The sequence below is a fragment of the Acipenser ruthenus genome, chromosome 18 (assembly GCF_902713425.1).
Source record: "Acipenser ruthenus chromosome 18, fAciRut3.2 maternal haplotype, whole genome shotgun sequence".
Taxonomy (NCBI): Eukaryota; Metazoa; Chordata; class Actinopteri; order Acipenseriformes; family Acipenseridae; genus Acipenser; species Acipenser ruthenus.
In genome coordinates, this window is record NC_081206.1 from 17,729,378 (window position 1) to 17,851,273 (window position 121,896).

The 121,896-nt window shown below is 38.3% G+C and overlaps 2 protein-coding genes across 9 annotated transcripts; one reads left to right on the top strand and one right to left on the bottom strand.

The window, feature by feature from the left end:
* Positions 1-66,092: 66,092 nt before the first annotated feature.
* On the bottom strand, positions 66,093-108,881 carry LOC117419410 (acid phosphatase type 7-like). 5 transcript variants are annotated; one of them, XM_034032153.3, is made up of 14 exons: positions 108,729-108,881; positions 104,214-104,357; positions 102,801-103,001; positions 101,120-101,302; positions 100,897-100,922; positions 97,320-97,417; positions 76,028-76,090; positions 74,655-74,769; positions 73,413-73,526; positions 72,622-72,688; positions 71,793-71,860; positions 71,378-71,449; positions 67,752-67,889; positions 66,093-66,573 (listed from the first exon to the last, which is right to left on the bottom strand). In XM_034032153.3, exons 2-14 carry the CDS (start codon positions 104,320-104,322, stop codon positions 66,508-66,510), a joined length of 1,320 nt encoding a protein of 439 aa, XP_033888044.3. In that variant the 5' UTR covers positions 104,323-104,357; positions 108,729-108,881; the 3' UTR covers positions 66,093-66,507. The 5 variants fall into 5 exon arrangements, 4 of the variants coding, with proteins under 4 accessions (XP_033888044.3, XP_033888029.3, XP_033888037.3 ...); XM_034032138.3 differs by having other exon boundaries at positions 104,214-104,365; XM_034032146.3 differs by lacking the exon at positions 108,729-108,881 and adding an exon at positions 104,479-104,578 and having other exon boundaries at positions 104,214-104,365.
* Positions 108,188-119,463, top strand: LOC117419432 (KATNB1-like protein 1). 4 transcript variants are annotated; one of them, XM_034032198.3, is made up of 11 exons: positions 108,188-108,420; positions 109,855-109,920; positions 110,445-110,574; positions 111,471-111,511; positions 112,780-113,056; positions 114,680-114,795; positions 114,964-115,014; positions 115,106-115,195; positions 116,613-116,717; positions 117,188-117,281; positions 118,270-119,463. In XM_034032198.3, the coding sequence occupies exons 3-11, from the start codon at positions 110,458-110,460 to the stop codon at positions 118,300-118,302; spliced, it is 924 nt and encodes a 307-aa protein (XP_033888089.2). In that variant the 5' UTR covers positions 108,188-108,420; positions 109,855-109,920; positions 110,445-110,457; the 3' UTR covers positions 118,303-119,463. The 4 variants fall into 4 exon arrangements, with proteins under 4 accessions (XP_033888089.2, XP_033888083.2, XP_033888072.2 ...); XM_034032189.3 differs by lacking the exon at positions 108,188-108,420 and adding an exon at positions 108,930-109,045; XM_034032192.3 differs by lacking the exon at positions 109,855-109,920.
* The last annotated feature ends 2,433 nt before the right edge of the window (positions 119,464-121,896 follow it).

Here is a 121,896-nt window from a genome sequence, read left to right on the forward strand (position 1 = left end):
TTCATGTGTGTACAGCTGACTTCGGAATGACGTTGGATTTTTTGGAAATCACTCAGCTTGTGTTCCTGGTTCTGTTTAACTGGTTAGAGATTGAATCCGGGTGGAGAGGGGGAAACAGGAGAGCCAGGCTGATTTGGCATCATTTTGATGTCTGCTTCTAAGTCTTGATTTGCCCTCCAGGCTAGATGCCGTACCACCTGGTGGTACAGTGGCCAAGACCCAGGTATCCTGGGCTGTTGAATCCCATAATCTGGAGCTCATTAAAGCACTTTATATTAAACAGTAAATTACATTGTTATTTATGTAGTCTCTACACCATATTGTGTGTGTGTTTTGAATTATGTTGTGGGTTTTTTTTTTTACAATACTTTCTATATCTCATCTGTTGCAGTCTTTGTAAAATAAAACAAGAAGAAAAGAAAAAAAAAACATCATGCTATCAGAGACCAGTAAAAATACAGTCAGGCAGAGCCATAAGGAAGCAGGTACAATGGTATTTTAGGTCAGTTGTCTCTTCGTGGCTTGAAAACACTAAGAAGTATAATATCACAGAACAGTGATATCACTATTTAATAGTAGAAAAATCTACACACAAAATCATCCCTATAAGCTAGTTGGGTTTCAAAAACCAGAGTGTTAATCGGCATTTTCCAAACCACTTCTTACAACCCGTAGATGCTGTTATGCTTTTGTGTTGGGTCCTGAACTCAACGTCACTGTGGCATGGATTTACGTGCAGTAGCAGGCTGAGTCAAAAGGTAAGAACTTTAACAATGGTGCAGACGATTAAAATGCAGAAGACAATAATTTGCCTTGTTATCCCAAATGCACGCACAAATGCAGCTTAGAAACAAAGTTTCGGCGTTTAGCATTCCTCTACCTCACCCTGCTCCACCCTTGCACCTACTCCTTCGTCCACACGGCCAGGCAATCGCCCCTCTGCCAAGAAGGTTCAAGGAAAAATGATCTGTAAAGTAACTTACATAAAATCAATTACAGTATTTTAAAGTAACAGGGTGTTTTTCTGATCTCTTGTAGTTAAAGCATAGACTAGTAGCACCTGGTAACCTACGTTTAAGCATTCCTTTGGTAACCAGGTGCTGCCACTGGAATGTGGCATTCATACAATCTATCATGTAATTGCAAATTACTGTCCACTTGTTACTACAGTGTAATACAAGAGAAAACTGTGGCATTACTGACGTGACAGTATACCATTGCTGGACAGATCCCCCAAAATGTCAAACTGATCTTGAGTCAACTACTTAATGATATCCTATCACTTCTGTTGCATATTAGCAGTGCCACACAGCCTGCAAATGTATAACACATATCCAAAGAAGTAAAAGCAGAGATTGACTTCAGAGTTGTAGCTTCAAATAAGTAATGCATTATTGGAAATTAACTAATTTACTCTAATTCTCCCACTTCAAAAGATTGCAGAGCTGTGTATGTATTCACAATGGGTGACAATGTGACACAGATTACTAACAATACCCCAAATCAGGCCCAAGCCTCCAGGACACAGTGAGTTATATTCCAGAATGAAAGTTGTAAAAATAGCAAAGACTGACATTATTTTGCTATAGAAATCAAGGTTGCTAGAATGGGGTAATTCAGTAGCTTTGTCCTGAACCTTGTAAATTATTTTGTTAAGTGCCATTTTGTTCTGTACCATTGCATGTGTTTGTGAGCGTTTTGTAGGAATATAAGTGTGTCAGCAGTGTTTTGTATTGACCCAATGCCTTGGTCTCATGTTGTTTACTTACATCTTCCATTTTAAAACTGAACTCAATAAATCACCCTAATAATAGTGTACTTAAACACTGAAACATCCTAGTTTGATGACAGTTTCTATACAAAGAGATTGTGATAGCAGCATCACTAGTCAGCGTTTTGAATGTAAAGTTAATGTACGAAAGGTGCTCCTTACTTATTCCACTGCCTGTTCAGCCCATTTTATTTAAGTTGAATTAATTGCCCCCCCAGGTTTGTCAAGCAAAACGACTTACAGTTCTTACAAAAAACACATTACAAAAATCAGATCAGTCCAGAAACGGAGCAATAGCGGTTTGATAAGCGGGATCACGGCTAATACTGAGAAAGAAAATAGATGGTACTGTAACAGAAAAACAAGTCAAATAATTTAAATCAATTAGAATAGGTAACATGTACTCATATTTGTATGACACCTGTCAAAATTCTGGAGACAGAATTAGAGAAATATTAAAATCACTTCCCAGCAAACAGCACAGCATAGAAACATCTGTTTTGCCCTTTAAATATTTAGCTTATTAGCCATGCTAATGTCTGTGATGATGATGATAAACATTAGATACGAATGAATGCATGTGCGCGAATTTCACATGCTTAAACACAAAATTATTTGAATTGCTTTGAAGGCCAAATTTGAATGAAAATGGCTAAGTTTTGCGATAACCGTGACAGGCTTGCAATGTGCAGAATGTTTCCATTGCATGCCTTTAGTTAAGTGCCTTATCCTCAGCAATATTGGCTCCCTTTCCTTTTCATGCTACTCACCTGGTAATTCCACACTCAGGTATAAGGACACAGCTGACTTTTTTTTTTAAGTATTATTATTTATTTGATATCAGAAGCATATTTTGACACCCAAGATCTGCAATCCATGCTATTGACTATGCCATACAGGTGTGGCAGGAGCAGGGTGTGTGGTGAGTGGGGGGCAGTTTGAAGGGGCTTTCAGCAGGAGTATGAGTAAGGGATACACATGTGCAGGCTGCATCCACAGACAGCGTTCTTGGCTGGCTCCATGCTGAGATTCCCATCTTCGGGGCTTCCGAATAGAGTAGTGTTTCAGCATTGTGGGTTTGGTTTACAGTCCACACTTCTGTAAATATGTTTATGTATAGCATAAGGAGCATGGGTCGGAGCTACTCAGAACACCGACTGACAGGCGCGTTTCTGTAAAATAAAGAGTGGAGTTTGATGATACAGAGATATTTTGTCTGTCAAGTTAGCAAGTCACTACAATATATTTTTATTGAAGTTATATGTTGAATAGCCTACACTATCCTGTGGTCTATTGTTTTATTTATCCATTTAGTAGCTTATTTAAATATTTGTGGGGGTGGGCATTCAACTTCGGGGGTGCCAGTGCTGTTAAGCTTTGATTCTGCATTCCATGTGTTGGTTACATTTCAGTATAGACTCGTCTGAGGAATATTGGTATGTACTGTACACCTATGATAGCTGCTTGGCAGGGCATTGTTAACAGTCCATTGTCGTGTAGTATTCCAATTTTGTGCATTCATGCGTAGCCTTGTGCATTTCTGCTATATTGGTAATGAATGCATGAGGCACAAACACATTTGCGAATTGAGAAAAAACTGTAAAATATCCCTGTAGCTGGAGATTGAAAGATGTATGTCATCAACACATTTACACGTAAACACACACAGGCATACCGGCAATTGTGATACTTTTAGAAAGAAGAAGACAATGCCATCAGCGCCGGCGTCCCTCTCCCTACACCTTCAGACCCCATCAGGACCTAACACAACTTCCTCATCACCTCCTGGTTGATCGGTTCGATCATAACACTATAGAATACTTGTGTGATGTGCTCGGTATGCACACAACCACCCCCTATCTGTGGAGGCAAAGGTCTGCACCGCATTGGCATTCTATGCCACCGGCTCCTTTCAAACCACAATAGAGGTTACAGCGGGAGAGTGCCAGAGCACCATCAGCAACGTCATAACATCTGTGACAGATGCGCTGGTGGCTGCTTCTGACCGATTCATTAAGTTTCCACCTGTTGAAAGCCATCACCAATTAAAACAACAATTCTATAGTGTAGCAGGGTTCCCCAGTATAATAGGGGCACTTGATTGCACTCATATAGCAAGCAAGTCCCCTGGGGAACATGCATATGCGTATCTGACACGAAAGTGTTTCCTCTCCCTCAACGTGCAAATGACAACAAAATCAGATTGCAAAATCACCAGAGTCGTGTCACGTTTCCTGGGATCATGCCATGACTCCTACATTCTGCGGCAAAGTCCCCTCAAAGCATTTGGCAGAGACGGTCGCCTCGGCACAGGTCACCTCATTGGTAAGTGTTTGTTTAATACTTTATACATCATGTTATATCAGTACTTTACTGTTATGTAATACGTGCGGTAACTGCGTTAAGCTGATTATATATATTTCCTCTGTTCCTTCTTCTGGTGACAGTGGCTATGCTCTCCGCCCCTGGCTTTTAACACCTGTGAAAAATCCACAGACCGAGGCGGAGTGGCGCTACAATGAGGCCCTGTGCCGAAGCCGCAGTATTGCAGAGAGGACATTCAGGCTCCTTAAAATGCGTTTCCGTTGCCTGGATAGGTCAGGTTGAGCCCTACAATACAGGCCCTCAAAGTGTGCTCGCATCATCATTGCATGTTGTGTACTTCACAACATTGCATTACTCCGTGATGTAATGCTGCCACAAGAGGCCAACATTCCCCAGCAACCAGAAGAGCCAGTTGCTGGGGAACGGCGTGATCCCGGTGATGAGGGAGCAGGTGGTGATGAGTCTGAGGGTGAGCAGTATGTGGGACCCTATTCCCAGAGCCAAAGAAAACACCAGCAAATCATCCAGCAACATTTTATGTAGGTAGGTATACAAATATATGTTATGCACAAACTGTGTCAGAATAATTATTACATGATACTGTATATTCCCACATTCCAACATGTCCTAAGCCTTACATTGCATTTTGAAATAGGCTATCAAAAAAAATTAGTTGTGTTAAATATGATAATGCATTTAAAAAAAAAAAAAAGCTAAAAAATGTAAACCAAAAGAACGTTTATTAAACTGCAATATTATTTTCTGGAGGGATTTTCCGGTTCACCATAGGTCTTCCAGATGTTTAGGGGCCACCTCCTGTTTATCTCCGGCCCCTGCCCCTTCCCCTTCTGGAGGGCATGGCCTCAGATGGAGGTAGAGGCTCCTGGGCAGAGGTTTGAGGCAGTGGAGCAGTATGTTCCTGGCAGTCCTGGACAAATCTGACAGGAGCAGGTGAAGGGACAGGCAATGTGCGAGGGTGAGTACGTGTGATAGCTTCCTGGGGGGCGTGTGGTGATAAGTGGCATACTGGGGGTGGGGAGGGCCTATAAGCTAGGTTGGGTTGTTGGGGTGGGACTGGTAGGTACTGATGTGGGGTTGCTGGAAATGTGACAAAGGGGTCTGGGGAGTGGTTAGGGGTGGTGTCTGTGGAGTGCAGTGAACAGGGGATGGTGTGAGTTGGGAGGCAACTGAAATATTGCTAGTCATCATTGGAACTGGGACGTGCATAGGTAGAGGTGTTGAGATGACATGATCCACATACCTATGCACATCCGCAGCTAAGGATCGCAATATCCCTGTGCATTGTAAGTGTTTGCTCCTGTCTGTCCAGGATGCTTGCCAGGATGGGGGCCAGGTCGTCTTCTGGAGGTGGACCCCTGCATCTGGAAGTGGAGGCAGTGGAGGCGGCCGTGGACGGCACTGTGGGCTCTTGTTGGTGTTCATGGCTGCCCTCGTTGCTGATGGTGTCTGAGTCCACAGTGTCACGCTCCTTGGTCTGTGGCAGGGTGCCGGAACTTTCCTCCAGAGGTGGCTCTGGCCCCATGTGACAGACCTGACAGTTTAATGTTAATGTTCAGCTGAATAAGGTACAATAACAGCACTTTGCATATAGGGTGTGTACCACCCTATATGCTATATGTTTGTATAATTAAACAGTGTCAGTGAAATGCAGACATTTACAGAAACACAGTTGCTTGCAGGGTTGGGGTCAATTCCAGACTCCTACATATAAGTAAACTAACCCTTTGCTGTATTGGAATTGTAACTGTGTGGAATAGTCTGTATTAGAATTGGATTTGCTTATAAAACCAAATTGGAAATGGGAAATAGGAATGGACCCCAAACCTGGTTGCTTGTATTGTTACAGCCTGGTGTACTACATATTCATTCTCAAGTGTTGTATATAAGGTGCCTTAAATGCTTTAGCCACACTGCTGCTGCCACTAATAACATCAGCAACATATGAACAAAGGTCATATTGTAGGTTATGCTAGCGTTACAATATCTCCACTTGATTCTGATTGTAGAACAATATGTATTCATGTGTTGGTTTTGTTCTCATTAGCATCTTGTACACTTAGATATAACCTATACAATAATAAACATCTACAAAACAACCCGTTCATTTGCTCAAAACATAAACAATACTGTAAACAACTTTCGATTACAAACTCATTAACAAACAAAACTCCAGAAAACAACTGCATAGGAAAAACACACAAATAAAACACACACAATGTTAAATGCTTGTAAGAAAAATACTACTACTAAAATAATAATTTTATATATATATATATTGTAAACGGATTGCACTCACTTGCGTTCGTTGCCCCTTTAAGAATGCGACCCAGAGACGAGAAATGGATTTTTTCCAGCGCTCACGCGCTATATTTTTTTAATAAACACAAAATAAAACAAAACACACAAAATAAACACCTAGCTCTATCTGAGCACTAACTACACACGCAGGAACCTAACTATCACAGGACGGCTAAGCCGTTTCCCTGTACCACAAAACTTAATCACACCGGTTTGCACTGTACCTTCTCTCGGGACTGCCAGGAAGCAGAGCACTCCTTTCTGCCTCCTTCCATTCAGCAGCCCCGAGCATACTGCCTGTTCTCCTTTTAAACTCCGCACCTGGGCCTAATTTCTAATAACGCCCAGGTGCGGATGATAACTAACAATAAAACAATTAAACAAAACAATTAAACAATCCAAATCAAAACAGAGCATTTCTATAGCAGGGAGGTTTTAACCCCCTCCCTGCTGTTTCTCATAACCCGCTACTTTACAATATATATATATATATATATATATATATATATATATATATATATATATATATATATATATGCACGCCAGGGTTTTGCGCGTGTATTCATTATTTCACCATCGGACTCACCTTCGTTTGTTTTCGGTAGCGTTCTTCCTGTTTCCACCTCTTTTGGAAGTTCTCGAACGTAAGCTGTGATTGGTCGACAGCTGCTGTTTTGTGCCTTTCTACTTTTGCTTCCCAAACAAGTGATATCCGTCTCCGCCCCTTTCACGGATTGGAAATGGCTAGTTTTGGTTTCGGGATAAAGAAAATGTGATATGGAAACTAGCGATATTATTGCATAAAGCGCAAGAGCGATCAGGGTTTGACTTGGTCCGGCCCAATGTCTTGTAATTTGCCCAAACATCAATATTTTTCAACAAAACTTTCAGGAAGTATTGTAAGCTCCCTCGGGTCATAGAATAACATGTTCTTATACATGTATCTCTAAGCAGAATACAATAATAAAACAAATAACGTTTAAACAAACAAAACAATGGAAGTATCTTGCTGAAAAAAAAGCGAAAGGTTTGTATGGTTTCTGAAGTACTTTATGTTGTTCCCCAGAGTGTTCTAAAAAAAAGGACACCAATACCAAGATACTACAATAAAAAATAGATTTATAGTGAATTTTTATAGAAAGAGTCTACAGCCAAAAAAAAAAAGATTGGTCCTTAAAGGGTTAACCACATTATATATAATTATAAGATATGTATGCATTTTCCCCCCTTTGTATGTTTTTTTTTTTTTTAATGGTGTGTTTATAAATTAATAGCAATACCAAGCATTGCCTTCAAAGACGTCATTACCTGAGTTGTGTTGACTTTCTGTGTGAAATAAATACTAAGTAAAATAACTGTTACACTTTATGAAGGCACTTTTGTCAGTTGGCATGACTAAATTAAAACAAACAAACAAACAAAAGGAACCATTAAAAACACAGTTTTAGTACTTTTAATTTTCAACAGTATAAAATATGTGCTACTGTGTTGCCAGGGATAGGAATATCCCAATTATTTTGGAGAGGTTAGCTACATAGTAACAGAAGTTAATGAGAAACAAAAAGAGGCTATATTTGTTGATTGACTTGTGAACTGTACCGTAGTGATTTCAGCTCCATGCTATTATATGGGTTTATTAAGCCAGGTTTAATATCTCCCAAGACTATATGCCAAAAGGAAATTCTCTTAAAACTACTTCTGGAAATAATATGTACAGTCTGTTCTGACGCTGTCATATTTAACCAAAATGCTATAAATCCTATCTACTGTGCACCACCAATCCCGTTTCATTTACACATCACAGCCAACCAGAAATAGTATGTAACATCCTGTACACTCTCCAATCATTTTTATATTTTTACATTTTTCAAATTGCTTCCCACTCACCTCGTCTTCGTATTCTGGTGTATTTTTTATACGTACATCGACCGAAGCTGGCGACTCAGTGAGTGCAATAAGTTGCGTTAAAAATGGGTTGCAGGGACAGTGCACAAAAACAAAAGCAAATGCCAAAGACAAGAGCTGACCACCGTACACTCCTGAGTTCTTCCTCTGTCCACTCCAGTCCATCTCTCGGCTGGTGCATTCTGTCAGTCCTCCTGATCACAGTAACAGGTTATCAAGTACTCTTGACAGTGCCTCCAGGTGGCTCGTCTCGCTACTTGGCTTTTTCCCTACTCGACCAACCCCTACAGCTATCACAATTCCCTACATATACTCTAGGCTCCACCCCATGAATCCATTCTCAACCACTCATTAACAAATTGGTTAATCTCTTAACCGTGGACATCAAAAGGAGAAAACCCAGAACACCTGTGTAGCTGCCCTTCTCAATATGGCTGCTGCAACTCTAAACCTATTGTCAGCTCCATATCGTTAAGGGTACAGAAATTGGTCTTGTTAGTCTCCCTATCTGTCGGGAGGCCACACTTCACCCCTTTTACACACCTTTACCCTGTCACAGAGATCTTGTGTAGTGCCAGAGATCCAAGAATATCACGTACTGTACAGTACACTCTTAAAATAACAGATAGCAGTAGTACCAGTGGCTCAAGCTGAAGAAACCCTAGCAGAACTATCTGGAGGCTGCAGTACTAGCAATGGCAACACAGTGGATTTGATACCATTGTGAGAAGGTGTCTCATTCTGTGGTGCAGCGCCAAGAAGCTAAGAAAGGGGTTAAATGGGTTGTTTACGACTATCCTTCTGAGTAAAATAACCACAGCACTATGAACACTTGTGGCATAGTATAGTGGTTATATCTTCTTCTGTCACGATTTCTGTAATTACATTTTTAGAACTGTTTAAAGCAGTTTGTGTGATGGGGTTTGAGAAAATGCCCTGCCAAAACTTTGAAAAAACATCTAGGCATTATAAAATGGATACATAGATAAAAAAAAAAAACTTTACAGAAATGGTACAGAAATGCATGCCGTGAAGGGGCCACAACAAGTATAATGTATGAAACTAAGAAGGCATGTTTAAACCTGCTGTTGAATGCAGAGGAATATTTTCCTTAGATCAAGCTCAGCATTTGCAGTCCAATGAAGGTTTTTAGACACTTAAAGACGGCCGCACATATATTTCAGTGCATGTTTGTGCTTCTGGATCGTGTACTGCAGCAGTGATACATGATCTTGTTTACACTGTGGTTGAGGTTGATGTTGTGTGAGTAAAACAGCAAAGGAAACATGAAACTTGAGGCTCTACTCATAGATCAGTCACATTGAGGAATGTGCTGAGGATCTGAAGAAAAGCCTGCAAAGTAACTGTATAGCAATGATCAGAATATGTTTTTCATATACAGCACAGACAGAGAGAGCAGTTTAAAAGACTGGGAACTGGTGGAGAAAAGGTTTAGGTCAGGCCCATAAGGCTTACTCTATGCTATTCAATGATATTTCCATTTGCTTCCATTGCAGCATCCAGTCTTGGCAGGATGTTGTAAACAGCTGATTGTTGTAGCAGCATCATCATCACTGTCCTGGTGCTAATAAAATAGCCTGTAACTGGTGCAGATTTGCATTTGGATGTGATATTAAAGTTTATCACTGTGTTATATGTTAAACTAGTTGTGACACTGGAGGGTTAACTTTTAGAAAAACATACACATAGTTCATGGTGAAAAATCTCATGGTCCCAATCTTCATTTAGGAAAGCTATGGTTAGAACAAGGCTTGGTGGGGGATCCTGAGTGGCGCATCCGGTAAAGGCGCTCCGCGTGGAGTGCAGGATGTACCCTATAGCGTGGAGGTCGCCGGTTCAAGTCCAGGTTTTTCCACTGCCAACCATGGACGGGAGTTCCCAGGGGGCGGCGCACAATTGGCCGAGCGCCGCCTGGGGAGGGAGGGCTTAGGTCGGCCAGGGTGTCCTTTGCTCACCACGCACCAGCAACCCCTGTAGACTGTCTGGGCGCCTGCGGGCTTGCCTGTAAGCTACCCAGAGCTTTGTCCTCCAACGTGATAGCTCTGGGTTGGCTGCATGGCGGTCCTGCAGAGTGAAAAGAAGCAGTCGGCTGACAGCACACATTTCAGAGGACAGCATGTGTTCATCTTCGCCACTCCCGAGTCAGCGCAGGGGTGGTAGCGGTGAGCTGAGCCTAAAAATACAATTGGATACTTGAAATTGGGAAAAAATGGGGTAAAATCAATTGGCGACTACTAAATTTATTTAAAAAAAAAACAAGGCTAGGTGAAATGCATGTGCTTTTAAGGCATGTGATATTAGGGCGACACAGGAAATGTAAACGTCTCAATGAGTTTGAGATGAATAAACATAATTTAATTAATGTGTGATCTTCTGGAGTGTGGATTGAATCATCTGTGTGTATTGTCTTTGTATTTGTGTTGTGATTTAAGAGTAGAACAACTACCAATTTGACAGAGTAGAATAGGTCAGGGGCAAGCTTGTTAGGTCCAAGGCCTTCTTTCACAGAAGTTTCCTTACACTTTCCCCTCCTCTTCACCTGCAATTTATGTGATTTAAAATCTTATTATCTCTGCTAATTGTAGGCCTGATGTGAAGCTTCAATTGGATCAAACATTGTGATCCCGCCCCCAATAACTGGGGTAGCAGCCGCCTTCATAGTACTTCAATTTAGGTACCAAAGCACAATACAGAAATTGAGTTGTTTTTCTTTTTTGGACTACACTGCAAGATTGTGTTTAAGAATTATAGCACTGATAGGTGATGTAAAAAATAGTGCTGTAGTCGACTAAAAAATATTGATTAATCTTGTATTTGATGTAGTCTGGTGCTCTATTTGTGAACATACTATTTCGTAGTGCTTTCTCGTGTGCACACTTTATTTAAAAACTGGAACTTGGAACTATTTATTAATGTTTTAAATGTATACGTTAATGGATTGCAACTGCCACCAGATGCTTCAAAATAAGTTGATGTGCGATTAGTCAACTGTCACTTGTGACGAGACAAAGGGATTTTGGCTTGAAATTCCACCTCCCAACAGCAGAGGGTGTCAGCCGATCCTAGGGTACCCTTAACCAGGATTACATGAGCGAGACAGAAGTCTCTATTGTAGGCCAAGCCATCCTGATGGAAGGCAACAATCTGTGTCAGAGGAGAATTAAAAACACTTGTAAATTAGCAATTGGTGTTTCCATGACTGCTGAGGTGGCACCACATATACAAGAAGGAGCAGGTTGTTGTACACCGGGGTTGGTGCTTGGAACGGGGCTCAAGAGAAGGGGCGGAATGGGCAGTCTGTAAGCTACAGTTTTCTAAAATATAAATACCTGTGTTTCAGTCTATTTTCTTTTTCCTTGTTTTATATACAGACTGATAACCTTCCGGAGTCGGGACACATACACTGGAGCACGTTCTACAAAAACGTTTTTGATTTCGTCCTCATGTCTTCCTTCCCTCACAGTTTTGTTTATGTTTAAAAATAAACAGAACTTTCACTTCCACCTGCAAAACGTTGTGTGACTGTCCTTCTTTTCTACCCTCCTGCCACACACTTTTCTATTCGACTCGTTGAATATTCAGTGCTATTGTGAATCCTGGAATCTGAATTTTAAGAATACAAGTAAAAAATCTTTATTAAAGTTGCAGCAGCATTGCTCTTGTCTTTTACTCAACCTCCTGTATTTCAGCCCTCTCTATCTCTCTGTGACTAATACCATTTCTCCAATATGATTCAGTGCCCAAGTGACTCTATCTGAAAGAGAGGCAGTATTGTGGACCAGATGTATTAAGCTTATTCAACTCCAGTGCAAAGTTTGAGTCATATAGCAAAAGGAGTTATTGTATTAAAACTAGATATGAGAAGAACAACAATGTTTTTTTTTTTGTGGTATCTTTTAATAGGACCACCTGGTATAAAATAGCTTTCGAGATCACTCTCTTCTTCAGTTGAGTTCCTCTTACAGGTCTGTTCAACCTCAGAAATTAGAGACCTGAGAAGAGACCTTTGAGGTTTCAAAAGCTATTGTATTTATATACATATTCTGCTGATCTTGTACTTCTCATATGTGGACCATATGTATCCTAAAAACTAGATCTTCGTGTAACGGGCAACACAAACAAAAAATACCTCATTCCCTCAGTGGTACTTTCTCAAGGTTCTGAAGTTCTATTTTTGGTTTTTAATGAAGGGACAAGATTATCATATAAAAAAACAAACACTGTAACCCAGCCTTCAAGGACAGTATATAAAACAGACCGGAGAAACAATGTATGTTTGCCGCGCTTAAGATAATAAACATTTGCTTTGTTCCTATAGCAACCGCAGTGAATAAATGTTATGGCATTCCAGACGAAGCTGCTGACATGATCTGGTGCTGAGATCAAGCCGAGTGATTTTGTCGTCCCAAATCTATTATGCAATGTCTTCCCTTGCCTGCTGATTCAGCTTACAGCACCCTCCATGACATCCCACAGTAGCGACACAGTTTCTATCCATATAAGGGCAAGGCAACTGGTTCAGTGGAGATCTTTCATTTCCCACAGAAGGCTCTCATTCAGTACTGCCATCCCGCATCTGCATCCCAGGAATTTCATTTCAGTGTTTCAGCTATTTGCATTTTATGGAATTTGAAAATGAGTAACAGCAAATAGAAAGACCCCATGGTCCTCTTGCTGTCTGTCTAGTGTTGAGTAACTGTCGTTATTGTCATTGGCAATGGATTGTGTTAAATTAAAAAATACTTCAACGTTTTGTCAATGAATTTCATAAGTTTCTTTTAGTATTTCTGCATATGCCACTCAAGAAAACATTAAAGTGCTTTAAAAAAACAAAAAGAAGCCAATAGTCTAGTTACACGTTCAAAATTTCAGTCTCCAACATAGTATAGGTTAGAACAAAATTAAACAGGTTTTATTTGTAATCATATTCTTAATATTTAGCACCTATTTTAAGAGCATTGTTACCTTTTACAATGCACAGTGGATGCAGACAGGGCAGAACAGTAGTACCCTTGCCCCAGCTTCTACTGAACACTCCCAGAACTCATGTGCTGTACATGGTGCCATTATCCTCAGTATCCAGAATATGTATCTGATTAAAAGCATTTGAAAGTATTTCAGATTCTGATTCTGAAAGCTCCCGTAGAGAAAGGTTGAGTAGCAGTGTAGAAGTGTCTTTTAGAATATGCTTCGATGATCCTTTGGATGAACAACCATAGTTTGTATGTCATGTGGATTAGAAACCTCAGAACTTTTGTCCACCAATCAGGAAGCTGCATTGCACAACAACACGGTAGAGGACAGCGGAATGCTTACCTTTGTTCAAGTGAAACTGATGAAAAGCAAAACATTAAAAAGGTATATAAATCTGTAAATTAGAGATTTAAAATGTTTAACCTAACAATAAAGGCACTGTTTCTAATCACAATAAAACCCTGATTATCGGACCTCAGGAGTTGACCAAAATGCCCTCTAATTGTGATTCTATTGCCTAAATATTTGATATCACTATTTTGAAATGTGACTGTGAGCCTACCGACAAGGAAGTAAACTTGAAGTTTAGATGGAGCCCTGCCAGTATCACACACAATGATAGAAGCAGTGCAGTATAAGCAAGGTCTGATCTCCTTTTCCACTTCAATACTACATCGCTACCTCCAGGTCAGGCAGTCACTCTGGCTGAGCTGTGTACAGGAATCAAACCCAGCTTGATGACTCAGCTCCTAGTCCTCCTCTTCTCTAACCACGAGACTACACTGCCCCCTATCTTTCACTGAGCAGCAGATATCCTGGCAACCATCAACTGACCCACGTAACTGAAACAATATGGAGTGACTCACTGCTTTGTTTAGAGTCTCATGATGAGGTAAGGATCCTCTGAACGCCTGTTGCGTCTCACGTGGGATGCTGTTTTGGCATCGCTCCGCAGCACAGCTGCTCAGTGTACTTTATCTACAGAGTGACCTCCCCCAGTTAACTTGAAATCTCCAAATTATTCGTTCAATTAAGGATTTAGTTAAGAGCTCGGTTGGAATGAAAACCAGAAGACACTGGGGTCCCGAGGATTGGGTTTGGGAAGCCCTTCTTTATCACGTAAACAAATTGTAGAACAAAATCCTCTTATTTGGCACAGAAATATAAATAAATCTCATCAATACTGTTTTTCTCCTCATTGAAAAGGCCAAACATACTGTAAATAAAGATATTTCTCATGGAGCGTTGCATACTTGTAGGGGCTAGTTTGAGTTATGGAATGCAAGTTGCTTGATCTCTGTAGCACATATTTTTACCATGCTTTTTTTTTTTGTTTATTTTTTGTTTAGTAACCTCCATGGTCATCAGGGGGACATAACCTCAGATAAAGTTTAATTCAACAACGATTTGGAAGTTCCTGTATCTGTCTGTTCTTTTAATTAGCTAGGTTAGACTGACATCAGGCTATTAAAATATACAGTTTGCAAAAAGATTGTTGTGGCTCCCAAACTCAAATACATGTAGATGTAAGTCCATGGCCTGGCTCCATTGTTATCATAGACATGTAGTCAAAGAAAGCAGAAGGGTTCGGCAGGATTTATTGTCAATCTGTGAATGTGCTCATCTTTGAATAGCTGTGGAACAAGATACTGTATCATGTGAAGGATGTTGGCAAAACGATTGCAAGCTGACAAAGTTGGTATAGGTTGTCATATTTTATTATTCTCATTATTAATAGCAACAAATTAAACTTCTAATGATAAAGGGTTATTTGTATTTTCTTCAGTAATCAGACAACCCTGCTTATTACACTGGTTTAACTGGTTTTGGTCAGATTAGGAAGGCTGGTAAAAATTTTTTTAAAAAAAGACTACAGCAGGGGTGGGCATTTCTGGTCCTGGAGGGCCGGTGTCCCTCCTGGCTTTTGTTCCAACTGTGCTCTAAATTACTTAATTAGACCAATAATTGGTAATAATTGGTCCAATTAAGTAATTTAGGGCAAAGTTGGAACAAAAGCCAGGAGGGACACCGGCCCTCCAGGACTGGAATTGCCCACCCCTGGTTTACAGCCATCATTTCAGTTTGTATTAGGTATCATAAACATAACCAAGGAAACATGGTTTCCAAATAAGGACAGTATGTGTTAAGCTCAAGTTTAAAACAGTGTGAATTTCATGTACATCATTAAAAAATCAGAACATGCTCGGGACACATTTATCTATCTCTGTTCAATGTCAGGGTGGGCGTTGGGAATAACTGTGCATTTCCTGGTGAAAGTAATAATGACTCAGTGACTTGCCAGCTGGAATCAATAACCTTAATGTCTCCCATGACAGCACATTTACTGAAAAAAAAATCTACTCCTATAAGTCTGACTAGTCTCCTACTTGAATAAATGGTCATGGTACTAGAGTAGGTATCCACCATGATCCTATTGCAATAAATTAATGCTATCTTGTAGTCCATTACATGTACCATATCAGTACCAGATCCACCATACCATCATGGTTTCTGAAATATTAAAGAGTTTTGCTGGCAGATGTATCACAGATTCATCAGAATATACACATCACTGTATTTGATATACTCAATTTGATTGGTTAATACTTATCGTCTGTCGCAGATCTTTTCAATTATTGGCGATATTCTTCAATAAAACAGTTGAAACTTATAGGAGGGCACTAGAGCAAACATTTGTCTTCTTGAATTAGGGCTTGGTTTGATCAATCTATACCTGACAGGATAAGTCACATCTAGATAGTATTAGATCACATCACAGCACCGGGTAATCACCCTTGATTGCTTCAGTAACTTATTTATAGGGGTGGATAGGTGGTTGATGCAGTCCTTGGTGATTCCCCAGTGCTGTAAATTATTATTATTATTTATTTCTTAGCTGACACCCTTATCCAGGGCGACTTACAATTGTTACAAGATATCACATTTTTACATACAATTACCCATTTATACAGTTGAGTTTTTTATAGGAGCAATCTAGGTAAAGTACCTTGAGAGCCCTAACCACTACTCCACACTGCTGCCCTACCACTAAATGTCCCTATAAAGTTCAGCTGTGGCAAATCAGCCCCTAAATCAAGTAGACACAAGTTTGTTATTGATTATTGACCATCTTAAAACCACCACTAAATACAATAGAAATGCAAAGGAAGTAGGTGTGTATTGGAACATGTTTATGGGTACCAACCCAATGCAGATCCAGTGTTGCTTAGTTTGTGAGCCTTTGTGAGGGTAGCCTCCAGGGTGCTGGTTATATGTAACCCTGGCGACAACAGACGCAATTTCCTGATCAAAAGTGAACTCAGGGACCCAGAGAGTTTACATGGGATTCCCATTCATTCCTGTTCTTTTTGTCTTATTATTATAAGTATGAAGCAACTCTGCAGCAGGCAAGCGAGCCCACATCTGTCATCAAAGGGGAACTCGACATGTTTTAACTGTAGGGATCCCTGTCACCAATGCATTTTGGACCAGATGGAGTAACGAACTGAAAGGTGGGCAGTCAAGATCCAATGTATTTTAAAGTTTTCTCAGGTGCTGGCAGTTTTTGCTTATTCTGAAAACCTGCCTTAGATCCAAACGCTGAGGAAAGAGAAAATAAACATTCTGACTAAATGTACTGTAGGTGCTGGTGGAAACACATCGTGCTTCCCAGGTTACTGGGTTTTAGCTAGAGATTAGACTACCCACTTTTTCACATCAGGTCTATACTGGATTCAGTACCCCCTGAACCTATTTCAAATAGACACTGTAACCTCATTAAAGTAAGATGGGAATGGGAATTCCAGTACATGTGTAGTTGATAATTGGTACTGTAATGATAACAGCTGAGGTACTGTAGCTGACTCTGTTTTGAGATGTAAATGCAGAGGCAAAATCACATTCGGAATAAACAATTGTAAAGGTATAAAACGAGTTATATTGTAAAGCAGTTATGAGTAGTTTATTTTATAAAATATTCTCTCAACATTTTATTTGAATTTGCACTTAGTGTTCATGAATCACCTGCTTAAAGTGTAGCTACAAAATGCTTACATAAATCTTACTTGTTTTGCACTTCTATTAGCTACATAGGTCTCAATGTCCATGTGGTCAAAGCATGTTACTGGCTGGAAGCATGTCAGTCAGGAGGGGAAGCAGCTGGTTGGTTAATGTCAGGCAATAAAGCACTGAGGGGGTAGGGACAATTTCACCCTGCAGGTGTAACGACAAAGGAAAATTGAAAGCATGTCTTGCAAACTGAGATTCGTTTAACCTAATATACAGACGTGCTCAAATTTGTTGGTACCCCTCCACAAAAAACGAAGAATGCACAATTTTCTCTGAAATAACTTGAAACTGACAAAAGTAATTGGCATCCGCCATTGTTTATTCCATATTTAATAGAAATCAGACTTTGCTTTTGATTTTTTATTCAACATAATATTGTAAATAAGAAAACAAATGAAAATGGCATGGACAAAAATGATGGGGCCGCTAACCTAATATTTTGTTGCACAACCTTTAGAGGCAATCACTGCAATCAGACGTTTTCTGTAGCTCTCAATGAGACTTCTGCACCTGGTAACAGGTAGTTTGGCCCACTCTTCCTGAGCAAACTGCTCCAGCTGTCTCAGGTTTGATGGGTGCCTTCTCCAGACTGCAAGTTTCAGCTCTTTTCATAGATGTTCGATAGGATTCAGATCAGGACTCATAGAAGGCCACTTCAGAATAGTCCAATGTTTTGTTCTTATCCATTCTTGGGTGCTTTTAGCTGTGTGTTTTGGGTCATTATCCTGTTGGAGGACCCATGACCTGCGACTGAGACAGAGCTTTCTGACACTGGGCAGTACGTTTCGCTCCAGAATGCCTTGGTAGTCTTGAGATTTCATTGTGCCCTGCACAGATTCAAGGCACTCTGTGACAGGCGCAGCAAAGCAGCCCCAAAACATAACCGAGCCTCCTCCATGTTTCACTGTAGGTATGGTGTTCTTTTCTTTGAAAGCTTCATTTTTTCATCTGTGAACATAGAGCTGATGTGACTTGCCAAAAAGCTCCAGTTTTGACTCATCTGTCCAAAGGACATTCTCCCAGAAGGATTGTGGCTTGTCAATATGCATTTTAGCAAATTCCAGTCTGGCTTTTTTATGTTTTTCATTCAAAAGTGGAGTCCTCCTGGGTCTTCTTCCATGGAGCCCACTTTCGCTCAAAAAGCGACGGATGGTGCGATCAGAAACTGACGTACCTTCACCTTGGAGTTCAGCTTGTATCTCTTTGGCAGTTATCCTTGGTTCTTTTTCTACCATTCGCACTATCCTTCTGTTCACTCTGGGGTCGATTTTCCTCTTGCGGCCGCGCCCAGGGAGGTTGGCTACAGTTCCATGGACCTTAAACTTCTTAATAATATTTGCAACTGTTGTCACAGGAACATCAAGCTGCTTGGAGATGGTCTTGTAGCCTTTACCTTTACCATGCTTGTCTATTATTTTCTTTCTGATCTCCTCAGACAACTCTCTCCTTTGCTTTCTCTGGTCCATGTTCAGTGTGGTGCACACAATGGTACCAAACAGCACAGTGACTACTTTTCTCCATTTAAATAGGCTGAATGACTGATTACAAGATTGGAGACATGTGTGATACTAATTAAATAAACTAATTAGTTTGAAATATCTCTATAATCCAATTCTTTATTATCTTTTCTAAGGGGTACCAACAAATGTGTCCAGGCCATTTTAGAATATCTTTGTAGAATAAGCAATAATTCATCTCTTTTCACAGCTTCTTTGCTTTATTCTATGACATACCAAAGGCATGCAAGTATACATGATAAAATAGCTTTTAATTTCATCACTTTTCAGGAGGAATGAAGCATTATTTCAATGAGCTGTAAGGGTACCAACAAATTTGAGCACGTCTGTAGATACCAAATATCATATTTATTTGGAAGTTAAGAACAGGTAAGATTTATTGAATTATTTTGTCAGCGACAATCACTTTAATATGGCCAGTCTGATAAGAGAAATACTTAAAATTATGTACAATACACTATCTCACAAGTTTGACATTGCTTCGATTTTTCCTAATCTTCATTCCTCTAGCTTATAGTACTTTAAAGACGCTCCCTCAATGTGGACAAACCGCTGGTTCAGTGTCACAAAGACGGCCGGAGTGGGTGGGGTCAGACCAGATGCAGGAAATAAACAGACAGAGATTTGGGGTTTGGTGAAGCTGAGCGAATGCTTTCGCTCAGCATTTAATAACAGAACAGAAAATAAAAGGTTTGAACAGACAAAAACACTGGACACGGCACTTGCGCCAAAATAAATAGACAAACAAAACGTACTAAACACTTAACAAACGGTGCACGGAGAGACAAACAAACACGGTGAGTACAAACACTTATAGATTATTCTTTTCCTTTACTTTACGTTCTCCTTCTCTCTCACCCGTTCTCCACTCTCGAACACCCAACCCCGACTGCAAGAAATGTGCGTCTATATATACTATTGTGCTGGGATTCAATTACTAATTAATTATTCACTTGAATCCCAGCACGTGAATTAATTCTGTGCAACCCCGTGCTCATATATTACATTTAACCAGCACGTGAAGTGATTTGTGCCCTCCTCGTGCCTAAATACAAATCTACCTTTTAAATCACACGTGAAACACAGACCTGTTTATATCCCGTGTACCAATGACTATACACCGACATTAACACACGCACGCAACATACAACACATAATATGCACACAGGGGCGGGGCACATTGCCACATTCAGGTATAGGTGCAGAATAATGAACTGAAAGGAGCCTCACTTCCCCTTTCCCTATTGGTTAGAATGCTGGGTGCGGGGCCCCCATTAGGTCGTCGAGGTCACACGGAATGCTCACACGGAACAATGCCTACCACTGGCAGAGAGCTGGTGAGGCATGACTGTGCCCTTTCACTGGCATTATCAAGCATGTTGAAATCTCGAAGGGCACGCTTCCTACCTGGACCACCTGTTGTGCTACATGTGCTGCACAATAAGCTCATTATTGCTGCTCACTGGCCTTCCCTTGTAGATACATTTGAAATAGGTAAGGCTAGGACACTGGGTCTTTTGAGAGCAAGCTAGATCTTTACTGTACTATAATTAGTCTTTAGTTCATTATTCTGTATTTTTAATTGCTAATAGTAGCATTTTACAGTACAACTGACCATGTCTCTTATGGTATTCTGTCTCCCAAAGTGCTCACAAGAACCATAAGACAGGGTTAACTGTATTTATTATCTTACTATAGACCATGCCTTAATAATAATTTTTAAAAATACAGAAAGTTATTGCCACTATCCATGTCTTTAGAATTTTTGTTTCAAATTTTTGTTGATAGTCTGTTGTGCAAGAGACGACACTGGCAAAATAATGTGTTCTGAAATGTGATGTTTTACTTAGCTGAAAGTGGCTTTGTGATTAATAATGAGTTTTATTAGTTGGCAAGTGGGGACAATCTTGTCCACCTTCTTAATGATTATATAAGTAACTTCAAACACATTTTTTTCCCCCTTATGTTTTTATGTTGTATGCAATCATGCGCTACAGTATGTACAGCTATAGACAAAAGTTTTGCATCACCTAGAAATTTAGGATTGAGACATAATAAAAATAAAAATAAACTATCTGAACATAATTTAGATATTTTATTTACCATCATTTTTATTTAGCAAAAGTCTGCTGGAAGCCATAATACTACTACAGTATTTCCAGTTAGATTTCGAAATGTCAAATTTTTCAATTGTTGTCAGTTTTTCGTTAAGTATATGGAAACTAACGTTACATTATTCAGCAGGTTTCATTTGACTTTATGAAGCAAAATTAGCTAATTCTATAGGGTGATACAAAACTTTTATTTAAAGACAGTACAGTTACTAAAATACATTATGAACTAGGATGCAACAAGTTAGGATTACAATAAGTTATATCTACAATGACATATTGGGTAAGCCTTTTATAATGTGGACTAACTGAGAATGTGAGCTGGATTTAACCCCAGGCCTTCAGAGATGAAAGACATGGCAGACTGATAAACTTGTCTGCTGCACCTCCAAGCCTCTTTGAATCAGGGCTGTTGCATAGGAACCCTCAAAGGCAGGTCACTAGGATATGATGGATTTCTTATTTCCAGAGTCCCCTGCCTTAAGGGAGACGGTCTGCAAAAGCCCCAGTGCAACTGAGACCTGGAAACTTGCCACATTCTATATCACTGTAAGGCACTGTGCCAGCAGGCAACAGCATTTCCTTTTCTTACAGGTCTGGTTAAAAATATTTTTTGCATACAGTAGGTCTACTGAGGCCTTATTTGTAAAACTTTAGCAGACTGATAAATGACTTGAATTGTATAAAGATATAAAGCACATTAAATACACCGTGCAAATGACCACATTCCGGCGCCTCCTTAAGACTCACCTCTTCAGACAGCACCTGTAGAACTCCTCTGTTGTATCCTGGGACACTATCACCCTTCATTTAAATGTGATTTATTTTGCTCTTATCTGCCCCCTATTTTACTGCATTTAATCCTGTACTTCAGAATATTGTAATCTGCCAAGTGTTTAACCTGTAGTATTTTGTACTTAATCATATCCTGATGTAACTATCACTATTATCTGCTGTATTATTGAATTGTGGTTTGTCACACTTGAACAAAAGTTATTGTATTTCTTGCTCTTATTGTATTACTTGTATTGTAACACTTGAATGTATTTGTATTTGCTTGCGATTGTAAGTCGCCCTGGATAAGGGCATCTGCTAAGAAATAAATAATAATAATAATAATAATAATAATAATAATGATATCTGGTGATATTTCCTGAAACATCTGGTCAAGATGATTTAGCATTGTCATGCTTTGGGTTCCAGTATCAGAATTACAGCAGTTCTGAAAGGTCTGAAAAAAGATCCTTCTAGCCCCGGGGACAGGCACACTGCAGCTCTTCCTGGCGAAGCTGACAGCATTTAGAAATTGGCTTTCCTGAATACGACCTTATTCCTTTGCAACCGACCAAAGAAACATTCTTTATTTGTGGTGTATGTGCCTGCATTTATTGTAACTGTATAAATTATTAATTGTATAGGAAAGCTTGGGAGTCATTTCACAATTCTTGTGTAATTAGAAAGGGTGCTTTTCATAAACAAATTCCAACATTGTTACTCCCAGCGCACTGAAAAATAAAGCTTAAGTGGAAGAAAAGCAGAGGCTCCAGTTTATAGAACCCAATAACACTTTACATTAAGTGTCTATAATCACTGTGTATTTACATAGTAGTTACTTAGTAAATACATCTGTATTTACACACATTTGCAATGTTATTAGTTGCAATGCACTTAATGTATGAAAAAATGTGCGTGATATAACCCTAAACCTAACCCTTTTCTGGTGTACTTACAGATTTTAAATGGCAAATTGCTTAATATGTATATATCTACACTCAGCACTCACATGTCCGACCTTATCAAATTTTGACTTCAATGACGGTTAAACGAGTGTGACGCATATCTGATTATTCATCTGATTTGACGTGTATGTAGGTGAGCACGTTGTAACCTGCCCCCTCCCACCCAAACAGCCCTGTACACACACACACATTTCATACGGAAAGAAAAAATATGACTTGGGTTTGACGAACTGTACAGGGAGTCGTTGATTCTTTCATTGAAATTTGTGAGCGCACGAGTTGGGGCAATAACACAGCAGTAAAAGACAAAAAATTTGCCTGTTTTTTCAGGGAACTCAAAAAACATACAATGCCAAAAATACATAGCTGAAAGGGTTGTGTTTTAAAATAAGTAGGCTTCCATTTAGATGTACTGTAGTTGGTTTTGTTGGTACAGTACTATATTTTCAACAGAAGTAGTATTTTAATTCAGAACGATATGATTCTGAAAATGTCACTTGCCAGACGAATGGACATGTGACCTGTAATACAGTACATACTTTTAAATCCGGTATGTATTGTAGCAGTATGTAAAACTCTCCATTAACAACACAACAGCAAAATGAAATCAAAATGTTACCCATGCACAGAGCTGCTTAAAACGTAAAAGGCAATGCAATTTAGCAAAAAATTTAAGAATAACAACAACACTAGTTTCCAGAATTAAAACATTATCCAGTCAGTCTTCAAAATTGCAGAATATAGTGCTCGATAAGGTACTAATGTCACAGTTCACTTGCAAATGAAAATGCATCACAGTATCTAAAACTGTTTAATGATTAACTTTTACATTAGCGTGCCTTGCCTCGTTCGCTTTGTTTTTGGAGGAAGCGCTGTGTAACTGCAATGTACAATAAAGACAGACTGATTTGCCATGCCAGGCTGTGACAGTTAAGCAAGTCAACTGTAACATTGAAGAGATGGGCTTTATATCAGAAAACTGGTGACGGAGTCAGAAATCGCGTGTGACGGGTAAGTGCGTTAATTTGTTTTATATATATGTATATAATGGGGATTTATTTTATTCTTAATACAAGGAAGGTAAAACGAGACTGACATGTATCTGGGTGTGGTATATCCGAGTATATATAGGGGCAGCAGTGTGGAGTAGTCGTTAGGGCTCTGACCGGAGCTTGACCGGAGGGTCGTGGGTTCAATCCCAGGTGGGAGACACTGCTGCTGTACCCTTGAGCAAGGTACTTTACCTAGATTGCTCCAGTAAAAACCCAACTGTATAAATGGGTAATTGTATGTAAAAATAATGTGTAACAAATAATGTAATTGTATGTAAAAAAAAAGTGTTATATTGTAACAATTGTAAGTCGCCCTGGATAAGGGCGTCTGCTAAGAAATAAATAATAATAATAAATGTACTCAGAGGGGCATAATTAGGTTGAGATGAACACTAAGACTGTTAATTGTCCTGGTGACCATTTGGAAGCTACTGGCTTATGTTCCAGAACTGAGACTAGTTGAAATGGCCCCAAAAGGGAAGACAAATCCATATATTATATATTATTAGTATTATAAGTATTATAAGTATATATTATTGCCTTTAGTGACAGGTTGTGGGGTCTGACGGCCCCATTGTTACATTTTGAACTGTCCAGTAAATGTAGTCAAATACATTTCTAAAGTGTGGTACTAGTTAAGAAATCCTCTAATAAAGCTTATAAGCATATAACAAAGTACTGATTACATGTTTATAAAGGACTGCATGGGTGGTGACAGCGGAGTTGTGACATATGTGACCTCCCAGATTGAAAAGCCTAGCTGCACAACTTTAAATGCAATCTCTCCTTATAGTCATAACAAAAATAAAGCCTTTCTTTGCCAGGCATGAAAAGAAGACGAGCTGTCAAATAGTTTTTCTCGGAAGTAAAATCATTTTCAGAACAGGTCTCCTAGCTTTCCAGTGCATTTTCTGTGGAGGATACAGCCAGAGAATACCTGGAACTGCTTGTAGACTTGACTCAATCCAAAATCTATTTCAGCAATACACTATACTGTTACTTATTTTAAACCAGGGCAATGTGGACTGTCTGATAGTCAGAGGGCCCTGTTTTATTTAGATGAAGTCTTCCAGAGAACACTTATAACAGCTGTAGTTATTAAATGAACCTTGACACTAATTCACAGCAGCCCCATTTGTTATTTCTTATAATGTATGGAGCGACTTTTTTTTAATCGATGTCAGACTCTGCCTTCTTCAACCTGCTTCCTCTTCACAAGATATATATCAAAGGCAGTTTTCTTTCTTGTTTCCCAGTAAATGATTCTCAATACGTTTCAGTATGGCACACAGTCAGTGGTTTAAAGACGCACTGAGAATTCAAAGAAAATAAATTGGGAAAGTCTCACTTGATGTGACAACATAGGAATTATGACTTTATGATGTAACACACTTAGTTATGAGTTATGAGTACATTTAGTCATATTGTTACTTCTCCTCGGAATGCATGACATCAAGTTCAGGACTTCATCACCTTGCTTGTGAAAAAAAGTAACTTTTCCAGAATTGTTTCATAACCAAATGCAGCGTCAGGTACAAGGGGCATAGCCGAATGCGAGAGCAATCACGCACAACAGGATAACAGAAAAAAAGATTGTTAACGTAACACAGGATCACAACATAACATTCATACTTTACAAGTTAGTCTTTCAAATACAGCATTTCTACTCCATGTTTCGCTATTTTAGTTTGTTGTTTCAGCTCAGTCTGTATCAAACTTATCAGCTGGTCTCCATCACCTTTCATCCTACATCCTGATAATAATAGGGAGCTACCTCAGAGCATAGGACGTGGAACCACACAGACATGCTGAATGTTGTGAGACACTGCATAGCAGACAAAGTTCTATTGAGGTATGCGTATGTTTTTGGATAATGAATGCTGGGACGATCTTGCATCGATTCAGGACTGATGCATTGGCAATGCATGCTCTGTCCTCTCGAGGGTGTTGTCACCAATACATACCTCTCTGCAATAAACAGTGGCTGTCCAGCAAAGCACAGTGCTCTGACAAACTCATTAACACAGTCATACTGTGCTTTCTTTTTTTTAAAGCGCATGTAAAAGCCACATAAATGGATTGCTTGTCTCTCAGTTCACTTTCTTGTTTTAGTTTAATGTGTCTTATTTTTCAGTTTGTTCTTTTATTGTCAGTGGGAACATGTACCTCAATGCAGCAGTATTTGCAGCGCTGTGCATCCTCTGCCTCATCTGACCCACTTCTGCTGTGTTTGCTTTTTGTATACTTTGAAACATTCGTTTTCATAAACTGATTTACGTTTTCTCCCCATTCCTCATCCACTAAACATATAATATTACAGTGTAGGGCTGCTTATTACAATATCAAAGTCAAAATAAAACAGCATTTTAATCAAAATAGTGTGTATTTCCTAGAAAATAGTACTGGGAAAATATTGAATAATAGACAAAAATCAGGTATAAATCAGTAAAAACCGACATCCGGTTAAAATTAATCTTGTAATTTTTCGGTAAAATTTGGAAAAGAACGGAAACACGGAACACTAGTCATATATAAACAAAAACCTGCATTTTGCAATATGATGCCATCCATTAGTAATATGTATAATTAGTCTATGTTAGTGTTTTGGGGGGTTTTCTACCATCAGTTAACTTCAATCACTAAAATTAGATGTCACATTATCTGGGGGGTTTTTTGGGGGGGGGGGGGGGGGAGTTCACTATTTTTATTTGATTTGTTTGCGCATTCAACAAAATGTAGGATGTGGTGTAGGTGGCCTTAATTATGTATGTATTTACATATATTTATATATATTTTTTTTTTATTTGTGTTTTTGACAACTTGGTTTTTAGTTCACCGGGATGAACACGTCACATAGATTTATTATTTTATTGTTTGTATTTTAGCAGGCGGCACCGGGATGCTCTGAAGGATGAGGCTGTGCTTGAACTATTTTTACTTATTTGTTTTTAATTCAACCATTGTTTGGATTCAATGTTTTTGGAATTCTGTAAGATGTTGTATTATAATAAATGTGGTTATTTAATCCAAGATTGTCCTGACAGAATGAGGAAAATATTCAGCGGGAAAACTCTGTGGGCACACATTCTTTTTATGTGGGCTTATCAGTGGGGACATATTCTTTGTGATCGTACTATCATTTTGGTTTTAGCCCACTTCTAATTTCCCATAATAAATACAATTGCAATAAATACATGAATGGTTTTAAATGATTTTACCAAGGAATATAGTGAAATGAACCACTGAATTTTTACAGTACATCCAGTGCATTTGAGTTGTTGGCTGACTGTATATTTGTAAATTGTTGCTGCCATCTTTTCAGGAGCCCCTTGAATGAGTTGGATATCAGTGTTTACATATACTGTCAATAAAAATATAACGTAGCCCCCCTAACTCCTTTGAAGGTACTCCTTTTAAGTAGACAGTAGCTGTCATCCTGTCCGACAGCTGAGCTTAGTGTAGAATAGTGCATTCTTCATACTTGTCATTTTTGTAAAGTCTTTTTGAAATTCTAAGTCAAAATTTAGTTTACTTCTATTCAAATGTTTGTTATTTTTGTGAATATCAACAGATTTTAAATAGCCTTTGTTTTAAATGATACGCATTATTATTATTAGCAAATGAATCCTGTCTGTAACTTTTCTTGACATAACATACAAACAACTCATGGAGATGTAGGTATAAAAAAGAATATACTTGTTACCATATCCAGACAAAATGACGGCAGTGTACTATTTTGCCATCTAAGGCAATTATTTTCTCCCTTAGAACTTGCCCACTAACCGGCTTCACAATTCCATGTTGACGTCAAGTACTTTTGTGGGTTTAACTATAAACGTGCCCTTTACATGATTGTTGGCAATGAACGGGACAAGTTATCCTTATGAGAAACAAAGGGGGGGCAGTGAGGTTTTCCAGGAATGTTAACATTCCCTTTGGGTTGAAGTCTTGAACTGAGTGGGGAGTCTACTGAACAAAAATGAACTTGGCCAGACATCAAATGGCAGGCATTCCCAGATCCACTGAGATGTAGAAGTGGAAGCGCGACGGTTTCATTGCACAACATAATGATGTGAGTAAGTAGTCTTTGGGGTCTCTTACTTCCTTCAGATGGTAGAATGTAAAGCAAGGGGATTGTTGAACAGTGTTATTGTTGGCTGGAAATTCCAGCGATACAACTGATGTTACCCCCAGGCAGCTCCCACTGAAACCTCTGGATACGCATTCAAATATATTTTAAAATGGGCCCTGAGGTTAGTAGAACAAGCCTATATTTCTTATATATGGACTTGTCTTCCCTTTTGGGGCCATTTCTACTAGTCTCAGTTCTGGAATCTAAGCCAGTAGCTTCCAAATGGTCACCAGGACAATTAACAGTCTTGGTGTTCATCTCAACCTAATTATGCCCCTGTGAGTACATTTATTATTATTATTTATTTCTTAGCAAACACCCATATCCAGGGCAACTTACAATTGTTACAAGATATAATTATTTTTACATACAATTACCCATTTATACAATTGGGTTTTTACTGGAGAAATCTAGGTAAAGTACCTTGCTCAAGGGTACCGCAGCAGTGTCCCCCACCTGGGATTGAACCCACGACCCTCCGGTCAAGAGTCCAGAGCCCTAACCACTACTCCAAACTGCTGTATAGTGACATTATGAGAGCCAATCATCTAATTGCGATGGTAAAACCACTCCTTAGCAAACTAAATTGAGGGTGTTAGAATCTAGGTCATGGTGACCTCTGATCTGTTGGACTGATGAATGCTTTACCTCCAAAATGCATTTTTAGCTTTAATCATCACCCACAGGATATTGTAGAAGTGTTTATAGTCCATCCACTTTTTATATTAGGAGAACTGTTCTTCCAATTGTGATCAAACTTGGTATGGTCATTCCTAAGGTAGCATTAAGATCAGATTAATCTCTGTTTATCCACTGTGCAGGGATAGCACAAACAGTGCCAGTGTTAGCTGACCCACGACCATGCCTCAATCCTGCACTGATGGGAAATGAAGTCTAGTGGCTTCCAATACAACCAGTGTTTGGGTGCCTTCAGATGTAATTTAAACCTGGAAGGAGATTTGCACATCTATCACTGTAAATGCTTAATCTTTTTGTACTAGTTGTGCTTTAGATGTCTGTTGTCTAGATGGATTTACAGGCTGGGAAGTCTAAAATCAGAACCAGAAGGCATGTTTTTTTAATGCCATGTCATCCTATTTTGTGTTGCATAATTCAGCTTAAACCTTATTTTAGCTGGCATGCAAGATGTTCTGTTTCTTGCAGTGTAAAGCAATGCAGATCATACAGATAATCTCTACGCACAGTAGGCAGTGATGATAGGCCTACTTTGACTATTGTCTTTCAATAAGACTTTATAGTGACAGTTGCTAACAAAATATTCCCATAAATGTTCTCTGTGCACATCCATTCATCATATAGGTCTCAAATGTGCATTTTTGCAAGAAAAACATGTTTTAGCAAACATGTATTTTCATTTTAAAACATGATACCTGGTACTACATGTGACAGGGTGGTGAGTGGTGAATAACAAATAACACAGTACACTGCAGTACTCCCAAAAGCGATGTTTATTTAAAGTTATTTACACAAACAAAAGAAAACAAGTCGAGTTATATGTGTTTGCAGTCCCAAACAAAAATAACACTCTGATAACCACAATCCTCTGCGCACGAAACTGTGCTCTGCAAAACAAAAACAAAGAAAACATTCTCCGGCTGATCACTACGTCTCAGTGTAAGGGACCATACTCACATAGCTGCGTCTCCTTTGTACTACCCAACTCCTCCCTGCAATCAGCCCGGCGCCTTGGTTTGTTCAATCGCTGCCTGCCTCGTAAACAATCGCAAGGGATTCGTTTTGTATACGTGCAGCTATGTGCTTCCGCCAAGATGGCCGCCCTCTGGTTTCTGCCTACTGTTGAGTTGACCAGTCTGCGGAGAAACTCATCTTACACAGCACCCTTCCTGGTCGGGAGGGAGATTTACAGCTTAGATTCTTTCTCTCTGTGTCACACTACACCAGGTTAAAGAAATCTCTGTTTACAAGCCATGCTTTTAGACTATCTTGCACTTTGTGTCATTTCACCTGGAGGGTGAAATTGCCACCTCCCCGTAACAGACTTCCTGGAAGGCAAGGAAAGCAGACTGAGAACTTAACGTAGTACCAGATGTCTGTTTTTAAATTAAAATACATTTTTGCTATGTGTTTCTTTTAAAAAAAAACAAAAAAAAACTGCACATTTGAGACCCATGTAGGTAATGAAAGTGCTGCACTGCTGTTACGTTAGGAATTATTCAACTGAAATGTTGCATTGCTTTTATTTCCAGATCTAAATGACTTAAACTATATATTTATCCTACAAAATATTTGGATATCCCTGTATAGGTAAATCGCTTATTCAAATACATTTTAATGAGCAATTCCACAAGTGCAGTGCTACCCAAAGTATACATTCAACATGGTGGCAGTCACCATTGCAGAAAACCATTTTGAGCTAAAATGAAAAACAAATGTACCACCCTGTCACTACACAGTGTTAGTAAATTAATAATAGTTGGTCTCCCTCTAAGTATTTTTGCCCTTGAAAAAGATGCATCTTACATGAGGTTTAATCATCTTGATATAGAGAATATGTTTGAGTTTGCAGCTTTTAAGACATTTAAGTTATTATACATTTTGCTTTTAATAGTACCAGAGGTAGCAAGAAATTTCATCTTGTGGAAAGGTTTTGGCACACATTGATCCAGTTTTTGTGGATAGGAAAGGATTGTTTTAATGAACAACAGCTTCCCTTCCAATTCTTCTCAGAACCTAATGGGCAGGTTCCAATACTGAGGAAGAGAATTGCTAAACCTTTTCTTATGAAAAGCGTATGTTAAAAGATTCATGCAAGTAAAAAACAGTTAAACCTATGGGCACTAGTGAAGCCACATTAGCGATGTTGTCACAGCTGTCAGACTAAAAACCAAAAACCTACGGTATAACGCTGCATGTAAAAGTGTTGCCATGTATCATTTTCTTGACAGGATCGTCCATTGTTGGATGGTATTGCAGTTGGCAGAAGATAACCAACCTTTCGCCAGACCCTCTGAGTATTTTTGGCAGATTTTTAAAAGCCAATTGGATCTTACACATTTCTCCTGAAGGGACAGGGAAAAGTTGAGACACGCAAAGTAGTGGTCGGGTTATGTTAGGTAACAGGAACCCCAAACCCTATACCTCCAGTGCTGTGCCATCCTTTTGTGTAGACAGATTCGGAAATAACTGATTATATTTCCACTTCATCATGGTGGCTTGTAAACTGTGAATCGCTGCAAGCCCTTGTGGTCCATGGTAGAAGCATTGCAAAATAATGTGAAGCTTTTTAAACCACAGATAAGTACAGGTGCAATCAGCAACCTATTCCAAATCAGATACTGGACTGGTAATAATCAATAATCATTGCATTGACACTTTGTTATTCAAAAGCAAGAAGCAAAAATGGGTACACTTGTCACTGAAGCCTTCAACTGAAAACATGCATATTATTTTATACCCGAATATAATGTATGCACTGAGTAAACATTCATAGTTAAAAGCAAGAAAATAGATATATGTTGACTCCTTACAATAGCCTTTAACTTCAACTTAGAACATTCTAGTAATCGGTCATGAGGTGTGAGGCTTCAAATAAGGCATCAGGGGAAAAATCGATCAAATGTTTAATTGAGGCTCAGAAAATAAGCCATGATTAATCAATTAATTGTTGCCTCACAACAGAAAAGTATGCGAAAGCATTATAAAAAAATTGTGAAAACCATGAGTAACCATAGTACACTAATTATATATTAGTTATAAATAATTATAAATTAGTTATAAATAGTTCAATGTTGGTTCACACATGACTTAGCACAGGTATAAGTTATACAAATAGATGCTTAATAGATTAACCTGTGTTTAGACTATACAGTAAAAAACAACTAATATCAAAATACATTACATAACATACAATGTAATTGTTTTGGTTCGTTATATTGAACCCTACATTAAGCCTGCTGATGGATTCAGAAGAATGGGAAGAATAAAGGCTATCATTGTATTTTAATGGGATGCCTCAGCTTTTGGGTGTTTCAGGCTGCCCTTAAACCGCACTGTCCGCTGCTGAATGTTTGAACAGCTGGCTGTTCTGAACACCAGGCCACACTGGAGCCTTCTAGTGGCTCTCTGCAGCTTTGCACTAAAAGACCTCTCAAGTGTACAGGGGACCTCCATACAGCATCTGAGAGGCAACACAGAATTACAGTGATGCTCGCTTAAAGTGATACTGTATCTGGTCCTGAATGTAAATTAATTTCAGTAAATGGTTCATTTCATATAATTTACATATTTATTGCACAAATAAATAAAACACAATTTCAGTCAAAGTTTGGGACTTTGTCTGAATACTATATTAAAATGGTATGTACTCTTTACAAAGTGCAATCTAAATATATACCTGGACAGTACTGAAGGATGAAATGCAATGTTTAGTTCCTGGAAAACTAAAAGGGTTCCAACATTGTAGTTTATATACTTAAAACCCAGTGTTAAGAACAAGCTTTCTGAACTAATAAAAGTAAACAGGGTATCATAGTGTAACAGGAACAAAAATACAATTGCAGAAGGCTACATCTTGAGACAAATGTACACTGGAACTGCATAAAACTATAGATATGTTAACTGTTTAATTATTAAATATGTTTTTTCTTTATTGTTCGAGTTATGATTAGACAGCTTTTTAAAATGAAGTAGCATTTAGATTTCCACATTCATGAACTGCCTTTCATAAACTAAAACCACACTTTCGGAGGTAGTACACTGCTGTCTGTTTGCAGAGGTCAGGCCGGTCTTGGCAGCATTTTTTGGAATGTTTATCCACAGGGTTTTGCAAAGAAAAAATAAACCACTGTCCAAGCTGCAGCCCGCGGTTTCTTAGACCTTTTCAGGTAGGACGAAATTCAACCCCAGCGCTTCTCATTGAAGTACTGTAAAAATGTTTATGTGCGTGTCTAGCCCTTCATAACTTTCCCTGCATGTTGTTTTTCCATATAAATTCAAACACTTGTAAGACGGGTCGGAATGAACGTGGATGAATAAGCTCTCAGTTTCCCAGCTCTCGCTGAATTGCATATTCATTTTGCTTCCGAATGTAAATGAAATGCATCGTCTGCTGGGGGATTGGCACCTGCTGTGGGACATTTGGAAAGGTTTAAGATGCCACAACTTAGCGTTACTGCTGAAGCTGTTAAGCATCTGTTTATTTTGTGGCCCTGGTGCAGGTCTTATACTAGTAATAAGGAACCTGCTTTATTCTACAAACCAGAGCAATAACTGATCATGTACTGTAAATGTGAATTCTAGTACTTGTATGCATAGACTACAGTTTGCAATTTAATTTGGCAGAACCTGAGCCATCAATATGCATTTTGTATACTAAATGAATTGCAATCTATTCTTCTAAAAAGGTTACAGGAAGTAAACTGTGGTAATAGCAAAGTACAAGCTACAAAAGGTAGGTCCCTATTCACAAAACTAAAGACTGCTTTAAGAAATGTTTTGTTAAGGTTTTAAAACCTGTTTTCAACTGGTTTAGAATTTACTTTTTTTTCAAAGCACCATTTAATCAAACAGAATTTAATAAACACCCTGCAAAAAACATTCCTTAATTATTTGTGAATAAGGCCTAGATTGTGACTGAGGCTGAGCACTGTGGGGTCCTAATACCTGCTGCAACAGGAATGTATGTGTGGTGACAAACATGAAAATAAAACGTCTAATAAGCGTTAGCAAAATAAGGGACATACTCATCTAGTAAAAGCACTGCAGCTAGGAGTGAATGACAAGTCATGCATTCATGGTTTGAACCCTGTTTTTGGGAGTTGCTTATCCGTGCTTGGGACACAGGTCGTGCTGATTAGCTTTTGTCCTCCAGCAGAGGGAGGGAAATTGGCTGGGGTTAATTCACGCAAAGTGCTCTAGTGATCACTACTGGTCAGCTGGAGTCCAAGAGATATTCGAACCGGTCCTCGTCTCCAGGGTTCAGTAGCTTAGCAACATCTGTGGTGTTGGTTCTGCGAGTGAAAAGAGACGATGACTTGAGGTCGCAACACTGATGGAACATTCGGATTGGGCATTTCAAATTGGGTAAAACACAGAAATAATTAATCAAAAATTGATAAAACAAAATGAAAAATTAAGGAAATATAATTTATGAACTGATGTAAAACGGGGAGTGTAAAGAATGAAGCCCAACCAGTATAGGAGTGTGCACAGCTACAGCGGGGGTAACTACGCTCAGGCTAAGCCACCACCGTGCCATGCAGTAATCCGACTATGCCAGCTCTATAAAAAAAGAGCAACTAAAATGTAATTTTTCCAAATTTTGCCCTAGTTTAACAGCACAGGTTCTCTTTATTGGGAAAGAGCAATGCATGAACCACAAGAAAAGCAGAGGACACAAAAACAGAATATAGCAAATGGATCCTTTTTTCCAGGGCTTTGTAAAATATTAAGCACATTAGTTGGCATCCGCTACACAAATTAGACACCATCGTTAACAAGTCAGCATCACAGGTTGTAAAGCACTAAAGGGCACCTAAGCAGAATTAAACAATCCAATTAATTACATTGGGTATTAGAGATGTGGTTGAGGAATCGGTCAACAACATTTATTCAAATTAAAATAAATTAGAGCTCCAACTAAACAAATAACAAAAACTAGTGAGTCCTCAATTTCACCTCCAATGGAGTTCAGATACCGAGAACGTATTCCATTGGCTAAATAATCCCATTCTCACAGCTATCAAAGAAAGGAACTGGATTTTCATTTTACAAGCTAAATAATCACATAGGAGCCATTCTAGATCTCCCCCTACCCCTTTCACTACAGGCAGAGTCGGGCTAAGAACTTAGCAGCAGCGGCGACACATGAGCTACAATTGCTATATGGGCTTATTCATTTATAGTGGTAGGATAAGTTAATTATTGTTTACTTCATTTGTACTTTGTACTACATCATATACTTGTTCATGTCATGCAATTACATTTGGATTGCATACACTTATTATAAAGTGAATGTTGCTATGCAAAAGCAAGGTAATGAAATGGGTTTCAAAGCAATGGTTCCTGCACTTTAAAACCAGTGCATACACATACAGGGGGTCATTATTTCTTGTGTAATAGCACAGTACCCAGGTTAAAATGTGTATAAAATGGAGAGTTATATCCAATTATAATCAATCCAAAACTTCAAAAGGGTATGATAAAAGTGCGACAGAAAATCCATGCTTAAGGGTCCCCATTTTTTCTGACACAGGTTAAAGGGAGTTCATTACAAATACATGATCTATAGATAACCATGTCACATTTTTTCCCAGTTGAGTAAAGAATACGAGTCATGAAAGAAATCTTTCAGCAATACCACACCACCAGAAACCAAAATGTGTGGGACCGAAGAACAATTGGCAGGCTTCTGTGATTTATAGCTAAAAAAAAATGTTTCATGTTTATTTAGACTATTTTAGTTTATAAATACCAGATCTTACAGATTCTTCTATAATGTTACACCCACATTTTCACATGGTTTACAAAGAAAATTAGCAATGCAGAGGCAGATTCACTTTCAGAGAGATCACCAATTTTTATTCTTATGTGTTTGTTGAACCAGAACCCCGTACTCAAATCAATAACTTCATACATTTGTCTGTCAAACCACCTTGCACAGTATTTCAATACAAAACCTATTCTAAAAACACCTAAAATTGTGCACCAAGTAAAACCACTAAAACCTTCCATAAAACATTGTTAACTCGTGACTTCAGGGGGGATATTATTATTACACTTATTAACCTCCACACAATATATTACCACAACACAGTCCTGACTAAGCAGCAGTTTGGTTATATGATAGTTTCACTATATTCACCTGGGCCTCAAAAGGTCTAGAAAACTCAGTTTGTAGGTCTGTGGCAGGATGGCTCGCAGTGGTGAGGTATGGTGACGTCACGGACCAGGAAGTAACTGAATCAAAACAACGGATGGGCGGCGCGGGTGAAACTGAACGCAACGGCGTTCAGCTGAATTTATTAACAAACAAAACAAATGATTTGAACAAAACAACCAAAAACAAAAGGGCACGAGGGCCAAACGAATCAGACAGGCAAACAAGTAAGTGTCGTGCTGGCTAATCCAGCACGTTTTAGCAATTGTTAAATTAAATTCTGCCTCCTCTCTATCTCCCCGTACCTCCTCTCTGTACACCCAACTCTGCAGCACGGACAGCTGTTAGGAATAATAGCCATTTTCTATACTTCTATACTTTTGAGGCATAAGCAATTAGGAAATAACACTTACTACCCAGGAACCAAAAAAAAAAATTGTTACACGGTGTAATAACACATGCTTAACAATAAATAACTTAAACACAGCAATACAATATAAGCAACAATGAGCCTCCCTTTTGGTAATAAACAAAATAAAATGAGAAACATAACAAGTAAAAAAAAATATTAAGATAATAAATACAAAAGCAAAACAAAACATAATGTGCACAACACCAACTAATTATAGTCACTCGTGACAGTTACTCACAAACCCATTCATTAATCTTGCTGATTACCTGAAATATTGTCACATTTGCTGAAGAAAATAATTTAAGAAAGGGATATTTCTTTAGAATTGGTACATTATATTTGGCCCACTCATGTCACTTGATCAATTGTATTCAGAAATGTTTTTTCTTACGGAATCAAATAAATGTTGCTTTCCAATGGCAAACCATTTAGCCTTCTAAGAACTTCCATCTTGAACTACTTCCAGTGCTCTTTGTTTTATAACTGGCACCTGTATGACCTTCTAATGTTTCAAAGCTAGAACGAAACAGTAGAGAATGTTCTTTTAGGGCTCTCTGCTTACAACATTCATTAGAATGAACGCAGGGACTGAGAAGGTAAGGGTGTATATAGTGACATTGAGACCTTAAACTTGTGAAAGGCCAAATGCCTTTTCCTCTGTATCAAAGTCAAGAGCAAAGGTCAAACTTGTTTTTCTCCAGATCAAAGTCAAGAGTAAAAGTACTCTGCTAACCCAACTGGGGTATTCAATTGAATTAAACAGTACCACATCTAAATACTAAAGTTGTTTAAATCATTAAAATTAGACCCTCCCTGGCGGTTTGCAGATCTTTACAGACAGAAATCTGCTAAAGAAACTTTCATGCTGTGTTAGATGTTTGATTTTATCTTGGTACTCATCTAAACAATAGTAGTATTTATATCACCCTCTGTTTAGATCCACTGAATAGACTCCAGTATCTTTTACTCGTCACTAATATGAATACATTAGTATTCCTCCCATAGTAAAAGCATAGCAAAGTGTAATAAAGCATAGAGGAAGCATGGTAAAGCATAGGTAAGCATTTAAGACCCAGAGAGAGGTATGGTAAAGCATTTAAAAAAATGACTATGCAAATGTACCATGGTAAACTTTTATGATGGGAGTATACAGTGATTATATGGAGTCCTACTTCCTAGTTCCTATCTGTATTAAAATGGATTTGAATGATGATGGGAGTTAGCAAGCTGATATTGAACACTATGTTAACTGGACAAGCTTTTTCCCCGTGTTTGCCTAGGATACCCATTCAGCTCCATATGGAATTAATTACCTTCAAAGAATATCTAAAGAATGTGGAGATCGTTCAAGGGCTCTGGCTGAATGTTTCTGGTCATTTACCTTTCAGCAGCAAACTGCATTAATTCCCATTAGGCTTGCTGTTATCTGATACGCCCTTCAATAAAAGTGCTGTATGGCCTTCATTTACAGTAATGAAGGGCAACACAAAATAAAACTTCTTGTGTACTTAACTGTTTTACCTACCCACACAAGAGAGCTAGAACAGCTTTCATCTTTAAATAGTGTTTTCATTGCTACCACAGGATCTTCATTCCCTCTGTAGCCACTTACTTAAGACACACTCTTAGAAAACCTCTTCCACTTAAAGTATACATGCAAACTCAGTGCCGCATGTAACGCAATACTATAAACATATTTATTCAGTTAAAGTGATTTTCAGAGTCAATTATGTTTTGTAAATGGTGTGACTGTCTGCTTATATTGTGATGAAATACCTTATGTAACCCTAACCCTATAATAAGCCCAGATCCCATACATACAGACGTGCTCAAATTTGTTGGTACCCCTCCACAAAAAACAAAGAATGCACAATTTTCTCTGAAATAACTTGAAACTGACAAAAGTAATTGGCATCCACCATTGTTTATTCCATATTTAATAGAAATCAGACTTTGCTTTTGATTTTTTATTCAACATAATATTGTAAATAAGAAAACAAATGAAAATGGCATGGACAAAAATGATGGGACCGCTAACCTAATATTTTGTTGCACAACTTTTAGAGGCAATCACTGCAATCAAACGTTTTCTGTAGCTCTCAATGAGACTTCTGCACCTGTTAACAGGTAGTTTGGCCCACTCTTCCTGAGCAAACTGCTCCAGCTGTCTCAGGTTTGATGGGTGCCTTCTCCAGACTACAAGTTTCAGCTCTTTCCATAGATGTTCGATAGGATTCAGATCATGACTCATAGAAGGCCACTTCAGAATAGTCCAATGTTTTGTTCTTATCCATTCTGGGTGCTTTTAGCTGTGTGTTTTGGGTCATTATCCTGTTGGAGGACCCATGACCTGCGACTGAGACAGAGTTTTCTGACACTGGGCAGTACGTTTCGCTCCAGAATGCCTTGGTAGTCTTGAGATTTCATTGTGCCCTGCACAGATTCAAGGCACCCTGTGCCAGGCGCAGCAAAGCAGCCCCAAAACATAACCGAGCCTCCTCCATGTTTCACTGTAGGTATGGTGTTCTTTTCTTTGAAAGCTTCATTTTTTCGTCTGTGAACATAGAGCTGATGTGACTTGCCAAATAGCTCCAGTTTTGACTCATCTGTCCAAAGGACATTCTCCCAGAAGGATTGTGGCTTGTCAATATGCATTTTAGCAAATTCCAGTCTGGCTTTTTTATGTTTTTCTGTCAAAAGTGGAGTCCTCCTGGGTCTTCTTCCATGGAGCCCACTTTTGCTCAAAAAGCGACGGATGATGCGATCAGAAACTGACGTACCTTCACCTTAGAGTTCAGCTTGTATCTCTTTGGCAGTTATCCTTGGTTCTTTTTCTACCATTTGCACTATCCTTCTGTTCAATCTGGGGTCAATTTTCCTCTTGCGGCCATGCCCAGGGAGGTTGCCTACAGTTCCATGGACCTTAAACTTCTTAATAATATTTGCAACTGTTGTCACAGGAACATCAAGCTGCTTGGAGATGGTCTTGTAGCCTTTACCTTTACCATGCTTGTCTATTATTTTCTTTCTGATCTCCTCAGACAACTCTCTCCTTTGCTTTCTCTGGTCCATGTTCAGTGTGGTGCACACAATGATACCAAACAGCACAGTGACTACTTTTCTCCATTTAAATAGGCTGAATGACTGATTACAAGATTGGAGACATGTGTGATACTAATTAAATAAACTAATTAGTTTGAAATATCACTATAATCCAATTATTTATTATCTTTTCTAAGGGGTACCAACAAATGTGTCCAGGCCATTTTAGAATATCTTTGTAGAATAAGCAATAATTCATCTCTTTTCACAGCTTCTTTGCTTTATTCTATGACATACCAAAGGCATGCAAGTATACATGATAAAATAGCTTTTAATTTCATCACTTTTCAGGAGGAATGAAGCATTATTTCAGTGAGCTGTAAGGGTACCAACAAATTTGAGCACGTCTGTACATAACCCTTCAATTCCTACATAAGATATTTGAATAATCTATCAATATCATGCAGTGTTCCTCGCTCAGGGTTTCCTTGCAGTGTTGCCCTGCTCATTTGTCAGCAGAGACACATGAAAGGCTTGCTGATGGTTTGATGACCAGACAATTACAAGCTTCCTCTTATCACCGAACATTGAGTGACCTTACTGCACAGTGAAACTTCCACTGAACAAGACACTAGCCAAAACGTTTGTCTACTTGACCTAGTTTCTTATAGTTTTACAAGTGAATCATCCACCTTTTGTATTGGTATTGGCTTTTGCATTGTGGTATTGCACTGAGACAAAAGATATGGAGATTTGGAGCTTGGGTGGTCATACTTAGACATATTTCAATTTCACCTAACAATTCTGCAAATGGTGACCTCATGGCATTGTAGCTGCCCATGTGCTACCATAGTCCCTTTGTACCACTGCAGGGCCTCTGCATAGCCATCAAAGATCAAAAGGGAATATTGTTATGCTTTTGCTATTCTTTTAACTTTCAAGGGAAACCTGTTCATCGTGCCACAACATTTTATGTCTGAAGCACTGAGGTGAAAAAGAACAGAAACAATGATGGTGTTGATACCTTTATTGGGACAACATATAGGTTCAAAACAGAAGCTTTAACCACATTATAACTCAAAAATACACAGATGAAGATTCATTCTGAAAAGCTCTCACAGATGCGTAGGTCCTTACATCAGGTGAAAGTATATTTGCAGATAAACACTCCATGTCCTGTTCCTGGTCATTCCTGTGTAGCAGGTATTGGGACCCCACCTAAGCCTCACTACCCCACAGTCAAAACCCTCTGTGGAGTCAGGCTGGGGCCCAGGGGTAATCAAATATTATTTTAAGCCTTGGACATTACTTTTTTTTAAGGATGTGGTTTGAAAGAATATTTGACTAAACCTCACTCGTTACCCTTAACACTGTTGTCTTCTGTACACAGTTTGAGTCATATTGAGTGATTTGCATCCTGCCATCTCAGCAAAACTGTGTCAAACTCAGGAGCCAATATTATTAATCATAAAATTCACACCATGGGTCCTTATGGCTGTTTTTTTATGTGTTTACATAACAGCCCAGCTTGGCTGCACCTGTGGAACAAGTTATATATTTTTGACACTAAAGGAAACAAGGCCTGACCAAAACTGGATTCACTGTCTGTGGGTTTTTCCAGTTTCCTCCACTCTGTGCGACTGAGTTGGAAAACCAAACGTTATGCCACACAGCATTGTGTGAAAAACTCTCCACTTCAAAGCAGAAGTTTTTGAATATGCCCAGACATTTTTCTAAATTTGCTCCAATGTTAAAGCCCTGGAACAATGTGAATGTTACAGCTGCCAAGAAACTAGAAGTAGGTTTCCAGAATTTCCACGTTCAGTTTACAGTTTTCACAGTTTTCACCTGGAAAATGTCTGCCTTTAAACATGCCACATTTTTTATCAATTTGCTGAGTAACCACACTGTATGACAAGCCCATCAGAAATCGGCAAATAAATATACTGCATAGCGTGACAGCCACAATGTAATTGTTTCATTGTTTCATTGTTGTAATTCAGTGTGAAAGGTCCTTACCCCGGTTTGTCACAATATAACATGAATACCCTGTTTTTTTATTTATTTCTATACCGGTATTCACTGTCCATGTTACTAGGACCTACTATCAACTTCCCTGTTAAAGTTTACCATACAAAGCACAGCAAAGTTTAAGAAAGCATGGTGAAAGCATTGTAGAGCCCAGAATGGTATGGTAAAGCATGGTAAACTATGGTAAATTCATAGCATAACCATGAGAAAACTAATTACAGTGCAAATTTACTGCCAGGAATGTGACAATCGAAATCATCCTTTATATGCTCAGCTGGATTGAAACCTGTGGATTGTGCTGGCCAAGGAAGATGTCTCACTGGATGGTTGTTATTGTCAGGGGGTTTGTGTGTTAGGTGGAAGCCTGACTGCAGCGATTGCCATTGTGCCTCACTGCAGCCAGTCCCATTTTTTCACATTTCATGAGGCCAGTCCTGGCAAACAGACGAATTCCCAAACAGTAAAATGCAATATCGAAGGAAAACCTGATTGGGTGGCGCTTTGGAAGACCGCCCCATCATCACAAAGACTTGCCAGATCCCAGTTTATAATCTTCTTTGGTTTTTTTCAGGCCAAGAACATTTCTAACCAAATTCCCGTCTATATCAGATAAAGTGTAGCGGACCAACCCAGGGACATTCCAGAGGTATTACTATGCTTCAGATCGTGATCTGCGCTGCTTCCAGGCAGCTGAGTGAAAATGCCAATGGAATGTCAGCCAAGCCGATAAGATCAGGCAGGAGGGCAGCAGCCACAGTCAAATCAACACCAATATTATGTAACATCCTTGCAGAATCAGACTATTAAATAGAATGCCTTGGTGTTATAAAAGCAGGATTCCATTGTTATCTGTGCATATGACATGGGTCTCACATGTTGACTGAGCTTGATACCTATACACTGGGGCTAATCAATCACATAATAAAACCTGGAATGGGTAAAAATGCTATACAATAGGAGTCTTATTTCCATTACTGTTATTGCACCCTTGCTCAATAAAGCTTTCAGAATCATGTGTAAACTCTGAGCACATCAGAGTACAACTATGAATCTGCCCCCCAGGCAACACTAGTAGATGTAAGAAATGTGAAATATTGATGATTATATTATTGCTTTAAAGTACATAGAGCTAACACAATCATTCCAGTAAATCTTATCTGATACACACCATCACTTTGTAGATCTCACATGTTCCTGTATGTACGAGGCACAGATTATGTTAAACGTATATTTGATCTTAATGGTATTATTCATCTGAAACAATAAAGCTGGAGAATGTATCTTGTACTCTTTTCCATGCAATACTTCCCGTGGATAAAGGCATCTGCCAAATAACTAAATAAAAACAAGTCTGGCACATGTGAGTTGCTTCTGGGAGTTTGAGCCCTTGTAGTAAAAACAATTCTCTTTCTGACTCTTCCTGAGAGCATTTTTTTAAATATCTATTTCTCCAGAATAAAAGAACCTCAAAAAATGTAACATTTGAAATGTTTGCTATTTATTTTCTTTTAAAATAACTCAAACTCCCAGAAGCCTGAGGCATTGTCTTGCATTTGAGTACTAATCACTGCTTTTTCTATGATTGACATGTTTTTAATAGCAACATAATTCCTTCATGCGACTTTGGGAATTAGCCTGGAAATACATTATTGAAGTATGTGCAAGGAGCGTTTGATGAATAAATAACCATTAAAATATCACTTTTACCATAATGTGTGTTTTTCAGCTAGGAAAATCTGAGATCAAGATAATTATAGTAATACATGGTAGAATTTACTGGAATTATCTTGTTAACACCGTGTGCTTTAAGCATGGGTCTGGATTTCTTACTTCCATTACGGGGAAGTTCGTGGTTACGCTGTGGGGTATCTAGTGAAAGTTTTGACATGAATCTGAGAGCTCTAGGGAGGCCAAAAGGGCAGCTTTAAACTTCTGAGTCATCAAGATGTGATGACTGATACAGAAAATGATATACAAAGTGAATTTAAATACAATACCGATACATTAGTTGAGATAACTGTGATATATCACACCCATACTAACTTGCCCTTCAAGGTATCTATGGGCACTTTAGTAACAAATGGAAGAATACAATACGATTCTAGGTTTGGTAAAGGAAATCAACAGCATACTCAAACTGTTTCATGAATAACAAACTGTATTTTAAAGCAGACTTATGAAATTTAATTAACTTCCTATTTAAAGTTTTAGGAAGTTGACCGGAAGTACAAACCCTGAAGAATCTGCAAGGACCATTCAATAAATATTAACCAATAAAAAATGACCATTAAAAAATCAAATTCACCATAAAGTGTGTGTTTTTCATATAGGAAAATCAGGGTCACACTTTCATAACAACTCACAGTAACATATTTACTCTATTCTAAATAACCAAGCAAAAATCACAGGTATAAATACAGAAACATACCATATAACGTGTATCTTTTTTAAACCAGTGGGGTCTCTAAAAGTGGTTGAAAATCTAAGAATAATGCTTGTATGACAAATAAGTGCATAATTAAACCTAATTGATCGATTATATGGAACAATTACTATTACAAGTACATTGTAAGCTTCTGAACTCTGTCACAGCATTCATGTGATTTGCAGTTATTGGAAGCGGTAGCATGTTAACGCTTCAGAATGTATGTAAGAAAAACTCAATTTCCTTCTGTTCTGGCAAATCTAATGAGGCACTGCAACGTCTGCTCACGCATGCACAGCTTATTTAACAGAAGGTCCATCAAAGCGTTTGCCTGTGCCTCCTGTGGTGAGTGTGCATTTGCAACTTGAAACGCATTACAGCTCTCACTGGGAAGCGATCAGTAACAAGGCTATTGTCTGGGAATGCAAATTATAAATCTGTTTAATGCATACCACCTCCACTATAACCGCAAAATGCCTAGCCGATTAATTTTATTGTGCATGGCTCTATTGCTTACTTAACCTTAAGGACCTGCTGTAATAATGAAGGTGCTTATTCTAAACAGAAAAAAATAGACCTGCTGTACAGTATTTCTTTAGAATGTAATGGGCTGTTAAGAGTAATGGGAAATTTTAATTTTAATGGATTTCTAACTTACCTTTGAGTGTGGAACACCCATATTATAATGAAACTGATTTACAGAATAATAATAAAAAGTGAATGTTAATTAGTTTTAATATTTTTTATTATTATTATTTGATAGTCAGTTTTAAAGTGCTTTCATCTGAGTTCAGAAGCTACTCTTCATTTGCTTGCCATATATATTCTTCCTGGTTACTCAGCATGTTTTATATATAACAGGGCTTTGGAAAATAACAACCTCTGACTGGTTAAACAGCATCACATGCCCGTGCGTATATATAGCGTATACCATGGCTTCAACATTCATTTTAAGGAAATAAAAAAAACATTAAGGGAGTTTTCACCAGTTCAATATTCAGTTTCCAGTTTTATAACACTGAGAGATTATTATTATTTGTTTATTTAGCAGACGCCTTTATCCAAGGCAACTTACAGAGACTAGGGTGTGTGAACTATGCATCAGCTGCAGAGTCACTAACAAATACATCTCACCCGAAAGACAGAGCACAAGGAAGTTAAGTGACTTGCTCAGGGTCACACAATGAGTCAGTGGTTGAGGGGGGATTTGAACCGGGGACCTCCTTGTTACAAGCCCGTTTCTTTAACCACTGGACCACACACCCTCCTTAGAGATGGATTAAATAGATATTTTAGTAGTAGAAGTTTTAACATCTCTGTTGACAGCGAGTTTAAAACCAGCAATAATGTATTCCTGTCAGTCATGAAAACTTTAAGAAAAGTAGGTAAAGACAAGGCCAAACACCACCCCCCGAATTACCAGCCTGGATTTGAAGCATCTGCAGGAAACTGAGGCACTGTCCCCTGACACCACGGTCGGATTGGTGTGTAAAGTCTGGTTTGATCTTTAACTTAATCTGTCACGACGTGGACGCAAGGGTGTCCGACAACTAACACTTTTTTTTTTTTTAGATCTGAAAGGATGAAAATGGACTTGAATATGTGTGCCTTGCATATAACGAGGACACAAACTCACCTCAAGATCCAGCTTCAGCCTCCATCGCAGCTTCTCCCCTGCCTTCCTCAGTGTCATTTGAAACTCCACCCAGACCACCCACATCATCAGCTTGTGCTCAGTCCTCTAGTTTTGAGATGACACTTTTGATGCAGAAATTCACATTTAACGGACATGTGCAATTTAGTTTTAATAAGTGAACAATAAATTAAATTAAATTAAATTAAATTAAATTTGGGACTATATTACACTGCGGATGTATACACAATAAAAGTTTCTGTTTTTTTCTTAATTTAAAATGTGTTTTAATTATTTTCCTTCCCCCAAATGACGGTATAAACTATTTCGGGCTGTGCGGTTCCAATGATATGTACCACTTCTGGGGTGGTTAAAGGCCCTCGGCTTACACCTCGGTCCTTATCACCACCCCAGGCGTGGTATATATAGTAATTTCAATGAGAATGATTGTAAATATTATTAAAAAGGCGGGGGGGCAACAATAATAATAGTAATTTGCTCTTAACAATCTCATACTGAATTATCACGAGTACAATAAAATAATCACCATTCATATAGAAACAATTTTTTACTTGTTCACAATGACAGGTTACCATATGAGGGCCAACTGCAACTCAGGGTTAAATATCAGTTGGCCATTCACCTCCATCTTTATAGGGGGACACAGTAATGCACAAACAAATCAACTGGGAGCTGGTAAGTTTCTTGAAAATGTATTTCTGTAAGTTATCAAGTATCGTAACATGTTTGTATCTAGAGCAAACATTTTTTCACCAAACAGTAATGATGTGGTTTTGTATACATGAACTTGTGTGTAGTTGTTTAATGGACTGGGGCGGCTGAGGTCTTGGTGAAAACACATGTGTTATTTTGATACTTGGACAATGAGAAATAATTTCAAAAATATGTCATAATAAAGTAGATCAAATAAACATTTAAATCCTTTTGTCCAAAGCAACCATTCAGAAGAAAGTTCACTGCTGACTTGAATCTCCCCCCTCTCTGTGCCGCACCAATATGCCTTTACCTGAACAATGCAATGTTTATTTCTCATTTATATATTTTTAAAGGAATATGCCTATGAAGTATATTTTGTTTTCTCAATTTTTCTTAAATATTTTGAGGAGTGCAGAGTTAGTGATTTGTTGCTTTGGTTGATCCTCAATTCATCAGATCTCATGGATCTCCCTGGCTTGTGCAGCGTTTTCACGGCTCACATGTGCAGTCTTCACCCTGGCTTGTGCAGCGTATTCACGGCTCACATGTGCAGTCTTCATCCTGGCTTGTGCATCTTATTCACGGCTCACATGTGCAGTCTTCACCCTGGCTTGTGCAGCGTTTTCACGGCTCACATGTGCAGTCTTCACCCTGGCTTGTGCAGCGTATTCACGGCTCACATGTGCAGTCTTCATCCTGGCTTGTGCATCTTATTCACGGCTCACATGTGCAGTCTTCACCCTGGCTTGTGCAGTGTATTCACGTCTCACATGTGTAGTCTTCACCCTGGCTTGTGCAGCGTATTCACGGCTCACATGTGCAGTCTTCACCCTGGCTTGTGCAGTGTATTCACGGCTCACATGTGCAGTCTTCACCCTGGCTTGTGCAGTGTATTCATGGCTCACATGTGCAGTCTTCACCCTGGCTTGAGCAGTGTATTCACGGCTCACATGTGCAGTCTTCACCCTGGCTTGTGCAGTGTATTCATGGCTCACATGTGCAGTCTTCACCCAGGCTTGTGCAGTGTATTCATGGCTCACATGTGCAGTCTTCACCCAGGCTTGTGCAGTGTATTCATGGCTCACATGTGCAGTCTTCACCCAGGCTTGTGCAGTGTATTCATGGCTCACATGTGCAGTCTTCACCCAGGCTTGTGCAGTGTATTCATGGCTCACATGTGCAGTCTTCACCCAGGCTTGTGCAGTGTATTCATGGCTCACATGTGCAGTCTTCACCCTGGCTTGTGCAGTGTATTCACGGCTCACATGTGCAGTCTTCACCCTGGCTTGTGCAGTGTATTCACGGCTCACATGTGCAGTCTTCACCCAGGCTTGTGCAGTGTATTCATGGCTCACATGTGCAGTCTTCACCCAGGCTTGTGCAGTGTATTCATGGCTCACATGTGCAGTCTTCACCCTGGCTTGTGCAGTGTATTCACGGCTCACATGTGCAGTCTTCACCCTGGCTTGTGCAGTGTATTCACGGCTCACATGTGCAGTCTTCACCCTGGCTTGTGCAGTGTATTCACGGCTCACATGTGCAGTCTTCACCCTGGCTTGTGCAGTGTATTCACGGCTCACATGTGCAGTCTTCACCCTGGCTTGTGCAGCGTATTCACAGCTCACATGTGCAGTGTCACCCTGGCGTGTGCAGCATATTCATGGCTCACATGTGCAGTCTCACCCTGGCTTGTGCAGCGTATTTACGGCTCAGTTTCACTGCTGGCGGCTCCTATTCCTTCCACTCAGCTGATCCACATAAAGGGAGCTTTGTGGGATATGTCTGCAAAATATATGAAGTGTGCAGGAATGGGAGCCAATATATCAGCTACTTAAACCAATGTAGAGAAGTGTTGTGTACCCCCCTGTAACACTCACAGAGCATCCAGTTGAACAAGCATACCTATCCAAGTCCTTCAGTCCTTCCACTGAAATGAAGGGGAGAGAGAAAACAACAGCAACAACACTGGGTGGCACAGTGGGCTAATTCACTAGCTTGCCATGCCTTTCACCTCCTGGGCCTGGAATCCAATCTGACTGGTCAAGTTAAACAAGTTTGGTGTCTTAACTTAGCCTTCATTGGGCATTCTCTTATAAACGTTTCCTTTAGTAAAAGCATATCAAACTGTAATAAAACCATTGTAAGCATGTTAAAGCATAGGTATGTACAACACATAAACATGTGAGATCATAGTCATTTATGGTAAATGTATAGTATAACCATGGGAAAAGTGCAAAATAACTGTGCAAATTTGCTGTAGTAATTTTTTATAAGGATTAGTTAGTCTACCTCACAAAACCACTTTCATGATATTATCTGGTACCAGTATAATATTTACCAAAAAATCCCATTAAATTCGACCTTGTTTTATAATAAACATTGATAAATTCTTAGGAAACTGCATAGACTTAAATAAAAGCTAAAAATGAACTGCTTTGATCATCTATTTATTTATATATAAACACCTGTCCCTGTTGTTTTTTAATGTGGTTTCACTGTTTTGGTTAAATCAATTTAATCTGCACCTGTGTGTTTTGTTTAAAACCCTACTAAGAACCAAGCTGAAAAAGTAACAAGTCTCTATTCACTGTGCAAAGCATTTGTCAAGACATGTATAGAATGTATTATCAAAATAATTGTTCTAGGCTAAGACAAAAATGGTACAGTTTGTAACCATTTACACTGCTTAGTCCATTATTTAATTAAAGGTAAACTCCCACACAATTAACCATTGTGTTTTTAAAATTAAGATCAGTAAAACCTATCATACCAAGTATTATACAAGACAGGGGCTCTACAGTGTTAATCTATTGGGACTGTAACTGTAGCAAGAGGCAATAGTAGAAAGAGTCATTGGTAGAATAGTACCACTTGTGTGTTATCATTTCAGAACCATCATGCAATTCATTCTTCAACCACTGGGTTTAGCAGCCAGAACAACCACAATGATCATTTAAAGCAAAACATATTCTCTACTTTCGACAGTTTAAACACAACTATTCTATTTTGTGCAGAATGTTCAATTAAAGGTGTTTGAGGTCCAAAGCAATTAGTTCAAATGCAAAAGGAACGTCTCAATGTGGTGACATGATAATGACGCTTTCTTCCTGAGAACATACAGTACAGTCACCAGGGCCAGAGGAACACACCAATCCCTAAGGATCTGTGATTTTCTACAAAATGTGGTGTTCTGAAAATATATCTTCTGATGCCAGACAACTATAATGTTGTATAATATCTTTGTTATGACTCACCCTGCACACCACATAACATTTCCTAAACCTGCCCCTTTTCAATGAGAGATGTTCTTATTTTAACTGTTTTTGCATATACTGTTCATGACATTCAATCAAACCCTTATAAAAGGGTAGTAAAAACAGAAATGTGTAATAAAGCCTAGTGAAAGCACGGTAAAGGATAAGTAAGTATAAAGCCCAGAGAGGTATAAAGCATATTATTAAACAAAGCAAACAATGGTAAATGCATAGTATAATGGCAACATTACTGTTCAAATGTACAGTGATACACTTTTATAAGGGTCAAAAGTAAAATTAAATGTTTGTGTAATTGTTTTGCACCCCTTTGAATTAAGGTGGTGGAGCAATATGATTGTTTAGGGAAGCTGTGGAAGTTATCTGTCATCTTCTGAGTTTGCAAAACATTTTAAAGCTGATTTTAAATGGTGTTTTTTTTTTCAAATGCTTATGTCAGATAATTAAACTCCCTGCAAGACTAGAAGACTTTTGCACTAGAATCATATGAATATTGAGCCCAGGTCCCCGGAGACGGAAGATGGATTGGATTCAGGTTCATGGCTAACTTGGCTTTACTAATGAATATAATGATAATGAGTCCAGTACTTAAGGCTCTACCTAGGGCCTTTCATCGAGACTTTAACAGTATTTGTTTTTGAATAATTTCCCTACAGAAAGGTGAGGAGGTGTTGATCGGTTTGGTTCTTTTCATCTGGTTATTTTGGTTAGGGAAATATTTATTCTGCAGTTTGTTACCTGTGTTTATGGCTTGGCACTTTTGAATATGTACAGTAGACTCCTAAACTAGCGCCTAACATCTGTTTTGCTGCTCTGTGAAAAAACCTTTCAAAGCTAAAGCTGTGACCAGACAAGGACTAGTTTTACTCTATACCTTACTTTCTTTTTCTATTAAAATCATTTAAACAAAGACTTTTGTAATGCAAGTTCCAATCCAAGTGTGTATTTTTAAATATGCAGAATTATGTATCAAACTATAGTCAAATTCATTCAGTTTGAATTGAACAGGCTAAAACTCAACTTCTAAAAAAAAAAAAAAAAGTTGATCAAGTGCAGCCGTCTTTGCAGGTGTATTCAGCGTGCGTGAGCTGTTAGCCTTAGTCCAGTGATTGTATGCCAGATGTACCCAGGCTAGTGGCTGCCTCTGTTTTAGAAGGCTCTCAAAACACTCCATCGCTCGTGCTCAAAATAAATTAGCATGACCTTTGCTCCTTGGTACAAGTTTGTGCTTCTTTTAAACAGCTGCAGGCCTGTCTTTGCTGTTGAGCACCACCTTCCCTTCAAGTAGTGTTTATATTTCCCACTTCAATCAGCCCAATAAACGAAGCCTACTACCTTCAAAGAGGCTGCATGTGGGCCAGCAGGCCTCGCTGATGAAAGCTTCCATTTGAGCTGACCTGGAACCTACAGAAAGAAACGGCTTCATTAAAAACGTTGAACTGGATGAAACAAATTAATATGTGCTGTGCAGTAAATGTTTATTTTTATGTGCTGTGCTGTACATGTTTGCTTAAAGGACTTATAATAAATAAACCAAAAGGTGTTTTGTGTCAGAAAGGTTGCTGGATCCAGTCATTAGAGTTCATCTGTTTCAGTTTGATCTTTTTTTTTTTTTTTAATATATATGTTAATATTTATAATATATTGCTCTTTGCTATATACTGTGTAGAATATAGTCTAAATTAAAGCATTTAAATATAAACATCTACAGTGCTAAGGTAAATAACCGTATTTAAAACAGTACAAAGCAATACACTTTATCATGACTAGAATAAAAAACATAAACAATTTTATGAACGAGCGGAAGCCATTCGGCCCATCAGAGGAGCAGTGAGTTCCTTTGCTGGGGGAACAGTGACTCCTGAAAAAGCTACTTCTGTATTACTGTATTTATGGATTAGTTCCAAAAGCACATTCCTTTTTCCCTTTTGTTCTCAATCTATAAATCAGATTACTAGTGTTTAGAGAAGTACTATTACAGTATTTATATATGGGGGTGTTCCACAGATCTTACACAGGCCCCTTAGTTCTGGATGTTCAACCCCAAGACAAATATCCTTTGCTTTGGCAAGTCAGCATGTCCGCATTGCATGGTTTTAACCAATATGATGTCCAGTCTCTCGTAGTCTCTCTGCAGTATTTTGCCATTTACTGTTCAGTGTTGTATGCTCCACCTCCACCCGTGCCTGTGGTGCTCCAATAATAATAATAATAATAATAATAATAATAATAATAATAATAATTGGTACATTTTATGTTTTTTATTCTTCCACTGGGTGAAAGTAGTTTTTTTAATTTATTTTTTTCACCTTTGCACCGTTCTGATGCGTAGGTTATTATCTTCAGCTTCTGGTAGTGAGGTCTCTCGGTCAAATTATAGGCAAATTGATCAGCTTACAAGTTTTAAGACCATTTACACAGTATAGGACTGTGTGTGACCTGTTTTTTTTTAAATGCTCAATGGAATTATGGGAAAAAAAATATCTGTTTCTGTGTTTATTTGCCATGTAGCCATATTGTTTGTGGTCAATAAAGCAAATAAGAATAATTGTTGTTTTGGTTTTTATTGCAAGTTTTTGTATCGTAGTTCAAAGTAACATTACAGTTCAAATGTAAATATAAATATATCTCATGTTTCATTTAAACAACTTTTACCGTAGAACAATATGTGTCGGTCATATTCAATGGACAAATCACACCGAGAACAAGTATAAACAAAAAAAAGATATGGCTAGAAGATCAACAGAATGTTATATTCGGGCTTGTTGTAGTTGGACTGGGGACTGATTGACAGTTAGGGAAAGGACAGAGGGGGTATGGGTTTAGCTAGGGATTTTAAAACCCTGACTGTGTGTGTGTGTGTGTGTTTAAAGCACAATGGCTTCACTCACTTCTGTATTATTTGTAATGAAGCGCATTACTAATAGGAAAATTACAGTAATTAAGTAATTATCGTGTTTTAATGATGTTGGCCATTCCAACCCTGTGGCAGCCAGGATTTTAAAAAAAAAATAAAGATCCAGCTTGGAAAAACCAAATAGATTCAAGTGAGTGGATAACCAGAAAGATACGCAAAACCATTGCTGGCTTACGTTCATTATAGTCAAACTAGAAATAACAAACTAAAAAACAGAAGACTAAAAGTTTACCTGAAGTTTTTTAATATAATCTCAGAAAATCCAGTTCATTATTCAATTTGACAATTAGATTGTTTGTTTGCCTTTCACTTTCATTGGGATTCAAATCCTGGTATCCTTTGATAACATGACACTGTACAGTTTAAATCAATCAATCAATCAATCAATCAATTAATCAATCAATCTTATTTTATATAGCACCTTTCATAGTGAACCACCATCACAAGGAGCTTTACAAGATAGTGAGGAACAATGCATAATACATTAAATACTTTAAATACAGGCATATTACATTAAATACAGGGTTAGGATGTGAATTCTAGACATTGTGAATCATACGTCATACAGAATCATAAGAATAAGATGGAGTGAAAAACCTGAAATAGCAATTTAGACAACAGCTAATAACAGATCAGGCTTAAAGAGCATTGAAAGCAAGAGAAAACAAGTGGGTCTTGAGAGTTGATTTAAAGCGAGCGACAGTGGGAGCTGCACGCACTAAAGCTGGGAGAGAGTTCCGGAGAGTCGGGCCATGAAGCTAAAAGAGTGTGGTGCACTTTTGCTTGGGTATAACAAGCAAGAGTCAGAGGACCTCAGCTTGCGTGCAGGGGCAAGTGTCCTGTGGATAGCATGGTGGTAGCATCCATTCGCCAAGCTCAATGCTCAATGACAATCACAGGAAAGGCCAAAACACTTCACATTTAATAGCTGTAACTAGATGATGCTTTAGGTGTACTTGGAGGGACAGTTTTCCTCAACTCAATGCACCCTCTAGCTTAAGCGATCTCTAGAACGTTGACATTTTTCAGTCGAACAGCAGCCAAGTTTGAAACATGGTCTGATCCAGTAGAAAAAAATAAAACAATTGACACATCATCCCCCTTTGTTTTGTCCTGCATACATTAAGATGTTTGGCCCAAATGTTTGCCTTGGACTTATTATATCCTTCACACTGATGGGCCAACAGGCCTGTAATAACTGAACTAACTGAAACGGCATGAGAAAAAACAACTGCTCTAAATACTTCTACTCTTCCCAAAGGGTTTGGCTCACAGCTAACAGGGGGCAGTTACATTTTGATGAGCAACAAATGTTCATGATAGAACAAAAAGCCCTGCAGGGCTAAATATTAGTACACGGTGTTGTCTTGTGACACTTAGAAAGAACAGGATATTTTGTGAGAGGATATTTTCCCATCCTGAAACACTCATTCTGGAATGTACTATAGAAAGACCCAATAGGTTTCAGCGAACTAATGATCGAAATAACAAATGGCACATTGAACAATGACTTCCACTGTGTATTTGGATTTTTGGGGAAAGTTATCTGGAAACGGCAGTCAATTCCTCTGCATTAGGAATCATTCCTTGATTGCTTTTTGTTAGGCTGAGCACAAATTCTTGGTAATCAAAAAACATAACTTCAAGGGAAAGGTGGATTATATTTTATCTTGTAATTTTGAAATCAGCAATCAGTTGACTAATTAAATATCAGGCAATAATGGCTTGCGGGTGACGTCAGACCAGGAAGTTACTGACACTGTACTGCAAGGTGAAGCACGGTTGCGCGTGTTTATTAAATAAAAAGGGTGAAACAAAACAAAACACTTTACAAAACAAAAGGGCACAATAGCCAAAACAAACACACAATAAAGCAAACACAACGAACAGGTATCATGCTGGTGTAAAGCCGGTGCTGGTGTAAAGCCAGCATGAGTAGAAACGATATGAGTAGCTCAGGCACAGGGGTGGCAATTAACCCTTCCCTGCTAACCTAAAACAACAGTGCAAAATAAACCTACATTTAAATAATAATCCAACACAATCTACCTACTGTATTATTCAAAAGCAAGAATTCAAAAAAGTGTGTTGACTCGCAAAAGTCTTCAATCTGAAAGCGTGCAAGTGCTAGTAATATAATATTTATGTGTCATGTTATTAAATGATACCAGAAATCAAAGCTATGGCATTCAATAATCAATGTATCGATAATTGTTGCATCAGATAGTAGTTCGACCGATGGATCTGTTCATACTGCTGGGACTGAACCTGCATTTTAAAACGGTATCATATTCTTCTTAATCTGCAGCGGTTGCTCTGAAGGCCCCAGCTAACATTTGATTATTTGATTATTTGTTTATTTAGCAGACGCCTTTATCCAAGGCAATTTACAGAGACTAGGGTGTGTGAACTATGCATTAGCTGCAGAGTCACTTACAATTACATCTCACCCGAAAGACAGAGCACAAGGAGGTTAAGTGACTTGCTCAGGATCACACAATGAGTCAGTGGGATTTGAACCTGGGACCTCTTAGTTACAAGCCCTTTTCTTTAACCACTGGACCACACAGCCTACTATCAAAGTCATTGAAACTCTGCACAGACTTTTTTTCCTCACAAGCTTGATCTGTGAAAAAAATTTATTCAACACAAGATTAATCGGACCAATACTGAATGTACTCACGAAAATAACTAAGTAAAGAGCATTATTTTGAATCTACAGGGAGACTGAGAGACCTCAAGGCTAACCCTGTAACCTTCTGGAAGAAGAACAAACCAAAAGAACAGTAAAAACATTGCCTAACGTCATTCTACCCTGAAATTAAGTTGACTGAATGGATAAAACCCCAGACTGATCATGTTATTCTCTTCTACATGCATATGAAATATTATCTCATAGCAGCAATTTACCAGGCTGCTGCTTTTGAGTTCAGTTCAGTCCCTCTGCAACACTTTTCAAATGTTTTTTATTTTATTTCCTCAATTGGAGAAACATGAAGTGTGTGCAAATTGAGGTGATCTGCATATTTTATTTCATCAGAAGTTTGCAGCAACATGAAAAATAAATATATACAACCTTCCAGTGTTTGACCCAAGAATGTGTCTGGTGGGCAGTGGAGGCATGTCTGGGAGTATCAGGTAGTTGTGAGCACAGCAGCACACATAGAGGCTCTTTGTACAGAGACCTGGCCAGACTAAAACACAGACAACCACTAACTGACTTGCGCTCAAAGCGCCACCTTAATATTACAACTTTATTACTGATAGGAACCAGTGCAAACTGGTCAGCTGGTCACCGATCCCCACTAAGAAAGCACTTCTTGTTTTTGTACTAGGGGAGCATGCAGATAGAAGAAGCTCAGTCTGGTTTTATAGTTGATTGAAGACCTGCTTCTATGGAAATTCTAAAACTGTTTTTTCTTGTGAAGTAGGAACTGAAAGACACTTTTATTTTTGGTTTGGTTATTAACAATACTGTATTTGTTCATAATAACTTGGTTTAGGAGTAAAGGACAAGGATCTATAAGATGGGAATTTTGACAAGCGATGACCAAAAATAAAATTAAGTTTCACCTTATTGAATCTACCATACTGAATCTTATGTAGGCCTACTTTGCTTCCATCTTTTTTATGTGAGCGCATCTTTAAATATCATCTTTTAATATTGACGATATCCCGTAATGCTAAATGTCATCTAAAAACTATAATATACAATATATTCATAGACAAAAACACTCAATTAAATTGTCGGTATTCATGAGAATTAACAGTGGGAAGGGGCAAAAACCAGCCCCAGATCTAAAAATATTTTTAACACATACAGTTTTTTTTTTGTAACTAAGCTTTTTATAACTAAGCAATAAAGACTTATCATTTTCAGTGATAGCAGTCAGTTATAATATTATTATTATTTATTTCTTAGCAGACACCCTTATCCCGGACAACTTATAATTGTTACAAGATATCACATTATTTTTACGTACAATTACATTATTTTTTACACATTATTTTTACATACAATTATCCATTTATGGGTTTTTTACTGGAGCAATCTAGGTAAAGTACCTTGCTCAAGGGTACAGCAGCAGTGTCCCCCACCTGGGATTGAACCCACAACCCTCCGGTCAAGAGTCCAGAGCCCTAACCGCTACTCCACACTGCTGCCCTTAATAGATAAGATATGCTGTGATACCTCATGAACCATTGCACAAATATCCAATAATATAAACTCGTAGCCATCATTGAAAATGAAGCAGAGATTGGTTCAGGCAACTAATTCCATCCTCCACCTCACTTCAACCCCAACAAAGTTCCAACAAGCTTCACCTGCGTGGTACAGATTGAAGTGGTCACTTGTTTACCATGGTTTGCCATACTCTGGATTACCTCTGGTCTTCACATGTCAATGCATGACACCAACATGCACACTGATCCGGCCTCCTCAGGTTTCAATAACAGGGTCTTCAGTTCAGTGTGAGTTCTGTGCTTCCTCTGGAATTCCAAAATAAAACATCTGGGGCAGGGAGGGTATGTCACGTCCTGCCATTGCCCAGATCTGCATCCCTGGAATAGAAGATTCCAACATGGAGTGGAGCATTACTAAAAAGACTCTTTGGACAAACATATGTTTCTTGTAATGAGTTACTTTATTTGATCAGTCTGTGTCTGCATATTGGATTTATTAAGGAGTTGATTAAATCTAACTTTTTCACACCATAATATCTTGTATTAAATCAGATCATTTATAGTGCTGCTAGATACTCTGTCTCTGTTCCACATATAACCCCTTTCTCTGCTTTTGCTGTAGATTTCACATCTTCTACTGCATGTTTTTTTTTGTTTTTTGGAGGGGGGGGGGCATTTTAATGATTAAACACACAATTGTCCTTAATTTAGAAATACTAAAAGAAATGTAATAAATGCAATGACAGAAGTTTCGACAAGAAGTCTTTTCAATATCTTAAGGACAAAAACGCCAGTCAGTAAAGACAATGACAAAGACAAGTCGAGTTTGTCATTGAATTTATTACATTTAATTCAGTATTTCTAAACTATAATATTCACCAAACCTTTCTTGGAACAGGATTTTATAGACAAGGGCAGTCTATATGCATCGTAGAATGGTTGTTGTCCATTGGAAATAATTGTATCAGTTACAATCTTACTGTACCTTAAAAAATGCAAATTGCTTTTCAACTCTGAGAATGGAGCCAGCCGAAGTGTTGTCTGATTACTTTTACATTGTAATATCTAACCAAAAACAATTCACATGTACAAAAAGAGCTTAGAAAAAAGGAGCATTCATGTAAAGATATAACATGGTTCTAAAAAAGAGCCAGGTTCTAAAAAACAAACACAGTCGTGAAAGGTATAAATATGTAGTTGAAGCAAATAGTTAAACAAGTTACCATGAGAGCAAACATGGCCTGTCCATTCCTAAACCGATCAGATCAGGGGCTAAGTTTGCCCTGGTTTGTATTGTTTAGCTTGCCCATTGTTTTGTTTTTTTTTTTAAAACAAGTAACTTCCTGAGAGACATAATTCTCTTACTTGTTCTTTGTTTTGTCAAATTAACTGGTGTTTTTCTCCTCAGGAAAATAGAGCAGATCATTCAATATTCATTCTTTTTTTCCAAATTCAACATTTCTAAAATATTTAGTTCATTTTATGTTATTATCATTATTAAATAAAAAGTCATGCATCTTATTTTTACTAAAACACAGAACTAAGATTGTATTTAGTGATGTGCTGTTATTTAGTATGATATTGTAAAAGCATGCAATCTTTGTTATTGATTAAAAACATATATTTTACCATGCTGTTGTAATTTTGCTATTATTTGTTTTTCGCATAATGGTTTCTGGCTCTCACTACATGTCCAGCTCCAGAGCCAGATCTGTGACAGTGATTACTGAAGCCTGGAGAGCCGACCATTGCGCTGTGTTTGTAGTGGTATGAAGAGAGAATGCAGCACAGCATACTATAACCGTTATTTTCATCATTTCTAGGCCACTTAACCTGCCGCCGTCACTGTAAATGTATTTCCTGTGCAACAGATATTAGGACCTGAAATATGAAACCCTGGGACTTCAACAGTTCGTCAGGTGTAGTCTTAAGACCTGCTGCACAGGGAAGTCAACCCTAGATGATAATTGAGGACACTTTAGCCCTAATAATAATAATAATAATAATAATAATAATAATTATAATAATAATAATCAATATTGAATAGTAGGATGTATTACACTCCTAAAGCAGTCGAGGTCACACAAATATTGCCCAGCTCTCTAACCCAGAAATAATAAACAACACAATTACACTAAAAGATGACTTTTATGCATGCTGGACATTGGTGCAGAAAATAGAGGCAGACATATAACAATGGACCAGATGATAAAAGGTATTGTAAATCCATTTCACATACCAAATTGAAAATCCTTTGAATGTGAGTTTACACTGCATGAATATCTGAAGTATCACCTAATATTAAACGTCTTGATTGCACGGTCACGCAACCCCACATCTTCAACACTTTGATTTGTTTCAAGTATCTTTGAGAAGGCGAAATATAATATAACTCATCCAACATTTGATTATTCTTTAGAGCACTGCAGTGAAGCTGTTGAAGCTGTCAATACAAAAGCAAGCCTGGAGTTTAACACAAACACTTTGAGAGTAAGAGTGTGCGCTGCCACATTGGATTTGCTTCCACAAGCTGAGTCCCAGCCAGAGCACAGCTAAGCCAGTGCCACTAAATATAACTTGCAGGAGCACGCAGGAACGCTGGCCAAGATGTGTTCTTTCTGTGGTGTCATCCTAATAGAAGTAATGTGTCTGACTGTCTGCATTGCCAAAATATATACAAATAATATTCCTTGCATTGGACTCAGATTTTTTGAGGTGAGGGACAGTGGATATGGCTACAGTCAGACACATGTTCCAGACAGCTCTGAAAGCTGGTGTAGCCTGCCTGTCATTTCAGTCTTGGACTTCTCTCAAGCCGATATTGACAATTTTCTCAAATTGTGCTATGCCTATTTTGTGATGTGGAATACAGTAATGCCCACTGGGGGCTAGGTTGAGACCACCTAATGCCATGATACCTTGTCCATACTGGTATGCTACTGTTTTTAAACCACTGACAGGCACAATGTGTAGCATATTCTATGTATTTCTAAATCGATTTTAGGTACTGCTGTGGTCTGCTATGGGTTTCTTAGATGTGTATTGGTATTATAATGCTATCTAAGGGGCATATTTAAAAGAAAAAATCTTTCACATAGGAAAAATCGGCCTTTGAAAAGCCAGGACCAAGGGACCAGGATGATGCAGCAGGAAGTGGTGCTGGGGCTGTGGAGCCAGTGAGTACTATCCCTTTCCTGTCCCTCCAGAAAAACAGCTTTTATTTACAGAATGTATAATTACTGTAGAAGACTCCATACAACTGCAGTAATTCAGAATTTGTAGTCAGAAATACCAGTTAATGCTGTGAGAAGGCATTTTCTTGTCTTCAAATACTGAAAAACAATTATGGTTTGCAGAAAATAGATTTTCTTCTTTGCAGATTTTAAGAAATGTTGATGCTTGTAGGGACTATTAGAGCCATGTATTATACATATATATACTGCAACTCTAGTCTAAGAGTGCACCTACTCTAAACAAGATGCCAAGATATCAAGATACCAAAATGGTAATGCAAGTTGGACTATATTACAAAGCAAGTACTATGATAGCTATAGTGTAATCAATGTAAGTTGAAGGTAATTATTATTTAATAAATAGACCTGGAGGACAGGGGAGGGGAGTAGAGACTGGCCCTTTAGAGGAGAATTTAGTGAAGCTCTTTTTTATTGACGTGTTTGAGTTTTCCCATGTGACTGGGATTATTATATGTTCGTGCTGTGCTAAAGCCGCACAATATCCATGGAATGTTCAAGAGTGGTACAGAATGTTTGGGTCCCTGTGTTTAACATCTCAACACCATGCTGGGCTTAATGGGAATCGAGCACCCCCTGCTGGGTCACCAGTAACCATTGCGTCCACTGCGGCATACAACATTCCTTTGTGGTGCCCCATCTAACCAGACACAACTTCTGAGATCAAAATCAACCTAAGCATTACCAATAAAACAAAACAAAACAAAATTAAATTAAATAAATGCAGCTTGTTTCAGCATGCCACTCATTAAAGCGCAATTAAAGACAAATCAACCAAATCTGGCTGTGCTCCAACCATGCTTGCCCTTGTCAGACCGCCACCTATTTCAAAGCGGTAATGAAATCTAAAACCCTCAACCCTGAGGCAGATGACCCGTGTGACCCTGCTGCTTGCGGTGTGGCTTCAGGACTTGCTGCTTAGTTCTGTTTGTGTCGAGATTAGTTGTAATGTAAGGGGTCGAGGCCTTTGCTTTACACTCTTTAAGTTTTCAAAATCCTTTAGTTGTTTAGTCATTGTCTGTTTTTTAGCCCTGTCATTACTGGACTGGACTGTTCGCTAATAAGCCTTTGTTTGGGTCCAGGAGTAAAGCAAACAGGCTTTCACTGCCGTTAGGTGAAGACACCAGTCCAGCCTGACCTAGTCCTTTTCTCTCAACTCCTTCGGGTGACTGCGTTTGTTTGACCTTGTTATCTGCAGATGCCCTTTAAAATAGTATTTAGTTAAGCTAATTACAAAACAATATTTTCTGAAATCCCTGGTTCACAGGCTTAGGGGGCATAAGAGACCTGAAGGTAACCACTGTCTTTCAGCATGTACAACAAAATCTTCCTCACAATTCTTCTACTTGTTCTTGGTGAAATAACCTTCTTTCTTCCAGACCGAGGGAGCGTTGTAACAGTACCATGAGTCTTGTACTTCTTGATAATAGAAGCAATAGTTTAAATCTTCTTGTAGCCTTATGACAACAATTAATTTTCTGCCTAAGGTCTTCAAATAGCTCTTTACTTTTTCCCATATTGACTTATTGGTAATGACAGCAATCATACTATGACTAACCCTTTTATACTCTCTAAGAATGTTAACCTACAATCCAGTATTTTCTAGACTTTTCTAAAATTAGGTTCTGCATTATCTTACTGAAATTTCTAGCACCTTGTAGACAATACTATCATAGCATCAAAGGGTAAGGGTACTTTTGAATTAACATTTTTGGAATTTTGTAAAAACATTGTCAGTGCTTGGAAATTCTGGTCTGTGATTGGTTAAAACCTCATCATAGGAGGAAAAATAGATTGAACTATTGCCCTAACATCCTTACACCACTGGGCAATTGTCTCCATCTGTCATGTGATTGGTTCACATCACTGTCATTGTATGTCGCAGTATGAACTTCAAAAACATTTACTGTTATTTACTTATGCTGTATCAGCTATATTTAAACAAAATACTGTAAAGCCATAAATATTTGCGACCAAAACATTTGGTGAAGCACACCCATAAAACCTATTTTGTTATAGAAATGTTGGCGACCTGTTGCACTGGTAGTAGTTCATGCCAAACCTGCTTATGTTTTGGGTTTTTTTTTCACACTCGAAAAACTCGCATAATAAAAGGCTTGCAAATATTTATGTCTTTACAGTATATAAAGTCATATTTACTGTCCAACCTTGCCACTCTTATTATTTTGACTGATTCATATATTAAATATGTACTGCAGACTCAGCTAATAGTGGAAATGAAATGCTCCCTGGAAGACTATTGTTACATCCAGGGTGCATTATAGCCCCTGTCGGTAACAATAGTCTTCCTTCAGGTCAATCATTTTCCACTATAGAACCTCTTCTCCAGTCCATATTTACTATATATAGATGGTTTAACCAGACTACACCAAGCTTCAGTCTGTTTGTGTTCAGTAAAAACAATCTTTACATACCCATTAAGAGCCGAATGAGAGACTTCATGTCTAAATCAAAAGAGACATATTGGTGATCTAAGTGAGTCATATATTCACTTAAAAAAAAAAAACACAGCAATTTTTTATGAAATTGTCTGACCCTGTTTCTGAGACGACTGAGGACTGAACGGCAGGGGATTCAGGGGAGGATCGAGATTGAGAGCTAACAGCCAATGAATACTAATACTAATACAGTACCTGTAAACAGGACCGTCACTGTGGGGGAGCCCCACGTAATCAATGAGGTTGAGATTTTATGCCACGAAAGAGAAATGACCAAATGACTTCGTTATATAGGTCAGTCCTCATGAGTGTCATAGAACTGATAAAACACAAGATTCCAGGCAGCAACCCAGGCCTTGCCCACGATTTTAATGGATGATTGGATTATGTATTACTTCTGAGGGCTTATTGCTCATTACTTTGCAGTATTCCTGTGTTCACAAACTGTGCTGCAACCAGGCACAATGTATAGCAGAAATACGATCACAAAATGAAACGCAGAGGGCCGCTGCAGTCGTTGTGTTCATGTTTACTGCGTGATTCGTGGATTAACAGCAGTTGCAGATCCTTTCCAGGTACTGCTGGTTCGATGCTCAGTGTGTGGTTGTTTAAACAGCGGTATGTCAGTTTTGTGAACTTTAGTTTGAAATAGTAGTGAATTTTATTATAATTATAGAAAATTCTGGCAATTTTAAAATAGAGCCATAGAGTTGGTGTGATTATGACAACACAACTAACCAAATTGGTGTTATGCTGCTGATTCATATTGTTTGACAGTAATGTGTTTTTATATACATAGCCCATGACACCACACTGGGATGAGCAAAACAAGTGCTGCGGTTTTGATGAATGGACATATTGAATAAATATTTCCTTTGCAAATAATATTGAAAGAATTTTACAAGACCCCGATATAAGGTTGTATAAGGCTGAATAAATCACCTATCTAAACAACTGAGAGACAAGGTGAAGAGTTTAGCATCCTTTCACTGTGTGAGTGGTCCCTGTTTCCATGGACCTACCACAAACATGCTGTAGAATAAGGAATGGTGTCTTACTGCACACACTCATACCAGTAGGAATGTGAATGTAAACTTAAACCAAAAAAAAAACAGCAAGGGACACTCCCAGGGTCATTTTGGGTTTACAATATTGGTGTACAATGTGAAGTGTAAACTGAAGTCACACTATCTCGTGACGAATTAGGCTTTATGGTTTGTTTCTTTTAATTCCTTTTGAGGAACCCTATTTCATGTTTATTTAGAAAATAAATAAGTTGAATTGTCAATAAATAAGTTTTTAAAAAGACAGCCCCATATTGTATATAAGACAGTCATACACTCAGTATGTCATTTAAGACAAAGTAAGTTCAAACTATAAAGAGGCGTTGTCACAAAGACGGCCAGAGTGGGTGGCGTCAGACCAGACAGGAATTCAAAACAAAGACAGTGGTTGATGAGGAGCTGAGTGCAATGGCTGCACTCAGCGTTTATTAACAAATAAAAGGGTTGAAAACAGCACAAAACACGGGATACGGCACTTCACGCCAAAATAAACAGGTAGACAAAACGGACAGACACTAACAAACAGGGACGAACAAACACGGTGAGTGAAAACACTATTTACTTTATATTTACGTTCTTCCGTTCTTATTTTAACTCTCCTTCTCCACACTCGTTCTCCACTCACCGAACACCAACCCCGACTGAGTGAAACTGTGCATCTATATATACTGTTGTGCTGGGATTCAATTACTAATTAATTACTCACTTGAATCCCAGCACGTGAATTCATTACGTGCAACCCCGTGCCACACATTATACACATTTTATCTGCACGTGAAGTGATGTGCCATCCTCGTGCCTAAATATAATTATACACTTTAAACACACGTGAAACACAGACCCGTTTATATCCCGTGTACCAATCTATACACCAACATTAACATACGCACGCATATACACAACACAGAACACACAAATGCACACAGGGGCGGGGCACTTTGCCACAGGCGTGCAGAATAAATGGGCTTCATATGAAAAACATAAAAGAATTTACAGCAAAATTACCTGAGAAAGTTGTTGTGCTGTGAACGATTAGAATGTTTTTTCAACTAGTCTGAAATTTTAAAGAGTAAGTAGTGAGGTTCTGTAAAATATAGCGTTATACGCCCCCGCATGTTGTTACAACTGTTTAAATAATGTACCTGTAATTGTTTTTCATTGCTAACATCCTGACAACTTTTTTACACTTATAACTTTCAAGTCTGTTTCAAAGCTCTTTTCAAAATGTCCTATCTAGTGCACTGGGTTTGGGATCTGGCCTCTAAATCATTGCAGGAAGAGCGATATAATATTTTTTTAAAAAACATAACAAATGCTCTGGCTTTTCTGTTCCATACCACATCATGGATCGTTATTGCTGTGTTACCTGTTTGACAATGTGGGCAATAATCTTTACACTATCAGTGCACTAAAGCTGACATTTTGAAAAGAGCTTTGAAACAGACTTTAAAGTTATATGTGTAAATACACAAATGAAACAACACTAAAACTCCACATTCCTGTGAGAATCATACATTTATAATGAAATAATCCTCAGTGATTGCCCTGGAAAAGTAGAACGGTAAATCTTAAAATTGGTTTGAAAATAGGAATGTGGTGAAACATTCCTGCATTTGAATATCTCTTCACCACCATTACATGCTGTAAAGGTGATGTGAGGATAGTTTATGATAACAATGACAAGGAACTGGAAAGCAGAAAGGGTAATGGTTCACTGGCATTTGCATGGTCCTGGACACTGTTCCTATAACAAAATGTCAGGTTAGGGAATAATAGAAAGCACTCGGAGAAAGGGGAAATGTCTCAGTGTTATTTGTTCTGACAGCCACATTTCCGGCAGAAAAAGGATAGTTCTCCACCATTAGAAAATGAAACACAGCTCATGGAAAAGTCAGGAGCTGTCTTTATGGGCTGCTGTGTACGGCCTGCGAGATTATGTTATAGTCATTATAACTGCGCATTGCTCTCAAGGTGTTATCAGATTAAAAAACATGAAATAGTTTGGTAATTTTGTTGGGTGGTTCGAGAACATAATGTCAATGTATGAAAGGCATTCAGGAAAACCTGGAGGCTTAGTAAGATTAGCAAGGTATCCCCTTAGGGCATGTCTGTTTTTTCAATGTTTTGGCAAATTCTTGTACTACATACAGTTCACATAAACTGTTTTAAACCTTTCTACACATTACATTAAAAGAGTTTACCAAAGAGGATATTATATAAAAAAAAAAAAAAAAAAAAAAAATTATTTGCAGTGTGTTGCTGTAACTTCAAAAATATGTAGGTCACTATATTATTTTGAACAACAGAATCATGTCAGATGACTTGTGTGTTTTACCTTTTTGCCTGATTTTTTTTCTGCAAAGATTGTGGTCCGTTTGAAATAAGAGGGAAATAACATCTACAGATCAGTGTCAGATGTGTACAAATGACGTTTTGTAAAATAAATATATAATTTGTCTTTAACCTTAATCGCAATAGTGAGAATTTGAATTCAGTAAAAAAAAAAATAACATTTTTACCTCGCAAAAAAAAAATCAAAAACAACAGCCTAAAATTCTTTATTATTTATCAGTGGATTTACCCCAATATTATAGGGCCCATGTTAATTCACTTTTCTATGGTTATATTCAATCAAACTTAAACAAAATAAAGTGTGTTTGAGACAAGTCTGGAAGTCTGATTGAATAGTGACAGGGATACAAAACCATACAACAATTCAAACACAGTTTTAACACAATTAAAACACAAGCTAATAATAATACCTGAATCACAGCATAAAAGTAATTAATTACCTAGTAGAACAAAGCAGATGAAACTGAACCTTTTCTTCCCTTCAATTTATTGACACCATTTCTAAAGCAGTTAAAATAACTCTTAATAATAACACATTCATAATTGAAAAGTTAAACACTGGGTTTATTTATTGCAGATCATAATACTTCATTGTGTTCTTTCTATAGTCATCTGACCAAAACATGTTGATGTATATATAATCAAGACACAACACCCCCATCACAATTTAATAGACATCAAGGTACGTATGCATGTATGCATGTATGTATGTATGTATTTCTGCAAAGCAAATTCCTAAAATTTAAAATTATACAGCAAAAATGCAGTGACTGCAATTGACATAAAATAAACAATTACATAGTTCTACACATCTTCTCTATCGAGATACTTAATTCTTAAAATGATCACAGGTAATTTAAATCCCTGTGAAGTTTCTAGTTTTTAAAATCAGCAGCAGTTAAAATCCAAAGTGCATCAAGAAATTAGGGATAAATGGTTTCTTATCGCTGGTAATTCATTTCCAGGCAGCAGTGCCGTGTTGTTCTTTCACAAGCCACATGTTGTCAATCACTCTGCCATTCTGTAAAGAACAAGAATACATCTTTATTAGAACATGCAAACTCCACGGGGCGGGGGTGAACTCATCACCCCATGTCAGAAAGGACACTGTGTCCCTGGAGAGAGCCCTATGAAGAGCAACCAGGGCTTAAAGGAATGAGCTATAAAGAACTGAATCTATTAAGCCAAGAACCAAAAAGAATCAAGGGGAAAAAAAAGGGGTTAAAAGGGGTTGGCAAAGTTATCCCTAACCAATAAGCGCAACACAGAAACCAGAACCAGAGGACAGAGTTTGAAATTAGGTGGACATAAGACTTAGGACAGAGGGAATGAGACACTTCTTTCAGGGGTGAGGAATGGAGTGTGTTAGCTAGTCATGTGGTTGATGCTGAATCACTGACAAAGAAATCAATCGGTTACTAGGAACCGGACAAGCATTGATCGGCCCAAATGCCTCCACTTGTTTGTAGATTGTCTTATGTTCTTATGATAAGCCTCAGCTGGATTTCTTTAGAGCCTTTAGAACCTATAAATATGTGCAATCAAGGGGGTGTCTGCTGTCTGTGCTTGAGAGAGGCGCAGGACTGGGGCAGGGGGTCAGGTCAGGGTTGAGGTGCCAGCACCCTGTTTTACTGTAGCTAGTGCCAGTCCCTCCTGCACTAAATTGACAAGAAAAATAAACTTTTTTTTACTGACTTGCATTTTTTTTTTTTTTTTAAAGAGAGTCGGTTAAGTTAAATGGCACATTTTACACCGTGATTGCTGAGTAAATGTTTGGAAAGTACAGTGTCATTTTTTGGTAATTATACTGTACTAATTAAGTGATTATTTCAGCACTACTTGGTAACTATTTAGCAGTTACTGTCATTCATATTACAGTCATTCATTTACTACCGATGAAGAACAACCGGGTGGGATCTTTGTTCTTCACTTTACCCCCAAAAATCTGTTTCTGACATGCTGACAAGACAGGTACAACACCATTGGTCGTGAAATCATCATTTCAACTAATTCAGTGGGTTGAAACACATGTCTTAGTTTCTCCTAGCTTTTCCTGGAGAAAGGTTTGATGTTCAAGGAATATCTTTGTAATAACTCTTTCCATTTTTGCTGTAGGCAGCAGTGCTGAGCTAGTGATATGGATCTCAGTTCTGTGTACGGCCCATAAGGCAGACTGCAGGACAGTTGAGCTCCCCTTACCTGGTCATCAGACACCTGTTCCAGGTAGAGGTGAGTGCTGTTCAGGATCTGCATGCGGGTGTACCCATAATCAGTGCTGCGGAAAGCACTCCAGTCCCTGGGTGCAGGGATGAACCCATCGTGTTTCTCTCGACACCCCTACAACGCAGAAATGGAAATGTTACTGTACTGCTATGAACATACCCTATTCCTTTCACAGAAAAAACTGAAAATGCCTAAATGAATGTATATATATCTCTATTATTAAGGTTTTTTTCTTTAATCATAAACTTCCAGCATGAGATTAGTTCTAAGTAACCATGTTTATCATCAGCCTTATCTCCCGCTCAAGTGAATCAGATGCCTGTGCTGTTGATAGTTTTACTGTAAGCAATGCGACACATTTCATGAAACCTGATCATACCATTTGGTGTTAAGGTTTCAGAACGATAACCCTCCACAGCTGTACCTACTGATTTCAGCAAGCTGTTGCGTGCCCCACTGTGTCAGGGATGGACGTTCCAGGTACTTTATATTGTATCTCTACAAGAGGTGAAGCAGTAGAAGCAGGAAATTTGCAGATTGATAACAGTTTGTTGCTACAGCTTGGTTTTGCACATGCTTGGAGATTGTATCAAATTTAAATGTGGTTGTGGGGTCCCAGAGTGGCCCACTCAGGGAGATGGCTGTGTGATCCTGCCAGGTATGCTGTTTTATAGGTTTTTTTAAAGCATTTAGGAAATATACTTTTTTTTTGCATGTAACCAATGCTCGTACTATAAAATCCACAGCAGACGATAAGTACAGGGAAGTTCCTGTTTTAAAATGAAATCCGCTTTTGACAATAACTAACTTTGATTCTAATCATTAACACATTCCCTTTACCTCCTGCTTTCCAGTTAAACGCAGATGATGCCCCACTTCCCTGTCCTACTGATCTTAGGAGCCATAGGTCTATCAGAGACACTTTAAAATGGACTATTCCTGGAGGTCATCCACATTTATGCACCGTTTTTGTGAACTGTCATCTTGTGCCAAGATTTCAACAAGCCACTTTTGGCGGCCATTCTTTTGGCTGTGTGGCATCGATCATAGGTGTAATTTACACTGGGGACGTGTCCCCCTCACTTTTTCAATGATGGGGAAATGTCCCCCTCACATTGCAGGAGTACTAAAACTTTTACTTCACAATAATATATTGGTATTATCACTACTAGTCAGTATAGAAGTACTAGTCAGTATAAAAGTCAATCGGATCTGGGATCACTGGAGCTGGATCATGAGATGGTGTTTTACTATGAGGACCTGGATCAGCCTCCACTGATCCGTAATGCTGATCCAATCCTGGAGCTGCACACACCTTAACTGGGGAAAATGACCAATGAGAAGTGAACATACGTGGCACGTAGTTTAAAGACCCCAGCTGACACATTTGTACACAGTCTGAGATCACAGTAATGTTGGGGAAAAATGGCAAACGGATGGACAAAGATAGAGGAGGATGCACTACGTTCCTGTATCCAAAACACAGGAAAATGGTTTAAGTTTGTAATTCACCATAGCTTGTGTTATAAATAATTTACTAATGTTATCACACTGAGGTTTCTGTCTACTTACAGTTTAACTTTTCATTTTAAATTGAAACAGTAAACTTAAAGCACCTTTGTGCCTTGTGCAAATAAATATAGACATCAACTAAAACTAAATACATTAGGAAGAACTTTTTACACAATTATTATACCAAATTAATCATGATATATTACTGATTCTAAATTATTTTGCGTGTTTAAATACATCACAGACTCTCGCATCTCTATTTATCAATGTTCCAAAAACTCACTCTTGGTCACATTTTACTAAACATTTTTAAACTAATAAATCAACAGTTACCATAATGAACATGATCTTATTCATCATAGTAAAGTTAAGCTCTTACCTGTCAACAGGAACATGTTAAAGTTTACAACTCATTGTCTGCAGCTTGGTGTTACATTATCGTCGATACAGTGCGGTTCAAGCTACATATGCATATTTTAAGTGGATGGAACCTGATAATGCTTTTTTAAAAACATCCTTTTCTTATACCAATAAAGTACTAGCATCATTTTAATAGCAAAACTATTTCAATTGTGGGGAACTCTCAATGTTTCTAGAAATATATTTCAAGGGCAATTCTCATCCCTCTCATTAAATCTGCATGATGCCACACTCGCTCTAGCACTCAACGCTGCCTCAGGGGCTAGTCGTACTAAAGGGATGTGATCCTGGATCCAAGCTCCGATCTGAGCAGAGCTTCAGTGCTCTTCCAAGACTAGAGCCATGGCTTCGGAATTCCTGCGACTGAATAATATAGCTATTTGCCACACTCATGGCAACATAGTGCCAACAATGTATTGTTTAGAATGATTGCCGCAGGAATGTCTTTGGATCTTTTAATTAGACATACAAGGGATGCAATGTTTTGTTATACTTGTTTGTAACATATTTTATTATTTCAGATCTAGTAATCTTCATGCATGCCCCAGCTACAGAAACTGCCCCCCCCCCCCCCCCCACACACACACACTTTTGTAACAGAAGTTACGCCACTGCACCCACCCTTGGAAATTCACTGCCTAAAGCTATTAGAGATAGCCGTTCTATTACTGAGTTTAAGTTCAACTTAAACAACATTCTGGCTGTCTGAGGGCCTTGATGTCTGGGGATGTGGTCATGACTAGGCTTTGAGTTTTGTTATTTTTTGTTTTCTTTTATTTGATTTTATTGTAAATAGTTTTGATAGGTCCTATCGTTTATTCTTTTTTTCTGTGGTTTTCCTGTGAAATGCCTTGGAATCATTTGTAATGACATGTGCTCTATACTGTAAGTGTAAGGGATACAATAGAGGATCTTGAACATTGGGTTCGTTACATTTCAGTTCAGTTCCTTTGGTTTAAAACATTGAATCAATTTGCTGACTGTTTATAGTTATCTGGAAGCAAATGTACTAAGCTTGTTTGGGTGTGAAATGGAGTTTGTTTTCATTTCCGTGTTTTTTCAGGACCGAGTTAATTTGTGTTCACATTGCAATGTGCACGTTTTTTTATGATTAGTGGACCAGATCTTTACACTGTTTGCAATGCATCTTGGTATATTTTTAAGATGGCAGTGATTGGGGGATTGTCAGCATGTGTTTCAATGTTTTACATTTATCGCTATTGAAGCAATCACTGGGGAGAGCACAAGAGCTGGAGGAAGAGCTTTCACTTTGTCAAGTTCTGTCTGGATTTTGGTGTCCGACAAAAACGGGGATACTTTTAGAAATGATTTAATTGTCCATATTTTTCCCTTGACGTGTAACGATACCAATGAACTGCATAAAAATAGCCGAGATACGTTTTCTCCTCATCTAGCTGCAACGGTCCACATGTATGATTTGTTTTCTGAGTTTTCTGAGTTCCCCTGTTCACACTGAAGTTTAACAAGCGAACCAAACTCAGTTCATTTGCCAAGCAAACTAAGACCAAATTAACTTTGTTGTTCACACTACAGTGCAAATGAACAGAATCCTATTGAGTGCGGAACCAAATCCCCTAACAAATTTAGTGTGAACAGAGCCTTACGGAGTTCTATCACCCTTTGTAATAAAGCAGCACTATGATACTTACTGCCGATCCTGTGATGATGTGAACTGGAGCCCTGGGATTGACATAAGGGTGCTCCATGCTGCCATTGAAGACCTGGAGAAAAACACAACAATATTAATAACATTCATTTGTAGTACTGGCTGTAAAATCTAGGACCATACTCTGACATTTTTAAACAAAACATTTGCGCATACATACAAAGGAGTCCTTGTCACATCACAAATTCACTGCAGACCAACACTATTTGTAAGTTCTTGTTGTTTCACATCCTATAGATCCTCAAGGGTTAACTGTTGTGATATAATGAGCACTTTCTCTTGGTTTGAAAGTGTTGTGGTGGTTGCTTGGTAGCGCTACAAGTATTAATTTGGATCTGCCTTATTGTAAAATGCAGAGATAGTTATCGTGCTGCATCACGTCAGCTATATTAATTTACTTGAAATCCGTAAACAGGCCAGAGCCTTTCATAGGTGTGCTCGTGTGCCCACAGCTCCAGATCGACCCCTACAGGAGAAACAAATAACAGCATGTGTTCCAGATACTACAGTTTAGGTTTATTAAAGATTCTATACAGGAGCAAGAAAAAAAAATCCCAATATGAAACGACAGACAGAGAAATGCATGTTCATAAAACATACTTCTAAATTTAGCTAGCTGTTTATAAATAGTCCCTAAATCCCTTGTCGGTGAGAAAATGTACATTTGCACTGAGCCGTTCTTTTTAATGGTTCATGGTTCGCATGGACTGCCAGGAAAGATCTAGGCGGTACAATGCTGTACTGTTTGACACTGACTTACAAGAAACTAGAAATGAACACTTACAAAGCTCAGCACATGTGAAAGGGAACCATTCCAGCTAAATTCTAACTTATAAGCACTATTTAAAATGGTTTAAAGTTTCTTCAAATTACTTGTGCACCTTACTAACTGTAAATCTTTTGTTGAAAGACCTCCATTTGTAATCATCTGGAGACCATTTAAAACAGAATCCTTTGACATATGGAACTGACATAGTGGTTTTGTTGGTGCAGTCGTTTAATAAGAACATGAGAGAAGTTATGAACGAGAGGAGGCCATTTGGCCAACAGTGCTCTTCTCGTTCGTAGAAGCTGATCCTTCTCCGAAAAAAAAATGATCCCAATGATTCCACAGTAACCCTGTGGCTTAGTAACCCACTCCATACACTCACCACTCTGTGTAAAGAAGTGCCTTCGAACCTAATATCTAATGTGCGCTTTATGAATTCTTCATGAAAGTCACATTACCATAATCATAGAAGAGTTTTTCCAGACCCGGGGCCACAGGCATTGTATCATTGCGTCCCACTCGGACCTGGGATAGAACAAGAACAATTGAACTGAAGCAAGCACCTGGAATAACATGCAACAAACCAGCACTGACTGTCACACCACACCGTAAAATACATACAAGCAGAGAAGAGACATTTTTTCTTAATTTTCAATGGTGGCAAATCGTACATCGGGGTGCATGTGGCACTGTAAAAAAAATACCTTTATTCACCATATTGAAGTTCCTATAGACACCATGGACTGCACAACCATTATATCTCAAACTTAATTAGCTCAGTCATTAGGAAGAAATCTGGCATACCTTCTGCTCACTGAGGAAAAGTGAAAGCAAAGCATATACCAGTACTGAATGTAATTACTTATATGTAATACAAGTGAAAAAACAGCTATTTGTATCAGCAATGGTAAGTATACGTAGTGGATAGCTGATTCCCATCTATTGGGTACGTTATTTATCATGGTGTATTCCAGCGATGAAGGTTTTTATAAATGTAAATTCATTTAATATGCTTTATTTCGAGTGGTATAAATACATTTCCTCAACACAGGTTTAAATAATACATTACAGGTGCCAGTACTATGAAAAGGTCCTATGTCTCATAACAGAATAGAATCTCTGCCAATTGGAAGTCAGTGCTGTAAAAAAGGAAGTCAGTATGACCAGCATTAACGTAATAGGAAGAACTTCTTGTAATCAATTTCCATGTAAAGATCTATTTTACACACACACACATAATGGTACGTACATAACTCTCAAACTTGGTGCAGTCGTCTTTATCATCATTGGAACAGTACATGGGTCTGTGCGCCATGGTGATAATCCAGGGCCGTACTCTCCGGTTCTCTGGCTTGTTGGCTTCCTGGAACAGGATTGTTAGACAGTTGAATACACTGGAGACAATTAATGAAGCTCTTCATGCAAATACAAATCAAGTGCTTGTTGTTTAGAGACAAAAAAAAGTTCTGCGTTGTATTCATTTGAATCTTCAATTTCAGATAGCAGGTGATGGTAAACTTAACAGGTTCTATGCCTTGTTAATTAAGTTTATTAGTCTTCCTGTGTTCATTCATCTGTACAGTACAGTACTATATTGTAAAATGAAAGATCTGAATGCACTTGTAGTATTATCACTAGTCCCTGTCTTCTTTTTATCCTGTGTTTAATACTTTAATTGTGAAATATACAGAGACTTTATTTCAAAAGACAATACTAAAGATGAAAAGTTACTGCTGCTTCCTGGCACCTAATCACTTCACGTGTTGCAGTTCAAACCAATAGACTAGCTGCACGATGCTAGGCCTATAACACTATATTTTAAATGTTGCTGGAATTAGAGAACCAGTAATAATGTCCACAAAACTATCAATAGGTAATAAAATGGACATCAAAACATTGGTGAGCACTCCTTTAAATACCACAATCCATTGCAACCTGTCTGTATCAACTTCAAACAGAATTCCACTGAGCTTCACTGATCCAGCAGCCACAGAGAGGGGTTTGCCTTGTCACTTCAGGCTCTCCCCTCTCACTTTCCTTATCTCTGACTCATCAGAATGTCATCTACAGTAGTCACAGGGCAACTCTGTTATCGCACCCAGATACAGTATGTGATAAGAAGATAAACTGACACATAGATAATAGATAAAAATTAGGGGTTGAGCCTAAACCTAGATTTTTATTTGTATTCATAATAAATACTCAAACTTTATCAGATTCAGTTAAAATGTGATGCCATCACATACCTCACTACAGAGGGCAGCTGTACAGAAGAGCTCAATGTCATATAGCATCATAAGAGGCAAAAATGGTGTGAGCACAAACAGGACCTCAGTGTCTTCTATCAATCTCAGTCAGTCCGAGGGAGTAAAATCAGGCCTTTTTTGGTCACACGGATTGAATCCAAATAGATTTTCTTAGCAGAGTCTTTGTAGGGTAAACTCAAATTAAAATGATCTCATATTGAGCTTTATTATGAAATACTGCACACCTCTAGGTCTTTTTCAAGCCAAGAATACTGTTTGAAGATTAGATCTAGGCCGTACTCCAGGTAGAAATACACTTCGGTGGAAAGAGAGATGATGTGAGCAGGCCCGATGTTCCAACTGCAGAGAGAGAGAGAGACTGAAAAAGGCATAGGCGAATAGGCGCATTAAACAACAAGAATGAAACAATTCAGTGGCCTAGGTTGACAATAATCAGTTTATTACAAGTTCATCTTGAAGAAATAAAATGTACTCTAAGAGTAAACCTTTTTTTAAAACTTTGTAAAGTTAGTGCTTATAAAAGATGGGGATAATGGCACTGTCTACAACCAGACACAGTATCAGCAGGCAGGTAGACATCATGAGAGCTTCCCCTCACAGCTCTGCATAACAGCAAGAAAGAGAGAGCACACCACAATCATGAACTGAACATCCCCTGCCTGCCATTCAGTCCTAGGACACTCACAAGCAGTGACTGATAGTTGACCCAAATTGTGTGGTGGTTTTGTGATGAAGACCAACAGGCTTATTTCCTAAGGTCAATCGTTGCTTCCAGCTGTGAAGGACAGAGAATGAACCCGCTGTGCCGCCTAACACCTTTGCCTCAGCTGGGTTCAGATTCAGATAAAATGAGTGTGATCAGGAGAGGGAAAGAGCAGGGCAGAGTTGGGCTGGCATGCCTGCATGTCACCTGGGCTGAAGAAGAGCACTTGATCTCTTAACAATGTACTTCCCCAAGCGTCACTCTAAAGAAAATTCCATAGCCCAGAAAATGGGCTGAGTGTCCGGGAGCTGTCGAGTGTTCTTGCTACTCTACGAATGGGCTGGACTCTCAGAAGAGGACGACTGCATACCAGCTCAGTCCAGCACTTTGAGAAATTAGTCTATAATTACTTTTCATCCTGGCATAGGAAGTTGTGCGGTTCTGTGAACATTTTGTACATAGCAGGACTCTCTTCCAGCATATCCTCTTACACCAAGCCTCCACAGGGAAGAAAGGGTAGAGTATTCTGCTCATGCATACCTAGAATTTCAGCTACAGCTGTCACTTCCCCTGTACCTATATGAAAGCTAAACAAAATACCAGCCACAAAAATAAACCCAATATATATATTTTTTTGATTTCAGCTCAATTTGCGCTCTGTCTGAAGGGCCTGTTTGTTCAGTAATAGCAAGAAATATGTGGATTTTGCTCCCCTCCAGGTGTGCAGTACAGTATGGGCCTCAGAGAACGAGGACGGCCCCTGGGTCTTTTTCCCAGTGACTGAACCATGTGTTTAGCTGATTACTCAGCGTGCGTCCTTCCCATTAGGAGCGTCGTATAAGGGGCTCCACTGGGACCTGGATTCAGTGGAGGAGCTCTGGGATGTTTTCCTACCTGTACCAAAGGCTCTCAGTGTCACCCGGCATGCTGAAGCGGTTCCTGTAGTTGGAGAAATTGCTGCAAAAACAAAACAGAAGAGAGGTTGAAACAAACAGCCAATCAAAACACATGCCTGAAATATCTCCGCTACAGTGATTAGCAGAAGAAAAGTTTAAAATCTTTTTTCTAATCGCAATTAAATGTAGTGGTCATTTAACAGAGGTTTGATAAGTTTGGGACTGCAGATGGTGGCCTTAGTACTGAATACAAGGGTGTCATTTATAGTGAAAGCTTCACATTTACAGTACACCAGAATTGTAAAAAAGTAGCCTTAATTATGAGGTGGTTTATATACGGAGGTCAGGGGTTTCAAAACAAGCTGGCGACCGGCGCTATCCACCGTCAAACGATATTTGTGCCGGCTACTTTTATTTAAAAATATTACGATTATTTTCAGGTATTATTGTACAAAAAAAAAAACGTATTGCTTTTGTTATGAGATTTTGGGTGGGTTATGTCAGGGGTCGGCAAGTGATGTTTGGTGGCGGCCCCTCTGAGTTTCTTTATCAATGTATTACATTTAAAAATATAATTAATTAGATGCGCCGCCTCAGCACTTTCTGCATGATGTAAAGTTTGATTTGCATCAGTGTTTTTTCTTTTACTATTTTTTTTACTGTTAACAGTACAGTATAGATGCATTTTGTTCAGAAGCAGATTCAGCTACTTGCTCTCTATACAGTATAAATCTTGTTTCATTTTTTCATTCCATTCCTATTCAAATAGCCCAAGCCTTAATTCCAAGTATGTCGTATAAATCCAACATTACAAATATTACCGTCTATGTATTTAAATACAGACGTGCTCAAATTTGTTGGTACCCCCGCCACAAAAAATGAAGAATGCACAATTTTCTCTGAAATAACTTGAAACTGACAAAAGTAATTGGCATCCACCATTGTTTATTCCATATTTAATAGAAATCAGACTTTGCTTTTGATTTTTTATTCAACATAATATTGTAAATAATAAAACAAATGAAAATGGCATGGACAAAAATGATGGGACCGCTAACCTAATATTTTGTTGCACAACCTTTAGAGGCAATCACTGCAATCAAACGTTTTCTGTAGCTCTCAATGAGACTTCTGCACCTGTTAACAGGTAGTTTGGCCCACTCTTCCTGAGCAAACTGCTCCAGCTGTCTCAGGTTTGATGGGTGCCTTCTCCAGACTGCAAGTTTCAGCTCTTTCCATAGATGTTCGATAGGATTCAGATCAGGACTCATAGAAGGCCACTTCAGAATAGTCCAATGTTTTGTTCTTATCCATTCTTGGGTGCTTTTAGCTGTGTGTTTTGGGTCATTATCCTGTTGGAGGACCCATGACCTGTGACTGAGACAGAGCTTTCTGACACTGGGCAGTACGTTTCGCTCCAGAATGCCTTGATAGTCTTGAGATTTCATTGTGCCCTGCACAGATTCAAGGCACCCTGTGCCAGGCGCAGCAAAGCAGCCCCAAAACATAACCGAGCCTCCTCCATGTTTCACTGCAGGTATGGTGTTCTTTTCTTTGAAAGCTTCATTTTTTCGTCTGTGAACATAGAGCTGATGTGACTTGCCAAAATGGTCCCGTTTTGAACTCATCTGTCCAAAGGACATTCTCCCAGAAGGATTGTGGCTTGTCAATATGCATTTTAGAAAATTCCAGTCTGGCTTTTTTATGTTTTTCTGTCAAAAGTGGAGTCCTCCTGGGTCTTCTTCCATGGAGCCCACTTTTGCTCAAAAAGTGACGGATGATGCGATCAGAAACTGACGTACCTTCACCTTGGAGTTCAGCTTGTATCTCTTTGGCAGTTATCCTTGGTTCTTTTTCTACCATTTGCACTATCCTTCTGTTCAATCTGGGGTCAATTTTCCTCTTGCGGCCATGCCCAGGGAGGTTGCCTACAGTTCCATGGACCTTAAACTTCTTAATAATATTTGCAACTGTTGTCACAGGAACATCAAGCTGCTTGGAGATGGTCTTGTAGCCTTTACCTTTACCATGCTTGTCTATTATTTTCTTTCTGATCTCCTCAGACAACTCTCGCCTTTGCTTTCTCTGGTCCATGTTCGGTGTGGTGCACACAATGATACCAAACAGCACAGTGACTACTTTTCTCCATTTAAATAGGCTGAATGACTGATTACAAGATTGGAGACATGTGTGATACAAATTAAAGAAACTAATTAGTTTGAAATATCACTATAATCCAATTATTTATTATCTTTTCTAAGGGGCACCAACAAATGTGTCCAGGTCATTTTAGAATATCTTTGTAGAATAAGCAATAATTCATCTCTTTTCACAGCTTCTTTGCTTTATTCTATGACATACCAAAGGCATGCAAGTATATATGATAAAATAGCTTTTAATTTCATCACTTTCCAGGAGGAATGAAGCATTATTTCAATGACCTGTAAGGGTACCAACAAATTTGAGCACGTCTTTATATTGAGTTATTTCAGACTAAAGCAAAATAAATACAATAAAGAATAAAAAGATGTTTCACCTTGGATAAAGTCAGCAGCTAAATAAATAATAATAATATGTTGTCAAGTTACCCATTACAGTATGCAACAAGAGTGTAATAATATGCAACTAAATTGAGGAATACTAACTTATTTATGAATAGCATCAGTATCAAATGATAATAAATGAAATAGAAAGAATAATCTCTGAAAGGCAATATTTAAACTTGTTGATTTTTTTTTTTTTTTATGTATTTATTTATTGCATATATATAGCGCTTTTTATACAAAAGTATTGCAAAGCACTGTACAGTACATAGCAGAAAAAAAGAACAAACCACAATACATTTGTATAGCATGTCACACATACAACTGCCAGTGTCAGACCATTTAAATAACAGTATACACATAATAATATAAAAGCAGCAATTTTAAAGTTACATTAAAACCCACCAAGATAAGAAAGACATTTTATAAAAGTGCGTCTTGACTTGAAAATCAGAACGGTCCCAGCTTCCCTGACAAGCGAAGGCAGAGCATTCCATAATTTAGGAGCTCTACAAGAAAAAGCCCTACCTCCAGTGTTGTTTTTGTTGACCCTAGGAATAACCAGCAGCCCTGCATCCTGTGATCTCAGAGTGTGGTTTGGAAGACACAGGGTCAGTAACTCCTGCAAAGAAGTAGGTGCTAATCTACTTGGTAAGTTAACAGCAAAATCTTAAAATCAATTATATACTGCACAGGGAGCCAGTGTAAAGAGGCCATTATATATGGATGTTTACTGCATTCTTTCATAGTTCGGCTATCTGTAGACTCAGCTTCTTTAGAATGCAGACTTTGCTTACATTCCAGTTTGTTTATAGCTTCCAAAGGTCATTTTTAGTGGAGTGGTTCCAAAGTGTCGCACACTACTCTCTATAACTTGTGTGATATATTCAAGTTGAGTGAAATAATATAGTAATATTAGATTTCCTAGCTAAACCATACAAAAATGTGCAAGAATGCACTATTGCAGTGGGAGGGTCGAAACCCCCCCCCCTCGCCACAGTGCGCCTCGATGACATTGGTGCCACCTACTACATACTACCACATATTTCAAAATGAACTGAAAACTCTGTGAGGTGGCCATGGAGCAAGGTTTAACTGTCTAATGAAAACTACTGAGACATTTGGGAGTTCCGTTCAGCAATTCAGCAAGCCTCCAGTTGAATACATTAAGCAGCCTGCATCACACCAGTCATAGTTAACCATAGCAGTGCTTACACACACAAGCATCCCTGATACAGCAATGGCAGTTGCAGCCATGGAAATCAGTCTGCAGCAGAATACAAACTCAAATCTTGAAGCTGAAGCACTGGGACGTTTACCAGAGGGACAAAATGTAATCAAAAAAAAAAAAAATGAATTCCTTTTGATAGATGTTTTGAAACCCTGATTCCTGTTGATGTAAGTTGTATGCCAGTGTGGTCACCCAGTGTAATAAACTAGCATGTGCAAAGAATCTTTACTCTATAAACTGCACTCATGGTTTCTCCACAAATGTACCAAAAACTGCAATAGTATAACCTTGATCTGACCACTCCTGCTAAAGTCCTGAATCTCAATTGTTCCAAACATTGTGGTGGTTCTGTGACTAACCCTTGATTTAAATTGTGGCATCCCAGATTTATAATGGCTTTTAAAATGTATCAAATAAGGGGGCTCCTGAGAGGTGCATCCAGTAAAGGCACTTCGCGTGGAGTGCAGTTATGTGCCCTATAGCCTAGACGTCACCGGTTCGAGTCCAGGCTATTCCACTGCCGACCGTGGATGGGAGCTCCCAGAGGGCGGCGCACAATTGGCCGAGTGCCACCCAGGAGGAAGGAGGGATTAGGTCGGCCAGGGTGTCCTCAGCTCACCGCGCACCAGCAGCCCTGTAGTCTGGCCAGGCGCCTGCGGGCTTGCCTATAAGCTGCCCAAAGCTGTGTTGTCCTCTGATGCTGTAGCTCTGAGGCGGCTGCATGGTGGGTCTGCAGCTTGAAAAAAAGTGGCACACACGCTTCAGAGGACAGCGTGTGTTCCTCTTCACCTCTCCCGAGTCAGTGCGGGGATGTTAGCGGTGAGCTGAGGCTATTCTAAATTGGAAGAAAATGATAAAAAATAAATAAAATTGGCGACTACTAAATTTAAAAAATAAAAAAATAAAAATGTATCAAATAATAATAATAATAATAATAATAATAAAAGACCCAGCACGTGATTACAGAAAATATGGACAGTATATATTCTTCCTTTCAGACAACCCCAAATCAAAAGTGCTACTGACAGCAAACCATCCTAGCACGTGGATTACTCTAGACGGGATGCAAGGTGAGGCACATCCAGCACAGGTATTTCCTGCCTGTACAGTTGCTGATTTATACTGGCTGTGCGTTTGTCATCGAGTGAGCCAAAGCACACAGAACAAGGAGCCTTTAGAAAGGGCTCGCGCCTCGGCTTCTTGCAAACAGCAGTAGTTTGGTCTGGACTATGCTTTTTTATAAATATTTTCTTTGGCAAATAATGTGCATTATATAAAATGTACCATACAAAGAAAATGTCAGTTAACACCAGAAAAATATTATTTCCTTTCATAGTTTGATTAATGACTTAGTTTTAACACTGAGTGTAAATTGTTCGTTAAAATCTGAAAAAGACTACTAGCAATAATAATATGACAGAATACCTCAATACTAGTTACCCAGGGTGATTTATAGACCAATTTATTTACTAGACAACCCCACCCCCACCCCCCAAAAAAAAAAAAACAGTTACACAAGGTTCTTAAATGTTAGGGCAGTGATGTTAAGATCTGCCACTGTATAAAATAGATCCCAGTCTGTGCTTATACTACATAGTTACAGTAGATTGCCATGTTTTTTATAATGCTTTCAATCATGTCTTTGCTCTTTACCAGCTGCATCTTATCTGTATTGTTTCCACATGATACACAGTACAGTCACACAGCAATCTGCTGGAACTCAGTTTAATAGTAGCTTGATGCTGCCATCGTGTGTTGGAAGAGAAACTGGTTGTTACAAGAAAAGGTATCCAAAGTAAGGTAACAACACAGTGGATTTCACCAGACTTTTCAGATTGGAAAAAATAACACATTGCTGTTATATCTCTTCTGAGGACCCTGTGAAAGTGGCTGCAGTGGTTCATTATTTCTCAGGATGGCTGTGTAAGCAATCATAATGCCAAAGAAATGTTAGTGTAATGCTGCCAAAGTTGATAATAGCACTATTAAAAGTAATCTATTACAAATTAATGATTAGCGGACCTGGCATTCTTGATTACTTCTAGATTACATTAGCCAATGTAAAAAGGAAAACAAATCACACAACACTATTTCGAGGCTATAAACAGTGGTTGATTTTAATACCACACCCTCCTCCATTCAAAACTGATTTTACACTGTGTTTTGATCTCATTTCACTGTTTTGTATTATATGTAGCAATGTTAAAAGGTGGGTCTATAAATCACAGTTAGAAAACAGCTGAATTTACATCAATAGACCCCAGTGTTTTTTTATTCCTGATTACAAACTAAAACATTTTAAGTTGCTCGTTAAAAATGTGACCAACTATGCATGTCTGTCTGTCACTCTCTTGACTAGCCCCCTGGACTGGTTTACTTTCTGGTTCAAATTTACACATGACTTCACATTGTGGAAGGGCTTTCCAATGAAAAGTAATCTGTTTCTTTTGGCCCTGAAAAGTAATCAGATTAAATGTAAAGAACACATAACTGTAATAAATTGCTCAGAAAAGCAATTGCATTACCTGTAACTAATTAATGTTACTTGGTACCTTGTAAACCCTGTGTGGTGCTTAATACCTGTCTGTCACCAGAGACTGACAGTAACATACAGAGGAATTCGTAGACGTATAAAAATGATTCCACCAGGAGAAAACCTGTTTGAGAGAATTGCTAACCCAAACCCCAGTCCAAAATCGCAAGTCATTTCCTCTACCAGGTCCTTGAATGGCAAAAGTTAAATATTCACATCCGTTTTCTGCTTCAGTGGAGATTCTAGTTTAAAAGTTTTTACCTTGGTACATTTCCGGGATGCACTTATATGCATGTCCAATGGTTTTTATCACCAAAGCAGGCCCCCAGGGAACATTTGTCTGATCTCCAAAGGTTCAAGCTGCCGCTTGAGTTAGTGGGAAGCTTTCTTATTTGATTTAGTATTTATTTTTATATTATTATTTTATTATTTATTTCTTAGCAGACGCCCTTATCCAGGGCGACTTACAGTTGTAAACAAAAATACATTTCAAGAATCACAGTACAAGTAATAATACAATTAAGAGCAAGAAGGGTGTAAGTAGTGTCTGCACAAAGTTACACTTGTGTCTGGCATATGAAAATAAGATGACTGACTGGATATAGCCTTCATTAGCACAAACAATCAGAAGCCAGAACCAACAGATAAGTATTCTGAGGAGTGTGTTCTAATGAATGTCCATACCAAGGGTGTGTTAAGTAAGTGAGCTGCTCAGTGAAAGAACCTACTGAGCAGCACAGAGCAGATTGCCTCTGTGGTCTGAGTGAGCAGAAAAATTGTCGCTCTGAGCCCATTGTTTCCTCACAATTAGATGACTGGTAATGCATACAGGAGCCTTCTATATTCTGAGGAGAATCCTTGTGTGGTAGAGCAGTAGTAAAGGTCCTGTTGTGAATAAACTAACCAGGCACCATCAGATAAGGGGATATATGAGGGGAGAGGTTTACAGTGCCAGCATCACACCTTTTCACCTTGTGGCTTATCATTTCTGTTGCCATGTACTGTGCTGCACTGGCTGTGGAGTTTGGGTGAAATTGGAGTAGACTGCTGTGGCTGCAGCACATTTGAACGCAACAGAAAACAGATGAAATCTCTGTACGTCAACCCGTTTGAAACTAGTTGTGTAATATAAACACAGTCATTTCTGTTATGCTGATGTCAGCTTTAACTATCAGAAAGGAGAGCCAAGCATAACATACTACTGTTTAGAGTTCAGACCCGACCCCCAACTGCGAAAAGAAAAAGAAAAAGGTTTGCCTGGTTGCAAGGCTCAGTGGAAAACAGGGAAAATATATCCTGGAAAAAAGGTACCGTTCAAACCCTAACATTGTCACTGAAAATGACACGTTTGTTTGAAGAGGTATTCCTTGGTGTTTGCCTAATTTTATTTCTATTTGTTTTTCATTAGGTGCTGATTGATTTTTAATTGTTAGAGTAAGTAGCTTCAACTGTCATGTTAATTGCATTTTTGTTTTACATTTCCCTTACTACATTATGCTGTTTGCAATCACGGTCAGTTTTTCTGGGTTCTCCAATACTGAGTTATTATATTTTTTCTCTAAATGCGCCTTTATAACGTTACATGTAACAGCTGAATCTCTCTGCAGCAAGTCGGTTTTTGATAGAGGGTTGACAGTAACAGGTGTTTCCGTATCCAAGACTGCTGAAACAACTGATTGTTTTATGGAGGAATAGTCTTAGAAGCGATGGCCATTCTGGAGAACAATCTGCAGATCTCCCCTCCCAAATTCCCAGAAGGAAGAGGGTCAATCACTGAGGACAGGCTTCCTTTTCCACCAGAACAAAGAAACAGCTTGCAGTCTGGCTGCCCATGGTGGCCCTACAACTTATTGACATTGTTATGGCAGGTTGGGTTTTTTTTAGTTTTTTTTTGCACACACATTTTTATTGCTCAAAATCACTTCCCAAAATAAAAATAAACGCATATTTAAAACTGGTGACAGCTTTTGTTACAGATAACTATCAGGTAGGAATAGCTTTCTCATTCCCTTTGCTACCGCTTTGCTTTGCATGCGTTGGTTCAGATTGGAAAGTGTTTCAGACAGCATTCCTTGAAGTGCACCATCATGCCAAAAGGAACTACAGTCCACATTGCTAATAGAATGAACTAATGAAACAGCTCCTTTTTCTTATTGCCAAGGTATCTACAGCTGCCATCAGTCAGGTATGATCTTACAGCTCCCACAAGGTCAATGTCAGGTATTCTGTGTATTACAAAGAAAATTTGAAATGTGTAGTGAGACTACTGGTGAGCTTGATTGTCAACGTACTTCATTGTGAAAGTGCAGAATGGTACATTGTGTGCTAGACAGCAAATGGCACAGCTGTAATAAAAGTAGCAACATTTCTTATCCCTCATAAGTGCCAATACTGAGGCAATGCATTGGTTCTGGGGCAGCTATATTGAATTTATATAATTTATCTCTAAATCTGCCTTTACCAGGCTTTGTACTTACAGTACGACTATCTAGACAGGTTCAAAGCCAGGTAAATTTAAGGCAGACTTAACCAACAGGTTTTGGGCCCAAATACCCCTGATCTGGCCCGTCGAGATAAATTTGGGTCCCCGGTACATCATGTTGGCTGGGGTCCCCCACCCTTTCTGTCGTATTTTTAGATTTAAAAGGAAACAAATCTAACCGGCCTGTAGAAAGCTTGCAATTATTATTTTACTCACCAAATTATCATGTAAATACAGTTTTTTGATTTTTTTAAAAGAATCCCCCTAAGCTCGGAACCCTGGGACAGTTGTCCCCCCTTTTTTGTCAGCACCCCAGTTAGCCTCCCAATTGAATAGCCATGTGTTTGTATCTCTTCAGCCCTGGTCTCACGGCAGCTCATGCTGGGTGAGTCGTGCTTAGCGAGCCTGGGCTCCCACAGCCATCGCTTGCCAGGCCCTCTTCGTGAGCAGCACACACCAGCTGCACAGTTGGCAGTTTGATAATTACTTGGCTCACCTCACCACCAAGCAGTGAGGAAGCTCTTCCTAATTGCATCTAATTGAATTCTGAGACATGGTTTCTGTTTTTTTTCCATCTTGGAAATCAATACATATTTTAATACATATTTTTTGCCTGCTTAAAATGGCTGGTATATGGTCACCGAACATGAAACATTAAGTTACTTTGGAACAGTTGTGAGATAAAAGCAGACTTTGAGACTATTTAAATTATGAAGGGACTTGGTAAAGATAATGACAAGCAAATAGGGAATCACAAACTGTCCAAATCACCAGAAACAACGGAAGTACCACCAGCAATAGAAAATGTATTTTTAACATTGCACAGGGATCCTGGGACACACTGGCATTGTACCATGGTATTGCAATGGATTACCAGTGTGTATATGGTATATACCATTATGATGCCATTGCTATGTCCAAATGTTCCACATTGGTGCACTATTCCACCAACAGGGCATGCCACTGTAACTGCCCTTGTTCTACCATTGCCATTTAAGATTGTTTCGTAACAATAATGCTGTCCACGGAAAGGTTGGCAATTTCTGACCAAAAAGGTGTCAGGTGTATGACTAGCTGTTACTGTAGATTTAAACTAGAGGCACTGGATCTCCTTCTAGCAGCTTAAAAATACTGTACTTGCCTCTGGACTACAGCTTGCTCTTTACTTGAATTGCAAGATGTTTGTCTTTAAGCTGATGGTTTGCGGATTGCGTCCAGCCCTGAGATACCAATGCTTTACAATTAATACACCATAATGGTATGATGTTGTTGTTTTTAACTATCACATCAAAGCTCTGTCGGTTGATTTATAATAGATTTTCACTTTCTTCTGTATCTTTTCTTCTAAAATAGTCCCACATATAAGCACAAATACACATAGATGCAGCCCTTACTTAGTTCCAGTGCTTATATTGTTTGTAATATAAATACAGGTGTTTGGGTCCCTCGCTCGGAGTGGTCCATGGGGAAACCCCTGAACACCTCAGGTGCGATCTGCCTTTGAAAGCAAGGGCACCTCTGTGAAGAGATTCCCTGTGATATTGAAGAGCTAGCGTGCGTCTAGGCTGAGGGCACTAACAGTGTAACAGGCAGTAAACATTTGTCTGGTAGCAGTGGCAGACATATGCAGCTGCAGGGTAAACTAATTGAATCATGCTCCATAGCACTGTGTTTAAAAAGGCACTCACGAACATGAGGAGAAACCAAAAACACATATCCCAAGTTTATAATGTGTGCCTAATGGGAATTCTGGCATCACATTCCAGAAAGCTAATGTTACAAAACTATTTGCAAACAACCCAGAAGGCTAGCTTAGGTAATTCTGTGTTTATTCTTGACCCAATAGGTTTTGGCTCTCCTCTCTGATAACATTTAGGCCCTACCTCCTCACGAACCTAAAGCTAGAAAATAAGTAAGGGAAAATGGAGAACCAGTAAAATCAACTTAAATTAAAACCCCTTATTTAAATAAATCTTTTAGTCACTAATTGTGTTGCCACTGTTAAAATGTATACTTTTGACTGTATAACTGACAAATGCTCATTCTTAATGTATAATTAGTAACGGTGGTATTTTGGTAATGTGACGGACAGCGTGCTCTTGGCCAAGCCTTTATCTAAAGCAGGGGTGTCAAACATACGGCCAGCGGGGCCATTTTTGGTGGCCTGAACATTAGTTTCTAAAATTGCATTGATGTACTGAATCATTTTGGAATTCTTCTTTAAAACAACCCGCCTCTTTAATATAGCACATGTATTCAACATTATATAACATTTGTGATATTGAGGTTTTTTTTTTTCCTCAGTGCGGCCCACCAAGTGAACAGTCTTAACTTAAATGGCCATTGCTGCCAGATGAGTTTGACACCCCTGCATTAGCATAAGAAATTCCTCAATCCTGTGGTGGTCAGTTTATTTCCTAAAAAGTCTGTGCGTGCGCTACATTATATACCTCGGGTGTTTCCAGTGTTTTTGTCAAACACTTGAATTTCTCTTCTGACATGCCAAACTGAAATTAAAATGATGAATGCAAAGAGCCTATTTTTATAATACTGAAACTGGTGAGCTCTGGGGTATTGTTGCAGCTAACTGACCAATTATATTGGCTTCACTGACTACAGTGAGTCTTCTAGAATGTTTTTGGCAACGATATGCAAACTGTGCACAAGGCATCTGAGTATAAAATAAGCGTTAAGATTCCTATCTTACTTTGGCCCTTTTCACTTGACACCATTGGGACACCACTGTAATACCAGCATATTTCCTTGAAACCTATAAATACTTTTTTCACATTTGACCAAGTTTTTAGTGGGGTTAAACATTGGTTCTTACGTTGGAATCCATGACCGAGCTGCTTAAAGACATGTTTTCATAGCATTTCAATTATTTGCTGTTCAATCATGTGAAGTAGGAAGGCAGAGAAATGACACTAATTTATATTGGGTCATATTTACCGGAATCATTCTGTTAGCTCAATGTTCATTAACTTTAATAGACATCCAAGGGTTTGCAGATGATCCAAAAAGTTACTGTGAATAAGAGGGGCTTTCAAATAACTCCTGGGTTACAGCCCTCAGATTATTTGAATTGCTGCACTTGTATCATCATTGTTTATTAGCATCTGTCCTCCGTGCACGAATTCCAATCCCAAATTCTGCTCCCCATTCAGATTAATTGTTAAATCGTGATTGTGCACGCTTCATAGGGGCTCTGTATACGTGTTTGGATGTACTGTAAATACGGACAGCTGTGAAGCAGATTGCTGTCTCGATTAGGGTGACATGGCCTTGAATTAATCATTACTTCCACCTTCGCACAAATATCAACATTCAATATTAGATTCTTAATATGTTTACCAGTATTTCAGAACCTGTTTCAGTAGTAAGTATAAATAATTTATCTGTAATCACGCAATCAAAAATTCAGAGGTAAAAATTCAAGTAGACAGACATTTCAGGTAATGTTTATCAGTTTTCATTGATCCTCTTTTCACTCCTGGGGATTAGGGAGGAATGTTGACTGGGGCTAGTTCACCACATAGTGCTTCAGTGTCCCCTACTGGTCAGAGTGAGGAGTCCAGGTAAGACTTCCCAGGCTGGGCACTCAGTCTCCAGTGTTCATGTGTTTAGCAGCACTATCTGTTGTTTAGGCTTGGCAGTTTCAAATAAATGATGGTTACCTGTTTGTCAGAACTCCTGCTCAGTATTGGGTAGAATGGGTCAGACAAAATTTGCATTGGACATAAATGTTGTAGAAGTAATGTTGGGGGTGTTTGTCCGCACCCTTAAACATGTTGTCCATGCATTTATCATTATTTCTTCTGGAAAGGACAGAACGCATTGGGGGAATGCCTGCAGACCAACATGGAGCAGAGAGCTGCTGTATAGTGTTGTACCTATGTTGTTTAAAAGTTAAGAAATTGTATTAGAGATTAAACAGTATTGAAGCTACAGTAAGTAACTAACTGGAATCTAAAACCTTTCTCAACTTCACCTAAAAGAAGGCATCACCAAAAACTTCCTAGTACTTGAGTTCTGGGCAGCTGATGAAAATATCAGTGGTCCTTCTGAACTTCTGCATTGGCCTCCCACCAAAGAATTGACCAAGATGAACTCTGCTTAGTGGTAGATATCTGATGTGGTCACCATCCACTGTAGCACAGATGATTTTGAATTACTTAGTTCAAATTGACTGTGATTGAAGATTAGGATTTAGAGAAGCTCAGCCTTACCACCAGATCTGAATTCAGTTTCAGAATCTTGGCTCATTGAAGCTGTGGTTAGAAGAGAAAAGGCAAAGGCCACTTATTTTACTTGAAACATGCCTTCCTTCCTCTGCAGAGCTGTGCAATTCACTTGCAAGCTACAAATATGCAACATATTAGCGAGTTACATATAAAATGCAAGGAAGAACATCTGGGGAAACCATTTAATGGATTATTCTTACTGTTTCTTATGTTTAACCTATAGTAAGTATATCTGGTTTTAATATTCCAAAAATGTCGCCTTCACTGATGAATCTCTGATCGAATGTTTGAAGTTATGGATACATATCTGGTGTTTATTAACCTTTTGTTTGGTTTTGTCCAGCACACTGTGAACAGACATTCGATTTGATTTCCAAAGTTTATTAGACAGCATATTGTATGTAGATCAGTGTTTACAATAAGCTTTTTTATCATCGTACTGTTTCTCTTTCAATTTTTTTGTCCGGTCTGCTTGACACTAATCTATAGTTGGTTTTGATTAATATTTTCACATGGCTTGGCAACCCATTCCATACATCCAGCACAAGGTGCTACCTACCTTCAGTTCTGAATGTGTCTTCTGTTCCCAGTCACTGGGCGAAGTTTAAAGACGTGACTGGGGTTGTCTCTGTTGATTTCTTATCGCCTCTAATTCCCTGTAATGGATCCAGTAAGAAACCTGGTGTTTATCTGTCTGCACATTGGAACACATGTGCAAGACTGGATCTCCTTTCTTGTTTCAATGTCCAGGCAGGGTTGATTGTCTACCTGGCTTGTTTGGTTTGCCCAGTCTAGTCCTGACACAATTATCCAATGGCTGGGAGCTTCTTACAATCCCTCGTTGATTTTCAAGGCCTTTTACCAAAGAGTAAATTACTACATTTTTTTTCTCTCCTTTTTAAAAAAAAACACCTAGTAAAGTTACTAGTAATAACACATCAGGTATTTAAATGTAGGCTGTTTAAATAAGTCGGGTAGTTTCATTCTCATTTTCTAACTTGAAAGGGTGTTTTTGACATTTTTGAAAAAGGCACCAGTTACTTTGAATGCATTTGCACCCTACCCCCTTAACTCTAAGCTTTAAAGAGTAGAAAGGTTTGCCATATATTGTTTCCCATTCATATGGGTTAATTGTTAATACAAGCCCTAAACAGCTTTCGACCACAGTAACGCACTGCAGACTCGTGAAACAACAGCTCCATTTTACTGCTCTCTTAGTGGGTAATCCCCTGGGATCTCTGGCATGCCTTTTAGAATTTCACTGTATTCATTTTTTATTTCATGAAAGAACATTTAGGTTTTCAAGGTAATGGTGCAATTTTGCAGGAGGTAGACTAGTAAGCTTATAAAATGTCCCGGCAGCCAAGCCAAACAAAACCTGAAAAAGCAGGATGGAAATAGGGACTCCATATGGATTTGATCAGCCACAGTGCTTTTAAAACACCTTTGGGGGAAGTTTGAGGGGATTAATACGGCTTTGCATGAGCCACCTTCCAGAGACTACCAGTGAGGTTAAACATGTCCTCCAGACTGCTTCGGAAATCATTTGTCATCTCTTTACCAAGAGTCTTAAGCTCCAAGTAATTTTACACAGTGTTGGCATACGTCTGGGAACAATAGGTTGATTTATATGAAGTGGCTGCATTGACGTTGATTACAAAAGCAGAATTCTCATTGCTTTTGTGTTGTTGATAACCTGGCTCCCTCATGGGACAGTAACTACTGAAATACCTTACTAAATGTGCAAATAAGGCAAGATTGATGGAGGGCTGCTATAGATAATGACATTTACAGCAGTCCCTTAGCTCTCTTTTCATCCCCTTTTATACTGCTGACTGGCAAAGAAATGCACAGCCATTTATCATTTGACACGTCTTCTGAAAGCATGCCAACAACCTTAGAAAAACCAAATGAGTTTTCTAATGGACAATAACAATGTAACAGTCTAAAGCTCTTCATGTAAAACATACTGGTTTGAGTTATTTAAACTCGGATTAACCAGGAAGTTCCCTTTAGATCAGGGGTCACAAACTCATCTGGCAGCAATGACCACTTAAGTTAAGACTGTTCACTTGGTGGGTCATACCATAAAAAGAATATATACTACTTTACACAACATTACTCCCACTGCACGATTCCTAGTCATCAAAAAATATGCAGGCATGGTTTCAATCAATCAACATATTACTTGATGTATTTTATAGTACAAAATAGGCATATATAACTAGAAGCAGCTTTCCTAGAACACTGACCAAAAAAACTAAATATCACAAATAGAAGAGTATTTTACTTTCAATGGAACAGTACCACTATGAAATGTACATTTTTATGACTCCTGTCTGGGCACTTCTTCTCTCGCTCACACCAGTGTCATGATATCTGGCTGTATATCCTTAGCTATGGCCACTCACAACACAGCGGCCAAGTGTTCATCCGTGTTTTGTACATGTTCATTGTCGATAAGAGCTGCTCACCAATGTAAACTCAAAAGTTCTGACTATTTGGGGAACTCATTGACTGGAACATACTGGTAGAAATCTTGCTGTGACCCTTCATTGAATTTATCATCGAGATGCTGTTTGCACTGAAAATCGATCAGCTCCGTTTGAAGTTCTGGCTGGGCTGTTGTCACATTACAGGGAAATGGGTTTGCAAATAACTGAAAGATGTTTAGATGAGACTGGAAGTCCTGAAATCGACAATCAAACAATTTGATCAGATTTGCTAGTTTTTCACTGCAGCACTTGTAGTCTTCATCATCAAATTAATCTTTGTATAACTCTTGAATCTCTCGGCATGCAGTGAAGTGAACACAGTTTCAGTTTGACACACATTTTGCTTTGAAAGCTCTCACCTCTTCATCCATTAGTGTTACGATCTGCTTTGGCCCTTGGAGTTTCTTGTTGAAAACGTTAATTTGCTCGGTGAGGTCAACAAGAAACGCAATATCCAGTAGCGATTGGGGATTACTGAGCTGCACAAGATGTTTTCCTCGTTCCGACATGAAGTCCTGTATTATTTGACGCAAGTGAAAGAACTGCTTCAGTATTGCCCCACGACTCAGCCATCGTACATGTGAAAATACAGTAAATCATCATACTGCGATTCCAACTCATTTAACAAGGCACAAAACTGTTGATACTGCAAACCCCTGCTCTGAATGAAATTCACACACTTGATAACAATGCTCATTACATGTTCTAATTCTGCAACTTTTCCACATAATGCCTGTTGATGCACAATGCAGTGTAAGAAAAGTGGTACTTTCCCATTTCTTTCTTACATTTTTTCCAGCACTCTGCCAGCCAGTTCACTCTTTTACCCAGTCATATATGGTGCACCATCTGTTGCAATCCCAGTTAGTTTCTTCCAAGGTAATTATGCACTTCCCATGGCTTCTTGAAGTTTTAAAAAAATGTCCTATCCTGTGGTTGTGTTGTTCATGCTTAAACTTAAAAGTTCGTCAATAACATTGAAGTTAATATTACCTGCCATTTCAGTAATAGCTCAGCAACTGTTTTACGAGACAGACTGACATTAGAAAAATTATCTTTTTTCAGGGCATACTACATCAGCTGTATTAAGCATGCACCTTTTTAATAAATTCACCATCTGAAAAAGGTTTGGCAGTGCATGCAATCTCTTTGCTAACAATAAAACTGGCCTCCACAGCATTTTCATTTTTCTTCTCATTTTCAGAAAAAACATTTCGTTGAGACTACATAGCTTCTTTCATCTTTGTGACTTTGTCAGCACAAGCCTTTCTAGTAAATTCAGAATACGTTGCTTTGTGCAATGTGTCATAGTGCTGTTGTATGTTAGAATCTTTCATAAATGCAACTGTTGCACTGCAAATCCGACATATTGCCTTGCTGTCAAATTCAGTGAAAAAAATAATCATCAGTCCAGCGATTTTGGAATCTTTTGTGTTCCGCCTCCACCTTTCGCTTCTGTGACATCTCCAATTATTTTTTGGCAATTTATTTAAAATTTTACACAAAGTAAAATAAATAGTTTAAACAATCCTTCGCTTCGCTATCCCCATCAAAATTATGTGTGTTGTGCTGTTACACGTGTACGTGAAGAAATGGATCCTGTGCGCCATTTGATTGGCTATTTTACTACCTCTGAGCTGTGATTGGCTTAATGGGAATGTCACTCATACAATGCAGACTGCACATGTTGAATGCACATGTTATATTAAAGAGGCGGGTTGTTTTAAATAATAATTCCAAAATGATACAGTTCATCAATGTTATGTAAAAGCTCAGTTTTATCCATAACTATTAAATACTCAATAGTGCTGAATTAAGAAAAAACTATCAGAAACGTTTGCCATTGAATTTTAGACTCAGTATTTCTTAAAAGCTCAATTTTACACTGGGCAAGACAGCTGATCTTACAGACACTGTATGGGACTGACAGTAGGAGCTCAGTTGAAAGATGATTTTGTATGCACAAACTGAGGTACAGGGGTGACGGTATAGGCCACTTTAGAAAAGACTTGACTGCAGATCTTCACCACCCCAAGTTGAAGGAAATAGAGGCTGCTAATCACTGAGGAATGGCCAAGTACTCTTCCGGAAAAATTTAAACACCTTGCAGAATCATCAACAAGACCCTGTCACAAAGACGGCCGCAGTGGGTGGCGTCAGACCAGAAGCAGGAAATAAACAGACAGAGAGGTGTGGTTTGGTGAAGCTGAGCGAATGCTTTCGCTCAGCATTTAATAAAAAGAACAGAAAATAAAAGGTTGGAACACAAAACAGGACACGGCACTATACGCCAAAATAAAAAGACAAACAAAAACGGACCAAACAGACAAACAAACACGGTGAGCAGATACTTTCACTATTTACTTTCACAATTCACAATTACCTCCGTCTCCAATCCCGTTCTCCACTCACCGAACACCCAACAAACCTGAGTGAATGAAAATGTGTCTATATATATTGTTGTGCTGGGATTCAATTACTAATTAATTATTCACTTGAATCCCAGCACGTGAATGAATTACGTGCAACCCCGTGCTCACATATTACATTTAACCAGCACGTGAAGTGATTTGTGCCCTCCTCGTGCCTAAATACAAATCTACATTTTTAAATACACGTGAAACACAGACCCGTTTATATCCCGTGTACCAATGACTATACACCAACATTAACACACGCAACATACAACACTTAACACACACATGTACACAGGGGCGGGGCACATTGCCACAGACCCTTATTTATGTCATGCAGTACAGTGTGGGGAGAGTTCATATATTAATGCATCTAATAAATCACAGGGACCACGATGGTGTTATTAAGATCCACAGAACATCTGTAATGCTTATTCCCAGCTAAGCTAGATCACCACTTCATATTTTTCAAAAAGTCAATTGTTGACCATTAACATTTTTAAGAGGTGAAGGAACAGCCTTGAATAATTCTGGAATGTTGATCTATTATCACTAAATGTCTATTTAAGCAATGAAGTAACCAGTAGGTTTTTTTATTATTATTTTGGGCAGTGTCAGCTATTGCATTTTCTGTATTGTTTTTCGATTTCAAATTTAAACATTATGCATATCAAGACAGCCGACATCTGCGTTTACCATAGTAAAAACACAGCAGGGATAACAAGTGCTTCAGTACCATACTTCCCCACAATGGCTGCAAATTAAAAATTACAGCCATCAGTATGACAAAGTTGATGACTGTATAATATTTAACAGTGTGTACCGAATTGTATAGACTAAGAATTAGCAATGGGATATTTAATCACAATTTGATAAGCGATTCTCTAGATATATGTATAAGTGTCACTTACAGACAGATTGACACAGTCAACTCCATGTAACCCCGCAATCTGATATCTCAACAACCTAAATAGTGTTCATACCAAGTTTCATAACAGGAGAAATTGTTTTTCCGATCTATACAGATCGGCCGGATGTAGCGACACAGACAACTGACTATAGCTCCAGAATCTGACACTCAAAAACCTCAACTAAATTATGTTAATACTGAGTTTCATGACAACTGGATAAGCGGTCCTCGAGGTATATTCAAAAATGTAAGTGTGACATACAGATGGACAGATGTACGGACAGACAGACACCCTCATATATATCTTCACAATCTGACATTCTTAATAACTTATAAAATAATGTCAACTCCCCAGCGAAGATAATAAAGCAAAGTGAAAGCATACTACAGCAAAAGGTAAGCTTGGATTTACTATACTATGATAAAGTATATTAATAAACATGGCAGTCCATGGTAAACTATGGTAAACAAATAAAACCAAGAGAAAACCTAGAGCAAAATTATCATGCAGATTTACTGTGTAAACTTTTATAAGGGATAGGGAATAGGCATGTATTACAAACAAATACAAGAAAAATCATAAACAAGTTATCTGTCCAAACCAGTACATTCCTAACATTCTGAAGCTCTGGGGTAGGTCAGTTAGAAGCATATGTATGCACACTTTTATTAAATCTTTTTTCAATTAGAATGGAAGTAAGGAAAATGTGGGTTTAGATCATCAAGCTCCTGGGCCGAGAGACAGAATAGTCATTAATGGAGCGTTCCTTCTAGTCTTTCATTGGAAGAAGTGGAAACGCACAGCCTGCCAAAGCCCACATTCGTTCTCTTGGTAGGGTAGTATTTCATCAATCTGACTGTTAAAAACAGGGACGAGCTGTTTCCAAGAAACATTAGAGGTTGTTGCATCTCTGCTGGAGCCAGCAACAATGAAAAGTGGTGTAGATTTTAACCCTGTAAACCCTCGCCTGTCTGTTATTTCAGTCACTGTTTTTAAGTCATGCTGTCTTCACCAATCAATGTGATCTTTGTATGGCCTGGGTGAGAGAGCCTATCTTGCAAATGGAGACACCCACAGCAAATACAGATTTAGAAGTTGAGTTTTTTTTTTTTTTTGCTGTAGTTGTGTTGTCTTGCATTGCTTGACAGAGCCTCGCTGTACCTGTACTCAGGTATGTCCCATTCAGTCTCATTCAGCACCTCTGGGTAACTGTTTTTTTTTTTGTTTTTTTTTTTCTTGGTACCTCTGTGTCAGTTTGTGCACACATTCTGTAAAAAAAAATATCTGATTCTGGGCTTGATGTCAGCTGAATTAATGAGCTGGGAACTAAATGAGATGAAAACAGTTGGTTTTGTCAGAGTGTAAGCGTCCACAGAGGGTTTGGAGCAAATCAAAATTCATGGGTTGTGACTGCTGGTTGTTAGTGGCTCTTTTTACCCTGGTTTTACATTGGTCTCCCAATGGTAAGTTATTCAGAGCCCCAACATGCATGTTGAACTGGTGCTGGCAGTCTAGTTATTTGGAAAGCCCTGCCTCATTCTTTAGGGTACGCTGACCCCTGGTGGGGTAATACAGTAACACAAACAAAATATAAAGAAACAGAACGTGCGTACCTGCTGGGTTATGTGCTTTAATTAAAGTGATTGCTTTTATACAGTAAGTAGTAATCTATTAACCCATTTAGTCATGATAACAGGATCAGATTGTGTTGCTTTATTAGTTTGTAATATGGAATGCTACTTCAAATAAGATATACTTCCTTTCTGATTGGCGACACAATGTAATATAGCTTTCTCATTGGCTCAGGTGAACATACAAGTACAAAGGCAAAACTGAAAGGTCCATCGCTATGTAATTAAGAGGGATACAAGGATAGTTTTTTGGTCAAATAAGAAGTATATAAAAGCATCTGAGAGGTGCACAAGTGACCCCTAGTGGTCAGTTTTATACTGGCCTCATTACAGAAATGCCACCTTGCTCAGAGAAGTAAATATGCTGAACACCCAAGAGTGCAGAAACAGTAATAAATGGTGATTAAGAATACTAAACCAAACAAATTAAACACTGTATTGTTTAAATTCAGAGGGTAGAAAGTCTCCCTTTTAAGGTGGTCTTTCCAACTGTTGCATAACCCTGCAGCCTGCCATATTTCATATACTGAACAGTGTTATCTTTCATTCAAAACCTCTATTTTAATAGAATACTTGTTTTGACTGAAATGTTATAATCCTTTCCCGTTTTCTTCTAAACACACAAGGTTTTGCGGTGCTTTCCAAAGCCAAACCCACGTATGGAAGCAGTTGATTTGTGGCACCAAGTCATGTTCGCTCCGTCTCAAAACAATCACACATCCGCTGCAGTGCACTGTGCCAATGAGATACCTCCAGCTCAAAGCGTCAGCAATAGGATAAACAGGCCCGTGGGTACTGGTACTCACTATGCGTTCTCGTGGTTTCCAGGGCTTGTCATGTAGGGAACATACGCTGCGATAGACTGAATCTGTCTCATGAACTCGTCTCCAATTCGAGCATTGTCCTGGAATAAAAAAAAAACACATCAATTACTATTACATAATATCATTCATATCATGAACACTGCTGTTGTACCCTTGAGCAAAGTACTTTACCTAGATTGCTCCAGTAAAAACCCAACTGTATAAATGGGTCATTAGTGGGGCTTGCGAAGCAAGAGTCCCCACTTTAAATCTTCAACATACTACTTCTTCTTCTTCTTCTTCTTCTTCTTCTTCTTCTTCTTCTTCTTCTTTGGCATGCTACTCCTCTTACACCGTTTAAGCTAGAAACGCCATTCAAGCTTTAAAACGTGTAGACCGGTCTGGAATAGTGTGCTTGTATACAACTTTTTGATATATTTTCTACTTTTTAAACTATTAAGCTTTTTGTCCTTTTTTTGTCCATCTTCATTCACTTTAATGGGACATTCTAAAGCTCATTGTTTCAAAACTCCCAGACTTCCAACATTCTATTTACTGTAAACGATGTAATTTTTGACACAAATCAGCTACTTTGACTACTTTCCCAACAAGTAAGACAAAAAGTTAGAGGGTATGACATCTTCCTCTACTTCTCTGCTATTCAAATATGAAATCAAAGCAGGAATGGCATCTACCAACCAAAAGGTACAGCTGTTTTAGTAACCACATCAACTTCTTTCAGTAGGCTACTTCCCACTGTTGAATTAACTGTCATAGAACTTTGAGAAATTTCAAATTATAGCACATTCTAAGCATGAGACAATTAGTAAACAATGTGACTTTTGACACAAATCAGCTACTTTGACCACTTTCCCAATAAAGTAAGCCCCACAACTTTACTTGTAAAGTTACCATCTAGTTGTATGTAAAAATAATGTAATATCTTGTAACAATTGTAAGTCGCCCTGGATAAGGGCGTCTGCTAAAAAATAAACAATAATAATAATAATAATAATTTACATATGCATTTAGGCAACCTGTGAGAGATAGCACAAGCAGACAGAGACTCAAAGAGCAAAACTGCAGAGTGAAGAGCCGAAGCACGTATTTATTACAGAAAAATAAAACAAGTAGGCACGGGGTCAAACAAAAGTTTTACACACAAATACAAATCAAACATAAAGAGTCAGGCTGAGCAATACTTTCACCGACTCAAGACAAACGCCAGCGCCAGCGCCAGCGCCAGCGCCAACGCCAACGCCAACGCCAACGCCAACGCCAACGCCAACGCCAACGCCAACAAACAGACCTTCCATGTGGTCTCCCCTCCTCCTCTAATGGAACCCTGGGCTACCATTTATAGGATGTGGCTGGAGCCCAATTAACCAATAATGTAACGATTACCCAATTAAGGCTCCAGCCACATTCTCACATGTATTTTGTCAGGGACCGGAATTAACCCCATCCCTGCCAACCACCACCAAACATCACAATATACACAGCAGAGCTCTCACTGTGCCACACAACTGCTTTAGAAAAAAACAATTGTAACAAACCCTATCATGTTGCTGTCACCCCTTTCAGAGTTTCATAACTATATGCATGCGGTATACAATTGTTGCCTCTATAATCCCAAATGTTTACGGGAGCTGTGTATAGTCAGCAGATAATGGGCATGGACCAATAGAGTGGCCTTGACCCCAAATCATGTTTGGATGTTTGTAACTTTGTGTCCTGCAGATAAACTGTTTAATACAAGAATGCACTATGCGTATGAGTGACTGTTATCGAGCTGGACAAGTGAGGGTTTTCCCCAGAACACTTACAAGATAAACTATATATATATATATATATTAAAAAAAATGTCACGCACTGTACAAGTGTTCAAGTTTAAAATAAGTCAAGACAACAAACAGCTAGCAGCAGGAATTCAGCTTTAACAGATTTAGTTTATTACAGCATCCGAACCATTGTGATAACACAATAGGCTCAATTCCTAAAGATCAGGAGTTATTTAAGGAATGTTTTTTGGAAGTCCATTTGGATAGGATTATTCATGAAGTGCACTGAACAGCTCATTGTTAGAGAAATAGGCAACTTTATTTAAAGTGCTACGGAACCCTCTACAGTTCACAAGAAATGCACCTTCGCTGTATCCCATGTTTTTCGTATCACAGCGATATATCTTTCAACACAGTCCTGGAGTGATATAACTGCTGGTGCAAATAAGAGGTGTATCGTAGAAACAACAAACCAGGGTTGTTGCAGGAGGAAGCCTGGTCTGTATACACTAAGATGCTTATCACAGAGAGTCTCCTTCTCCTGGTTTAGTTAAGAAATGCATTCCTTAATTGATTTTTGACCCTTGATGTGAGAATAAGACAACATGGCACACAGCAAAGGTAAAGTAACGTGTTTCTTTTTAAATAACTCTGGAGATAAAAGTGAGTGAATATATTATAACAACCAAATTCATTTAGCAATAGATTTATAACTACCAGTTATAATCCCAGATATAGTTGGAAAGAATCTTTCATAATCATACAGTAAACAAATAAGAGCTGTTTTTAAATTGCCTGAAAGAATTTCTATCCGCACAAACACTCAGATTATTGCCCAACTATTTTGTAATGTTTGGGACAGATTTCTTGTGGCAGACAGGTCTTTAAGTGTCCCGGTAGTCTCTGCCAGTGTCTATTTTAATCTCCATGATGTACTGGCGTGGCGATCAACATTCCTCATCAATGCACTGATTAAACTGGCCGTCTAGCATTAGCGGTTCCATTTCATTTCTTGGATTTTTTTCCATGAATGTAATCGTCTAGATGAATGAAATGGGATACGAGAATTTTTTTTCAACTGATTTATTTAAACAAACTAAATGAATTTTACACATGTGCTCAAGGCAAAGCAATGTATCCTGGGAAGTGTATTGGGTACAACGTGCATGGCTTGGCCACTTTATTAGGACCTGTCTACCCAATTGGATTTGGCATCATCCTGTTGTGGGGCACATTCTCCTTTTTGTACCCTGTGGAAGGCTAGACAAATGCCGTAGTTTACTTAAGCATCATTGTGGATCAAGTTCACCCAACTATTTTGCACCTGATGCCAATTGCCACTTTCAAGAAGATAAAGCACCCATCCACATGCCACAATTGAGTGTGAATGGTTTGAGGTGCATGACTTTAGGCATGTTCCATGGTCACCACAATCCCCAGATCTCAATCAAATTGAGCATATGTAGGATGAACTTGAACGACGCATTCACCATCACGATCCTCTAACTAGCTCTCTGCACCTATTGTGTGAAACAGTGATGACTGAATACATTAACATCTCTTAAGACACCTTCCAGCACCTTGTGGAGTCTATGCCATTTTGTGTCAAGGCTGGGATCAGGGCAAACAAGGGCCCAACCCAACTAAAGGTACAGGTGATAATAACGTGACCATGTAGTGTATGTATATGCATATACAATAATCCCAAATTGTGTCGTAATGTTGTAGTGATTTGGAATTATTCAATGCTCTTGACAACAAAAACTTCAGCTAAATAAAATTAAAAATTAAAAAGTTACCTCATCCATGTCGTAGGCAAAATCCCCTGAGAAAAAAAAAAAAACTTTTGAGATACATCATCTTTTAGAATTTCAAGTTGTACTTTTAACAAATATTTTATAAAACCACAAAATGGTAATTGGAGCACATTCATATTGGAGTCATTCTAGATGCAAACCAGTAAATCATTTAAAACTCTGTAGACAGGGTTACTAAGCCTGAAAAAGGACTCCTGCACCTTACCGATGTGCAAGATGACATCATACATTCCCAGCTGCGTTTCCTTCTGAAGTCTGGCCAAAGACTGGGGGTTGTCGTTGCCCAAGTCACCGAAGAGAGCAAACTTGGGGCTCCATTCACTGCCTTCTTTAATAGCCGTGAAAAACAGGATGTCACTCCAGCCGTCATTGCTGCCACAGTGATAAACTGAAAACACAAAGACATGCAGCCATTTAAAAATAATACTAACCTTAGGAAGCAATCTCAAGAACATGGGAATGCTGGTAACTGGCATTCGGAATGCCCTTGCAAGTACACCTGGGCATTATTCGGTTGTTTTCAATCTTCCCGGGGTTTTAGCTGTTAACTGGCAAACCATTACACACATGTATTACTCTCTGCTTAAAATAGCGCTTTTTAACCTTTCATTCTGCTCTTACTTTTACACAGCTTCCATGTGTGGCCTCTCGCCTTTCTCTCTGTGCTGAGTTTGAAGTGGTGACTTGGGTTAGTGTCATATATATCTGTGGCAGGGCTGAGGCCTTGCACACAGATGTGTGTTGCACATTGTTTGCTTTTCTTTCATATTTTTTTATAAATAGTACAAAAATATTAAAGGAAGCCGGACATTTATATTGCTTTTTTGTAAAGTTACCCTTGTGCTCTACCACTGTTGGTACACCAGGGCAACCCCTCACTAGGGGTACCATTGCTGTTACTCTAGTGGCGACTGACTGAAACTGCAACAGTTGTGTAAAAAAGTGTAAGTTAAACCTTGGCACCGGTGCAGCGTTTCAAATACAATCCCTGCGTATCTCTCAATCTCTCAGAGCGGATCCGCACACCCTATTACAATGCCATTTAGGATTTTATAAAATGTCCCGTCTTTTTTTTTTCCTAGACTGAAGAGATTTCACCATTTTTACCTGTCCTCATAGTTCATGCCACTTAGCCCTTGAATTGACCAGGTTGCCTGTATCTTCTCAAGGGCAATAATAAGAATATCTTTTTCCAGCGAGGTTGTAAAATTCCTTTGTTCAGTGTGACAGTAATTAACTGACTGGGACTCCTATGATTTCTAATTGACAATTCACTCCATAGACATTGCAGAGGATCGAAATATTAAAAATTGAACCAACCCTGGAATATTACTACATTTAGACCCAAGAGACACTGTCTATATTAATGAGACTTCCGGGCACTGTTAGATACATTTTAACAAGTTATTGTAACAATTCAAATGATGGCTGTTGTTAGATCTGCTACTGTTTAGATCAATCGAATAAAACTCACTGTCTACCAGCCTTGTGTTTAGAAAATATATACAAAATATATAAATACAGGTTGAGAAACTGCTTGGAACAAGATAAGCGTCACTGTAAACCTTTAATACATCAAACTGACCTGCTGAAATCACTGAAAGGTAAGCAAAAAAGGAAATATATTTCAAACTAAAATAAAAATCACAAAGCAGGAGCTAAGACCAGGATCTAAAACACTAGGAACATTCCAAAAAACATTTTCATTATATTCTACTAACTTAGATCCCCTTCGAAGGAGCAAACTGTATACTCTACAAAGCCACATAAGAATACATGGTATGATAGCAGTAACTGACTGCCATCACAAGCAGAATTGGAAATTCAGCTCTCGTTGAAATACTGCAGTTTGGTACACCCAATCCATTGCTGGCCAGTTTACATACCATAGGCCGTGCCAGGTTTGAGGTGGGTTAGGGTAACGCGGTGCATGTACAGCTTCCTCCCTTCATCTCCTCCATCCTTAAACAACGTGCAGCTTCCTTGAGCTGTCAGCTGAAACAGCTTCCCTCCCCACACTCCATACTCCACCCACGACTCAGTCTTATTGAAGGTTGTCCAGGTGATGATCATGGACTGTGGGACTCCTAAATACAAAATAAAGAAACAGACGGTCGCAGGTGAGAAATCCCAAACCCTGCATTAACACTGGAGTGTAGAGCCACAGGAGGGTCTGCACTCCATGTGCAAAGTATTCATATTGTTCTGGAGCGACCACTCCTCAATGATTTGTATCCAATCCCCTATTTATTATTACAAAGAAGAAACTTGATTAGCAAATTAGACAAAAGACAGCACTAACTTCCATTGTTCACTGTTTTCTCACCTTTTAATACTTGATATATATATATATATATATATATATATATATATATATATATATATATATATATATATTATATTCATATGTTGTTGTTTTCACAATATATACATTTCCAGTTAACATGTATACAATCAATACATATTAAAGTACTTCATAAAGTTTCACTTGCCATAGTCAACAGATCTACATAGATAATTAGCGGTCAAAATAAACGGGTTACTTAAAGTTATTATTATTTTTTATTTCTTAGCAGACTCACTTATCCAGGGCAACTTACAATTGTTACAAAATATCACATTATTTTTACATACAATTACCCATTTATACAGTTGGGTTTTTACTGGAGCAATCTAGGTAAAGTACCTTGCTCAAGGGTACAGCAGCAGTGTCCCCCACCTGGGATTGAACCCACAACCCTCTGGTCAAGAGTCCACAACCCTAACCACTACTCCACTACTCCAATTATACTTATATTGAAAATAGTGAGTGATAAGGAACAAAAAAATAAGATGTATAAAAAAAGTATGTATAAATATATAGTATATGACTATATTTTAGTCAAAACCATATCCATAAAATAATCTGTATTTCATATTTCTGTCAATTCTGAGTATAAAAAGCAATAACTTTTAGTACAGAATACTGGGGGTTCAGTATCCTTCCAAGTAGTTACTATATTCCTTTGAGCTAGATATTAGCTCTGAGGAATAAAGTAACCAAAAGTGTGCACTGTGGATTACTAGCTTTCAGTGTAGATACATATCATGTTTAGTTATAATGTTAGGTGAAGGATAGTGAATCTGGCTATAGTCTGGCACAGTACCAACTACCGTAGTGTAATAAGGGCTTTCCCTTACAGACCTGAACACCCCAGTGTTGAAAGTCTCCAGTATTCATGGTGGGTCTACCAACTACTAACTACAGCATTACTTTTAGCTGCGAAGCTGAGCCCCATACACAATGTCTTGAAACCTACCTGTATAGGACACATGCACTTGCTCTGGCTGTAAACCAACCGGTGGAACACACAGCACCGGTGCGGCTGCCAAACAGAAGAAAACCCAGAACATCCACAGGCAGCCCATCTCGCCTCTGTCCTCTCCCCAGTGTTAGGAGCTCACTGTCAGCCTGGGGATACAGTGCAGTGTTAGAAAACATTCAGTGCCCTTAAAGTCTCATGACTTTAACAACCACTACTCAACTCAAAGGTTACAATCTAACACACAAAACATACAACATACCGTATCAACCAGCAGACTCAAGCTGAACTGAGAGCACATTTCCAAAGTTGCTTATGCTGGTTCCCTTTTTTATCTGCATGTTGCACGCGCACAACAAATGTGACATGTTTGTTGATGACACAGTGATTTAAGCTAGACACAGTTTAATTTGTAAATTTACTGTAGCTGTTACACTTATTCTGAGAACAGGAAGTTTTGTTACAGAAATAAGGTTGTGGAGGAGAAAAAAACTACTAAACGAAACATTTGTCTGCTGTAGCAGCATTTTTACTTCTAAACACATTTAGAAATCAATTTCTCACTTCTTTCTTAGCTTTGTAACATTTATTTTTATTGTGCCGAACATGCTCTCGTTTTTTTTGGTTTTTTTTTATGCTATGCAAACTTTCAAACACAACACAACAGATAAACCTCTGCATATCGGTACCTGTGCTGTAGTTCACACGGTCCGATCACAGCTAGAATGAACTATCTGCATATTGCTAAATGAAAACACAAGCTAAGTTTTAAAATACCTTTAACAGAATAAAAGGGAGGCCTGCGTTAATATAGTTAGTACTAACAAGAGGCACAAAATGACACTCTACAGACCAGAGGTTCTGGATAACACTTACAATGGCAGGTCTGTAAGTCTAGACATTTTTCTGGACCTCTGTGCATACTTAAGCAAAAGGTATCCATTCTGCTATCTTAGGTTACCTTGCAGCCCCACACAAGGCTTCATGTTAAGGAGTGCATGTTTCTGTGCATTGTTCAGATAGGGTGTATGATAAACCTGCTAGTCTGTTCTGGGTCTATCACAGCTTCACACGGGGTGTGGGAACATATCAAATATCTTAATCTATTAAGTGCCATTGTCCTTATTTAAGGACAGGCTACTTTGTAATATCTCTTTGTGACCCCTCTTTTGACTTGCTACTTTGCTTCAATTTAATAATATTCCGCTTTTTTTTTATATATTGCAAGACACTGTCACATGCACTGACCAAACAAAACGACCACAGAACAGAACTTCTGCTTTGACCTCGTCATTCAGCATATATTAAGGGTATGTTTTAACAACTGCCAAGTTGAAAATATTAGCTTTCCTGTAAAAAGGTTTTCAGTATAATAAAAACACAATATGAGGGAAAAGGCAGTCCCTTTTATTCTGTATAGCATAGATACTGAAGAGAGATTGATTATAACCTGCTGCTGTAAACGGTAACAGAAGCATTTTTTTAATGTAAAAGAAAGCAGCTGGTACATAAAAGTCATGATTTCACTGTGCTTAAACTACAATGTGATTGTGCTTTACCATGAGTGTTACCATTCTAGCACTTATCTGTGATTTTTATTAATAGAGCTCTGTGTGATTTCTTTAAAAAACACACTGTTTTGATATTTACTGTTTTAACAGTTAATATCTAACTTGATTTAATTAATGAAACAGACTCTTTAAAAATCAGTCTCCAAATGCTAAAGCTGTATAGTGAACAGGCTTCAGAATCTGGTTTTGTGTGTGAATGATGCATACTATCTGAGGTTCTTCATCAAAGATAGAAAACAGATTTTGAATTGAAATGAGAACCTCACAGATGTTTATTCCAAGGTATTTATGAGCTGGGGTTATGCGAGGATTCATCTAATCATTTGCAGCAGCATGCTGTAAAATGCGGCCATGCCTAAATCTGGTAATAACAGGTTATAGAAATTGCTATAATAATAAAACTTTTTCAAGCAGTAACGTTAAAAAAACAAAAGCAGACTGACAGCGGTGTGATGGTTATGAAGTCACATAATTCTTCAATCTTTGTTTACATTGTCTGTTTTTTTTATATATAAAGGACAATTTAACATAAAAAATGCTTCTCTGTCTCTTTTTCTACCAGTTGTAAATCCTATAAGTGAGGTACTGTTTTGATTGCTTTAATGTTATATTGTAAGCCTGTGTGGCTGATAGCATCTCACTACCCATACCCTGTAAAATGCTATGAGTATAACAAAACATTATTTGGAAAAAAAAGAAAGCCTGTTTTCTTCCTGAGGTGTGAGTGACAGACCTTCTGTAAGTTATAACAGTTGCATAGCTATTTGTCAAACCGATGGAACTGTGTACCTACTCTTAAAAAGGTTACTGTGGTTTACCATGGTAAAAATATGATTACATATAGTATAGCAAAGTAAAGCTTAGGGAAAGCATGTTAAAGCCCAGGTAAACACAGGTAAATGGTAAATCCCAGATGGTAAGTACAACACAGAGAAACGTTTATGAGAGTACAGCTAAAACTGCTTTTGGAGGAAATTATACCTTAACAAGGTCTGCTTAGAAGGCTAAACTACAGATTTTCAGTACTCAAAGGATACATAGTTTAGTGTAAAATCAAACTAGATTGTGGGACACTGCAGTTAAAGAAGGAAATATGGATCTTTATTTTCCATTCCTTACTCTTAGTGACAGGGAATATTGAAAGGAATAGCACACCTGTGAAAAGCACCCATATCAATCTAATTAAACTTTCATTTATTAGCTGTTAGATCGATAAGATAGTTGATATCTGCAAGAAAGTTAGTGATGGCATTATATATTTTTTTTTTCAGATAACGCTGAATTTATATATCACTTTAGAAATATGCTGTGTTTGGTGTATAACTCGAATAATATAGTAAATATATGAATCCTGTATCATATATTTTTTCCATCCTCCTCCTGTGCCCGCTCCTCCTCCTTCCTAGCCCCTCTGTGGTGGAACCAGCTACCGGAGAACTCTCTCACTGCCTTCCGCCACCTCCTCCTGTTTAGACTGCACTTGTAGATCTCTAGATCTACCCCAATGCACTGGACTTGCCTGACCTGAGCACGTTACTGGATCCTCAGCTAATGCACCATCCTTGCACTAGTGCACTACTAATAATAATAGGGCAGCAGTGTGGAGTAGTGGTTGGGGCTCTGGACTCTTGACAGGAGGGTCGTGGGTTCGATCCCAGGTGGGGGACACTGCTGCTGTACCCTTGAGCAAGGTACTTTACCTAGATTGCTCCAGTAAAAACCCACCTGTATAAATGGGTAATTGTATGTAAAAAAATAATGTAATTGTATGTAAAAATAATGTGATATCTTGTAACAATTGTAAGTCGCCCTGGATAAGGGCGTCTGCTAAAAATAAATAATAATAAGTCTTTGTAGATATAACTTCATGTTATCCTTACTTGTTGCATCCTAGTTCATATTGTACTTTAGTAGTATTATTTGCACTTACTGTAAACTATACTGTATTTAAATATTAATCTTGCATTGTAATACTGTCCTGCCCTGTAAGTCGCCTTGGATACAGACATCTACCAAATAAATAAAAAATAATATGGATTTCAATTGGATTAATATTTAAATAGATTATTTACATTATGGTTTACTGTACTGTTACAGGGCTTCAAGTGAATAAAGGGTCTACGTTGCTGTGTGCTGTACAGACAATATGCATAGCACACCTACTTTCTTTCACCTAGTTTTTCTTTCTTGTTTGTTAGTTGCCTTTAACACTGTTCAAAATTAAACAAACAGCAGCTTTAACAAATGGCAGTTATGGCTGCCCTAAACGCATTCTAACGCTTGGTGCGCCGGCTTTCAAGGCTGGAAACATCAAACACAGCACAGTCACACTCACAGGTGCTCCCACGGTCCGCCACTAGAGGGCGAAATAGCACCCATATCAACCCAGATCTGCCTGCTGACAGATCTATCCCAAGTCCCAACATTCTGCTGCTCCTTAACCTTCGTTTGAATGGCGCAGCCTTCGCTCACTGGCTGTGAATTTGCAGTTTAGTTCCTTGTCGTTTACATTGAATTACAATTTCTGGTGTTCCTTTGGGGTTCGTAATTAGATCTTACACTACAGTGGGAAACGAATCCTAAACGAAGCACTACTATTTAATAGAATACAAACAACCTTACAACATGTAACGGTAAGTTGATTTTGTACAAAGAAGAGAAAACAATTGCGTCTTTTGTTGTAAACTTGTTTGGGCGTTGCACTTTTTATAAGAATTATTTAAGAGGAAATTGTTTTTGGTTTTTTTTTTTAATTTGGTTGGACAGCTTAAATACAACCCAATCAATAACAAAGGAATATATGTTTTTCATCAGTATTTTGGACGAAGGCCTTGCTTCACTGTGAATCCACTAACTGTATTGCAAATCGGTGTGTAGAATATTCGATTATATTGTCAATAATAATAATAATAATAATAATAATAATAATAAAACATCTTACCTTGGTAGATGTTGTTATTGAAATGCTAGTAATAATAATAATACAGTGAAGCCCAGTGTAGTTTCTGCAGAGGGGAGGTACTAGTTAGACGAATCCGAGAAAGCAATATGTCAGTGCAATGTGAATGAACTATTTTTCTTTATGTCACTTAGGGCGTTGTGCATTTCTCTGCATCGTTCAGCACTCGAAGATTATCCAGCTCTTTATTTAAACTGCGCCATATTGTTGTAGAAATAAACAATAACATGACATAATCCTCACTGTGCGACGGGGATTGTGGGTAATACTTGCTTGGGCAGACCTGTTGTAAATATGCCGTAAGTTATTTAAGAATTTTTACATTTAGGTCTGGGGAAAATTAGATTTATGATTCAATGTATGTGTGTTTTAGTGGACACTAATAATATGGTCGTCCGTGAGTGACACGGTGCAGGTGTACTTTCTGAACAGCACGTTTGTTTATTTAAGGGTGATACTGAGTTACTATCTTGCTGTGCCGTGTTACGGATGTGATGTCCTCCTGACGAGTAAACTACTGTCCAGTCGTGCTTAGTTTCACCGGCATTGTTCAGTGTAGTTTGTCATTCCTCCATGCAAAAAACGGGCTTAGATACTCATGTCTTAAATGAGCCTGTGATATCCCAAATGCTTTTATTTCACTTGCAATACAAAGTGTATGCTTCAAGTGACAGACATTTAAAGGAGAACTACAGTAAATATTAGTAAGTCGCTTCTTAATTAAACCTGTTCTGTAGTATGGGACCAGCCTTGGTTATGAATGAATGTAGATTCCTACAACAGGCAAGCAGTCTTTAAGACAGACGGTCTCTAGGTTGTCAACAGGTGGTCTGCACCAAGACGTGTGCCACCGTAGTGTCGGCTCATCCTTTGTTTTGAAATGGGTTTTCTCATACTGTACGTGAATTAGCCCCACACACTATTGATGGTTACCATAAGTTTCAGTGTTCATAATTTTAATTAAAATAAAATTTTCACTTGGTTTGGGGAAATTTAAAAAAGAATGACCCTATTTATAAGAACAGTTTCAGGGTGTAGAGTATTAGCTATTGCCAAGTTGCAGCTAATAAAGTTCCTCAAGTCTGTCTGATTGCTCTTTGTTATCCAGCACTGGGAAAAAAATGGACATTGGTTCATCTTGGGATGCATCCGATAAGCCAGCCGGTTTGAGAGGGTAGTATGAAGTGGTTTTACATTAAACTACTAACTTTGTCTTGTATTTCTTTTTCACATATTTGTATAAACAATGTACAATACTGATGGTTAAGTATGTGATAAGCTTTTAACTAACACATGACCATTGCGTAACAGCCACATGTTTTTAATCCGAATGCATGAATTCACAACACCACAGCTGTTTTTTGTCAGCTTTTTCTTTTAAATTAACTGCTATTCACAGGGGACCCTTTTAAATCTCAGCAGAAATTTATGTCCTCTCCATTGAACATATGTCAAAGTACATTTTTCAAGCCAGCTCTGGACCATAAGAGGCCTTCCTCTGCATAAATTGTACATAAAAATTAAAAATGAAATGGATAATATTGTTTATAAATGATCGATTACTTTTTGCGGTGGAATTATTACAATAAGATGACAACTGGTGAAATTAAGATCACTAAAAACACTAAAATATGTAACGCAATATCTTAAAGGTCGTCCCTTACCTTAATGGCATTTTAAATCTTTTTTTGTATCAAGGATTTAGGCTATTATGGCATCTGGAGATCACAATGTTGAAAACAGAGATTTCCAGTATGTCGAGGAGGGTCGGCCCAATGAACTTCTCAAACAAAAAATGCAACCTTCTGGCAACAAGAACATGAAGGAGGTACAGTATGTTGAAGTGTATTGTCACTGAGAACTGTGCTTGTGCTGCAGGATTTAAAGATATCATATATAGAAAGTTACACTGATAGGACAGATACATTGAAAGAACTGAATTGCTGTATGGGGGACTAGATTGAAGTCTTTAAAATGTGTTGACAAAGTTAACCCATACCTATAAGCACAGAAACCAGGACCTGAGGACACAGTGGAGATAAACTTGTGACAGAGGGTAGGAGACCTTGTCATGTTGTTGATGCTGAATCAGTGGTATCCTTTTAAGACCCAATTTTGAGATCAGTTAGCTTCTACTGTAGGAACTGGACAAGCAAATATGTCTGAATGTCCTCTTTGTAGACTTTCTTAACAAAAGGCTATCAGCAATACAGTTTATTTACAACGTGTTCTCATCAGAATGAAACGCTTGTGAAAACAATCTGCTTATAAATGCTTTGTTGTTTGAACTGGGGAACAGTGACTGATTGCTTGAGTTTCTCTTTTCTGTATATTGCATACTGTAATGCAGACACAGGATGTTTTGTGTGTGTTGATACATTTTCCATAGAATATAAAATGAAAGCTGCAATGTCCCACGATCATATCTCCGTTCATAATTAAATGTAAGTTCCTTGGTGTCTGTGTAGTTGTACAGCTGTTGTTTTGGAACACAAGCCTTAATAGTTAGTTCTGATCTTGTATTTTCTATTAGTGAAATACCCCCCCCCCCACACACACTGCTCTACGTGACATGTGTAGGCACCAGACCCAGGTTTGACTAGTTCACATGCACTGTGGTGATGAAGCAACCTCATAGAGTAACATTTACGTTTAGACACAAAACTGGTTTCAAAGATGCTCATGCGCACCTGTGAATTAAATTAGTTTCCTTTTCTTTTGTAGGTTACATTTTTTAAAAAGGAAGAGTTAAATAATAAGAAGAGGTGAGTACATTTTTGCATGCTTTCTCAATCATGACAAGTTTTAAAGGAGAGTGGAGCTGGTCGGTAGTCTGGTAACCAAACCCATAGTTAAAACAATGGGAGGGGTTGAGAGAGATCATTTGAAGGGAAGGGAAGGGAAGGGAAGACTAGATACTCAAGCAAACTGCCGCCATCTCATCTTTTGGTTTAGAACTGCATATTTGCCCATCTCTTTTTAAAAAGCTTTGTCTTCAGAGGACTAGGTATTGTCTCTATGCTGACATATCTGGAGACTGAGTCTTATACTGTAAAGCTTTTATCTTTAATTGTCTGGTGTTCTTGTTTAAATGTCATGCTCACAGTCTGCAAGCCCTATAAAAAAGCTCCACAAATACACCTCAATATTACCCCGTTTTACCTTGGGGATCAGCTCACTCCCTTCATACCTATGCCTAATTTGAAATCCAGTCCTAGCCATCAGATATGGAAAGGTAATACAGTGTGCCCCTGTCTGTGTTTTATAAGCATGAAGCTTCAAATTACTTTTTTAGTTTTTTTTTTTGTTACTGTCCTCTTAACTATAGAAATCACAATAGTAAACAGAATACCCCACATTGGTTAGAAATCTCAATGCATTATGGTACAAAGGATTCAGCTTTCTTAAGACTGTGGTAGTAGGTACTCAATGTCACCATAGTCAATCGGTGACAAAAATGTAATCAAAATGAGTTTGTACTGAAAAACAGGATTTATGTCTAGAAAAATAACCCAATTTCTATTTCTTTTTTTATTTTAGCGCATATCGACGTGTCGTAAAATTGAAATTCCTGTCTAACCAAATATTTGTAATTTATTTACTAGTTCAATGCAAGAACATATACATTTTGCATATCAAGAAATTTATTTTTTGTGAACACCATTGATTTTGCTTTATCAGAGTTTAAGACAAGTTGAATGAATTGAATGCTGCCATCGGTGCAGGATGTTATAATCAGACGTGCGCACGGGTGGAGAGCACTAGCACAGGAAAGTGTCGTCCAACAATTAAGGAATTGTATGTAGATCAGTAAACAAAAAGGGCAAACACAATATGTGCAGCACTGAGGTAAAACACTTTTTCCTCTTACTTATTTAGTTCCAAATCTGCCTGATAAGATCCACACACAGCCAGGTCCTTTCAATTGCTGCCCTTCACACTGCTGCTGCTGAATACTCAAAGCTGCACTATTTTAATAATGAAGCCTGCACAATATTAATAACCTGAACATTTGTTTTTGTTTGTTTCATAGATCTCCAATTGGTCAGACTGCAAACAGCTCCTGTAAGGGGAAGAAGGTGGTGTCCCACAAAAGGAAAAGCAAACACCAGGTTTTGAACCCCTGTGGGAGACGGAAGCAGCCCCCTCTGAGCAGGGGCTGTGACATGGCAAACAAGGAAAATGAAGTGGCATGTGCAAGCAGCTTGCATGAAAAACTACACAAGGACCGCTGCAGCTTCCCAGTGAACTCCGGGGACTCCACTAAGATGGAGGGTGCTGCTTCGAAGTTCAGCGATTATTTCACAGAGGTAAGACTGCACACCAACCACTTCATTTTGAGCCTTTGCATTCCTATTACAAACTTGGTTTCTTAAGAATTAGATGATTTTACAGGTACTACTGTAAAGTCAGCAGTGTGGAGTAGTGGTTAGGGTTCTGGACTCTTGACCGGAGGGTTGTGGGTTCAATCCCCAGCTAGGGGACACTGCTGCTCTACCCTTGAGCAAGGTACTTTACCTAGATTGCTCCAGTAAAAACCCAACTGTATAAATGGGTAATTGTATGTAAAATAATGTGATACCTGTATAATGTGAAATAATGTGATATCTTGTAACAATTGTAAGTCGCCCTGGATAAGGGCGTCTGCTAAGAAATAAATAATAATAATAATAATACTACTGTACCTAGCTGACTAAGTTTTTTTTTGTACAAATGCACGGTTTAAATGTGTGGCTCTTACTTGATTTTTGTTTGCTTTGTTAATGGCTTCCCCCAGATGGAGTACTGTAAATGAATTAGTGTAAATTAATATATCTCATAATTGTACATATTTGTGAAGAACAGTACTCTTCATCTATTACAGTATATGATCCTTAGCTGTTGCTTCACAGAATGCTAATCAGCATTGGTCAGATATTGTAACCTAATCCCATTGGTTCTGATCTGTTGAAGGGATGTATAATGATATTAAGCCTCTTGAACCTTTTCATCCCAAAATGGAATTTATTTGATGTACTGAGTTTAACTTTTTGGCAATATTACTGTATAGTAGCTGTGATGCTGAGATCTAATTCCATTATAATAGCAAGCTGCTTACAGCAGGATGCACCACTTTAGGGGAGCAAGGCACCAGAGGTGTGGCTCTGCTTTGTGTTGTCAAATTTCTGAATGTACAAGACTGCAGCTAGCAATCTGTTATGCTAATGAGAAATGTATTTTAAAGCCTAGATTATATTAACTTCTTAAAAGTGAAACTGTTTAAAACCCATGTGTCAAATCTTTGTCTAACTTCATACATTCTTATGTGAAACTAACTAGGACAGATGTTTTGTGTCTAGTCTCACTGAGAATCTTTTGATTTCAGATTACTGTAGTTGTCTCTTCCATAACTATTAAGCACTCAATAAATGGCACTTAAAATATTGAAGACATTGAAAAAGTCTCAACTTTGTCATTTAATTTCTTAAGTTTTGTTTTTCTAACTCTATATTTACTTAGAAATGTACATAAAGGAGTTAGCGTAGTTATAGTGTTATGGGTGGGTTGTGTTTAAATATTAGTACATTAACAGGTTATATGGGGAATCTGATATGACTGGCATTCAGCTATGTAAATGGAGTTTCTCTTTCAAGTAGTTTGTAAATGATTTGCATAGTTGCCCATGAAAGATACAGTACTTTATTTATAATATCTTTAAGCTACTGATATACTACTGATATTGGGGGCTGGGCAGGTGCGCAGTTGTACCTGGTAAGGTACTAGAAGGAAGAGCACCAAACAGATGGACTCAAGGGTCTTGACCAATCTTCTCAAATCATATTTGGGCACCAGAATCCACGCAGCATGGAATCTTACACATTCAAGAGGAAATAGCATGATCTGTGAGGGTTGAGTCACCCTAAAATATATGTCTTTGTATTTGTTTTGAACAGATATCTAAGGATCATGATACAATGACACAAGTGCTTTTTGGGAGAAATCTGAAGCTTAATGTAGCTCTGAGTCTTTGGCGAAGAAATGCAAGTGAACTGGTGGCATACCTCATCAGGTATTTGAAAGAGCATGTTTGTGAACTCCAAGTGCAGGCACTGTTTTGCATGTGTAATGTGTGTGTGCTGTATGTGACTGCCTCCCAGACTAATACAATTTATCCAATTGTATTAAAGAAAAAACACTAATGTCTTCTAATTTTAGCTTTTTTTCGCTGTTGCTTTAGAATTCAAGATATTGGTGTGCTGGCGGATTGTCTACCTGTAATAACAAAAAGGTGAGGTTTCGAGGAAATTGTTGTTTTTTTTTAACATTTTATTTGTTTGAAAATCAGTTTATTATATATTGATTTTTTTCTTATTTTCTAGCCTTCAAGAGGAGAAACCAATTATTTCTATTGGCTGCTGTGTTGACCTCTTACCACTAATTAAAGATATTCTTAAAAGCAGATTCGAAGAGTAAGTATCCCTGCATCTGTTTATTATTGTGATGCCACTATATATTCTAGTCCCTGCATGTCAAAGGGTTTTCAGCATACCAGGCCTGCACATGTAAACCACCTACAGGAAACTGAGCGGTGACGTTAAACCCCTTGCCAGGGGGTACTTGGGATGCCGATGTGACTCAATGAAATGGTGAATTTGGGAGATCTGTTTCAAACCCAAATTAACAGAATAATTTGGGTATCACATTTCCCTTTGAGATAGACCAGCCAAACCATATATGTTGTGTTTGTTTCTTAAATCACGGTATAAACTTTAAAATTATGCCAAGGTTTTTAGAGTATCTGGTGATGTGACCACAACATTTTACTGTAAAAGGGTATAAATAATTATTTGAACACCCATGTCACAGTTGCACCCTAAAAGCCAGAGCAGTGGATATATTAATGGTTATTGGCCCTAGAATGACATCTGGTCTTTTCCCCTTGGTATTCTGCACACCTTGGTTTGTGGTACCCACCCTCCTTTTGATACTTGGTGTCAGGCATGGAAATGTAATCATGTAATAACATGATTGACTGTTTTCTTTCCATCCCTGATCTCAGTTTAAAAAAAAAAAAATAGATATTCAAGAGATCAGTGCTCATATTACGTGTGATTCCCCATTATGGCTTCATCTGTCTCTTACATGTGATATGAGTCACTAGCAGTAAACTAAACTAAGACGTTTCTAATAATGGCAGTCTTAGTGGCTGGTACAGGACAAACCTTTATTTATTTTTTTATTTATTTTTTTATTTAAGTGTCTAAATGTAAAATACAAAAGTTTTCATAAACTAACACATTTTAAAGCCAGTGTTTACTTTCTCTCTATTGGTGTATTCTAAAAACAATGATCTGAAGTTAACTGAAGTACTATTTGATAGGGATTTTAAGGCTTGTGTTCGGGAGAAAGCAGAGATGTAAATGGATTCGTCTCTGATGTGTCACAGTTTGATTTTTTGATTTGAGAACCACTTCTCCTTTGCACAAGTTCTAGAGCAGGCTTTTCCAAACACAGACCTGGGGGGCCACTCCACTCCAGGTTTAACAGGTCAAATGAAATCATGATCTTAAACAATTTAGAACATGTTTGGAACAAAGATCTTAAACAATTTAGAACACGTTTGGAACAAAGAGCTGCACTAGAAGGGACTTCTTTGGCCATCTAAGTGCAGGTCATGCTTTTGCAGGATCTCTTACCTAATTCGCTGGGCTGAAACCCTTTCCCTGAAAATGTGAGTGTAGGTCACAGTGTATAATATGTTTAATACCCTTGGTAGAGGATATGAACCTTGTGAAGATCAATATTTCACATTCAGGGGTAGTGCTCAGAACTATGTGTGGAATAGATGAAGATGAACTAGGTGCTGAGTTATTCTGTGTGTTTCAGATACCTGATAGCTGGTTTACACTGGGTGCAGTCTGTCATTAAGAAATGGTGGCCTGAGTTATCTGCAAATGGAACAAGTGCCAGCGATAGCCATCCAGAGGATGGGTAAGTTTACTTAAGCCAATTCAAATGAGCATAAAATAAAATAAAAGCAAATTATAGTATTGAAGCTGCTTGATTGGTTTATCTGTTTGCCTTATACTCATTTTGTATAACAGTTATTTTGTCTGTCAGTATTTCTGGAAGGAAACTTTATCTTCAAGACAGTCTGAGCAGAAAAAATCCTAATTATTCTTACCTGATACCTTTTGTTAGCTGGTTGTCTCAAACTGTAAATGTTTTTAAAGAAAACTTTTCTCCAAGTAAGTAGGGTTAGGAGTCCTCAATGGCTGATCCAGAGTGAGTCATACTATCACAAGTTTGCTGGTCGTGCTGCAGATCTTGATCACAGGGGGAAAATATAATAAATTGATGTATAATAGTTGGGTTGGTTAGTTCACTTTGGTATATGGGTATACAATTAATTTGAAAATATGTGTCACATGGGGTTCATGAGGTGTGTGCTTCTCTGTTAGGAATATTCAGATTATGAAGCAACAATTAAAAGAACTTTGGGAACAAGGAAGTCATTTGAGTTTCGTTCCAGGAACTGCCGGTGAAATCGCAAAGGTAAGGGATCAGGATTCTAATACAATACCTTTTTTTAATCTGTTTTTGTTCATTTGTTTCTGGTTTTGAGAGAGAATATATTAGGGATGAACTTAGAGTGCTTAAATAAATAGCACTTCAAGAAATCTGATAAATATTTGTTACTCAAGAAAACAATACCACATAACTTTGCAGCAATTAATTCAATTAATCTGTATGCGCTGGCTACAATCAGTAAAGGGACAGGTATCAAAATTCCCACCCCTAGAATATGCAAGCATAGTAAACCTGAACTATTCATTAAACTGTAAGTAGCTCACTAGTCCTGATCATGGTTCCCTTCATGCGTCTAAGACAATAAGCAATGTATTCAACATAACTAGGCGTCGTCATGATTAGCAAGTTTTGCCACCTCCTTTCTTTGTTTTTTTGCACATCCTGTACCAATCGGAGGCCTCTTAAGCTTGCTTTTAAAATATTATTATTTCTATAGGATTTAATATGTTCAGGACCCATGCAGTATACATTTAGACAAGTCTTCTGTAAGCCTTGTCACATTGCTTTTCTATTATTTATTTCTTAGCAGGCGCCCTTATCCAGGGCGACTTACAATTGTTACAAGATATCACATTATTTTTACATACAATGACATTATTTTTCCCACATTATTTTTACATAAAATTACCCATTTATACAGTTGGGTTTTTACTGGAGCAATCTAGGTAAAGTACATTGCTCAAGGGTACAGCAGCAGTGTCCCCCACCTGGGATTGAACCCACGATCCTCCGGTCAAGAGTCCAGAGCCCTAACCACTATTCCACACTGCTGCCCAGTTTTCTAACTATAGGGAGTTAACACTAAAGAATTTATCATACTTTTGTTGTCATTAGAAATCTTATAACGTATCCAAGCAGTTGGGCAATTGGAAGTAATTCACAATCGATATAACATTTAGAAGCTGATCTTATCTCTATAAATGCTTATTGTTTGTTTTTCTTCTTTTTTCAGACTGTTGAATCCTATTTATCACAGCTGCGCTGAAGTATATGTGAAACACTTAGAGGAAGTAACCACTCCCAGGACTTGCCGTCACAAAGCTGCTTTTCAGCTCTACAGTGATACGGTTCAAACGGATCACATGGTCGCATATCCAGGAACACTACCAAGAGTGGTTCAAAGAACTCTCTGCTCTCCTACCATGTCTAAAGCCTTCAGTTCATTGAGAATTACTGCTTCACATTGAAGCGGTGGACCTGCCAGGAGGCACACACTATAAATACATATTTATCAGGACATTGGTAAGAACTAGGCTATTAAACAAAATAATACAAAAAAAAATAAAAGCCTTGAAAGTGCCAATTGATTTTCACTACAGCATATTTTGCCATACAGTGCATTTGTATAGATGAATGTAATAGTTACTGTAACACGGGTTTCAACTTTGCAGAACTTAAGTTAAACAGAATTTGAAGACATTCACGATTTTCCTGATCATGTAAACTTGACTGTACATGTATATACCACTATGTTCTTTCAATCAAAGATTAAATACATTTACAACATGTTTGGTGTCACGTCATACAAGAAATACAAATTAATGACTTAAAAAAGAAAAATAAAAAGATAGGATTGTGCTTCCTACACTATTTTTAGTTGACCATCAAAGATGTTACCTCCTAAATTATTTTTTACAGTTGTTTTTGTTTTGTTTTAAGAGAAAATACATTATGTTCATAGCTTATCAATGAAGTATTTTATGTTGGATAAGTGGATGGACAAAATATTGTGTAGTTGATCCAGCACATCTGAGTGGGCAAAACTGTCTTAATGTAATATATTTAGAATTGCTTCTTCTGTGGATCTTAAAGTAACTTGCACTTTTAAAGATACTGATACATAGCATACAAGATAAGCACTAATTACTTTTTAAACTATGTGTTTTGAGCTTTTCCAAATTGTTTAAATGTTGAGTATGACTGTTTTTTTTTTTTAAATGGACTGAAATGCCACTTTTTGCATAAAGTTGCATCAATCAATGATTCATGTTATGTATTGAGAAGCAGAGTTTTCAAAGTGCAAAAAATATTTTATACGTTTGAATAAAGATGTTTGTATATATATAAAAATGGTTAACAAGGAGTTTTGACTATTTTCTTGTGACCTTCAAATATATAAATACATAAATAAAAGTGATATAAACTCGAGGGGTCCTACCGCAGTGGTTACCAACAATAGTAGTAATACAAAACCACCATGCTGTGTAATGGTGTTTCAATGACTTGCTGACTGCAGATGGTTCCCTTGAGAAAGACAAGTCTGGAATCATTATGAGGGAACCTGCCAAACTGGCATAGCTGTGTACTCTAATCATCACACCTCGTCTTAACACACACTGTGTCCCTGCAGGTCTTCTGGGATGATGGCTCTGCTGTTGATCTTATAAACACAATTCTTCCTACCAAGTCTGTTGACAACATGGGCTGAGTGCATAATAAACTGTTGAGGTTTAGTTTTGCAGAAAGATCATTTCACTTGTGACCTGATCGTCAAACCCAGACCTCCAGTAAATGAAAGGTTGCTAATTGCTGTAACACCTAATCTCAGGTTATGTGGACTACAGAAGAGAACACACAAATTAGCACCTGCATTATTATTATTATTATTATTATTATTTATTTATTAGCAGACGCCCTTATCCAGGGCGACTTACAATCGTAAGCAAAAACATTTCAAGCGTTACAATACAAGTAAAGTGGACCCCATTTAGGTATTTTGGCCCTTTCAGTTCAGCTTCTAAATTGAATCAAGTACTGTAGCAGTCATTTACCTTTTAAAACTGGGAACTAAGGTTGCAGAATGTATTAATAAAGGACCCATGTGAACTCTAATAAATAGAGTTGTTATACTGTATAACAGAGTTGTTAAATCTCCACATCTCATTTTTATTCTGAAACAGCCGCAGCAAGTACCTGGAGAGTAGAGTTCGGAGTGGCCAGAAAAGGACATGGGTTTATATGACCCCTCTGCCTACAAGTGACGGCAACGTAGCATTTGATTTTAAAAAGACCACTTTATGGGCTCAATTTCAACTTAACAATTGAAGCCACAAGGTGCTAAGGTAGTAGCTGTATGGTGGCTCCTCATCTATAGAGTGGCCAGAAAAGGGTTTATCATATAGGAATTTTGTCTACAAGTGGCAGACAAAAACAGAAGTAGTGATTAGAGGAGAAACCTCGAAATGGAGTGAGGTAACCAGTGGTGTACCACAGGGATCAGTATTAGGTCCTCTGCTATTCCTAATCTACATTAATGATTTAGACTCTGGTATAGTAAGCAAACTCGTTAAATTTGCAGACAACACAAAAATAGGAGGAGTGGCAAACACTGTTGAAGCAGCAAAGGTCATTCAAAATGATCTAGACAGCATTCAAAATTGGGCAGACACATGGCAAATGAAATTTAATAGAGAAAAGTGTAAAGTATTGCATGCGGGCAATAAAAATGTGCATTATAAATATCATATGGGAGACAGTGAAATTGAAGAAGGGAACTATGAAAAAGACCTAGGAGTTTATGTTGACTCAGAAATGTCTTCATCTAGACAATGTGGGGAAGTTATAAAAATGGCTAACAATATGCTCGGATATATTGTGAGAAGTGTTGAATTTAAATCAAGGGAAGTAATGTTAAAACTATTAGTAGCATTAGTAAGACCTCACCTAGAATATTATGTTCAGTTCTGGTCACCTCGTTACAAAAAGGATATTGCTGCTCTAGAAAGAGTGCAAAGAAGAGCAACCATAATTATCCCGGGTTTAAAAGGCATGTTGTATGCAGACAGGCTAAAAGAATTGAATCTATTCAGTCTTGAACAAAGAAGACTACACAGCGATCTGATTCAAACATTCAAAATCCTAAAAGGTATAGACAATGTCAACCCGGGGGACTTCTTTGACTTGAAAAAAGAAAAAAGGACTAGGGGTCATAAATGGAGATTAGATAAAGGGGCATTCAGAACAGAAAATAGGAGGCACTTTTTTACACAAAGAATTGTGAGGGTCTGGAACCAACTCCCCAGTAATGTTGTTGAAGCTGACACCCTGGGATCCTTCAAGAAGCTGCTTGATGAGATTCTGGGATCATTAAGCTACTAACAACCAAACGAGCAAGATGGGCTGAATGGCCTCCTCTCGTTTGTAAACGTTCTTATGTTCTTATGTTCTTATGTAGTAATACGCTATATGGCATATCACCATGTTAATTTTTAACCAATGAGAATGCAGCATTTGGTTTTGACAGGTGCCCTTAGCCAATCCGGATATACCAGAAGTCCCACCTCCCAGTTCTGGTCATGTATTTGTAGTTGCAGTTTTTGAAGCCATGTTCCATGATTGTAGTTTATCACATTAAAATGGGGAATTAAACAAAGGTTTGGGGTATTATTTTTTAATTTAAATGTATTTTTAAGAGTGAAATAGGGACCTTGTTTTTAACATTTACTGTCTTTGTTTTATTTTCAAAACTTGCTTTATTTTTCAACTCTTTATACATTTTTGTTTTCCCTTTTTACTAATTTTATTTTTTACATTTTTTTTTCCCAATTTCCTTTATTTTTTCAGCACTTTGTTCCCTTTT

Bases quoted from the DNA above. Each gene is read 5' to 3' on its own strand.
- LOC117419410 (XM_034032153.3), bottom strand. From the start codon at position 104,322: ATGGGCTGCCTGTGGATGTTCTGGGTTTTCTTCTGTTTGGCAGCCGCA. The intron at 101,303-102,800 runs GTATGTAAACTG...TTGTGTTTTCAG, and splicing joins CAAACCTGGCACGGCCTATG to TTTATCACTGTGGCAGCAAT. The intron at 100,923-101,119 runs GTAAGGTGCAGG...TTTTTTTCTCAG, and splicing joins TGATGTCATCTTGCACATCG to GGGATTTTGCCTACGACATG.
- LOC117419432 (XM_034032198.3), top strand. From the start codon at position 110,458: ATGGCATCTGGAGATCACAATGTTGAAAACAGAGATTTCCAGTATGTC. The intron at 113,057-114,679 runs GTAAGACTGCAC...TGTTTTGAACAG, and splicing joins TCAGCGATTATTTCACAGAG to ATATCTAAGGATCATGATAC. The intron at 115,196-116,612 runs GTAAGTATCCCT...TGTGTGTTTCAG, and splicing joins CTTAAAAGCAGATTCGAAGA to ATACCTGATAGCTGGTTTAC.